This window comes from Dromiciops gliroides, chromosome 4, assembly GCF_019393635.1.
Source record: "Dromiciops gliroides isolate mDroGli1 chromosome 4, mDroGli1.pri, whole genome shotgun sequence".
In the NCBI taxonomy this organism is placed as follows: domain Eukaryota; kingdom Metazoa; phylum Chordata; class Mammalia; order Microbiotheria; family Microbiotheriidae; genus Dromiciops; species Dromiciops gliroides.
Genome location: NC_057864.1, coordinates 34,500,346 through 34,644,524, shown reverse-complemented (window position 1 = coordinate 34,644,524; position 144,179 = coordinate 34,500,346). Strand labels below are relative to the sequence as shown.

At 40.8% G+C, this 144,179-nt stretch overlaps 1 protein-coding gene, 1 long non-coding RNA gene and 1 pseudogene across 2 annotated transcripts; 2 read left to right on the top strand and 1 right to left on the bottom strand.

The window, feature by feature from the left end:
- Positions 1–12,641: 12,641 nt before the first annotated feature.
- LOC122725901 lies at positions 12,642–13,473 on the bottom strand (annotated as a pseudogene).
- A 42,728-nt stretch (positions 13,474–56,201) lies between these two features.
- On the top strand, positions 56,202–127,260 carry LOC122755515 (vitellogenin-1-like). The gene is made up of 30 exons (XM_044004076.1): positions 56,202–56,279; positions 56,587–56,616; positions 57,167–57,318; positions 61,595–61,846; positions 68,372–68,533; positions 73,358–73,509; positions 76,662–76,812; positions 80,243–80,400; positions 80,485–80,650; positions 81,746–81,871; positions 84,214–84,432; positions 89,282–89,499; positions 89,978–90,081; positions 94,294–94,418; positions 94,513–94,614; positions 94,694–94,813; positions 95,123–95,312; positions 95,409–95,502; positions 95,601–95,786; positions 101,697–101,838; positions 104,505–104,703; positions 107,522–107,664; positions 111,909–112,115; positions 115,666–115,808; positions 115,915–116,053; positions 118,195–118,330; positions 120,135–120,318; positions 122,426–122,523; positions 125,322–125,416; positions 127,096–127,260. The coding sequence occupies exons 1-30, from the start codon at positions 56,237–56,239 to the stop codon at positions 127,258–127,260; spliced, it is 4,401 nt and encodes a 1,466-aa protein (XP_043860011.1). The 5' UTR covers positions 56,202–56,236.
- Positions 127,261–133,548: 6,288 nt separating this feature from the next.
- Positions 133,549–141,113, top strand: LOC122753088. Its single transcript, XR_006356237.1, has 2 exons — positions 133,549–133,645; positions 140,802–141,113. It is a non-coding gene; the product is annotated as an uncharacterized LOC122753088 (long non-coding RNA).
- The last annotated feature ends 3,066 nt before the right edge of the window (positions 141,114–144,179 follow it).

Below are 144,179 nucleotides of genomic sequence, written 5' to 3'. Positions count from 1 at the left end.
TGCCCCCGTTTTTCATTTTAAAAGCACGTGGATGGAGTTTCTCTCTTTAAAATATTGCATCAATTTCATTTTTAATGATGTGGTCTTTGTTCTTATTTTGGGGGTCATTGGTTCTTTTTTTTTTGGTGAGGCAATTGAGGTTAAGTGACTTGCCCAGGGTCACACAGCTAGTAAGTGTTAAGTGTCTGAGGCTGGATTTGAACTCATGTTCTCCTGAATCCAGGGCTGGTGCTCTATCCATCTAGCTGCCCCGTCATTGGTTCTTGTGATAGAAAAATATGTTCTCCACTCATGATACAGGCCAACTTTATACAATAAATTTCTTCTTAGTAGCCACTCTTTCATCTTTCCTTTTCCCTCTCTCCTTCTTCCTGCCACTTAAACCCAATTTATGCACAAGTCAAAACATCACCCCATGATGTCATTGGTTCTCTTCAAAAACAAAGGATAGGGGGCAGCTAGGTGGCGCAGTGGATAAAGCACTGGCCCTGGATTCAGGAAGGCCTGAGTTCAAATCCAGCCTCAGACGCTTGACACTTACTAGCTGTGTGACCCTGGGCAAGTCACTTAACCCCCGTTGCCCCACAAAAACAACAACAACAACAACAAAACAAACAAAAAAACCAAAGGATGAACAACATTCTTCTTCCTTAAGCTCAGATTGGTGGAGTGAAGAAGGTGGGGGTGGGGGAAAGCGCAGAGGGTTGGAGGAGGCAGAGTTAGGTAGAGCTAGGTGAGTCATGCTCTTTCACAAAATCATAGAATTGTGGAATCCTAGAGCCAAGAAGAACCTTGGAGGTCATCCAGGTCTCTCCCTGGTCCTGCCCCTTCAAACCCTTCTGTTAATCATTCTCTAATAGAGATCTCAGGAGACAGTTCTGCCACAGGATAGTACGTGATAACTAGTTTCTAAATACAGAAAAACTGCTTGATCTTTTGGACATGGAACCAATTACTCTAATTCAAGGGAACAGATTGGCATTTATCCTGGCTTAAAAATGATGTGACATTTTTGGGAACTGAGGAGCTACAATAGTTCTATGGTGTGTAGAAATGAAAACACCTGCCAGATGCCATCTTTGCTCAGGAAAGGTGGGAGGTAGAGAAGGAAATTGGGATTCACAGCTGAATGTCTGGCTTAGATGTTAAGCCTCCCTGGCTGAGGACGTGCCCTCATTCTCTCTCCTCCCTCTGTCTCCCTCCCATTTTTGGTGCAGAGCCGAGGGAGCTGTCAGCTCTACAAATAATCTTTGTAGCTTGCAGTTGAAATTGGAACCTTTTTAAAAAAAACAACAAAAAATCTTCTAGGGTCATAAAAATGCTTTGGCCAAGAAAAAGATTTATGGCCAACCTGTTTTATCATGTTGTACACGAAAAATGTGCTGACTAACCCAATTCTCATGCAAAAAATGTCAGCCCTTTCATCTGTTTTGTCTTGGATTTAAAAAGACAGTGTCTCCAGAAACACAAGTTTAAATGATGTAGAAAACAGAGGTGGAGAAACTAGAAGTTTCAAATTCATAATGTTACCAGTGGCTCTGAAAATGGGCAGATGATTTCTTTGGTTCTGATGAGGCTAAGCTTTAAATAGCTTCTTATATCTTCTTTTCAGAGAACAGAGAGGTGGTGTTGTTAGCTAACAGCTGTGCGGGAGACAAAGAAAGACTCTTCATATCAACAGCATAAAATTTCATTTTCCAAAATGCATTCACAACGTTCTTCCACAAAGTTCTTGTTAAAGGTCATGTTGTGGCATGGAGGTGGGTGACTCTGGGTTCTTGCAGGTCATGACAACAGAAAACTGGCTCTGTAGAGTTTTACTATGTTGGAAAGACTTCACATTTGATTCTGGCAATAGACTGTGTCTGTTTTCCCAGAACTAGCCTAATTAACCACAAAAATGCTCATCACCAGTAGATTGGTCAGTAGTTGATTTGGCCATGTAACCCAAGGGGGAAATAAAAGAAAAATACAAAATTATCCTCAGGCCTATGTGATCAACCAATCAATAAACATTTATTAATTGTTCCTGACCTATAGTAGAGCCTTCTGACCTTGTATTGGTCTGAGCAGCCACAATTGGGCACATTGTACCTTGACCCCCAACATAGCCATGCCATTTTGACTCTCTTCAAGAACAAAGACCAACCAATCATTAAGTGCTTACTGTATGCCAGACATTGTGTTAAGCACCTTCAGTGACAATGACAAAGAGGAGGAAAAGATGGCAAAGGGTGCTAAGAATCATTACTTGAAGATGGTCTATAAACATTAGAGGTGTGTGTCACAATGGATAAAGAGCAGGCCAAGAAGTCAAGAAAACTCATGTGGTCTGTATGTCTCTGAACAAATCACTTAACTTCTAAGTGAGTGCAGGAGCACAAGTCTCTTTAATACTAAGGTCAAGAGCAGTTTCCACTGCTGCTCCTAGCTAGGAGCTCCCTAACATGATGAAATGACAGTGAAAAATCAACACAAACTAACTTCTATAAACATGAATGGAGCTGTTGGTATCATAAACATGATCCTTATCCAGTGACCAGGAGTGGATTTTTTTTTTATCTCTAGAGGAACGCAATCCTCTCAATCTTGACATTCTTGCTATAAGTAAAGCCAGGAGACAAAAGGAAGTTGCAACTAAAGAGAACAATGGTTTTGGTGTTTTCCTTGGAGAGGCAAATAAAATGGATATAGGGTTGGTTTAATCACGTACCCAAAGAAATAGCATTTTGTGGGATCCTTTATTATCTGGAGTTTATGCACCAACATCTCTTCTGTGGGATAGTGAGGTGAGATTCTATGAAAGAATATGATAAAAAGCCTTACAAATGAAATAAACATATACTTTTATACTAGGTGACTTGAATGAAAAGGGGCACATAGAGGAAGATGATGAAAAAATATGTTGGAAACCTTGGTTCAAGAGTGAGATATGAGAGAGGTGAAAGGCTTGCAGACTATACAGAGATTTATGCCTATATATCATGTATACATTCTTTTTTTTATTTTTTATTTTTTTTGTTTGTTTGTTTTTAGTGAGGCAATTGGGGTTAAGTGACTTGCCCAGGGTCACACAGCTGGTAAGTGTCTGAGGTCGGATTTGAACTCAGATCCTCCTGACTCCAGGGCTGGTGCTCTATCCACTGCGCCACCGAGCTGCCCCTATTTTTTATTTTTTATAAAGCAATTGGGGTCAAGTGACCTGCCCAGGGCCACACAGCCAGTAAGTGTTAAGTGTCTGAGGCCAGATTTGAACTCAGGTACTCCTGAATCCAGGGCTGGTGCTTCATCCACTGCGCCATCTAGCTGCCCCCTCATGTATACATTCTTAAAAGAGTTGAGAGTCACAGGACATGGCGAGCACTGAATGAGATCACCAAAAATGAAATTAATTGTATTTTAACAAATAGGAAACAATTAATTACTGATTGGGTGGGGAAGGAGTCATTAAAGTCAGACAATTGACTTGTTAGTGAAAGTCTTAGAATCCATAGCAAATTAGCATAAAGGCTTAAAATGAGAAAGCAATATGATGTACAATTAAGGCAACTTCCAACCTTACCTGAGATGCCAAAATATGGGAAATGGATAAAAGAATAGACATCAGAAGTGATTATCCACACCATTTCCTAAGGAATTTCAACTCATGTAAATCAGTCATCACAGTTAAAAGATCAAAACACCCTAGAAACTGCCTCAGACAGAAAACACTGGCTCTCTTTTCCAAGAAGAGAAATATGGCAGCCAAGAGCAATATTGGTTTAGACCATAAACTCACTTGTATAATTTTATGGAGAAAGATAGTGAAAGATTATGAACAATACTACCTAGGGCAGCTAGGTGGCACAATGGAAAGAGCACTAGGCACTAATCAGGAAGACCTGAATTCAAATCCCACCTCAGACACTTTCTAGCTCTGTGACCTTGGGCAAGTTACTTAATCCTGTTTGCCTCAGCTTCTTCATCTGTAAAACAAGCTGAGGGGCAGCTAGATGGCGCAGTGGATAAAGCACTGGCCCTGGATTCAGGAGTACCTGAGTTAAAATCCAGTCTCAGACACTTAACACTTACTAGCTATGTGACCCTGGGCAAGTCATTTAACCCCAATTGCCTCACAAAAAACAACAACAAAAAAACAAAAACAAAACAAAACAAAACAAAAAAACCAAGCTGGAGAACAAAATGGCAAACTACTCCAGCATCTCTGCCAAGAAAACTCCAACTCCAAAGAGTTGGACAGAACTGAAAATGACTAAACAACAACTATCTCATAAAACACTGAGAATCAGGGAAAAGCAAGTTTATAGAAAGCTTGGTGATTAAGCCTGGAAAAAAGGGTATGGTAGGAATGACATCGGTTTTATTTGGAAGATGGGCCAATTTTTTATTAAGGGGTGGGAAAGTGATATTTGGGATTTCATTGATGTAGTTGATTCGGGCTTGAACTATTACTGTAGTTTCTTGGCTACTTGAGATATATTAAAAAAAAAGGTAGCCTATGAGAAGTTGGGGCTCCTCAGGTGTAATGAAATTCCCATGACTGTATGAGTCAATATAGCTCTCTGATTGGACATTGTTACATGATAGATAAAGAAGCAGAAAAAAGTCATGCCCACTTGAATCAGTTTTGTATCTTTATCAATCCTTTTTTTTTTTTCCAGTGGAGTAAATTTTTTTTGGTAAATATTTTATGGGCCACAAAAATCTCATTGCATTCCAATCCCAGAACACCTGGTATCAGTTATCAGCAGCTGATCAGAATGACCTCATAGCTGACCTTGTGGTTGAAAGGGTGATACAGAGGAAAGGTAGCCTTGGGGCATTGGATGGCTGAATACAGGAATCTGGCATGGCTGCCAAGCTTCTGACAGTATATGCTGCCTTCTCAGTGGGATAAGGAAGAGGACCCCACTGACCTTGTAGTATTAGTGCCTCCTGTGTATTAGAGGTTGATAGAGAGCATAAAAGTATTCTAAGAGCTAGGGCTCATTGGCTCTTACTAATGATATTACAAAATCTGGGTTGTTTGTAAACTGTTGAAAGTAAACTGTGTGCGTTCACCAACTAGAGAGAGAGAGATGAATATTTTTTTGTTTTTTTAAAGATGTTTAAAGTGTTTTTAAAGTGATTTAAAGTGTTTTGAAAACAGAGACTTAAGAACAGCACAAATGAAGGGGGTGATGCTGATGGGGATGGGGACCAAAGAATGTAGGAGGAATGGATAACCTCCAACCCAGAGGTCTCCATGGAGAAAATATTGAATTCCATTGAGATTAGATTCATAAGGGAAGAGAATGAGAACAGGAGTGAGGGTAAGCACTGGGAACCTAGGGTAGTAAGAACCTCAGGTTTAGCTTATTCCAACCTTTCTTTGGGGTTCCTTTTTGTTTGTTTGTTTTTTGTTTTGTTTTTGTTAGGCAATTGGGGTTAAGTGACTTGCCCAGGGTCACACAACCAGTAAGTGTTAAGTGTCTGAGGCCAGATTTGAACTCGGGTACTCCTGACTCCAGGGCCGGTGCTCTATCCACTGTGCCATCTAGCTGCCCCTTTGGGGTTCCTTTTTACACAGATAGGTTGGAGAATGGAAAGTCTTTCACCACTAAGGATCTTGGGAATTTGTGGGAGAAGTTTAAGCATGAGTCACTGGAGCATTAGTTGGTGAGGGTGTGGTCCAATAGGACTAATGCAGACCTCCCTTGCTATAGTTTCATCAGCTTGGGTTTCTCACAGAAGATTTATTTTTTGCAAAGCCAGTTTAATCAGTTAGAGGCTTTGGATGGAGATTGGTTTTGGTCCCTTTTTGAGTGGTTAATATTGGGAGTTTTTCATACCTGGCCCAACAAAAATGAGCTTCCTTTGCAGCTGGATCTCTGATGGGGATCGCCATGGGTGGGGATAAAATTTGTAAAACAGATGAGTTTGTTGTACTGGATTTATACTTCTTCACCATGACCCTTCATGCCCTATGACCAGCTTGCTAAGGAGCAATCAGATACCAACTTCTAGGTGGTATTCCACCATAGTAGTATCAGGTATTAGATATGGACTTCCCATGGCATATTACCATACAGGCCTGAGCAGATGCACTGGGAAATGTGAGAAGGAAATTGCTGACTTAGCAAATACAGTTGTCTGGGCAAGTAGACATTCTGAGAATAGGGCTCATTGCTCATTTTGGTGGGTGGAGAATGACAATAATACCTTCTCCCACAAGAAGTTTGAGATGTGTTTCCTGAAACATGAGGTTGATAAGGAAATTATTAATTCCCAGTGTAACGGGGAAGGGTGAGAGTAAAACTAAACTCGCTCACTCAGTAGAGCAGTAAGGTCTCTCCTACTTCAACTAAGCACAACATCCTTGAAAGTTCTTGCCTCATTTGGATATAAATGGCTATTCTACATGGGCAGCCAGGTTACTCTCATACTAGGAATTTCAACAGGTCATTAAAGGTGCTCCAGTTTCTATGGGGACTTTTTGGAGGCAGATCACCAGAGGAAGTGGTGTCATGAGCTCTTAGGAACTGGTATCTACATGAGTGCTTATAGCAACCTTTATGTCAGGTCATGAGTATGGTCAAATAGAAAGCTTTGGAATTGCCCGCGCCATTCCACGCCTTCCATACCACATAATACTGGTCCCAGAAGGGCCCAAATCAACCTTTTCCTTAGGGATGGAACTAGCAGCAGCCAGAACATTCCACTACACAAGCTCCCCTTATAACAAATCTCTGTAGCCAGGGAGGAAGTCAGGTGGCACCTGAAACTTCATAGCAGCCTAGAAGAAGTTGAAGGAAACTGTCACACCAGTTGCCATGGCCATTCTTGACCTGTCAGTGTGGTGGACCAGGCATTTGAAATGCTAGGAGAATGAGATGGGGTTATTGATCTTGCCAATGCTTTTGTCTCACTTGATTTGTCTAAGACTATTTATTTTCACCTGTGAAGGAGCACAGTATACCTTCACAGCACTTCCTTTAGGCTATTTGAACTTTCCCTTAAACTGCCACAGTCTGGTAGGCAGAGATCTGAAGGGAGCCCCATTTCCTCATTGCATTGATATCCGTGATTATGTAAATGATGCAGTGTTGATTGGGCCAGATAAAGCCACAGTGGAAGAGGCCTTAGATTGGAGGGTGGCCTATATGAAGATCAAGCGCAAGGACAGCAACTCTAAGAGAATCCAGGGGCCAGCCCACTTAGTCAAGTGGGTGAAGAGAATTCTGATAACTATGGACATGGTCTAAAACAAACTATTTTCACTTGCCAGGACAGCAGACACTTAGAGTTTGTGCCAGCAATAACTCAGGTCTAGCACAGAGAGTACCACCACAGGTTCTAGCAGTGGCACTAGTAGTGGGCATTGGTAGAAGCATAGATCCCAGCAGAGTAGTGGTAACATAGCCTTGTAGTCTGGACAGCATTGAGATCACCATTAGTAGTTGCTGTTCAGGCCTCAGAAGAGGGGGCAGCATCTTGGGCATCAGCAACATTTTAACATTTTGGTAGTGTTCATAGATGGGATGTGACTGTTGGAGGTTGGGGCTTCCAGTCCCAACCTCCAATGTCCTCCTTCCTGTGATAGCCTGGGGTGGGGTCCTTGCCTCAATCTTAGTACTCATCTATCTTGTATAGTCCTCAGTCTGTATCTGATTGGCAAATTATCTCTCTTCCTTCATCTTGGGGCAAAATGCTTGCCTCTGCCAGAAGTAGCTTTGTCATTATGCCCCTGACAATGGGAGTTGGGTGTCCCATCTTCCAGGAGCTGTGTTCTTCATGAATTTGCAACTTCCTAAAAGGGTGGAGGGTTCCAGTGCTTTCTTGGATCTGGCCTCCAGGAAGACTCACCCAATAAAGAAGGACTGCTTTTGGATCAGAAGTTCTTAACCTGGGCCACATAGATTCCCAAGGGGCTGAAAGCTAGATTTCAGGGAGTGCATGGATTTGGGTGAAAAAATATATATATATGCATATATGTATATACATACATATATTTATTTATTTTCATTAACCTCTAAACAAAATTGAGCATTTCCTTAAATTATGACTATAGGCAACAAATGTGTGTGTGTGTGTGTGTGTGTGTGAGAGAGAGAGAGAGAGAGATTGAGACAGACACAAAGATGGAGAGCATAAAGGTATTTTTCTTTCAGACTTTGGAAAGTTTGTATATCATAACTGGCAAGGATGGATAAATGTGAGGTTTTGAGTAGCTGATCACCACTAACCCCTGTGGTCTCTATTCCTGCTGGAGGAGAAGCACTGGTGAGGCTCCTGCCAATCCTTGGGTAAAAACATCTGATCATTTTGAAATAGCACAGCGCTATCTCAGCGGAGGGCTTCAGCTGAGTTCATACTGGGAAGTGGGGAAAACTGTAGCTGCCATAAAGGAGCATGACCAGGGGAGTAGATGAAAGACCCCAGTGAGGAGGTCTAGTGGAACAACCTTTCTAGCTGTGATCATGTGCCCTGTGAACATCTAGCCCAGCCCCTCCCCAGAATGCCCTGGGAAGGAAGGAGTCAAGGAGAGAAGGGAGAGAGAGAGAGAGAGAGAGAGAGAGAGAGAGAGAGAGAGAGAGAGGGAGGGAGAGAGGGAGAGAAGGGAAAGAAAAGAGTAGAGAAGAGAAGAGAGAGGGAGAGAGATAGAGAGAAAGAGAAATAGAAGGAAAGAGAGAAAAGGAGAGAAAGAAGAAAAGCAGGAAGAAAAAAGGAGAGAGAGAAATGGATAGAAAGAAAGGAAAAGAATGAATGAATGAATGAACTTCCTCTGATAGCAATTGAGCTACATTCTTCAGTTCTTTCACTTTGTACTTATCAGATAAAAAAGTAGGTGTTGGGTGTGAGATCTTATTCAATTTAGACCCTAACATGAGGATCTAAGCTGCTCCATTTTGGCCTGCTTTACTTTAAAATAGATTCTTTATTTCAGGTTTTATTATATCATCACATTCATCTACTTCAAAGTACAGCTCAATGATGGAGCAAAGGTACAGGGAACTATTTAAGTGATACTTTAAGTCCAGAGTATGGCAAGGAGGTGGTACAGTGGATAGAGTGCTGGATCTGAAATCAGGAAGACTCATCTTTCTGAGTTCAAATCTAGCCTCAGACACTTATTCGTTGTGTGACCCTGGGCAAGTCACCTAACCCTGTTTGTCTCAGTTTCCTCATCCGTAAAATGAGCTGGAGAAGAAAATGACAAACCACTCTAGTATTTTTGACAAGGAAACCCCAAATGGAGTCACAAAAAGTCTGAAAAGATTGAACAACAACAACAAAATGGCCGAAAGAATAGCTTATCCACCTACTGATGTGAGACACAAACAGTATTGGTGCCAGATCTTTATGGAAACTTCCCAACAAAGCGTACCTTCTCCCAGCCTCCCAGGTCACGTGATCTGCCCTACATTCCTTTGCCCAGCTCTTGGCACCTTTAAACCACCCCCAACTACCTTTTCTTCTCCTTGCTTTACCAATTGAGATTACATTACATCCTCTGAGTTCAGGTCTTATGTGCCTTTCAAGGGGGACAATTTGATAACCTTGTGAACTCATTGTGTAGTGTCGGAAAAGACTAGAGGAGATTAAGATATGTATATGGGATCTGGTGGACAGAGAGTTTTCAGACCTAACAATGTCTACCCTGATAATGAGTATCCTAAGTCATTATGGGGAAGAATGATACCTCTGTAAGGAGGCTAAAAAAAGCTTTACAGAGATTATGAAGTCTTAGGCAAGAAATGTAGACCTCAGAGGCATAGGTCTGAAAAATATTCAGCTGGTTTAGACAATGGCATTTGAGAATATGATTTGGGTTTTCAGACTCCAGATTAAAGTTTAGTAATGATGACTCTATGCTACGGATGGAGTGCCCCTAAGGAGAGTTGGTAATACACATATTTATATATATGTAGATGCCATCTTCCTGCCTTCATTGTCTAATCCAAAGCAATGACTTTAATGAGGGAAATTTCAGGCCAGGTAGAAGATCATCCATCTAGCAAGCTTGGGAGTGCAACTGAACAGTAGAGCAAAAGGAAGGTGCTAGAGCTATTTCTCAGGTAACTTAGTCACTTCGTCTGATATATAGGGGTTTTATAGAGTTGAGATTTTTCTTTTTTTCAGGACAGGGAGGGTTAAATGACTTGCCCAGGGTCACATAGCTAGTAAGTGTCAAGTGTCTGAGGCTGGATTTGAACTCAGGTCCTCCTGAATCCAGGGCTGGTGCTTTATCCACTGCGCCACCTAGCTGCCCCCTAGAGTTGAGATTCTTAAGAGTAGGAAGTAGTATCTGTATCTACTAGTGTACTGAGACTGATTACAGATTCCTTTAGCTTTTACATGCCAGGAATGAGAGATGGAGCCAGAAGACATTGGCACAAAATGGAGAAACATGGCTATGATAATCTTCCTGTGCTAGGCATTTTACTGGTGTTGGTGTTTTGTGCCTTTCACCCATGCACTGACCCTCTGCTAAGACAACTGTTGTACATGTTTCCCTATTCCCTTTGTTGTCATGCCCTGTGACCATGGCAAAATTAGGGAGCTGCCAGTCTGTGCTGTGTGTGTATTTCATATTCAGCAGCCAGCCACATGTCTGATTAAGTACCCTGAGATTCCTTCCACCGTTTAAGGGTGTGCCTGTCTTGGTTGTGCAAAGGGGAGAATGGTGTTAGGTCATGCAGAATGCCTCAAATTGCATTCCTATGGACCTTTTTCTGCATATGAATGAAGTGGCAGTTCAGGGTTATGTGACTAGATAGGGCTGCAATGTTTATATACCAGAAATGACTTATGACCATGATTCTGGTTCTCTGTCTAGCCTAATCATGCATTTTAGCTAAGACTGCAGCCTGAAAATGATTCAATTAGGCATTAAACAAATTATGCAATCAGCAAGTAAAACTTGTGCTTAATGTTGCAAACACTACCCAGTAGCCCGGGACATTCTAACACACTCACATCAGTTCATTGTCATGTGATTGGCTATTGGACATTTGGTGGCCCAGTAAAATTGTTCCATAACCTAAGAGATTCTATCATACATTTTGCGAGTTTCAGCTGATCCAGTCGATAAAGCACATTAGACTACAAGGTATTGTCATGGAAAGGGGGTATTAATAGACATTGACATTAGAATTCTATTCTCTGGGAGAGCTGAATCACGATGCTGGTGGGGGATAATATCTAATCAAATCTGATTCTAAAATGACTAGGGAAAACACAAGACCATGCTCACCTCCTTCTTCTCCAGAGAGCTGTGGAATAGCACTAGTGCATTCAAAAGAAAATGGATGAAAACCATGACCCCTATGGCCAGGAATTGAGGCTGCCAGAATGTAGATTTTTCTTTGTGGAAGCCTCACGATGTGGTGTAAAGAGCTCTGAGTTTTGTGCCGCCACCATTACCTGCAGCCATGAGCAAATTGCTCAACTCCACCGAGCCTTAGTTTCTTTAACAACAAAACAGGGATAATGAAGCACACTACTAATAACCATAGGGTTGTTCTTCAGAGGGTGCTTTGTAAACTTCGAGTGTCCCTTACATGTGATTGTGGCTATAGTATGAAACTTTAGCATACTTCTCACTAATATTTCAGTAACATCATTTTTACATTTGGTTTTTTCTTCGATGAACTGCATGATTTAGACATTTTTGCTGTTGTTGTTCCGCCATTTTCAGTCATGTCTGCCTCTTTGTGACCCCATTTATGGTTTTCTTGGCAAAGATACAGGAGTGGTTTGCCATTTCCTTCTCCAGTTCATTTTATGGATGAGGAAACTGAGGCAAACAGGGTCAAGTGACTTGCCCAGGGTCACACAGCCAGTAAGTGTCTGAGATCACATTTGAATTCAGGAAGATAAGTCTTCCAGACCTCCAGAGCCTAATTTTGCTAGGTGGCTCGGTGAACTTGTCTTCCTGAGTGCTCATGAGAACGTGACCCTCCTGTTGTTTCTGTCACTGATGTACTTCTTTCCTTCTCTCAAGTGGTAGAATAATAGTTATGGCTGCAACCTTGCAAGCTTTGGAATGTTTGGGATAGTGAGCCACCAGACATCCAGGAACTCGAGTCCATGCTAGAATTAGGGGGCATAATGAGAAGCAAAGCTCTGAGCAACCAGCTTGACCCAGTGAAGCAGGGGCATGGGCACCACATTGCTGTAAATATCCCTGTTGTAAAGACGAATTGATAAATGATAACTATCATGATAATTGTATAGATTATGTGGAGGAGTTATTAATTGGCATTGGCTAGATGATATCAAATTGCCAACTCATGATTGATACACTGGAATGAGAATTTGAGCCAATAGCGTTAGAAACCCACCCCCATAACCTTTAAGGTTAGCCCTAGAACACTGACAGATGAATCTAGTCAGCCTTGTTCTGGGGGATTGAGCACAGGGGGGATAAGGATCCCAAGACCCCTCTGTTTCTGTTTCTCTCTTTCTACATGTATGAACACACACATATTTGTTGTTGTTTGTCCTTTTTTTCCCCCAGGGCAATGAGGGTTAAGTGGCTTACCCAGGGTCACACAGCTAGTAAGTATCAAGTGTCTGAGGCCAGATTTGAACTCAGGTCCTCCTGAATCCAGGGCTGGTGCTTTATCCACTGTGCCATCTAGTTGCCCCGTCCTTCATTTTTTTTTTTGACAGTCTGTCAAGTTTTATTATATGAGCCAAATAGAAGGGTACTATGTACAGAGGAGATAGGGGAGAATCATTTCTTGGTCTCCTCCTCCTTAGACAAAGTCTTGATGATCTCCTCCTCCTTAGCCTGTAGATGCTCTTCCTGATACTTTCGTGCTTCCTTAGTCTTGGATGGGTGAGCTTCAGCCTGGTCAGCCAGGAGCTTCTTCTGGGCCTTGTCTACCTTCAGTTTATGAATGTGCTCCATGAGGATCCACTTATTCTGAACACATTGCCCTTCACCTTTTTTTTTTTTTTTTTTTTTGGTGAGGCAATTGGGGTTAAGTGACTTGCCCAGGGTCACACAGCTAGTAAGTGTTAAGTGTCTGAGGCCGAATTTGAACTCAGGTCCTCCTGACTCCAGGGCCGGTGCTCTGTGCACTGTGTCACCTAGCTTCCCCTGCCCTGCACCTTCAAGTACTGGCTGTGGTACATATGTTGGTCAATCTTTTTGGATTCATAGTATCTTCGGAATAGCCACCGTAGCATCCTCATTCACCTCATCCAGGCCACCTTCTCAGGCATATAAGCATTGTCAGTACCCTTACCACTGCCCATGTGCCTGCCCTTCCATCGAGCCAGAGTATTTTTCTGGCATCTGGCATGGGAGTGCACAGTAACAGGCTTCTGGGTGATCAGCCCATCTTTAATCAGCTTCCAGATCTGCTGATGGGAATTGGCATTGGCAATTTCATTGGTCTCACTGGGGTCAAGCCAGACCTTCTTTTTTCCACATCTAAGGACATGAGAGGCAAGCCTCTTCTGAAGCTTGAGCATACTCATGGCTGCAGCTGCAGCGCGGAAAAGGAAAGGAGAGAGAGCCTCGTCCTTCATTTTTGAAGAGGATCAAAATGGTGTCTTGACTCATTCATGAATTGGATTGAAGTGAGGCAGAGTTGCACAAAGTTATCAGACTTACTCTCTCTTTCAGAGTCATCGAAGTCCAGTGGCAAGACAAAAATCAGAACAACTTAGTATGGCCCGGGATGCAGCATATGACCAAGGTGTCTTCAGTATCTGACCAAGCTCTAAGCACTCTACAATGCCTGCCTTGGCCATTGAAACAAGTTATTCTCGTCTACCCATTCTGCTAGGGGAAGTCTTCCCATATTTGAGGTAGACGTCCCCCTAACTCACCCACAGGTTTGAGGCCCATTGATTACCTGCAACTTAGTTTAACCTATCTGCAGAGACAGTTTTACTGGGGTGTGGCTGGTGTTCACGCTACAGCTTCTTGGAGCCATAGGTGAGGCTTAAGGGACAGGTGGCCAATAAAGGTAAATGGGCAGCCCTGAAAAGGGCTCAGCAAGTCCTCACACAAGAGGTGCTACCCCCCTTTCTATACACATATTTATGTATATATGTGTATGCACATATATAAAATATATGATGACTGAAGATAGCTAAGAAATGAAGGAAATCAGGAAAGGTCTTTTGAAGGAAGTAGCCCTTGAGTAGAACCTTGATAGGAGCTTGGAGCTTCAAGAGGCAGACATGAGGAGGGAGAGTAATATCAGGCATGGGAGACAAAAACCCAGAAGTGGGAGATGGGAAGTCATGTGGGGAAGAGGAAATAAACCAGCTTGTTTGGAACATAGAACGTGTGAGGGGGAGTGAGGTATAGGAAGCCTAGAAACATAGGCTGGGACCAAATTGTGAAAGCCTTGAAATGACAATAAGACCAATTTGTGCTATATCCTAAGGGTGGTGGGGAGTCAAATCTAGGGAGGGAGCCTCAAGAAGAGAGTGAAATGGTCAGATTGTGCTTTAGGAATATCCATTTATTTCTCAGATAAAGGTTTCATATTGCCAATACAAAGAGAACTTTGTCAAATTTATAAGAATATGAGTAATTCCCTAATTGGTAAATAGTCAAAAGATATGAATGGGCAATTTTTGGATGAAGAGATCAAAGCCATATATAGTCATATAAAAATGCACTAAATCATTATTGATTAGGGAAATGCAAATTAAAGAAATTTTGAGATGTTACCTCATACCTATGAGATTGTCTAAAATGGTCGAAGGGAAAATGACAAATGTTGGAGGGGATGTGGAAAAATTGGGACAGTAATTCACTAACCATTTTGAAGCTCAATATGGAATTATTCCCAAAGAATTATAAAACTATATATGCCATTTGACTTAGCAATACTACAATTAGATCTATTTCCCAAGGTGATCAGAGAAAATGGAAAACAACTTATATGTTCTTAAATATTTATAGCAGCTTTCTTTATGGTGGCAAAGAACTGGAAATTGAGGGGATGCCCATCAGTTGGGGAATGGCTGAATAAGTTGTGTTATGTGAATGTAATGGAATACTATTGTGCTATAAGAAAGGACAAGCTGGTTAATTTTTAGAAAAACATGGAAATATTTGTATGAAATAATGAAGAGTGAAATGAGTAGAACCAAGACAATGTGTATATAGTAGCAGCAATATTGTTAGGACAACTGAGAATGACTAAGTTATTATGAGTATTACAAATACTTAAATCAACTAGAAAGGACCTATGAGGGAAGATGTTATCCACCTCCAGAAAAAAAACCTGATAAATAGAAATATGTATAGTATGGTTTTATATATGTAAACAGATCTGTGTTTAATTCTGGCTGTCCCTAGTATGAGGAGGGAGGGAGGAAGGGGAAAAAAGTACACAGCAGAGAACAAAAGAAAGCTCAGAAGAAAGCACAGAAAAGCAGGATAGCTTTGAAAAGGATGTGTAGTATTTATTGCATAGTTTTTTTTAAAAAGTAAACAGTAAATGGAGTTTCCTGGTTTCATATTGAATCTGCTTTTTGTGTTGTGCTATGTACATAGAAATATTTTTCTTTTTATATTTAAGTTCAAAAATAAATAAAACATTAAAAGGAGTATCCATTTAAAAGCTGTGAAAGATGGACTAGAGAAGGGAAAGACTAAGTATTCAAATTTATGCAGCCCTTTTTTCACTTTTTGCTTTACAAATAAAGAAAGGAAGGTTAAGTGATTTGTTCAGAATCACAGAGTTAGAGGTCATTGAAGCTGGGATACAAATTCATATCTTCTGACATTAAGACCAACATTCTTTTTTTGGGGGGGGATGTGAGGCAATTGGAGTTGACTTACCCAGGGTCACACAGCTAGTAAATGTCAAATGTTTGAGGCTGGATTTGAATTCAGGTCTTCTTGACTCTAGAGCTGGTGCTCTATCCACTGTGTCACCTAGCTGCCCCAAGACAGATATTCTTTTTTACTATATCACATTGCTTAATTCGATTTTATTTTTTGTTCCAAACTCTCTCTCTCTCTCTCTCTCTCACCTTGTAATTCTTATCCTGAATTATAATATCCATTATATGTATGAAGTCATGCAAAACATAACACTATATCACACTGCTGCTGGAGGGTTACATATATATACTCTCCATTTTTATCTAGTAGCTAGAGAAATATTGGAAGATAGATGGAGTATGGTGATTTTTCCATTGCCTCTAAAAATTATACCATGAAAAGATATAGGCTGGACAATAGTACAGTTGAATGGATTTGTAATTTGATTGAATGGCTGGACCTAAGTAGTCACTAATAGTTTAATGTCAATTTGGATATCTGTCTGTAGAGTCTGGAGTTAGGAAGATCTAAGTTCAAATCCCACCTCAAATACTTACTAGCCGTGTGACCCTGGATAACTCACTTAACCCTCTTTGTCTCAGTTTCCTTATCTGTAAAATGAGCTGGAGAAGGAAATGGCATACCACCCCAGTATCTTTGCAAAAACAGCAACCCCCCCCCCCACAAACAGAAGAAAAACCAAATGGGGTCATGAAGAATTGGACATGACTGAAAATGACTGAACAGCAACTGTAGGGTAGTATCCTAGATGTCTGTCTTTGGCCCTACACTTGTTAATTACCTTTAGCAATGACTTGGATAAAGTATCCATGTCATTCTTTTTTAGATTTGTGGATGACACAGACCCAATTGAGGCAGGTAAGTAGCATCGTAAACCTAGTGCCCGATTTGGACTCAGGAAGACCTGTGTTCAAATCCTGACTCAAACATTTACTAAATACGTGAGTCCAGGCAAGTCACTTAACATCTGTCTGCTTCAGTTTTATCACTGGTAAAATGGGGATAATAATATCACTTACCTTCTAAGGCCATTGAGAGGATAAAATGAGATATTTGTAAAGCACTTTGCAAACTTTAAAATGCTATATAACTACTAGCTACTACTACTATTAGTAGGAAGAGATCCAGATTGAAGGATAGATCCAGGATTTTTTTTGGTACAGAAATTTATATAAACCAAGTCCATGCACACATGGAAACAGAGGTCATCCAGGCAGGGGAAAATATGAAGAAATACAGACTAAATGATAATAATATTAGATTGATTCAGAAATGGTTGAATAACTGGACTTAAAAGAAAAATTGTTTGATACTGTTTGTTTTTCTATTATCTCATATTTTGAAACCTCCCTCACCCTAGAGTAAGCCCTTCTAATACAAAATAAAGGAAGAGAGAAAGAAATTTAGCCAAACCAACCACCACATTGACAGTCCGGTCATGTAAATGATGGTATACACCCACTGCAATGATCAAAGAATAATTGTTAATGGTTTTTGATATTAGGTTGGTAGGGGAGCTCTTGGGGCATCCTCGAGGGAGCTGTGCTAGTTAACATTTTTATCAATGGCTTGGATAAAGTACATGGCACATTCAAATTTGCAGATGTCCGGAAGCTGGCAGGGATAGGGAACATACTGGATTGCAGAAGCAGGATCCAAAAAGATCTTAACAAGGCTGGAGTGTTAGGCTGAATCTTAATAAGATGAAAGGCAGTAGGCATACATTTTTATAATTAGGTGCAAAAAAATCACAAGTACAGGAGGAGGTAAGTGTAGGTAGAAAGCAGTTTATTTGAAAAAGATCTGAGGATTTTAGTGGACTGCAAGCTTAAGATGAGGCAACAGTGTGATGGGGCAGCCAAAAAAAACCTAACGTGATCTTGAACTGCTCTGGGAAAGACAAAGCGTATATGGAAACAGAACAAGCTCCCTGACCCACCCTCTTTATTTTTAGAAATATTAAGAAAAAAAATCATCCTGGTCTGAAGCCTTTGGACTAATCTGAAGGGAGGAACTAATTAATACTTAATCAAGCTTCTCAGTAAACCATGTCCATGACTAAAATCCTTGTCACTGGCTGTCCTCCATGCTTAGATTGTTCTCCCTCTTCATCTCTGTCTTCCTTCAGATCCCATCTCTAAATACTGTGATTCTGAGCACTAGAAATAAGATGGATATGTTGTTTAGTCATTTCAGTCAGGTGATTCTTCATGTCCTCCTTTGAGGTTTCCCTTAGCAAGGATACTGGAGTGGTTTTCCATCCCTTCTTCAACTCATTTTACAGATGAGGAAACTGAGGCAAACAGGGTGAAGTGACTTCCCCAGAGTCACATAGTTAGTATCTGAGGTGGGATTTGACCTCAGGTCTTCCTGATTCCAGGCTGGGTGCCCTATTCACTGCCCCACCTAGCTACCTGGGAGAGGAGTTCGTGGGCCTAAGAACAACTGCTCTCCTACCACAGAAGCAAAATGGGTAGAAGTATCTTCTTGGAGCAGCTAGGTGGTGCAGTGGATAGAGTGCCTGGAGTGGGGAAGATCTGAATTTAAAAAAAGCTTTATACAGGATAAATAGTAAATAACTAAAGGAGAAAGACATTAGAATTAAGAAGGATTGTGAAAGGTGTTCAGTCATAGGGGCAGGGCATCCATTTTCTCCTAGAAGAAGAGAAAAGATTGAGGAAGCCTTTCACAGCATTTAGACCTGGAAGGAACCCTAGAATGAAGTCAAGTAAACAAGCATTTATTAATTTCCTCCTATGTGAGATTTAAAGATTGTCTGTCTCATTTCCTCATGTCACAGACTGATACTTTCCCTTCTTTCCCTCCATGCTTGAATATCCTACTCCCTGTCTTACCCAAGGAGATGTGAGAAGCAGCCCTAGGTAACCTAGAGGAGCAGTACCCACCTGAGCCTAGAGGTTCATGGGAGGGCTTTAGAGACAGTGGGAGGGACAGGAAATTGGAGGCCCTTAAGTTTTTAGGATTGTGGGTAATGCCTGCAGCAATAAATGCTACTTGGGAAGGGGGGTGGTGTAGAAGAGAAGAAGGCAACAGATCTCTTCCAATTAGAGGATGATGACCTTGAGGCTAGCTCAGGGATGGGAATGAAAATAGTAGTGGTGTATTAAAAAACATAGTGAGCTCCAAGGCACAGGACCTGAGTTGGAATCCTGGCTGTGGGACCTCAGACAATCTGCAAAGTGTGTATGTGGGCTACACTAGTTAGCTTCTAAATCTCTTTCCTCTTTGGATCTATCATCCTATGATTAGATAACCTTTCTAAGATACTTTCCAACCCTAGAGTGGGAAGTTGATTAGTCTTTCTGGGCCTCAGTTTCCTCATTTGTAAAATGGGGTTGAATTAGATGGCCAACCATCTAACCAAGGGACCATGACCTGGGTCCCTTTTAGCTTTTCATCTATGATCTTAAGGGTAGGGTATGTTCCTGATTTGCAGGTGATCACCTCATGTTGCTGGCTCTTTGGCAGGCATTGGGGTGGAGTGGGGTGAGGTGTGCTATAGTTAATAGAGTACCAGTCTTTGAAGAAGACAGAAATTCAAATCTTGCCTTGGACTTTTACACTGTGTGTAAATCATTTCACTTCTCTTAGCTCCTCACCTGTAAGTTGAGGAACTCTAGCTATTGTTATTCCTACAGACTGTCCTACCCATACCACACTGAGCTGCTGGCATGGCACACTGTCCCAAAGCAGGTAGTTCTGCCCTTGACTTTTTCTCTGAGTGGAAATCAGAGAAAGCAACACAGCAACCTTCAAGGACATTCCTTTGCTTTGGAAGCAGTCAGATCAGATTCCTCCCACATCCCCCATCCTTACCCTCTTCTCTTGTACAGCTATCTAGTCTCCTAGATATATTTTTGTGGTGCGGCCCACACCGAGTGCACTGGAAGCTCTGTTCCCAAGACTACTCCACCAATTAGGTGAAGGTGAGGTTCTTGCTATCACAGTTCTTGGATTCAAGAGCTCATGAACGGACACCATTTATTACAGAGGAGAGCCCCCTGCTGGAAGATTTTGGAGACCAACACAGACACTGACTTTAACCAGGGTTGAGGTGTCCTTGTCTCTGCCAACCTTCATAAACAAGAAATTGTGTTATAGGAACCCCTTCTAGTACTGTGCAAGGGAGAACTTGGTCACTCATCTTAAATATCTTAGCATCCACATAAGCTTAGTCTAGACTGACCCTTGTAGAATGAGCAACATGTCTAACAGGGAAGCTCTGTGTATGCTGTGGATGGTGGGATCCCAGAGGGTAGTCATATTTCAAGGATTTTGATTTTGTCAATGTTGGAACTCCTAGTGTGGGCTTTCACTACACCAGTGAAGATTGCAACCCATTTATGATTTAGGACATCGTTTTTTGAAGCATGTAGAGAAGAAGTTAAGTGACTTACTCATGGCCACGTACTTGATCAGCCAGTATGTATTTATTAGGCACCTACCATGTGCTAAGCACTGTTCTTGGTACTTGAGACATAAATATACAAGCAAGACAGTCTTTTCTTCAAAGAGTTTGCATTTTACCACCTAGAAAGGTGGGGGCAGGGATATAACATATTCACAGATTAGTAAATATATATTTTTTAAAATAAAGTGATGAGAAGGAGGCACTAACCCATGGTGGGGGAGGGGGGAACACAGGGAAGGCTTCTTAAATTAGGTGGCTTTAAACTAGTTGAGCCTGAAATGAGGCTAGAAGTTCTAAGACATGGAGGTGAGGAGGGAGAGAGTTCAAAGCCTGTGCAAAGGCATGAGGTGGGAAGAGGTAGAATTGCATAGGAGGTGAAAAGTGGCAGTTTGGCTGAGTATAGCGTATATAAGGGGGAATAATATGTAATCACTCTGGTAAGAGGACCAATTGTAAAGGACCTGAAACAACAAACAGAGCAGTTTGCATTTCATCCTCAAGACCATAAGGAGTCACTGAATCTTCCTGAGTAGGGAAATAATGCAGGCTGACCTAAACTTTAGGAAGATCAATTTAGTTCTTTTGTGGAGGCTGGATTGGAGAGGGGAGAGAGGGGATACAGGGCAATCAATTTTGAGGCTATTACAAGTCTAGACAAGAGGGAATGAGGACTTGGATTGGGATCATTGGGTTGTGAGCAGAGGGAAAGGAACCTGTACAGGAGGTGGAATCAACAAGACTTGCCAACCGATTGGATACAAGGTGGGGGCGAATGAGAATGAAGAGTCAAGGATAACACCAAGGTTGTGAACCCAGGTGACTGGAAGAATTGTGGTACTATAGACTGAAACAGGGAAGTTAAGAGGGGCTAGTTTAGGGCAGGAACTCTACTTGCTTTTCTTTTTGAATATATAATAAATTCAACATGTAACTTTCAGAGCTATCCTGCTTGTCTGTGATTCCTTCTGCTCTCTTCTATTCATTAAAAATATGCTTTGATGACCCCCTTTTCTTTCTTTTCCCTTGAGAAGCAACCTTAACCCTCCTCTATTTTTGCTTCCCACCTTGCTCTTGGGAAAAAAAATACAAAACCCTTGTAACAAATAATCAGTCAAAATAAATTCCCACATTGACCATGGACATCTCTTTTAGCAAGATCCAGTGATTCATCAGACTGACTCATTAGCAACTCAAGTTGTCAACCACCATATGACTTCCATTTTCATAGTGGTGCCTGGGATACAATGTATGATAGTATGTGACTTTCACAAAGAATGGGGCATCTGTAGGTTCACCTGAAGTACTGCATCCCAAACTGTGGATATAATTCACAAGTAGCTCATGAAGCAGTAAAACAAAATGGATAGGGGCAGCTAGGTGGTGCAGTGGATAAGGTACCGGCCCTTAATTCAGGAGTACCTGAGTTCAAATCCGGCCTCAGATACTTGACACTTACTAGCTGTGTGACCCTGGGCAAGTCACTTAACCCCCATTGCCCTGCAAAAAACAAAACAAAACAACCCCCCCAAAACCCCCCAAAAAACCCAAAACAAAATGGATAGTGGGGCAGCTAGGTGGCACAGTGAATAAAGCACCAGCTCTGGATTCAGGAGGACCTGAGTTCAAATCTGACCTCAGACACTTGACACTTACTAGCTGTGTGACCCTGGGCAAGTCACTTAACCTTTATTGCTGACCCCCCCAAAATGGATAGAGTACTAGAGTCAGAAAGACCTGGATTCAGATCCTGTTTCCAACACATTAATTGTGTGACCATGGGCAAGTGGTTTAATCTCTGAGTCTGTTTCCCCACCCACAAAATGAGAATAATGATGCCACATGTAGCTATCTCTTAGAGTTGTTGTTAGGCTTAATTGATTTTTTTTTGTTATTTTTTTGTTAGGCTTAATTGAAATCATTAATGTATGTAAGCACTGTTCAGACCTTAAATGCCCTCTACAATTAACTTTGTAGTCCGGACTCTATTTGAAGACCTTCAATGAGGGAAATCCCATTAACTCCTGAGTCCAGTGCATTCTATTTTTCAAAAGCTACAATTTTAGGATGTTTCTCCATCCATCCAATGAGCTTACATCCCTTTCTTCCGGGTCAGCTGTCTGGCTTAAGCATAACAATTCTAATCCTTCCACATGACACACCTTTCTGATACTTGAAGGGTCTAGGTTAAATAAAACAATAATAATAGATAATATTTATATAGCACTTTAAGGTCTGCAAAGCACTTTATACATATAATCTAATTTCATACATATAATCTCATTTTCATCATATATATATATACATTATATATATATATATATATATATATATATATATATATATATATATATATATATATATATATATATATATATAAAATTTTATCCTCACAATAACCCTAGGAAGTAGGTGCTATCATTATCCCCATTTTACAGTTTAGGAAACTGAGGCTGAGAGGTTAAGTGATTTGTCTAGAGTCATATAGTTATTAAGGCTCTGAGTCAGGATTTGAACTAAGGTCTTTCTGATTCTATGTCCAACATCTTATCTTTCCATTCCAATACTTAATAGCCATAAATGGTTTTAGACATCATTTAGTCTAACATCTTAATTTTTTTTTTTGGTGCGGCAGTTGGGGTTAAGTGACTTGCCCAGAGTCACACAGCTATTAAGTGTCAAGTGTCTGAGGTCGGATTTGAACTCAGGTCCTCCTGAATCCAGGGCCAGTGCTTTATCCACTGTGCCACCTAACTACCCCCTAGTCTAACATCTTAATTTTACAGGTGAGAGAATCAAGACCTAGAGAAATGAAGTGATTCGCTCAAGTCAAATCTTACCCAGGCAGGAAGTAGCTAAACTGGAATTTGAAGCAAGGGACTCGCATTCCCAAATCAATGCTTTTGCCACCATACTGCAGTTGACCAACAACCTTCATGTCCACCAAAAGACTAGGGGGGCAGCTAGGTGGCGCAGTGGATAAAGCACCAGCCCTGGATTCAGGAGTACCTGAGTTCAAATCCGGCCTCAGACACTTGACACTTACTAGCTGTGTGACCCTGGGCAAGTCACTTAACCCCCATTGCCCTGCAAAAAAAAAAAAAAAAAGACTAGGAAGCCACTAATACCTTAATGTACAGTGGTTTAATATCTTATCCTATTAAGAACAAAAGTAAAAGGACAACACAAATGATATTTTCATGGGGTATTATGTTTGAGTTCTCAAAATATGCCCATATAGTGGTTGAGAAGTATCCCCCCCCCCAAATGCCCTATTGAAAATTTAGTCAAAGCTCTCTCTGAAAAATCTTCTCATCATAGATTCAGACATTCATATTAATAATGGCTTATGGTTACATGACTTACAAAGTGCTCTACATAATTTATTTCCTTTGATCCTTACAAGACCTCTGTGAGACAAGTGCTATTATTATTCCCTTCCATGGATGAGGAGACTGATGGTCAGAGAGGTTAAATGATTTACTCAGGGCCACATAGTGTCTGAGGCAGAATTTGAACCCAGGGTTTATATGCTTTCAAGTGCAGTACTTGTATCCATTTTGCCATATAACTTCTACCAGAACACTTGTGTCAGGCCTTAGGACAAGTCCTTTGTCATTTCATGGATAGCATGAAGCACATCCACAATATACCAACCACTTGGGGAAGTGACACACACTTACTTGTCTTCCTTATGGCTTGGTATACTTGGGAAGAGACACCAAAAAAGCTCATATTGGGGAGAGCTTCTCTGGAAACCCAGAATATACACACCCCAAAAGCTCACCTGCATCTTATTTGCATTTTATGAACAATCTCATGATGCACCAAGGTGGGTCAGTTTGAAACTCTAGGCCATGGGCATGCAATGACTGTTCAGTAGTGAAGGGCTCAGTGCTGTCCACCACTTAAGTGCTGAATTAGCCAGCAGCTTTCAGCTTCACTACAGCTGATGTTGACGGGTTAGTCATAGCAGAAACAATATAGAAGGGACATGAAAGGGCCAGTATGTAAGGCACACACAACACTCTAAGTTGGCTCCAGGTTTCAATCTTGAACAATGCCTTCTTACCTGAAAACCTGCTTTTTACATTTGGGGTTCTCAGACGACCTGTAGTCTTGATGAGAAAAGGGTCTCAGATGATTCTGAATCAGAGATGCTATCTCAGCAAGACTTTTTAAAAAAAATCACAGGCACAGCCCCATGCACAGGGACACACAGAGACCAACAAGGAGTTGTTGGTCATGCATGCCCTTTGGTAAGGGGCCTGAGCAAGTCACCCAGAAATGGGACAAAGGTATAAATGCTCACCCCCATCAACCTTGCTACAAATGTTAAATTCTTCTCCTTCCAAACACATTCTCAGCCTTCAAGGGCCATATGAGATAATGTGTGTATAGTGCTTAGCACAATGCCTGTACATAGTAGGTGTTTAATAAAGGCTTATTCCCTTCTTTCAAGGAGCATAAACTTATTGAACCACTTTCCTATAGATGGACAATTTGGATCATTTAACTTCAGAATCTATCATAGGCAAGGAGGTTTGTACCCATCTAAGGAGGGGTTTATGAGCTGTAAATTGAGAGCCTTGAGAGCAATTAAACATTTAAATTAGAACTATGTGTAAATTCAACAGCTGGCAAGTGCCGTCAATTGCAAGCTATAGACCACCTGCTAAGCAAAATCTGCCCACAAACTGAAGGAAAGAGACCGAATGGGGAGTGAGGGCAGGAGAAGAAGCATCTGACTTTGTAATATAATGCATCAATTCAGAAAGGGTGTGCATCTGGAGCACCTATCAGATGCTTCTAAAAGTGGAGCATTTCCTTTAGGAACGGTTTACCGGACAAAGAATTTGTCAGGCAATTTAAAATGTGCTTAATGTACAATTTCATTACCCTCTCAGTTAATGTTCCTGGAATTGTTTCCAAGAGGACGTGACCTTGAGGAGTGGTATGCATTTATCTTACAGTCACTTTCTAGTGTCAAAAAGTGTATAATGAAGATTTCGAAGCCTATTTTTATACGGATGGATAGATACTTATAGAAACTACCAAAGAATAGATTACTGGCAGGGTTGGGGCTGCAGGGGGAAGGGTTGGGAGAGACACATTATGATCCTTTCCCCCACCCCCCTCTTTGACCTGTGCTGCTTTTCCCTAGCCATCTCTTCCCTCCCCTATAGAAATTCACCAGCCTCCTGACAGTTTGGCTTTGAGTCATTGGAGGTGATAGGCTTTATCTTATTGATTGGATTTTAATGGATTAATGTGCTGCTGGTATTTGCGCATTCAAAGAAAGCTTAAGAAGTGTGAAAGTACTGTAGGATCTGGAATCAGAGGAAGTGGAATCAAACCCTACTACTTTTTACCTTGAATGAGTCACTGATTTGGTTGCTATATTTTGACCTCTGGGATCTACTTTATGGTCTGGGTGTAGGGAGAGCTCTACTCATGTAGTAATTTCTACCACTAAAAGTAAGACTAAGTTATAGAACAAGGCTTTGCTTTTATCACTGCATGTGCATCCCCAATTTGTATTAAGTATGGATTATTCTAACCATATAGCCTGATGAGTTTAAAAATAATTTTCATAGATATCTTTTGTTTTTGTATCATTTCAGTCATTTCTGAGTCCTTATGATACCATTTGGGGTTTTCTTGGCAAAGATACTGGAGTATGTGATGATCAAAAAAGGTTTGAGAGACAGTTTCTGGGTAATTTAATCATTTTATTAATAAGGCCAGAATATTACTAATAAAAGGATGGTCATTTGGTTGTCTCTTAGACCAAAGGTAATCATGGCATCAGGCTCGGGGCTTATGTATTCTTTGGGAAGAGGAGTGGTAATCAACTCTGACTGGATAACACAATGGGAGTTAGGCTGTATTAAAATGTATTAAAATGAGTGGCTGAGAGTGGCATCATGTCACCCTTGGACAGAGAAACTATCTCTATACCCAGACTACCCCCCAGCCTTGTGCTATCTATTCAATGAATGTATGCCCCACCCAAACCAGGGTGGGTCATTGAACAAGAAAGTTAGTCCAATCTCATTATCAGCAATGTCTCAGAAGAGGCTGAACTTTTTTTTTTTTTTGCTGGGCAATGAGGGTTAAGTAACTTGCCCTGGGTCACACAGCCAGTAAGTAAGTGTCAAGTGTCTAAGACCAGGTTTGAATTCAGGTCCTCCTAAATCCAGGGCCAGTGCTTTATCCACTGTGCCACCTAGCTGCCCCCAGAGACTGAACTTTAAAAAATCAGGACTCTAGGAGAAGAGAGCTCTGGATCTCCCCAAATTATTGGTCATTAATAATAATTTCTTTCAAGTAGTTTGCTATTTCCTTTGCCAGATCATTTTACAGATTAAGAACTGAAGCAAACAGGGACACACAGCTAGTAAATTTCTGAGACTAGATTAGAACTCAGGTCCTCCTGACTCCAAGGAGTCCATCCATTGCACCACCTAGCTACTCTTTTCAAGTTCACCTATACTTTCTACCATCTACCTTTCCTTCCCCAAGATAACCATCCTTTATAATAAAGAATTAAAAAGAGCAAGAAAAATAAGTTCTGCAAAACTATCCAAATTATCCAAAATATCTGGCATTATGTGCAATGTAGTGCTCTATGCAGGGTCTCCCACCTCTGCAAAGAAGCAGAGGAAGTGACTTTTCATATCTCCTCTTTGTGGCCAACCTTGATTATTGCAATATTGTAGCATTCAATCTGAAGATTATTTTTATTGTGGTGGTAATCGCTCTTCCCATTTACATTATTATAGTCATCATATCATCTGGTTCTGCTTATTTCACTTTATATCAATTCATGTAAATCCTCCCATGCTTCTCTGTATTCATCTTATTCATTGTTTCTTACAGAACAGTAATATTTGGTTAGCTGCTTCCAGTCCTTTGCTACCACAATAAAGTAATATTATAAATATTATGATGTATGTGGAGCCTTTCTTTTTGTTATTGATCTCCTTGGCTCTTTTTGTTTGCATGTTAAGATTTCATAGTTTTCTTTTACATATAGTCTTGTAACCTTATATTTTGCATGCTAAAAATTCAACATGTTTCTGTTTACAACTTTTTCAAGAAGTTGAGGAGCCCTTCCCCTCTCTTCTCCCCCCTGCCCACTCTAAAGTAATGATAGCTTCTTCAAAGTTATTCTCACAGTAATTATTAGTACCTGAATTGGGCAGATTCCTTACCCTGAGATGGTAGCAGCCTCCCAAGGTCACTGAATATGGGCCATCTTTATGTTAATTATGAGAAACTGTCTAGTTATAGGTTTCTTCCTGAGAAAACAGTCATCCATTTCTGAGGACACCGAGGGTTTTGAATTTTGCCTGAAAGACCAATCATAAGTACAGAAGACTGTTCATGAATCTGTACCCTAGCCAATTGGCACTTTCAAAATCTTCAAGACCAAAGCAAGACTTTGCTAATAAACGATATCAGAAGCAGGTCATTTCCCCCTCTGAAAGAGCATAAGCAATTCAGCCTTTCACTGCATTACTTCCACATACTTGTGATTCTTCCATGATTATTGGTGCTTGTATTGGCATGTCAGTGCTTGGTGGAGGACCAAGAATGTCTATAAGAGAATGTCCTTTACCTAAAAACAACTAAGGGACTCCTGGAAGCTTTCACATTTCCCATATTAACTATCCACCCAATATCCCATTGACTGTAATGGATCCTTCAGTAAACCCTGTTAGAACTTACATGACACGTGCATTGGATTTGGCTTTCACCTTTTGGTGGTGCAGTTTGATTTTGCCACATCTATTTATTTAGCCTTAACCTCTGTCCCGACCACCAGTTTCAGCTGCCTCTTTGACACCTTTAACTGAAATCTCATAGACATTTTAAACTCGACGTGTCCAAAACTAAACTGATTGTGTTGCCCCTAAACCTAATCCTCTTCCTTATCTTCCGTTTTTTGTTTTTGTTTTTCTAGGCCAATGAGGGTTAAGTGACTCGCCCAGGGTCACACAGCTAGTGTCAAGTGTCTGAGGCTGGATTTGAACTCAGGTTCTCCTGAATCCAGGGCCAGTACTCTATCCACTGCATCAACTAGCTGCCCCTATCAAATCACTTCTTAAACATACCACTGTAAGCTCAAGCCCACACAGCCACAGTACAGTTGCCCACTCTAAATCTTTTTCTGATACCATTTCCATGACTTGCTCTCTCCCTGCTATACCCGCTGCAAAGCTCTAAGTGTTTTATAAATACTAACCATTTTTCCTATTCACCCTCTGCTCACATGCCCCTCAGACACTGCCTCCCTTCTGTGCTCATAGTACTCAATCCAGCTGCCAACTACCACCATCCCCATCCCCCTCATGCCAGTCGGCCAGCCCTCTGAACATTGAATGAGGCCCCCACAGAACTGCCAACAAGCACGCCGCCCACCCCACCCCCCTACAGCAAGAGATAAAGAGGTTGTCCTCCTAGGTGTGCAGCCACACCTGTGTCCATCTCCTCTCCTCAGCCCCTCAGCCTCTGAAGCACCTGAAATTCCAGTACATAGTTTGGACTTCTCTCCTTGACCTTCAGCAGATGGAAATGGAGCAAAGATCAGGCTTTTACTTTATTTTCTAAAAGTCTACCCTGACTCTAATTTGTTAAATTGCTTCTTTTGAAGTCACTCACTTATTAGACTCCTAGCAGGCAGAGGGTTTTAGATGTTCAGAGAGTGATGCTCTTCTCCCCCGCCCCCCCCTCCCCGACCCGGCTCTCTTTGAAAAGCCAATTTTTCTCCTTTCTACAATTTGGAAATAGATTTCTTTGGGGGCATTCACATGAAAGGAGCAATGACAAGTTAATGTGCTATTTTGTTGTATCCCTCAGATCTATGCACTTAGGAATGGTCAGAGCTAGGAACCAAGACTTGGGAGATGTGAGCTTGGTACTTTGGTCCATGGGATGCTGTTTTACTCTGAGCTACTTATTTAACCTCTCTGAGATGAGATTTATTTTTTTAACATTGAGAGAAGTCCACAGCATCCTTGAAATCAGGATAATTTTGAACTGCTTCACAGAGGCTATCATTTAAAGCATGTTTTTCCCAAGCCATCAGTATTATCTTTAAAAGAGACTTTTCTGAGAATAAAGCCAAGCGATTTAGCTAAATCTGGATGCATTTAAAAATCACCTACTCTTGAATTAGATGAGGAAACCCTACATTAATTATTCACCTAAGATAAAATTTTGGAAGCTTTGCTAAGTCATTCAAATGCTGATGAGATTTTAAAAATAAAAGAACATTTGCAGGAAATAAATTGGGGCCATCTTCATGAAAAGGCCATGGATTGAATGAATCAAGTTGAGGCCTTATCATTCCTGGGTTAATAATACTAGTAGTGATAATAATAAGTGGCTAATGCTTATATAACACTTTAAGGTTTGCAAAGTACTCTCCACATGGTCTCTCATTTGGCAATAATAACTAACACATAGCTCTTTATGGTTTACAAAAGGTTTTCCCCTCTTTCATCTCATTTGATTCTCAGAACAAACTTATGAGATTGGTAATATTACAGGTGAGGTACAGATTGGTTAAACAATTCCCAAGGTTACACAGTAGGTAGCAGAACCAAAATCTGAACCCAGATCCTCTGATTCCCTTTCCAGTGCCATTTACATGACTCATAGATAGTTAGCCAGTCAGTAAACATTTATTAAGCACCTATTATGTGCTAGGCACTCTGCTGAGTACTAGAGACACGAAGAAAGGCAAAAATACCAGTCCCTGCCCTCAAGGAGCTCACAGTCTAAAAGAGGAAACAATATTCAAATAACTCTGCACCATCATGAAATATACAGAATAAATTGACACATACATCAGAGGGAAGGCACCAGCATTAAGGAAGATCAGGAAAGATTTCATGTAGATGGTGGGATTTTAGTTGAACCTTGAAAGAAGCCGGGAGTGAGAGGTGAAGAGGGAGAGAATTCCATGCCTAGGGGACGGCCAGTGACAATGACCGGAGCCAAGAGATGGAGTGTCTTGTGTGAAGAAAAGCCAGGAGGCCAAAGTCACTGGATCGCAGAGGACATTGGAGTGAATAAGGTATAAGAAGACTGGACAGGCAGGAGGGGGTCAGGTTGTGAAGGGCTTTGAATGACAGGATTTTATATGTGATCTTGGAGGTGATAGGGAGCCACTGTTGAATAGTAGTTGACATGGTCATAGCTGACTTCTGCATGTTTCTCACATAGGAGATTCTGACTTTCCTTGACTTTCCTATCTGTTGAAACTCGCCCATGGTGGTTTTCCTCTAGAGAATTTTATGCTGCATTAGGAATTATGCCAATATCATCCTAGGCTTATGCATCACCACCATGGGCTTCCACCTTGACCCAGGTCTTATAAGCTTCCAGCTAAAATCTGGGTGAGCAGTGCTCATAATGTGGCTGGATAGATTCACAGTGGGGCCTTCTGGCCAAAGTTTTCATGAGAATTCAATCCATGTTGATGATGAGAAAAGGGGGTGGGGCTGGGCTGGAGAAAGAATTTCCATCATTTTATGCCCAGTATGAATCATTGAGATAAATAGAAAATGAATGGAAATCTGCCTGGCTTGTTCTTAAAAGTGCTCCTTTCTGAAAATAATTCCCAAGCTCCCAAGGCAGCATCGCAAAGCTATTAAAGACAGCTGGCTAGGTTGATGCATCTTTTTATGAATCATGTGTTCTTGGTCTAGATGTTCCCAGGTGGGTTCCTGACTGTTCCAGGTTCAAACAATGCAGAGGAAATTGGGCAGGGATTTTATTTCCTTTAAAAAAAAAAAAACTGTGGCTATATCAGTCACCTGCAATTACTTTTTTAAATGTTGGACTAGAATCACACTGTTTCTGAAAGAATACTTTGTTTGAATAATTGGTTGTGGGTCACAGGAAAGTAACAGAAACGAATATTTACAATCCAGGCAGTTGATATTGTGAGTTCCTAATGAGTGTTCCTAAAAGCAAGTAGTGAGGAGACAAATATTTGAATGTTGTACTGTTTGGAACTTTGGCGATTCATGGTCCAGAAAAAACAACCCATAGTAAGCTCTGTTACCTAGCATGGCCAGATATGTAAAATATTGGTAAATCAGACATTCTGATTGCCACAATTACAGCGTGTGTGTGTGTGTGTGTGTGTGTGTGTGTGCGTGTATGTGGTCTTCCAGAAGGACTGGCCCCTCTGGTGTGAGGACTTGCTGAGCCCTTTTCAAGGCTGTTCATCCACCATTTAACGTTGTACAACTCTTCATCACTTAAATCCAATCTACTCATGAATCAAGACATCTCCTCACGATGTCATCATCCTCTTTGAAAATGGAGGACAAACAACAATAACAATGACAATGGCAGCTCATCACTTTTACAAAAATAAGTGTAATTGGAGTTGGGGGAACCCCCATATGGTAAGGGCTGAGGAGCCTTCTTCCAGAAAGGCCTCCAAGTGCCTTGCTCCCTGATTTGGAGAATTCACAATATATCCTCTAACTGGTTCCATTCCACTAATCAGTTAAATGATGTCTGCTCATGCTCCAAATTGGGGGCCAAGACACTCCCATTACACACAATCCTGCCTTTCCATAAGCAGGCTCCCTAGCTTTTTTCATATGAGGATTGACACCCCCAAACCCCCGCCAAGAATATAAAAATATGTACTTAACACAACCTACAGTGAACATAATTTAATCTTAATCTCTCTCTCTCTCTCTTTTTTTTCTTGCTGCGGAGCAATGAGGGTTAAGTGACTTGCCCAGGATCACACAGCTAGTAAGTGTCAAGTGTCTTGAGGCCACATTTGAACTCAGGTCCTCTTAAATCCTGGGCCAGTGCTTTATCTACTGTGCCACCTCGCTGCCCCCTCTTTCTCTTTTAAAAACAATATTACAGAGGCACTTTGGAGCCTTGCTGTGCCTCAGGGTCAATTATCATTCTATTTGCTGAGTATGAATGAGTCAGTTAATAGAGATTTATAATGAAAACAATATCAGATTATTGGGTAGTACCTCCCTCCATCCCTTTGAAACATGCTTAGTCACCATTCCTCTTCACCATATGGAAAAAAAATATGTTGAGCCCACTTTGGGCCATGTATGATTTAAAGGCTTATAATGGGAGATGAAGAGCCCCCTAATTGGCTACTGATCCAGAATTTTGTTGATATAAAAAAAAAAAATTCAAGGCCCTTCCTCCTCAGGTTTTTGCTTTCATTTTAGAAGGATGAGTGATCCTCTGACCTGCCTCCTGAGAGCCTGGTGAAGTATGGGTAGCTGGCCCAAATCTTCTACCCAGCCTCTATATGGCTATGAATTCATGTTCTATCTAGTCAAGCACAAACCTAGTTAGATTTATTTGTCTTACCTCTTTGGAACTTGCTTTTTGAGTAGACAGCCAAGCAGCAGCCTCAAGATTTGAGATAGGCTTTCCCAGGTGTTGGCTTTGTGACTTCCAAAAGGTATGAAGGTCCTGAGAAGCCTGAGAGTGTAACCAAATGTGACATCCACCAGACTGGCAATGCCTGAATGCAGGGAAAGTTTCTGCATCGGAGAGTTCAGCCCCTGTCAGAAGAGGAGCTGCTGGGCCCGTTTTGCCAGCAGACAAGTGCCAAGAATGATCAGACAATAACAAGCAAAGGTGAAATGTAAAATGGATAAACGAGCCATATCGATCAACTGTTTTGTGTTCTAATGAAGCTCTAAATTTTAGTCTCCTAATGGATTTCACCATACTCTTAATGTGTGTTGTGATTCATTCATGCTTAGTATCTTTCCCTCTGTAGGAATAAATTATCTGTCCCATAACCAATTCATATTGTACACTGATATCCTCTTCTCCCACTTCCCCTTTTTCAGGAGGTCCTGAACTTGAACCAAAGAGTAACATTGTCCCCGGGTTGCCAGAAAGGTGGTTGACTGAGCCAAGGAGTGTGAAAAGGGGGAGTTTAATCATCCTAATTAGAGGAAGGCTCTTGTAACAGTGAATTCAGTATAGAACCAAATGTGCAGAGCAGGGAGGAGGGAACACCTCCAGTCCTTTATTCTCAGCAGCAGTTTCTTATGTTGGACAGATAATAGAATTGACCGCCTTGTCCTTTACTAACCCAGGATTAATTATTTTTCTTTATATTGAACTTTTAAAAAACTTAATAAAACTATTATCTTCTCTTGGATGGTCTATCTATATCTGAATAATAAGAGATACTTTTGTGATTTGTGTGTGGGGGGAGGTAACTAAACCTGAATTCGTTAATATGGGGATTTTCCAGTAAGAAATCCTTTAAGCAGACCAGCAACTTGCCTGTAACTTGTAGTCTTAATTTCTAGAGTATGTAATAGATACATGTTAAATAGTACAAATAATTTAAAATTTAATATGGCATTCTTTTTCAGATACTTATTCAGACTTGACAGCATTTATGACTGCTAAAATAGCTGTGGATAATGAATATGACCCTACTTGTGGTAAGATAATGGAATTTGGCAGACTGATTGGGATGGGCCACATCTGGACTTGTCCTGAGTGACTATGCTGCTGATGTCAGCAGGAGAAACCACTCTCTGATCAGGTTTGAAGGACCTCCCCTTTTGGGGGAGGGAGAATAAATGCTCGCTGAGGGGAGCTCACTCTCTTTCCAGTGGTGTGAGCTGCAGGAGCAGGCAGAGTTTTTTTCTTGGCAGTTTTGTCCTGAGGGCCCTGACTGCAAAGCTGTTTCCCATTGAAGCTATGGACCCCAGGTGGTGAGTTAACATAAGAACCCTGCTCTTTTGAATTAGCTGAACTGGAAGGGAGTTTGGGGATTGTATAGACTTAGGTTAGAGTTAGGAGGATTATCTGTATTTCTTTTTCCTTATTCCCTTGTCTTTGATTTTATTAATTTCACCTTTGCTGTTTATTTTATTCCCATTAATAAAACCTGATTCTTTTCTGGAAAAGAGGCTGTTAGGCTCCTTTCTTATTGGCCTGGGAGAAATATCTAAAAAGGCAGTTTGGAGGGGAGGGAGCTTTGGACCTAGGGGTCCCTCATTATTTCTGAGACCCCAATATTATGGTGAGCCACTCAATTAACTCTCCCTATATTAAATTTGGCCCCCACATACTGAAAGCTTCATACCCTTAGCAAGGTGTAAGTGATCTGCTTAAATTTGAAAGAGGCTAGGGGCAGCTAGGTGGCACACAGTGGCTAAAGCACTGACCCTGGATTCAGGAAGACCTGAGTTCAAATCCGGCCTCAGACACTTGACTCTTACTAGCTGTGTGACCCTGGGCAAGTCACTTAACCCTCATTGCCCTGCAAAAGAAAAAATTTGAAAGAGGCTCACCCTCTATTAGCTATATATGCAGTCAGAATGGTGTGTACCCTTATAACTCATTGTCCTTGTTATTATGTTATATATTGTATTATACTGTGTTACATTATATTGTTATAGTATATTACATTATGTTATATTAAGTTATACTATATTATGTCATGTATCAGTCACATCACCACATCACATCATCACATCATATCATATCACATCACATCACATCACATTACTTAGCTAATCCTGACAACCTGCAAATATTTGCCAGTTTGAAAGGGTTCAGCATTACACAAGAGAACATCGCCATCTTGTGGCTGTGCCTCAGTCTTCAAGAAGACACTAATTAAGACCATTTTCCAATGGGTCCATAGGCCCTGAAGATAGTGTGGTATTTTCTGGAGGAAACTATTTGTTTGTGTAGGTTCTCCATGAATAAAGCCTCAGAAGATGATCCAATGTTTACAGTCACGTTTAAGAGAACATTCCTAAAAGGTTAAGGGTTTCAGGCTCACCATAGCCTACCATCACAGACCAGTGGTCACAGAGCATGCAAACCAGGATATCCGATGTTTCTATTCTTCATAAACACCTAAAGCATGCTTGGGCCTGCTAGGTGATGCAAAGGATAGAACACTAAGCCCAGAGTTAGGAACACCTAAATTCAATTCTGCTCTGGGACATCTTCTAGCTATGTGAACTTGGGCAAGTCACTTCACTGCTGTCTGCCTAGGTTTCGTCAACTGTAAAACTGGGATAATAATCATACATCCCTTCAAGGGTTGTGTGAGGATCAAATGAGATAAAATCCAGTGCTTAGCATAATGCTTGATGCAGATTGGTGCTTTATAAAAAATATTATCTACTATTATTATTAGTTTGTTCCAGTGCAAGTATATGCTAGAAATGATGCAGTTGGGGCAGCTAGGTGGTGCAGTGGATAGAGCACCAGCCCTGGAGTCAGGAGTACCTGAGTTCAAATCTGGCCTCAGACACTTAACACTTACTAGCTGTGTGACCCTGGGCAAGTCACTTAACCCCATTTGCCTCACTAAAACAAAACAAAACAACAACAAAACAACAACAAAAAAATAGGACCAGCTAGGTGGCACAGTGGATAGAGCACTGGCCCTGGATTCAGGAGGACCTGAGTTCAAATTCTGCCTCAGACACTTAACACTTACCAGCTGTGTGACCCTGGGCAAGTCACTTAACCCCAATTGCCTTAAAAAAAACACTATAAAAAAAAAGAAGTTTATAGAGTAAAAAAATAAGGAATAATAAAAAGTTAAAATCCCTCCTAATGATCCTGCAATATACACTTCTGCCACCAGGCGGCAGATTTGCATAAGTGTGCCTCCAGTGTACCAGGGCTGGATCAGAATTAACTTCTAACCTGAACTCCTTAAAAAACACAACAAACTCAATAAAAATCATGGCGGCGGTGGGGGGGGGGGTGTTCCTCTATAAAACATACGCACTCATGTGTTTATGTCTTCCATTGTTGTTATGTCTTTATCCAATGGCATATTTGTTCCTCCACCATATCCCCTTCTCTCTATTCCCCATGTCCATCCTCTCTTTTATTCTTCCCTTTTTCTAGAACTCCTGCCTCTTCCTCATTCCCCTATATCTGAAAGCTTCTCTACTTGGGCCATCCAGGGTAGGAATCTTGGAGGGTGCCAGAGGTCAGGCAGCAAGGCCAGCAAGTCATCCATTGTTCAGCGGTGGTGGCTGTGATAACAATGGACAGGATCCCCAAGAGGAACTATGAGCCCCTGAACAGAAGCAGTGCAAAGATGATGGCAGTGGGAATAAGTGTCAACCCAAGGAGGAGAAGATGGATGAAACAGAGAAACGGACCATGTTTCTGAGGCAGAAGGATTCTTCCACATCATCCCTGATGACAACTGCCTTAGTTTCTCTGTCAGCAAAGCAGTCTATGGGGATTGGAGCTTAGACCAGGAGCTGAGGGAGAGAACAGTGAGCTGCATTGCTGAGCATCTGTACATCTTTGTTATTTCTCTGAGAGGACCAGGACATCTGTGTGATGTCATGACTTGCAGTGAATTGGATTCAAGTGAGGGAGGGCTGTGCAAAGTCACCAACCTCACTCTTCTCCAGAGTCATCTGGGTCCAGTGGTAAGGTAGATATCAGGACAACTGGAGATGGCTCTGGATTTTTAAGGCAATTGGGGTTAAGTGACTTGCCCAGGGTTAAACAGATAGCAGGTGTCTGAGGTCAGATTTGAACTCGGGTCCTCCCAACCTAAGGGCCAGTGTTCTATCCATTGCACCACCTAGCTGCCCCATCCGGGCCTCTTTAGTCCCCTCATGGAGTCCTTTCATGTGGGACAGTTTCCCACAGTCTTTAGCAGAATGTCAATTTGGGAGAGAGCTGGCTCCAACATATTCTTTTTTTGGTTTTGTTTTGTTTTTTTGTTTTTTGGTGAGGCAATTGGGGTTAAGTGACTTGTCCAGGGTCACACAGCAAGTAAGTGTCAAGGGTCTGAGGCTGGATTTGAACTCAGGTCCTCCTGAATCCAGGGCTGGTGCTCTATCCACTGCGCCACCTAGCTGCCCCCCAACATATTCTTAACTGAGCAGATCTGTTACTCCTTCACCACCAGCAGGATGGGACATGGGGCCCCTAGCAATTGCATTTTAGTGTTTGGTATGTTTTATACTTGAAATTGAAAGAAAAGACTACTGGCTTGGATATAGAAACTCTATTTGTGACATTTTTGACATTATGCCATCAATGTATGGAGAGACAGGTAGGCAGTATCATGGATAGAGCTCTGGACTTGCAGTTAGAAAGAGCTGGGTTCAAATCTAGCCTCAGACAGTTACTGGCAAGTCACTTGAACTTTGTATGCCTCAGTTTCTTTATCTTTAAAATGGGAATAATAACAGCATCTACCTCCCAGGATTGTTGTGAGGGTCAAATGAGATAATATTGGTAAAGTACTTTTAAAAATGTAATGTTTGCTATTACTAATTGTAACTGTCTAGATAAAGTATCAATACAGCTAAATTCATAAATCCGTGCAGTGGTTAGAGTCCTGGATCTGTCACCAGGAAGACTTGAATTCAAATCCAGCCTCAGAAAAAGAGCTGTTTGACCCCGGGCAAGTGACTTGACCTTTGTCTGCCTCAGTTTCCTCCACTATAAGATGGGGATAATAATAATACCTACTTCCTGAGGTCAGTCTTTGTGAAGATCAAATGAGGTAATATATTCGTAAAGCACTTAGCACACTGTCTGGCACATAGTAGGTGCTTAATAAATGTTTATTTCCTTCTCTTTCCTTCCTACCAAATATCAGTTGTACAATAAACATAGAGCAAATAGAAAATAAACCCAAGCCAATAAATAATTAAACCAAATAATAAATCAAAGTTAAGTCAATAGAAAAATAGAAATCAGAGTATATATACACATATGTGAATAGACCAGACAATGCCAAGTCAAATAGCTCTTCCATTTAGAGCTCAGTTCAACTAAGAGAGAGATTCTCAGATCTCACTCAAGTAGGAATTCCTTGGAACCTCTAGTTTATTAGGTTGAAGTTAGTGACATGGTCGATGTGTTGACTCCTCCACATGTTGACTTCTTCCCAGAGTCTCTCTCCCTGTCCCTTCAGGGACCTGAAGAGAGTCTAGAACCCCATGTCTTCTCTCTCAAAACAGAAAGCCAGGTAAAAATGTAGTCAGAATGGGATTCATCCTGACAATTCACTTTCTATTACCTGCTCCTAATAACCTGAAAATATGCTACAGTTTGAAAGGAAAATCCACACAATTTCACATCTTTTCAAGGAACATTTCTATGGGCACCTCTCATTTTCAGTTCTTTGCTACCAAATAAAATTTATTTCAAAGAAATCAAAGAAAAAGGGGGGAAATACATAGGCCCCCCCAATAATCACAGCAATTTCATTCATTAACTCATTTATTCATTTGAGTGCCAGAGTATGCCAAAAATATACTAGACACTGAAGTTCTCAGGGAGTCTGTGATTCTCCCTGCATATGTTCCTATTGGGTGTTCCAGAGAGAGGCAGCTCCTACAGATGAAAGAACTGGGATCTGAGCATCTGGATTCAGATCCTGATTATGATGCTTAATGCTTATGTTAAATAAAAACATTCACCTTCCCTGAGCTCTTCTATTTCCTAATGTAAGGATAGATGGACAAAGTGGGCCCCACGTGTGTAGTGAGGCTCCATGTATCATGAAGGGTTGGGAGGGGCTGTCATTGTGTATGGCTCAAAGGGAGGAGTTTTCTTGGCAAAGATCCAAATACAATACCCTTCCTACTACACTATGTAGAAATAAGTATTAGTTAGGGGGCAGCTAGATGGTGCAGTGGATAAAGCACTGGCCCTGGATACTGGAGTACCTGAGTTCAAATCCAGCCTCTGACACCTATTAGTTGTGTGACCCTGGGCAAGCCACTTAACCCTCATTGCCCTGCAAAAAAGAAAGAAAGGGCAGCTAGGTGGTACAGTGGGTAGAACACCGGCCCTGGATTCAGGAGGACCTGAGTTCAAATCCAGCCTCAGACATTTAACACTTACTAGCTGTATGACCCTGGGCAAGTCACTTAACCCCAACTGCCTCACCAAAAAAAAAAAATAATAATAATAAAAAAGAAAGAAAGAAGTATTAGTTAAACAGAATTGTAGTAAAATCTCTTCATTATTTCACTCTCAACCCCGCCCCTCTTCCCAAAGACAAAATCTAGCAAATCACATCTTTGTCCGGGCATGCAAGCCACCCTAGACTTTAGATGAGATATATCTCAGATTCTTCATCTCTTAGTGATCTATAGGTCTACTTACCATGAGCCCAGAAAACTTAACCAGTTTTCTATTTCTCTTACCTCCAATGAGTCAGTTCCTCTGAGTTTCCAGAGGGAAAGCAGGAACAAGCTACTTTTGTGTTGGTGGGAACCAGAGAAGAGGGGGAAATGCAGAGGATTGGGGGTTGCTATGGTGGTTATGGTATTCCCTGGATAAATGGAAGAAATATTGCCCAGAGCATCACATATCTCTTCTGCCCTTTTCTGTGGCTAAACATCTTGAGAAGGCAATCCATAAAAGGTCCCTCCACTTCCTTTCCTTTCACTGTCTGTGGGCCAAAAATTATAATCAACAAAACATGACTGAGGCAGGGGTCTGAGCTATAACTGATTTATTAGGGAGACAGGTAGTCCCTAAGCAATTGGATCTAAGACCTTCCTCATGCCCTAGGATGCTGATGCTCAGGGACTGAGGGATTTTCTAGATGTAGGAAAGCTTCCGAGAAGTCCCACAGTCCTCGGGAAGGTCCTTCAGAAGCTTGGAAATTCCTATGATCAGTTAACCTTCAGAAGCAGAGTAGCTCCCATGATCGACTAAGGCAATGTCCAACAGTCACAACCACTCTGTCAGCAGGCCTTTCATAGGTAGTTAGTTTCAAGTCATCAACTAAAGGTTGTTAACTGCAGGCAATCTCAGAAGGGACTTTCCGCAGGCCTTCTGAATGGCTCAGCAAAAAATAGGTGAAATAGTGTTTCCTAGGAACCAAGGAGGTTGTGGGTTTTTTGTGTTTTTTTTTTTTTTTTTGGTAAGGCAATTGGGGTTAAGTGATGTGGTAAAATTATTGGAATTTTGACTGACTCATTGGGAAGGGCCACACCTGGCCTGCCCTGAAGTGACGCAGGCTACTGATGTCAGAAGGAGAAAACCTCTCTCCATAGGCAGTTTTTGAAGGACCTCCCCTTTTGGGATAGGGAGATTAAATGCTCACTGAGGGGAGTCTGAGCCTCTTCCAGGGTTTCTTTCCTTTCTGGTGGTGTGAGCAGTGGGAATAAATGCTCAGGTGGTGAGTTAACACGAAAGCCTTGCTTTCTTTTGAATTAGCTTAACTGGAAGCAAGTTGGGGATTGTATAGACTTAGGTTAGAGCTAGGAGAATTATCCATATTTCTTTTTCCCTATTCCCTTATATTTGATTTTTATTAATTTCACCTTTGCTGTTTATTTTATTCCCAATTAATAAAATCTCATCCATTTGTGGAAAAGAGGCTATAAGGCTCCTTTCTTATTGGCCTGGGAGAAATATCTAAAAAGGCAGTTCAGAGGGGAGGGAGCTTTGAATCTAGAGGTCCCTCATTATTTCCGGGACCCCAATATTTCAGCAAGCCACCCAATTAACTCTCCATATATTAAATTTGGCCCACACAGTGACTTGCCCAGGGTTACAAAGGTAGTAAGTGTCGAGTGTCTGAGGTCGAATTTGAATTGAGGTCCTCCTGATTCCAGGGCCAGTGCTTTATCCACTGCAGCCACCTAGGTGCCCCTGAGGCTGTGGTTTTGAAGTGAAAAGTCACTAGGAGGTGGAGGATAATGATTTATAAGGGTGGAGAGGCAAATGATCCTTCCTACAAGCACTATGCTTAGAGTGTGTGTGTGTGTTGGGGGGGTTGTGGAGGTGGTAATACAGCAATTACATCCTTATTATATCCTTAACTAAGAATATGAATCTATCTAATAAATCAAATGCAATTAATCTCATCTTCAATGCACGGTGGATTAATCATTCATAACCCTTATCCTAACAACATTAACTAATATAATTGCCTTACACTTAATTCTATTCTGCTTAGTTCACTAATACAATCACTGATACCCATCAAATCACAATGAACTGAATAAAGGCTAATTACATTGAGTAGGGGTATCAGAATTACCCTCACCTATCTTTATTCCCACTCATCTTTTTTACAACCTCATCATTTCTCTTCAAGAGCTGCCTTCAAAGTCACCAATGATCTCTTTCATTGTCAAAGCCAATGGCTTTATTCTCACCCTCTTCCTTCTTGGGCCTTCTGCAGCCTCTGGCGCTGTCCAACACTCTCTTCTCCCAAGGAACTCTGCTCTCTCCATTTGGTGATGCTCCTGTCCCCTGGTTCTCCTCCTTTTTTTTTTTTTTTTTTAAGTGAGGCAATTGGGGTTAAGCGACTTGCCCAGGGTCACACAGCTAGTAAGTGTTAAGTGTCTGAGACCGGATTTGAACTCAGGTACTCCTGACTCCAGGGCCGGTGCTCTATCCACTGCACCACCTAGCTGCTCCCTTAAACATTCATTTAAAAACATTTTTAGTTCTAAATTCTTTCCTTCCCTCCTTCCCCTGTGAAAGCAAACAATATTATGTCAATTATACAAATACATCGATATTTTGCACTTGCCTTTTCAATAATTATGAACCCAACAATAACAAAAGTATCAACAAACTTGAAAGTCAGTCAACAAGCATTTATTAAGTGCTTACTTTTGGAAGGACAGCTGGGTGGTACGGTGGAAAGAACACTGGGCTAGGAGTCAGGATGACTCATCTTCTGACTTCAAATTACTAGCTGTGTGACCTTGGGCAAGTCACTGAACCCTGTTTGCCTCAGTTTCCTCATCTGTAAAAAGAGCTAGAGAAATGACATCTTTAAAATAAAGTTAAGGGGTAAGAAGAATGCACTGGAAGAAAGGGCAAGGGAGAGGTGGAATGTGGTAAAGTAACTCACATAAAAAACACAAGAAAAAGCTTATGGAGTGGAGGGGAAGAGGGGGAAGGAGCTGGGGAGTGAGTGAGCCTTACTCTTATCAGAATTGGCTCAAAGAGGGAATAACATACACACTCAAGTGGGTATAGTAATATATTTTGCCCTGTGGGAAAGGGGAAGGGGAAAGGGATAAGGGAGGGAGAGGTGAAGGGAAGGAGAGCAGATTTGGGGAGGGACAGTATAAAGCAAAACACTTTTGAGGAGGGATGGGATGAAAGAAGATAGAAAATAGAGTAAATATCAAGGGGAGGGAAGGCTGGAGGGTAATACAGTTAGCAATAGTAACTGTGAAAGAAATGATAAGCAGGATGCTATCAGAAGGACTTATGAAAAATGATAGTATCTGAATGACTGAAGTATAATTTCTTTTGTTAGTTTCTCTTTCTAAAGTTATTTTGTCTGTTTTCTTTCACAACCTGACTAATGTGGAGATGTTTTGCATGACTGCACATGTATAACTTATATTGAATTGCTTGATTTTTTAGGGAGGGATAGGGAGGGCTGGAGGAAGAAAATTTGGAACACAAAGTTTAAAAAAAATCAATGTGAAAAAAATTTTTTTAACATGTAACTAGGGGAAAATGCTGAATAAATAAATAAATTTAGAAAAAAAAAAGAGCTAGAGAAGGAAATGGCAAAGCACTCCAGTATCCTTGTCAAGTAAACTCCAAAATGCTATCTCAAAGAGTTGAACACGACTGAATGACAAACAAGTCTTGAAAGGATTATAGGATCGTAGAAGAGCTGGAAGGTGTGGCAGAGGTCATTTAGTCAATCACCCTAATTTTAGAGATGAGGAAATGGAGGCATAGGAAGTGACTTTTCCAAGGCCACATAGGCAATTAGTAGCAGAAGAGGAACTGGAATCCAGGTCCTCTGAATTCCCTGTCATCACTGCATCTCTGATCAAAACAATTATCGAACAATCAAACTGGGGCAGCTAGGTGGCACAGTGGATAAGGCACCAGCCTTGGATTCAGGAGGACCTGAGTTCAGACCCAGACTCAGACACTTACTGCTGTGTGACCCTGGGCAAGTCACTTAACCCCCAATGCCCCAAGGGAAAAAAAATCAAACAATCAAACTTTCTTTCTGTGACTTGCCCAGGGTCACACAGCTAGTGTCAAGTATCTGAGGTCAGATTTGAATTCAGGTCCTTCTGAATCCAGGGCTGGTGCTTTATCCACTGTGCCACCTAGCTATCCCTCAAGCTCCCTATTTTACAATGTTATTAGATAATCACAAGAACAACAACAAAACAAATAAAATTTAAATGAAATCAGAAGAAATGTTTTTATCCCTGACCTCAGTTGAAAGCAAATGTTCAGGAGACCAGCTTGACCTGTGTCATTCAGGCAAAGATGGGGGTGACATTGTTTACCATTTCCTGGACCTGGAGTGAAGGCAGGTCAAAGGTTTATTTATTCTCTTCCTCTTCCCAAAGGGAGGAAAACTAATGGCGAGCAGTGAGAGTTGTTGCAACAAACACCACCAGAGAGACTTTTAAAAATCACAATTTCCATAATTTTTATCTCTTTTCAAGAGTCCAGTGCATTATAATTCTATCTTGATTTATATGCTTGTGATGACTCCCCCTCCCTCCATGTAGATCCTTAAGATAATGTCACCTCAAGCTAATTTTACTGTGCAGGTGGCAACATGGGTTAGGCATTCCTGGATGTGCGTGCATTCCTGGTACATTCAAATGAATTAAATTCCCCTCATTGCCCCTTGCCCTGTTTTTTTGTTTTGTTTTGTTTTGTTTTGTTTTGTTTTATTTTTTGGCGGGGCAATGGGGGTTAAATGACTTGCCCAGGGTCACACAGCTAGTAAGTGTCAAGTGTCTGAGGCCGGATTTGAACTCAGGTCCTCCTGAATCCAGGGCCGGTGCTTTATCCACGGTGCTACCTAGCCGCCCCCCCTTGCCCTGTTTTTAAATCAGTATTCAGAGGTGGGCTTCAAAACCACCACCAGTTCACATTGGTTTAGGAAGAGGAACATGGACATAATTAGCTCCAAATGGATGATACTCGCATTATATTCTATTATGTTACTTTTATTATATGCTATTATATTATATCTCCCAGAGAACAGAAATAATTATGTTCCATAAGTTATCAGTTGGATCATTAGAGCGAACCAATTATTTTGTATTACTTTCATGCTTCTAGAAGACTATGTTGTTTTGACTTTTTCTAGGGTAAAGTCAAGGCTTTATTTGTGTTGGCAAAAGGTGTTTGCAGCCTCACTGTGAAAGTTCAGGTGATTATCTTATCTTCCTTCTGACCTGATGTCACCATGACCTGGTCATGTCAGTGAAGGCACATCAACTCCAAGTACATTTTAAATCTCTGCTCACAGTCTATTGGTTTATTAGTTTCCCATTAATACCCCACTTCTACTATGAAGCACATAGAGAATTCATAATGCTAGAGAAGGAATGGCAAAGTATCTGCCAAAAGATAAATGTTCTTGTCTGCTTTAAATAATTATATTTAAATGTGGTGTTTATTTTTGCTGAAATAAAATATATGGCTACCCTTCTCTTTCGGAACAAGAGGTAGCATGGTATAGGGGGTAGAGGGCCAGTACTGGATTTAGGTGTGGTCACAGACAAGTCACTGTGTAGTCATAGACAAATTCTTGACTAGCAACTTTCTAAGACTACAAATTGCTTCTGAATTGCTGATCTGTATCAGTTGAGGCATTTTTCATACCTTGAGATCCACATATTGTGAAAACCCAAGTTCTGAATTCTACCCCAACCTCAAAACAACAATAACAACCATCACCACCATACTATATGGATATAACATAAATGCCTCTGTCCTCATAGTCTCAGAGCAAGGAGGGCTATATCTTCTCCTCAGGGTATTGGGGGAATCTAGGAAAAGGTAGAGAAATGAGAAGATGAGCCTGGTTTTTGTTAATATCCTATAGTGGGGGGCAGCTAGGTGGTGCAGTGGATAGAGAACTAGCCCTGGGGTCAGGAATACCTGAGTTCAAATCTGGCCTCAGACACTTAACACTTATTAGCTGTGTGACCCTGGGCAAGTCACTTAACCCCAGTTGCCTCACTAAAAAAAAATCCTATGGTGGTCTTCTGATCAAGGGGAAAATATAATTCAGTATAATTCAACAAAGTGGAATTACTAAAAAAAAAAACCCTCTAAACACAGCCAGAAAACAACTCCTGGAGCAGCAGAAGCCACAAAATGATGGCTGAGATTATTTTCCAGCCAAAGACACCTTGGAAGTTCAGCAGAAGGGGAACCGGGCTGGAAGTGGAGTCCAGCCCCACAATCACGCCAACACAGATACAGCCCCAGGCAGGCTGTGCTACAGAAACTTACCCAGAGCCTCCAAATCAGGTGCAGTGCCTGCATCTTCTGGAACTAAGCTCATGGTCTGGTGAGAGGGCTGAACAGCTGTCCAGGGTGGGGGAGAGTCTATGGGGGTATATGCAGGAGCTAAGGTGGGATTTAGATGTCCTACCCCAGCAGGGAACCAGGAAGGAACCTTGAGCAGCGGTGGCCCAGGTGGAAGAAGGGTGCAGGCTCATCAGAGCTGACAACCGCAGCACATATTGCTGCCTGGTTGATTGGCAAGTTGGCCTGGGGTTATCCATGGACCAGAGAAAGGGTCAGGTGAGTGAAGAAACTGCCCCTCATTGAATCATAACACCTGGGACCCCCTGAAGCTTGGGACAGTATATCCTGGAAGGAGTTAAAAAGTCAAGTGAAAGACAGGCAGGATGAGAAGGCAGAGAAAGTTATGAACCATAGATAGCTTCTTTAGTGACAAGGAAGATGAAGGTATACCCTCAGAAGAGGATAGAAACGTCAGGGCCCCTACATCTAAAGCTTCTGTTAAGGCTAAAATTCTAGCTATACTGTCTAAAATATCTAATGAGTGGTCACCAATAAATTATAAGCTTTAGCAAGAGTTAGATTTTTAAGCATTTATTAAGGAGAATAAGAATTTGGTAAAGAGAGAGAGAGGCCTACATTCATCTATCTATTAAAGAGAGAGTGCATTTCTAGCTCCCTTCTCCACTGGAGTCCTCAGGAAAAAGAGCAAGTCAGAGCGCCAGGCTCCCCCTTCTTCCTCCCACAAGCAAATGTCACTTCTTGATGCCAAAGAAAAGATGCATGGTGTTGCCCTCAGAGACCTTCACCTCATGGCAGAGCTTTTCTACAGTAAGCCTCCAGCAGGTGGCATCATTCCAATCATTACACTTCCAAGAAAAACATGAATTGGTCTCAGGCCACAGAGGCCCTCAAAAAGGACTTTGAAGATAAAGTTAGAGAGGTAGAGGGAAAAATGGAAAGAAAAATGAGGGTGATTCAGGAAAGACATGAGAAAAAAGTCAACAGCTTGAAAAACCAAATGGAAAAGCTCTCTGATGAAAATAATTGGCTAAGAATTAGGATTGAACAAATGGAAGCTAGTGACTATGAGAAACTAAGATATAATAAAGCAAATCCAAATGAATAAAAAAAATAGAGGGCAATGTGAAATATCTTCTTGGAAAAACTGATGACCTGGAAAATAGATCCAGCAGAGATAATTTGAAAATTATTGGACTACCTGAAAACCATGATAAAGGAAAGAGTTTAGACATCATCTTCCAGAAAATTGCCCTGATATTCTAGAAGCAGAAGGTAAAATAGAAATTGAAAGAATCCACTGATCACCTCCTGAAAGACGTCCCAAAAGGAAAACTCCCAGGAATATTATAGCCAAATTTCAGAGCTCCCAGGTCAAGGAGAAAATATTGCAAACTGACAAAAAGAAAGAATTCAAGTACTGTGGAGCCCCAGTCAGGACAGCACAAGGTCTAGCAGCTTTTACATTAAAGGATTGGAGGGCATGGAATATGATATTCCAGAGGGCAGAGGAATGGGATTACAAGTAAAAATCACCTATCCAGCAAAACTGTGTATGATCTTTTAGAGGAAAAAATGGGACTTCAATGAAAAAGAGGCCTTTCAGGTATTTGTGATGAAAAGATCTGAACTGAATGAAAAATTTGACTTTCAAATATAAGACCCTAGAGAACCATAAAAAGGTAAACAGGAAAGAGAAATTAAGAGGGATGTTAAAAGGTTCAACTGTTTACATTTCTACATGGGAAGATGATACATCTAACTCATAAGAACTTTCTCAGTATTAGGCAGATGATAGAAATAAATTTAGACAGAGGACACAGGTGGGAATTGATTATGAAGGGATGATACCTGAAAAGTATCTATTTTTTGTTTATCTCTTTTTGTGGGGTGGTCAGGGTTGGGTGGCATGCCTGGGGTCACAGAGTTGGTGAGTGTCTTGTGTCTGAGGCTGGAGTTGGGCTCGGGTCCTTCTGGGTCCAGGGTGGGTGCTTTGTCCACTTTGTCACCTAGCTGCCCCATGATGACATCTTTAGGGTAAAATTGAGGGGTGAGAGAAATGCACTGGGGGAGGGGGAAGGGGAGAGGTAGAATAGGGGTGAAATCCCACATGAAAGAAGCAGGAAAGGGCTTATGGAGTGTGTATGTGGGGAAGGGGAGAGATGGGGGAAGAGTGGGTCAGTGAATGAACTGTACACTCATCAGAATAGGCTCAAAGACCATAATCTCATCAGAGATGGCTCAAGGAGGGATTAAACTACCCAATTGGGTGGAGTAATCTATTTAAGATGGGCAGTAAATGAGCCTAACACCCATCAGAATTGGCTCAAAGACCTTAATCTCATCAGAATTGGCTCAAGTAGGGAATAGCATACACACTCAATTGGGTGTAGTAATCTATATAAACCTGAAGGAAAATAGGAGGGGAAGGGGATAAGGAGGGAGGGAAACAGTTAACAATAGTAATTGTGAAAAAGAGAAAAGGGGAAAAAATTATACAAAAAATATTTATAGCAACTCTTTGTGATGGCTAAGAATTGGAAATCAAAGGAATGTCCATCAATTGGGGATTGACTGAACAAGCTGTGGTATATGATTGTAATGGAATATTAGTGTGCTATAAGAAATGACAAGCAGGATGATTTCAGAAAAACCTGGAAAGATTCTATGAACTGATGTACAGTGAAGTGAGCAGAACCAGGAGGACATTGTGCATAGTGACAGCAGTGTTGTTCTATGAGCAATTGTGAGTGACTTAACTACTTCCTTGTATCTGTAGGATTATCTCTCTTTTCTCACCAAAACTCAGCCAGACAGGAAGGTGTGAGATAGGTCTGGGTTGACCTTTGAATATACCCCAGTTCCAGACACACAGAAAATAAAAAGGTTCCTCTTAACCATGTGCCTAGCAGATTCAAGCCGGTTACAGAATGTCTTTGTATGCTCCAGATCTCTCCAAGGTATCTACATGGCATGTCATCATGTCCCTCCAGAAGCAGGTTCTCCATTCTCTTCCCTGTGGGAGATTGCATCATCCAAGTGTGCTTAGCAACCCTTTTCCCCCAACCCCTCTCATTACAATAGTACTAATACACACTTATTTCTGACACATTGGGGACAACGATCTTTCATGACACCAGCAGTTTTGTATGAAATCATCTTAGCATCTTATACAACTCAAAACTGATTCCATTGTATGCCTTACAAATATCTATTATGGACTTTGAGTCAAGAAGATCTGTGATTGAATCACTTGTTGTACACTTGATTTGTGACCTTAAGAAAGTCATTGAACCTCTCCAGGCCTTCCTCAGTTTCTTCAGCTGTAAAATGAGAGCATTTTACTGGATGATTTTTAAGGTCCTCTCTGGTACAAAATCCATGTCATAGAAATTCAAAGCTAGGAGGGACCTTGAATGAATGAATTAATAAAAAAAGCATTTATTAAGTGTTGCACTTAATCAGGCACTGTACTAACAGAGGAGTTTAAAAATTAAAAACAAAAGATAATTCCTGCCCTCAAGAAGCTTATACTGTAATTGGGGAAGTGCTGGCTGGAGTAGAGCAATTGATTAACATGCTCTTTCTAGGAATGATGGTGATTTTATTCCTGTTCCCAGACCAGGAGGAGTTTGGTCCAATCCTCTCACTTAACAGAAGAGGACATTCAGGTCCTGTGCTCATTGCTTTTTTTTTTTTTTAGTGAGGCAATTGGGGTTAAGTGACTTGCCCAGGGTCACACAGCTAGTAAGTGTTAAGTGTCTGAGACTGGATTTGAACTCAGGTCCTCCTGACTCCAGGGCCGGTGCTCTATCCACTGTGCCACCTAGCTGCTCCTCATTGCTTTTCTCAAAATCCCACTAACTAGTTCTTGGCAGAACCAGGACAAGAAGCTGGGTCTGGTGACTACCATTCCAGTGTTTTTTCTACCATAGCACAATGTAACTTCAATATAAAAACAACTCAGACACAATTTAATTCAATTCAGCAAAACAATTAGCAAATGCTTTATATATATGTGGCACTGTGATTCAAAATAAAACATGCCCTCAAGGAGTTTATAATCTGACTGCAAAGAAGCAGATTTCCCTCACAAACATGGAATTTGTGGAGCTAGAGAATGCTTGATGCAAGGAGAAACTTCATACCACTTAGAGAAAAAAGAAAATGGATTGCCTTAGAACCTAGTGGACCCTCTCTGTGGACTCATTTTCCTGAGTTCAAATCTGGCCTCAGACACTTATTGGCTGTTTGACCTTGGGTAAGTCACTGAACTCGGTTTATCTCAGTTTCCTCATCTGTCAAATGAGCTGGAGAAGGAAATGGCAAATCACTCCAGTATCTTTGCCAAGAAAACTGCAAATGGAGTCATAAAGAATTGGACATGACTGAAAAATGACTCAACAACACCCACAGGACAGAAAGCCCCAACCTGGAAGTTAGTCATAGTTGATCGTTGTTGACAATATTCATGCTTACTCTTCTGTATCACCAGTTACTCCAGGCAAATCCAAAGGGGAGCCCCAAGCCAGTCCATCATTACTCCAACTTTGATAGTGGCCATGGTGATACATGGTCTGCCATTCCCAAAACTATGGCAAATCACGTCTAAAAAATAAGTTAACTGTGTGACCCTGGGCAAGTCACTTAACCCCCATTGCCTAAAAAAAAAAAAATAAGTTAAAATTGACGTGTGGCTGAATGGTGACCAACAATGTTACTGCTGGGGAGTTGATAAGAAAACATGTTTTCCTCCTTTCAGTAGAGACATTAGGACTCAGTAGAACATTGAATGTGTGTCCAACATAGTTGCTGCAACTTTATCTAATTATTTTTGTTGTTACAAGGAAGGAAGGCAAAACCCCATTGATTAAGTGTATACAATGTGCCAGGCAATGAACTAAATGGTTTACAAATATTATCTCATTCGATCATTACAACAACCCTGGGAGGTAGGTGGTAATATTATTCTCATTTTATAATTGAGGAAATGGAGGCAGACAGGTTAAGAGACTTGCCCTAGGTCACACAGCTAGTAAGTATCCAAACTCAGGACTTTCATACTCCAGGTCCAGCACTTAATCCACTACACCACCTAAATGACCTCTCAGTGGGTTCGATAGGAAAGGCTTAGATGTGGTTAAGGGGGAAATCACTGTGTTTACTGTGATGTGAAACCAAAAAGCATTGGTAAAAACTTTTTTAAAATGCATCCTTATTTCATTCTGTTCTAGTCCTAAAGTGAGATGGACATCTGCTGCCATCATCTCCACCATCACAACTTAATGTTGTCGAATATCTTGGTGATGTGCAGTGGTAGGGATTAGCAAGGCAATGGGGAGACCATTGGGGACACGGACAAATGGCTGCTCCTCTTTTGTGCAAATATACTGTGACTCTCTTTGCCCTTCACAATAACAATTTCAAATGTCAGATCCTTTATCAAGACAAAAGACTTTTGGGTCCTAGCCAGAGCCAGAATCCTCGCCTTAAAGACAACAGAGGGAATTGTGGGTTTTTTTGGTGGAGCAATGAGGGTTAAGTGACTTGCCCAGGGTCACACAGCTAGTAAGTGTCAAGTGTCTGAGGCTGGATTTGAACTCAGGTCCATCCTGAGTCCAGGGCTGGTGCTTTATCCACTGTGCCACCTAGTTGCCCCCCAACAGAGGGGATTGTAAAGCTAGGTTTTATTTTTAATCTCCCTTACAACTACAAAATTCCTGGAACTGGGTAAATATGATCCAAGGAGGGACATTCTAACACCACAGATTCAATCAGTGATATGATGGAAGATGTCATCATCCCAATTCAGTTGAATGTGGAAATAAAAGCAAATGTCCTCTACAGGCTCTGGCTGTGTGATGGTAAAATGAAATTATATTATGGTTGCCTGGGAGCAATTTTACTAATCCCTTCCTAGTACTTAAGCAGCATATTAAGAGTATAACAGTGCCATTTGTACACTGTAATTTGGTTTATTGGGACACAAAGAGGAGAAGATACAAGACCCTCTGCTGAATTTCAACAGTCATCACTCCAATTATTATCCAAAGAGAAATGCTCATTAATTTGATTTAATGCAACAAGCATTTATGAAGTCCTTACTGTATGCAAGACATTATACCATGTGCTGAGGATAAAGACAAAATACCAGATCCCGCCTTCATGGAAGTTATAGTTGACTAGGGACAAGAAACTAAATATAAACGGATAACTATAGGATACTTGGGCAAAGAATAAAGCGCTAGCAATTAAGGGGATTAGGAAAGGTTTCTCTTATATTTGATCCTGGAGTTAATAGGGAACCACTGGAATTGATTAAGTAGGGCAATGAAACTGTGTGTTTTGGGAAGTCACTTTGGCAGCTGTGTAGAAGACAAACCAATCAGGAGGTTATGATGAGAGGTGATGAAGGCCTGCCATGTGAGTGAAGATAGGGAGATGGATTGGAGAAGTATTGTTAAGGTTTAATTGAAAAGTCTTGGTAGCTGATTGGATACAGGTGATGAGCTCATGCCAAGGTGGTAAGCCTAGAGAACTGGAAGGGTGCAAACCTCTCAACAGAAATAGGAAAGTACACAAAAGGGGTGAGTGTGGGAGAAAATGTAATATGTTCTATTTTGGATATGTTGAGTTTGAGATGCCTAAAGGTTATCCCGATGGAAATATCCAGTTGGCAGTTGGTGATGCAGGACTGGATGCAGAGACTAAGGGTGGATATATAGATCTGAGAATGAGCTGCATAGAGATCATAGCCCAATGGGAGCTTGTGTGGTCACTGAGAGAATTAAATGTGCCCTTCTCAGGAGGCAAGACACATTATTCAGGTCCCGAGAGCTTCTTCTCCCCTGACCCCCATTCCTTCCTTTTCCTGCTGAGTTAACAGTTAACCAGTAGAGGGTGCTCCTCTCAGATAAGAACATTATTCAAGTCCCAGGACTTATCTCTTTTCCCAAATTTCCCTTCCTGAGTTAAAGTTGGATAAAAAAGAATTATAAAATCTCAGGGTCTGTGTGTATATATAATAAACACACGCTGAAACAACCATGCTTTACACACCTTCTTTGGAAGTGTGTGCCCTTTCTTGAAAGATTGTAATAAAATGGCCTTCCTTCTTTTTACCAGACTGGGAGTAATGCCTCATTTTACTTGTTTCTTACAGTCACCAATAAGAAATTGGAGAGAAAAAAGAGAAGAGGTCCAGGAAGAGAATCTTGGGGCATATCCACAGTTAGGGATGTATGTGGGGGGGTATAACATAGATGATAATTCAGCAAAGGACACTTTAAAAACTCTATGGTCCAGGCAAACTGACCCTCTTTTGCCATTGCTCCAACATGGTGCTCCATCTCTCACACCCCTAACTGTGGGTCAGTCATTCTCCATATTGTAATGGCTTCCCTCCTCACTTCTTAGAATCTTCCTTCAGAACTTACCTCAAGTGCCACCTCCTTCATGAAACCTTTCCTAATCCTCCCAGTGCTCCCCAGATTATATTTGCTTATTATATATGTTATACCCATATACATGTATATATATATATATATATATATAAATTCCTTGAAAGCAAGGACTTTCATTTTATCATCCTATAGGGTCTAACACATGGGCACATGATAAATGCTTGTTAATTGATGGATGGACATAACCCATGGACATTCCATGGTATCCTTGTGATGTCAACAAAAAGCAAGCTAGTCTTTTGGCATATTGGGTGGATTTCCTTGATGAAATTTGTGGAAGGAAAAAGATAAGACTTGCTAAGGAATGTCAGCAATGTGCAACTTTGGAGGGGCTTGCCAAGCTGATGAGAGTGTTAAAGAATTTTATGATGGTGGATAATATAGAAAGCAAAGAAAACAAAAGGTAGGAATTTCTTGGAAAAATTGAAAATGGGATCCATTTTAGGAAAATCTAAATTTTTGAGTGTGAGGAGATAGTGACATGTTTATATAACACAAATATAACCAGAGGAAGAGTGAAATGTCTACTGGCTGTTCTGTCTTTATGATGTTCAACCACCAAAATGCCTAGTTTTCTTTTTCATTGAGTTAATGGGCTTTGCTCATGTTACTTGATATCCTATCCCCAACCCTACAGTTGTTTTTCAAGTACATCTCATCTCCAACCTCCATCGAGAAGTCCAGCCAAGATCGTTGGCCAACAACAATCATTCTGGTTGGCTCTAAATAAATATAGGGGAAATAGAGGAGTGGAAAAGTGATATCCTCCCCAAAATATTTCTCATTAAGTTCCTTTTCACTTAAAAAAATAGTAGCCAAACAAAGAGGATGCAAACACTGAGGGGCATGGTTCAGGGTGCTGGTCTTAGAGGAGAGGATCCTGGGTTCAAATTATGACTGCTACTTAAAACCCCTGGGACTTTGGGCAAGTCATTTTAATTATCTGAGCATCAATTTTCTCATTAGTGAAATGAAGGGTCTGATAGTTCAGATGGTATCAAGTGGAGGGAGGGAGGGAAGAAGAGAGAGAGAGAGGGAAAGAGAGGGGGGGGGGGCTCAGTAGATAGAGCAATGGATTTAGAGTTAGAAAGACCCGAGTTTAAATCTGACCTCAGACACTAGCCATGTGACTCTGGGCAAATGCCTTAACCATGGTCTGCCTTAATTTTCCTCATCTGCAAAATGAAGGTAATGATAGCACCTACCTCCTAGGGTTGTTATGAAGATCGAATGACACAATATTTGTAAAGGGCTGGCACAGAGTAGGAGCTAGAGAGATACTGACCATCACCATCATCATTATTTTTCACTTTTTCAGCATCTCTCAAGTTTACCTTGTTTTCTCCTTTGACATTGTTCCCTCCCTGCTTTAGGCCAGCAATAGCCAGCTGGCAAGTATGCCTGTCTCAGTCTTCTATCCTCATTTCCTCCATCCTCTATTCAGGCACCAAAGTGATTTTCCTAAACTTCAGGTCTGACTATGTTACTCCCTATTTGATAAACTCCAATGGCTCCCTATCACCTCCAGGGTCAAATACAGAATGCTTTGTTTGGCATTCAAAGCCCTTTATAACTTAACCCCCTCCTGTCTTCCAGTCTTATACTTTGTTGCCTATCAAGCATTCTCCCATCCAGTGACTCTGAGCTCCTTGCTGTTCCACAAATAAGACCCCCTCCCCGCCCCCCCCCCCCCAACTCTCAACTACAAGCATTTTCTCCAATTGTGCCTAATGCACAAGCTCTGGAAGGGCGTACCAGGATAGAAAGACCCATTTCAGGCTCTGTGCTTCTCATCCAAGAACCAACCTAGCTAAGTTCAAAAAGGTTCATCAGGCTGATTAAAGGGAGATTAATTTTACAGCTGCTATGACTCTGTAAATCAAATGGATGAGAAAGAGGTTTAGATCAGTGGAGGGGCTGCCCATGCTGGAATGCTTACAATCATTTTCAACATCCTTGTCATTAACTGTTGGAGTTTGCATCACTCTTTAAGCTTATGAAGTGCTTTACAGTTAGTATCTCATTTAAGCCTCAAGACATCCTTAGGAGGTAGGGGCTACAGCTATTATCAGGCACATTTTACAGAAGAGAAAACCAAGGCAAGGAGGGGTTAAGTGACTTGTCCCTGAGGGTCTTGCTGGTGACTATCAGAGACAGAATCAGAGTCCTTCACCCTATTCACCATTCAATTACAGATGCCTGAAGTATTGAAACACACATGTCTATATTTATGTACATATACACACACAACCAGATTACCCTACAAAAACAACATGACCAAAGTAATGGTAATTCCCCATGATAGTAATACATTACATTTACATGACATCTTATAGAATAGAGACAAAGCCCTTTCGTGTCCATCATCTCAGTTGATACTCAAATAACAGTCCTGTAAGTTAGAAAGAACAGGTATTATTATTCCCATTTTATGGATTCAGAAACTGAGCCCCTGGGATATGAATTTACTTACTTGCCCAAAGTCACATAGCTAATAGGTGGCAGAGGTTTTCTGACTTCTATTCCCCTCAGGCACACCATAATCTGAAAAATATATTAAATTATAGCTATTTTGATCTCCAGCCGCTTGGTAAAGTTTTGAGTATTATAACAATGCTTTATGAAAAAGTACTAGATATGGATATAGGATAAATGAGGACAGGGCTTATTTAAAAAACATTCTTTTTCATCCCTGTTATTAATATTCCTGCTATAGTTGTGCCACTTTAGAAAGTCACTTACGCCATCTGGATCTCAGTTATTTTTATCCATAAAACAGAGAAAATATTGTTTGATTGTTATTTAAAAAATAATAAAATAGTTTTAAGTGTTTCAGTAACAGATGACTATGGATGGGAAAATATTTTTACTGCAAAGGGGAAAATGACCAAATATTTCACATTCAGGAAAATAAAAAGAGAAATATTATTTAATTAACAATATAAAAATTAATAGTAACTATTAATAATAATAAAGCTAAATAACAAACTAACATTTACATAACACTTTAAAGTTTCCAGAGCACTTTATAAATATGATCTCATTTGAGATAACAGCAAATATCTGCTGTCCCACCAAGAGAGAGGTCTGTTCCTTTAAAGATCAATACTGGCCCTAAAAATACGCTTATTCATGACATTTAAGTTCCAAAATGGTCATGTGACAGAAGGTCTATTTAAAAGAGTGCTTGGGACATTGACCAACCTTCCCAACAACTGTACCTTCATGATGAAGAATTTGATTCTATTCCTTCTCTTTGTTCTTTCTGGTAAGTATGGTAATTTCTAAACCCATCCTAACTAGCTGCTCTAGGAATCTTTTTGGATAAAACATGAGCTAGACTCTCAACATAAGTGTCAGTATTATCAATAGAGACCTAACATAGCTCTAGAATAATTTTCAGGGTGCTAAGAATTTAATTTGAAAGGATATTTTGAATTGTTCATTAGAATAGAACAGAATTTCTAAGGAGCTGAAATTGACAGGGCATGTACATTACACTTAATAAGTCATTCTCTTATATCTGCTAGCAAATAAAATATTTTCACTTAATTGCCATATTTCTTGTCTTTCAGGGCTTTCATGGAGTCAACAAGTTAATTATGGTAAGTATTATTTCTATCTCAATTATAGTTACAGCTCCATTTGAAATCGTGATAAAGTTGTCCAGTCATGTCTGAGTCTTTGTGACCCCATTTGGGGTTTTCTTGGCAAAAACACTAGAGTAGTTTGCAAATTCCTTCTCCAACTTATTTTAGAGATGAAGAAACTGAGGCAAACAGAGCGAAGTGACATGCCCAGGGTCATACTGCTAGTAAATAAGTACCTGAGGCTAGATATGAACCCAGGAAGAGGAGTCTTTCTGATTCTAGGTTCATCACTCTATCCACTGTGCCACCTAGCTGTTCAAATAAAATACATGGATCAAATTTGAATATTCAAATGAAAATACAAGATGCATGGAATATTGAAGGTGAGCCCTATTTTTACAGCTAAGTACTTACCACAGTGCCTAGCACACAGTAGGTTCTTAATATTGCTTCTTTCTTTCTTATGAGGAAAAAGAGACTGTCCATTCTTTAAAGCTGTTACTCCAGTTGTAGTAAGTAGAACTGAACTTTACCCCAATGAGAGAACTGTATTTTATTTTTTCAGAACCCAGTTTCCAAGTGGGCAAGAAGTATATATACAACTATGAAAGCATGCTTTTAAGTGGACTGCCTGAAAGGGGACTGGGAAGAGCTGGGATAAGTCTGAGGGGCAAAGTTGAAATCAGTAGCACAAAACTCAAGTTCCCATTTATGAAGGTAAGAAAACATACAATTGGAAAGTTGATATTACCTTGCTAGAAGGAAGACATTTTTCAAGGTTTGGAGAAATATTCAAGTTTCTATCTTGTGTTTTGCTTACTTGTGAAGAATGTAACTAACACCATAATAATCATTACCACAGTAATTGTTATTATTATTATTATTAATTGTAATGCAGTCCCCTAAATTTTATTTCACATCCTCAACAGGTCAAGCTATCTTTGAACTTGAGCCATTTCTTTTGCTTTGTGAGACAATAGAACAGGATTTTAAGTGCACAGCTATACATCAGATCAGTTCTATATTCTAAAACTCTATAAGTTTAAGATTATTTAATCGATTCATTCTATAACCAGAAAACAATCAAGAAGGAATAACAGAATTAGTCAAATTTGACTAATTTCACAATTAATTTCTGGTCACTATTTCTTAAGACATATGGTTCCAAGTGATACATACACATTAGACATTCTATCTTCATAATTCTGCAAAGAAATGTATTCTCCATTAAACACCGGTATAAATAATTAATAATCAAGCAATGATTACTATTACTGATATCAATATTTTCTGGTAATGTGTATTACTTAATTTTTTGGGGGTGGGGCAAGCAGGATTAAGTGACTTGCCCAGGGTCACACAGCTAGTGTCAAGTGTCTGAGGCCAGATTTGAACTCAGGTCCTCCTGAATCCAGGGCAGGTGCTTTATCCACTGTGCCACCTAGCTGCCCCCTGTATTACTTAATTTTAACATTCTGCTGTGACTGGCAACCGACTTACCCCTAACTTGATTCCAACCCCTTCTGCTCCAAAAAAAAACCCCAATCCATGAAAGTTAAAAAAAAAAAAAAAAGATTGGCAGGTTCTACCATGCTGGAAACGTTTCAAAGAGGCCCTAGGCAATATGGCAAAATTACCAGCAGACAGAACACTTGGTGCTAAATTCTTTGACCATGGTAATCCGCAAAGATGGGCTGGAATCTGAATTGTTAGTGGAAATAGCCAAATCAATGAGATCATAGATCCATTTAAGTATCTGACAGCTTAATTAAATTATATAAACCTTTCAAGTCATAAAAAAATTGATCAGGATAAAGTAGTAGTTTATAGATATCAAGCGAAAAAGGAGAAATGGTCCACTCTACTTCTATCCCTCCTGCTCTGGAGGCCAGGTCAATACAAGCCCAAAGTCCTCTCAGATCTAGAAGATTCACTTGGCTTCAGTTCTAGAAGCAATAGGAGGACTTAGTTGACTTATGGAGCCAAAACTAGGACACACAACCAGGGTTTAGCTTCAGGGCACTGGAATTTAAGGAACTCTCAGAATTTGCTTCAGCAACAGAAACACATACTGCCTATACTCATGAGAAATACTGCAGCAGAGTAGAGCAAGTACTGGGTTCAAATCCTCTTTGAGACACTTAATACTAAGAGCAGGGTAAAGTGTTATCTCTCAACCTCAGTTTTCTCAAGTGTTTAATAACTGGAGCCCACAGGATGGTGATAGGAAAATCTGAGGAATGCTATAGGGATGTGAGCTCAGAATGGTGCGTATTATCTCCTTTAGATGAAGGGTTCTAACCTTTTATGCAACATGTGCTCTTTGGTATGCTGGCGAAACCAAAGGACTCCTCAGAATAATGGTTTAAAAAACCTAGTAATAGAAGAAAATGCTTAATTTGAGTTAATGGTTAGTAAAGATATGGATGTCATTTTTCCCCTATTCAAGTTCACAGAGCCTCTGAAATCTATCCTTTGTGGGTCCATGGAGTTTTGTTTTGTTTTGTTTTGTTTTTTTAGTGAGGCAATTGGGGTTAAGTGACTTGCCCAGGGTCACACAGCTAGTAAGTGTTAAGTGTCTGAGACCGGATTTGAACTCAGGTACTCCTGACTCCAGGGCCGGTGCTCTATCCACTGCGCCATCTAGCTGCCCTGGGTCCATGGAGTTTTAGATGATGTGACCTTTCAGGTCAGAGGCAGGACCTGTCTTCATCCTGTATGAATGACTCAGGAAAGAGTTAAATGGAAATGTTGAATACATTGCTTTCAATCATATTCCCAGAATTCAAGAGAATGGACAGTAGTTAGCCATGCATTGGTTGGATGAAACAAGGGATGGGAGTTCTACAGGGAGAAAGAAATACAACAGGAATGAAATGTAATTAAAGAACATGCCCCATTCCTATTTCCCTTAGACAAAACTTTCCGTCCATGCCTCTGCATTTCAGCTAAACTAGTCATTAAGCCTGATTGTGTATGCAACATTCTACACCTGTAGTTCCCTACCTCTGGAAAGAAGAGAGAGAGGTGAATTTTATGAACTCTTCTCCAGGATTACTAAGCTTGGCCAGTGTAATTATAGTCTTCAGTTTGGTTTTTATTATTGTCGTGATTGTTTCCATTTACCCTTTTGTAAGGGACATACTGGAGTGCTATGGTCCATGGGGTCAAAAAGAGACAGACACTATTGAATGACTGAACAACAGTAAGGGATGTATAATCTTGGAGTCTCCTTGCAAGATGAGGTCTGGAGGTTAGGGTAGAGGAGGTAGGATGTGAGATGTTAAGGTCCATTTTGAGTAGGACAATTAACCTCAGAAATTTATGGGTAGGGCAGCTAGGTGGTGCAGTGAATAAAGCACAGGCCCTGGATTCAGGAAGACACGAGTTCAAATCTGACCTCAGATACTTTACACTTACTAGCTGTGTGACCCTGGGCAAGTCACTTAACCCTCATTGCACTGCAAAAAAAAGAAAGAAAAAGAAAAAAAAACCAGATGGGTAAAATTCAGGCTATTTGGATTTTATCAGCCTGCCAGAAATTCAGGGTGACCTTCAGTTTTTTTGGGGGGGGATTAGTCCAAATCTTCCTATAGCTGGGACTTTGAGGTTGGGGTGGGGTAGGGGGTGGGATCTGAATTTCTTGGCTTTTCTTCAATGATGAAGATGCTCAGGCTAAAACTAGAGCACCTCCTGCTGGTCACTGGTGGCCACCACATCTTTGGTAATCTAGTGCCTAGCTTCTTAAACTGTGGGTCCAGACCCACATGGGGTGATGTAACTGAATGTGAGGGTCACAAAAAATTTGACAACAGTAAAAGATTATGCACACCTATTTTATTTGCCTTTATACCTGGGGTCATGTAAAAATTTCTCAGGCGAAAAGGGGAAAAGTGGAAAAAGTTTAAGAGGCCCTGATCTAGTGAATGCCTTTTATCCTCCTTCCCTTCCTCCCTTCCTCCTGAGAGAATCAGATGTGTTCTCCTCATAAGTTCAAAGGGGTTTTCCCCCCTTCCCCCACCATTCCCTCCCTTTTCCTGCGGAGTTAACCAGGAGAGGATGCTCCCCCTCAGAAAAGAGCAGACCACACACATTATTCAAGCCCCAGGGGCTTATCTCCTTTCCCAAATTTCCCTTCCAGAGTTAAATTTGGATAACAAAGAATGGTAAAATCGCAGGGTCTGGGAGACCAACACATCTGGGGGGTGGGGTTGTATATGTTTAGAAGTATCATGAAGAATGTGAACCTGGAGTAACTGGTTCAGGTGAAATGGGGCAGGGAATCCTTGCATTAGGGACCCCATGCTTTGCGCACAATGTCTTTGAGGTGTGCGCCCTTTCTTGCAAGATCATAATAAAGGCTTTCCTGCTTTGCACTAGACTGGGGGTCTTGCCTCAGTTTACCTATTACTTACACTACCTTTCCCCTTCCTCCCTTCCTTCTTTCCTTCCTTCCTCCCTCCCTTCCTCCCTAACTTCTTCCCTCCCTTCTTTCTCTCTTTCTCTCTTCCTCCCTTTCTTCTTTTTCACTTTTACCAGTCTCTAAATGGAATTGTTTAGCAGAGGTAGACTATAAGCCAGGCATAGCAGCTCAGGCTTGTCATCCTTGATGCCAGGGAGGCTGAAGCTGGTGGATTCTTGAGTCTACATCTCTGAGTCTAAATTCGTAGGTTAAATTCATGCTAAATTCAGCATTAACATGTCGAACATCTAGGAATGGGGTAAGGGTGGGAAGCTACCATATTGTCTAAGAAGAGACAAATCAGCCCAGGTCTGAAACACAGCAGGTCAAAGGTCCTGTGCAGATCAGAGAGCGAGAGCCTATATTCTCTGCACTTCCAGCCTGGATGAAACAGGAAGATGCATTTTTGAAAAAGTAAGGGGGGAGGGGATGGGGGGAAGATAGAATATGAGCAAACACCTTGTGTAAATGTTCTGATGTTTTGAAACTTTTACATGAAAAGAAATCCTAAAAACACGCTCTATTTTCCAGATGAACTCAGTTGCTGTGGCTGACTATAATGGCAAATGGCCAACAGATATATTTGTTGACTCACCAAGCCTCACACAGGTTCTGAAATCCCAGCTTGCCCAACCAATCAAGTTCCAATACAATGGGGGTCATGTTGGAGATATTTACGCTCCAGAATCAGTGTCAGAGAATGCTCTGAATATCTATAAAGGTATCCTGAACATGTTGGAACTGACCATTGAAAAGGCACAAAACACCTACAATTTGCCAGAGGTGAGTGTATTGTTCACATAGCTGAACTTGTAGCCTGACTTAAGCCAGATCTTCTTTTATTTTTAAACTTTTAAAAAATAGAATTTAAGGGGCAGCTAGGTGGCGCAGTGGATAGAGCACTGGTCCTGGAGTCAGGAGGACCTGAGTTCAAATCCAGCCTCAGACATTTAACACTTACTAACTGTGTGACCCTGGGCAAGTCACTTAACCCCAATTGCCTCACCAAAAAAAAAAATAGAATTTAATAGCTTTATTTTGGTTTTACATCGCAGAGATTTCCGACAACAATTCTTCTCCCTCAGAGATCCAGTCCTTATTACAAATATTTATTTATTTATTTGTTTGTTTATTTATTTATTTATATATTTTAGTGAGGCAATTGGGGTTAAGTGACTTGCCCAGGGTCACACAGCTAGTAAGTGTTAAGTGTCTGAGGCCGAATTTGAACCCAGGTCCTCCCGACTCCAGGGCTGGTGCTCTACCCACTGTGCCACCTAGCTGCCCCTACAAATATTTTTAAATTTACAAACACAATTAACCAAATGAACAAAAAAAATGTTTTCTCTCCTTTTCCTCCCTCTCCCCCATTTTAAAGAAAAACAAAATTCATGTGACAAATATGCATAATTGAGCAAACAAGCCTGACCCTTGTCATATCCTAAAATGTCTGTCTCATTTTTCACTCTGAATACAGTACCTCTCTGTCAGGAAGTGGTTAATGCTAACTAACCTCCATATTTGCTCTTCTGGAATCAGGTTGGTCATTGAATTAATCAGCATTCTCTCTGGGTTGTCCCTATATATATAAAGTGCTTTGCCAGCTTCAGATCACTATGTAAATGTAGACTATTATGATAATTTCCAGATGACAAAATGGTGTGCTCTGTAGGCAGGCTATCACCAGGCAGCAAGATCTTCTTACTTACATTGCCAGCCATTAGGGCGAATGGGGGACTTAATTACAAAAACAAGGGCCTCTGTTATTTCTTTACCCTGGAACTGGGCAGAAGTTCACTTCATCCACTTTCCTTTAAAAATTTTTTTATTTTAAATGTAATAAACATTTTTATTTATAGTTTTGAATTCTAGTTTTTATCCCTCCTTCCCTCCTTTCCTCCCTCCCCTCCCCCCTCACTGAGGCGGTAAGTAATCAGATGCGAGTTATACATGTATGATTACATAAAACATTACCATATTACTCATTTTGTACAAGAAAACTTGAATAAAAGAAAAACAATGAAAGAAAGTGAAAAAGAGCATGCTTCAGTCTGTTTTCAATCAACATCAGTTCTTTCTTGGGAGGCGGATAGTATATTTCATCAATAGTCCTTTGGGATTGTCTTGGATTGTTGTATTGTTGGGAATAGTTAAGTCATTCACAGTTCTTCATCAAACAGTATTGCTGTCTCCATGCACAATGTTCTCTTGGTTCTGCCCACTTCACTCTACATTAGTTCGTACAAGTCTTTCCAGACCTTTGTGAAATATCCTCCTTGTCATTTCTCATAGCACAATAATATTCCATCACCATCATATACCACAGCTTGTTTAGCCATTCCTCAGTTGATGGGCATTCCTTTGATTTCCAGTTCTTTCATCCACTTTTCTAAAGGGCCTACAACAAAAGTACCACATTGCGAGCCTATAAAATCCCAGTTGATTGAGTTCCTGGTATGAAAAACGCTAGACTTTTACTTTTAAATAATACCAAAATGGGGCAGCTAGGTGGCGAAGTGGATAGAGCACCGGCCCTGAATTCAGGAGTACCTGAGTTCAAATCCAGCCTCAGACACTTAACACTTACTAGCTGTGTGACCTTGGGCAAGTCACTTAACCCCAATTGCCTCACTTAAAAATAAATAAATTTAAATAAATAAATAAATAAATAAATAGATAGATAGATAGATAGATAGATAGATAGATAGATAGATAAATAAATAATACCAAAACTTGGGCTTGGAAGCAGTTAAATCATGGGATTCCCTAATTAAGAAATAACATGTAATAGTGAATAGGGCACTGAATGTGGGGTCAGAAAGGCTTGGGTTCAAATCCCACCTCTGAAATTTACCAGCTGTATCACTCTGGGCAAGTCACTTAATCTCTATGTGTCTCACTTTCGTCTTTGATAAATTTGGGGAGAGGGATTGATTTCTGGCCAAGATGACAACCTAAAGAGAGGCAGACTGGGTTCCCACATTCCAACCCTATTAAAAACCTTGACTTCTGGGGGCAGCTAGATGGTGCAGTGAATAAAGCACTGGCCCTGGATTCAGGAGTACCTGAGTTCAAATCTGGCCTCAGACACTTGACACTTACTAGCTGTGTGACCCTGGGCAAGTCACTTAACCCCCACAGTCCCGCAAAAAACCAAAACAAAACAAAAACCTTGACTTTTTACCTGACCAGATATTGACCAGGAAGTCCATTGAGAAGTTACAGTGACTTCTATCTTCTACTATTACATAAAACATGATCCAAGGGGCAGCTAGGTGGCGCAGTGGATAAAACACTGGCCCTGGATTCAGGAGCACCTGAGTTCAAATCTGACCTCAGACAGTTGACACTTACTATGTGACCCTGGGCAAGCCGCTTAAACCTCATTGCCCCACAAAACCAAAAACAAATAAAACACCATCCAGAAGCCTAGAGGCATTAGAAAATAAAAATAACAAGAAAGCTAATGACAGCACAGCCAGTGACAGAAGAGGCAAATAAACCAATGCCCTCCCAGTGTGACCAGAGAGTTCTTTGTAACCAAGCGGCAAGAGCAGAGGACTCTCCCAAGAGATCCCCAGAGAGACCCCAACGTCTCGGGCTTGGGACCTTGTGAGCCCAGGGGAGTAGCAGAGAACAGTCTAGGCATGGCAATGTTGGGACTGGGACAGCCTAGGCACCCAGTGAGACACCTAATCCTTCATCTTTTTTTTTTTTTTTTAGTGAGGCAATGGGGGTTAGGTGACTTGCCCAGGGTCACACAGCTAGTAAGTGTTAAGTGTCTGAGGCCGGATTTGAACTCAGGTCCTCCTGACTCCAGGGCCGGTGCTCTATCCACTGTGCCACCTAGCTGCCCCCTAACCCTCTATCTTGGTTCTTCATAGAGTACCCTGGACATCCAACACTGAATCTCAGAGACAGGGAGAGAGGGACTCACCCTGAGAGGTAGAGGCAACCACAGGACCCAAGTTCAAATGATGATGAAAAAAGACACTGACCAGTACGAAAGGTTATGTCACAAAAGCAAGTAAGTAACTCCATAACAACTTCGAGCAGGGACTCCAAGGAGAAACACAGTCAATTATCCAAAAAGACTACTAAAATATCTAGAAGAAATAAAACAAGATAGAAAAATGAAATATAAGCTCTGGAGGAAAGAATTGGGAGGAGAATAAATAGCTGAGAAGAGCAAATCTTACCCAAGTAACAGACTCCTTGAAAACTACTCTTTGTTACCCCCACTTTTTTGGGGGCGGTTCTTGGCAGAAATATTGCAATGGTTTGCCATTTCCTTCTCCAGCTCATTTTACAAATGAGGAAACTGAGGTAAACAGTGTTAAGTGACTTGCTCAGGGTCACACAGATTTGCCAGATTTGAACTCAAGTGTTCCTGATTCAGGGACTGGCACTCTATCCACTGTGCCACCTAGCTGCCCTGAAAATTTGAATAGACAAACAGAAATCAATGATTCATTGAGATGGCAAGATATATCAGAACAAAATCAAAAGATTGAAAAATGTAAAAGAAAATGTAAGCTAGCTGATATACTTTTTAAAAAAAACTGATCTGGAAAACAGGGTCAGGGAGAGAGAATTTAAGAATTACTAAACTTCTGGTAAACCTAGGGACTATATTTCAAGAAATTATACATTATATAAATAATAAATGGAAATTACCCAGATCTATTTGAACCCAAGGAGTAATGCAAAAGAAGGAGAAGGGGAAAAGCAAGAAGAAAAGGAAGAAGAACAAGAAGAAGAGGAAGGAGAAGAGGAAGAGGAGGAGGAAGAAGAAGAGGAAGAGGAAGGTGAAGAAGAGGAGGAGGAAAAGGAGGAAGAGGAAGAAGAGGAAGAAGGAGGAGGAGGAGGAAAAGGTGTGGAGACCATTGAAACATTTTTAAAAATACACAAGGGAGAACAGAAGGAAGTTCAAAAGGAAGCCCTGGCAAGCAGGACAGTTTTTTTTTTAATTTATTTTAAAATTTTTAATTTTTTTTTTAGTGAGGCAATTGGGGTTAAGTGACTTGCCCAGGGTCACACAGCTGGTAAGTGTTAAGTATCTGAGGCTGGTTTTGAACTCAGGTCCTCCTGACTCCAGGGCCAGTGCTCTATCCACTGCACCACTGAGCTGCCCGACAGTTTTCAAAGTAACAAGTATATCCAAAAAATAAATATAAAAAAAAATAAAGTAACAAGTAGAATTTATTAAATACTTTGGAATGAAAACATGTGATGTAGAATGGTGATTCACTGCCTGGCTTCACCCTGAGTCATTCCCCGCCCCCCCCTCCAGGTCCAGTGTTTCATACAAAGTCTTGTGTGTGTGTGTGTGTATGTATGTGTGTGTGTGTGTGTGTGTGTGTGTGTGTGGTTGGCTGTATCAATTGAAATGCTCTTTTTTTTAAAGGTGTTCAGAATAAAAAAATGAAACTGAAAAAGAGAAAAAAAGAGATTTAGTGCCAATGCCTTCTCAGGTTTCTTGCAGCTCAAAATCTTACCACTCTATAATTTTCTGAAATCAGACACATTTATTAAGTCATTGCCTTGGGGCAGCTAGGTGGTGCAGTGGATAGAGCACCGGCTCTGGAGTCAGGAGGACCTGAGTTCAAATGTGAACTCAGACACTTGTTACTAGCTGTGTGACCTTGGGCAAGTCACTTAACCCCAGGTGCCTTACCCAAAAACCAAGTCATTGCCTTAATGTCAGAAGATCAGTGTTCTAATTTTGGCTTCATCTGATCCTCACATCTCTACAGAAACTGTTTCCTCAGAGGTCATTATTATTTTGAAACTGCCACAGAATTGATCCCTAAAAGGCTAGTATTTGGGGGGCTATTATTATTTTTAGGTACTTAGTAAGAGAATTTGAAAAGTGAAAGGGACCTCAGTGGCCATCTGGTTTAACCCAAGTTTCAAAGGAAACCTTACTATAGCATGCCTGAGGAGTAGTCATCCAGCCTCTACATTGCTTTTGTGTAGTCCTTCCAATCACATTGAACTCTTTGTGGCCCCTTTTTGGGGGTTTCTTTTTTGTTTCTTTTTTTTAATTAACATTTTTATTTAAAGTTTTGAGTTTCAAATTCTATCCCTCTCTCTTTCCCTCCCTCCTCTCCCCCCCTCCCTGAGGCGCTGAACATACATGTGCAATTATGTAAAACAATTCCCCGTTTGTCATTTTGAATAAGAAGACTCAAATAAAAGAAAAAAATGAAAGGAAGAAAGTGAAAAACAGCATGCTTCAGTCTGTGTTTGATCAATATACGTTTTCTCTGGAGATCCATATGCTTCATCGTCATTCTTTGGGGATTGTCTTGGATCATTGTATTGCTGAGAATAGCTAAGTTATTCACTGTTCTTCATCGAACCATATTGTTATTACTATGTACAATGTTCTCCTGGTTCTGTTCACTTCAGTATACATCAGTTCATGAAAGTCTTTACAAGTTTTCCTGAAATCATCTTGCTTGTCATTTCTTCTAGCACAATAATATTTTATCACAATCAAATACCACAGCTTGTTTAGCCATTCTTGGGGTTTTCTCTTGTCAAAGTTACTGGAACAGTTTGCCATTTCCTTCTCCAGTTCATTTTACAGAGAGGGAAACTGGAGCAAACAGGGTTAAGTGACTTGCCCAGGGTCACACTGCTAGTGTCTGAGACCAGATTTGAATTCATGAAAATGAGTCTTCCTGATTCCAAGCCCAGTGCTCTATGCACTAATAACTACAATTCAAATGGAAAGACTTCCTTCAAAAATGAGTCCAGGGGCAGCTAGGTGGCGCAGTGGATAAAGCACCGGCCCTGGATCAAGGAGGACCTGAGTTCAAATCCGACCTCAGACACTTGACACTTACTAGCTGTGTGACCTTGGGTAAGTTATTTAACCCTCATTTCCCCCCTCCCCCAAAAAAGAATGAGTCCAGTTCACGTTCTGTAGGAGGTCTTTCCTGGTCTCCCCGCTCTCTCCCTATGCCAGTACCTTACTGCTGAGACTATCTTCCATTTATTATTCGTAAATATCTTTTATACATAAGTATTTGTATTTTGTCTCCCCCATTACAATATAAGCTCCTTGGAGGCAGGCACTGCGTTTCTGCCTTTCTTTGTATCCCCAGCGCTTAGCACAGTGTCTAGCACATAGTGGGTGCTTAATAAATGCTCGTTGGGTGAAAGAGTAAGTAAGGGCGTTGGACCATGTGATCTGTACAGTTCCTTCCAACTCTAAATGTGGGTGCTTTATTGTGTGTTTGGTTCAAGCTGATCATCTTTTTCCTTCCCCCTCCCTCCTCCCCCCCCCCATTTCGGCAGATCAGCATCAGCGGCCGCTGTAACACAACGTACGTTATTAAAGAAGACAAAAAAGACAGCTTGGTCTATATCACTAAGTCAAAGGACTTGAACGACTGTACGGAAAGTGTCAGGATGAATGCCGGCTTCGCTTACGCCGTCAAATGCAGGGAATGCAAACCGGTAAGAGGAAGTTAACGGAACCTTTCTTGGTCATGGGGCCTCATTTGTAAAAGGAGGGAACTGCACGAGGTGGCTCTTTTAAGGCCCCTTCCGCTTCTAGTTCTAGGAACTTATGGTAAAAAAGTTCCAATAGATCCTTAGGACCAGGGACAGAGAATTCCATGTGAGTGATGGAAAAGGGAGTTAACCCTTCTATCTGATTATAGGGAAGTGGTCTCGGGCTGAGAAATCCCGTCATCTTGGTTCATTACAGCCCATCTCAGTGGCAGAATAATGGAACCGTTATCCTCCCAGCAAAATGACAATATTCAATAAGAACAGGAGCTCATATTGATATATTATTTTGAGGCTTGGGAACAACTTTCTGTATATTATCTAATTTGTAAGCTGCTCAAATGCAAGACCCTGGTCTTTTTATAGTTGTCACTTAGTTCAGTGCCGGGTACATGATTGGAGCCTAATTAACATCAACTGAATTGAGTTGAATAGACCAAGACCTAGAAGAATTAGTCTTGTTTAGTGTATGATGAAATAGAATATGCAACAATTTGGACAGCAGCATTTTTCAGCCCTGCCTTCTTGCCAGTATATTTATTTAGGGAAGAACTAGACCAATCTTGTATACAGTATTAACTACAGCATGGTAAATACAGTATTTTTTTCACCCACCTCCTGAATGACCTTGAGACTATTAACTACATTAAAAATATGATTTCTTGGGGGCAGCTAGGTGGTGAAGTAGATAAAGCACTGGTCCTGAATTCAGGAGGACCTGAGTTCAAATACAGCCTCAGACACTTAACACTTACTAGCTGTGTGACCCTGGGCAAGTCACTTAACTCTCACTGCCCCATAAAAAAAAAAAAAAAGATTTCTTGAGTTAGTCATCGAGGTAGATGAAAGAACAAATCCTACCATTACCTACTGAGTAAAGGAAAAGTAGACTTGAGAAACTGAATTATCAGACTTTCCACCCAGAGTGATATAAATCACAAGGTAATTATACAGTATTTCCACTTTCTCTTTCTAGTGTAGATACAACCTAAATAGGTTACCTCAAATAAATTCAACTTTTGGCTTCCTGATCCTGCCATAATCTGAGCCACTTACTTTTTTTACTAGACTGATCTTCTTGCTGCCACAGTCAATCAGCTTCAAGCAATCAGCAAGCATTTATGAATTGCCTACTCTATACCAGGAACTATGCTAGGTCATAGGAATACAAAGACAAAAGTGAAATAGTCCCTGCCCTCAAGGATCTTATATTCTATCATGTTAATTTCTTCTGACACTATTTCCGCATGACCATGCCCTACATATTCATCCCCTGTTACCTACTTGTGCTCATTCTAAGTTGGTTGGTAAGATCCATTTCTATCAGTTGATCTCTTCAAACATTCTACTTGTTAACTCTCATTTGAATAGTTTCCTTTGGGGTCTTTAGAATGTCATTTTCTAAAATTAACAAACATTTAAAAACATTTCTTCTATTTTTTTCTGATTTTGAGTTCTGATTTGTCTCCCTCCCTCTGAACTAGAGAAGGTCAACATTTCACACACACACACACACACACACACACACACACACACACACACACAAGAAACAATTCATACTTCCATATATCAGTTCTTTTTCTGGAGGTGAATAGCATCTTCCTTCATAGGTCCTTTGTAGTTGATTTGAATGTTCCTATTACTAAGAAAAGCTTATTCATTCACAGTTACTCTTGGAGCAATATTGTTGTTACTATATACAATGCTGTCTTGGTTCTGCTCATTGCACTCTTCATTATCTCATACAAGTCTTTCCAAGTTTTTCTAAAATCAACCTGCTCATCATTTTTTTGTGTGTGTGGGGCAGTGAGGGTTAAGTGACTTGCCCAGGGTCACACAGCTAGTGTCAAGTGTCTGAGGCCGGATTTGAACTCAGGTCCTCCTGAATCCAGGACCAGTGCTTTATCCACTGTGCCACCTAGCTGCCTTCCATCATTTCTTATAGCATAACAGTACTTCATCATAATCATATTTTGCAATTTTTTTCTCCAACTGATGGGCATCCCCTCAATTTCCAGCTCTTTGCCATAATAAAGAGAGTGACTATAAATATTTTAGAATTTTTTTTCCTGATCACCTTGGGAAATTGACCTAATAGTGGTATTCCTGGGTCAAACTGTATACACAGATATATGTCTTTGGGCATAATTTCATATTTCTCTCTAAAATAGGTGAATCAGTGCACAGTTCCACCAACAGTGTATTAGTGTCTCAATTTCCTTTCCTTCAAGGCTGAATTCTCCTGTAGAATTTTAAGTCCATGTGATTCTACCTATCTTTCTTCTGATCCCTTTGAGTCTATTCTCCCACAGTAGGGTGTATGTGAGGTTATGAACAGCTTTCCTCTCTTCCATTGTAAACTCTAGACAGGAGTATTACTTCTCTGAGAGTTTGCCCTCATTTCCATGCCAGCAACTAGTGCCTCCCTGTTTGAAAGAATCATATCTGGGATAAAATTTCCCACCATTGTTTCCTCCATCTTTTGTATGGTGAAGCTATCATCTTTCTGTCTTAGGTGGTGGAAAAGATGCAAAATTTAAATAAGACAATAAAACATGGCCACTGCCTCCATGAAAATGCAAAAATCTAGTAGAGAGATGAGATAGAAACACAGATATTTTATCACAGGATCATGCGAAAGTCTTTATTTTTATTTCTGGGAGGCAATCGGGCTTAAGTGACTTGCCCAGGATCACATAGCTAGTAAGTGTCTGAGGCCAAATTTGAACTCAGGTCCTCTTGATTCCAAGTCCAGTACTCTATACACTGCACCACCTACCTGCCCTCAATGTGGAGTTTTTAATGTGGACCATCAGTTCACAGTTCACTGTCCATCCTCAAATTACTTTCTTTTTCCTTATCTGTATAAATGCTGTCTCTCCCAATAAGATGGATACTTCTTTTTTTTTTTTTTTTGCGGGGCAATGGGGGTTAAGTGACTTGCCCAGGGTCACACACAGCTAGTAAGTGTCAAGTGTCTGAGGCCGGATTTGAACTCAGGTACTCCTGAATCCAAGGCCGATGCTTCATCCACTGCGCCACCTAGCTGCCCCAAGATGGATACTTCTTGAGGGCAGGAACAATTATCATCTTTGGGAGTCTTTTTGGAACAATTTTTATATTTGTATCTCTAGAGCTTAGCACAGTGCCTGAAAGTTGCTTAATAAACATTTGCTGAGTTGAGTTCAGATGAACTTGCAAACTCTACTTCCCATTTTTGAAAATTGTGATGACCTTTTCCTTTCTCCAATATGGCAGCCCCTCTTCTCCACAGTCTTTCAAAGATCATTGACAGTGACTTAGCAATCAGTCCCTAACTTTTTTTTTTTTTGCGGGACAATTGGGGTTAAATGACTTGCCCAGGGTCACACAGCTAGTAAGTGTTAAGTGTCTGAGGCTGGATTTGAACTCAGGTACTCCTGAATCCAGGGCCGGTGCTCTATCCACTGTGCCACCTAGCTGCCCCGGGTCCCTAACTTTTTGAAGAGTTTAGATGGTAATTCATATGGGCCAGATGATCTGAACTCAGCAGAGCCAGTTGGGCACTCATTGTTATCTCTCAACTTAGCTTGGATTTCGTTACTTTTGTTCTGTTCTTTTCCAGGCTAGAGATTATTCTCTTTGGCTGAAAGAACACAAGAAAAATGAAAAGTTAAGCCACTCAGCTTTCAATATGTTGTTCATTATCATTCTTACATCCATCTTTGAGAAGTAATCCTTTCCCTCAATTGATCTTTCCTCTTTTCATCAATATGGCTAAACCCTGAAACAAACATTGGTTTGTTGTTCTTAGCTTTAATCACTAGCCTCAGCTCATTCTGAGCTTTATCACTTAGAGGTATACTAGTGCCTGTCCAAATGAACCATGATGGAAGCTGTGGCACTGTGCTAGGTGGCACAGTGGACAAAACACTGGCCCTGGATTCAGGAAGACCTGAGTTCAAATCTGACCTCAGACTCTTGACACTTAATAGCCGTGTGACCCTGGGCAAGTCACTTAACCCTCATTGCCCCACCAAAACACAAAACAAAACAAAAAAACTAGCTGCTATCTAGTGCCTTAAGGTTTGCAAAGCACTTTACAAATATTAACTCATTCGATCCTCATGATAACCGGGGGGGGGGGGGTGTAAGTGTTATTCTTACTTTCACTTTATAAATGGGGAAAGTGAGCTTGAGAAAGATTAAGTGATGTACCCAGGGTCATACAGCTTGGAAGTATCTGAAGCTAGATTTGAACTCAGTTCTTTCTCACTTCAGGTCCAGAACTCTCTCCACTGTGGCATTACCAAGTACCACATTGGTTTTTTCCTGTTGGTCTTCCTGGCTCATCTAACTGAAGCCTAATCAATTAAAAGCCAATTAATGGGGCAGCTAAGTGGCACAGTGGATAAAACACTGGCCTTGGATTCAGGAGGACCTGAGTTCAAATCCAGCCTCAGACTCTTGACACTTACTAGCTGCTGTGTGACCTTGGGCAAGTCACTCAACCCTCATTGCTCCATCAAAAAAACCACAACAATTAATATCAATCACTAGAGAATTTTTCAGTGACCCAGAAAGATCTCTGTTGATGCTACCTCTTTGAGACCCAAGGGAAGGGTCAAGGGACACCCACTTAAATACTAAAGAATAGAAATAATGTCATGAATAGTTACATATAACTCCAGAGATTAAGTAAATAAGGAATCTGATCTGCCAAATTGATTGTATTTAGATGAGAAAAATTGATTCGGCCATGATATTTTCCTCATTGTCCTCTTGTTGCAGCCCAACAGAAACTCCCGATCCACCTCCACTTCTACTTACAAGATAAAAACTTCAAAGGGGAAGCCCTTGATTATTTATGCTGAGGTGCAGGAAATACATCAATTCACCCCTTTTAATGAGCTGACTGGAGGAGAAGCAGTGACTCAAGTATGGTATGAGACTCTGGATTCTTTTAAAAGTGACAATGTAATATTTATTTAGCTTTCTTTTCTTTTCTTTTAAAAAATTTTTGTGTGTGAAACAATTGGGGTTTAGTGACTTGCCCAGGGTCACACAGCTAGTAATTGTTAAGTGTCTGAGGCCGGATTTGAACTCGGGTCCTCCTGAATCCAGGGCAGGTGCTCTATCCACTGTGCCATCTAGCTGCCCCTATTTAGCTTTATTTTGATGACCAGTTTGAAGCAAATTTAAAATCCATCAGTGATAATTCACATTATGATGGTACACCTTAGTAATGTTTTCAAGAAAAGATTAGAGATGTATGTGCGTATTTGTATGTACAATATGCATGTTGTTTGCTTTTCATTTCTGAGGAGGACCAATGGCATCACAGGGTGATGCGTATATTTAAAACAAAAGAAGGAAAGAAAAATATCATTTGGTGGGGATCCATAAGGACTTGAGGTAGGAGGTGATTCTGTGATAAAATATCTAGGTTTCTGCCTCCTCTCCATACTAGACCTACATGTCTGAGTGCAGGGGTCAGGCATAGGTCAATATAGATATGTATGTTCCATAGAATCCTAAATTTCAGAGCTTGAAGGGACCTCAGAAGTGTTCAGGTCATGTATGCTTTCTGAATCTTTATGCAGAAGAGTCTTACCTATGACTGCATTCCTAAGTTCACATTGGGGATACCAGTAGCATGTAAGCTTTTCAAGGGCAGGGCTGGTTCATAGTGGCTAGATGACCCCTCAGTGCTTTGGGAAACTCATTAGGACTTATAGAGAAGGGGGGCAGCTAGGTGGCACAGTGGATAAAGCACCGGCCCTGGATTCAGGAGGACCTGAGTTCAAATCTAGCCTCAACACTTGATACTTACTAGCTGTGTGACCTTGGGCAAGTCACTTAACCCTCATTGCCCTTACATACATACACACAAAAAGACTTATAGAGAAGTAGAGGGAGTTTCCTCTCCTGACTGTTCCCTATAATAATAATGATGATAATAGCAGTTAACACCAATATAGCATTTACTATGTTCCAGTACTAAACTAATTACAATTATCTCATTTGATCCTCTCAACAAAACCTGGGAGGTAGGTAATACTATTACTCTGATTTTACAGATGGGGAAACTTGGGCAAACAGAAGTTAAGTGACTTGCCCAAGATCACACAGATAGTAAGTGCCTGAGGTCAGATTTTAACTCAAATCTTCTCCAGGCCCAGGGCTCTATCCATTGTACTACCTAGGTGCCCAGTGTCCCTATCTCTATCCTTATCCATATCCACATCCCTATGCTGAGTACCTAGGGAAGTACTCACTCAGTACATAGTAGGTACTTAATAAATGCTTGTTGAGTTGAATTAAGTTGAATAATAATAAAAGTTAGCAATTATATAGCATATAGGGCAGCTAGGTAGCATAGTGGATAGAGCACTGGACCTGGAATCAGGAAGATTCATTTTCCTTAGTTGAAACCCAGCTTCAGATACTTACTGGCTGAGTGACCCTGGGCAAATCATTTAACCCTGTTTGCCTCAGTTTCCCTTTATGTCAAATGAGCTGGAGAAGGAAATGGCAAACCTCTCCAATATTTTGCCAAAAACAAAAAACAAAAAACTCCCAAATGAGGTAATAAAGAGTTGGAAATGATTGAAAAACGAATGAACAACAAATATAGCATGTTAAGATTGGCCAAATCGGAGGCAGCTAGGTGGCGCAGTGGATAAAGCACTGGCCTTGGATTCAGGAGGACCTGAGTTCAAATCCAGCCTCAGACACTTGACACTTAACTAGCTGTGTGACCCTGGGCAAGTCACTTAACCCTCATTGCCCTGCAAAAAAAAAAAAAGATTGGCCAAGTGCTATAAATTTTCTTATTTGATCTCAACAAGAAGGTGATGTTATTATCCCCCTTTGACAGATGTGGAAACTGAGACTGAGAAAATTTAAGTAAGCAAAACAAGTAATAGGTGTCTTGGGAAGGAATTGAATTCAGGTCTTCTTGACTCCAAGGCTGGTGCTCTAGCCACTAAGTCACCAACCCCTAATATAGAATTCCTTTTAAAAAAATAATTATTATCAAATAAAAATAATAATAGACATTTTAATTTGAAGTTTTGAGTTCCAAATTCTATCCCTCTCTCCCTCTCCTCCCTCCTCCTCCAGGCAGCAAACAATCAGATACAGGCTATACATGTGCAATTATAGAAAACATTACCATATTAGTAATTTTGTATAAGAAAATTTGAATAAAAGAAAAAAATGAAAGAGTGAAAAAAGCATACTTCAGTCTATGTTCCATCAATATCAGTTCTTTCTTTGGAGGTGGATAGTATGCTTTGTCATTAGTCCTTTGGGATAGTCTGGGATCATTGTATTACTGAGAATAGTTGTCATTTACAGTTCATCAAACTATATTGCTGTCACTGTGCACAATGTTCTCCTGGTTCTGCTCACTTCACTATATATCAGTTCATATAAGTCTTTCCAGGCCTTTCTAAAATCATTCCGCTTGTCATTTCTTATGACACAATAATATTCTATTACAATCATACACCACAGCTTGTTTAGCCATTCCTCAATTGATGGGCATCCCTTTGATTTCTAATTCTTAGTTACCACAAAAAGAACTGCTTTAAATATTTTTGTACAGTTAGGTCCTTTCCCCTTCTTTTGGATATGTTTGGTATATAAACCTTGCAGTGGTATTGCTGGATCAAAGGGTATGCCCAGTTTTATAGCCCTTTTGGGTATAGTTATTGCTCTCCAGAATAGTTGGATCAGTTTACAACTCCACCAATGGTGGATTAGCATCCCAGTTTCTCCATATCCCCTCTAATATCCAACATTTTCCTTTTTCGTTATATTTGTAATATGGAATTTCTTAACTGTGAAGAGTTTGATTTTCATCACAGATGTGTTCCTTTCACATATACAAATCAGAACGCTGTTTTCACAAAGATGGGAATAAGGCCAAACATATTTTCTTTCCCTTGTAACCCTGCACTTTGGAAATACCATCCTTTTTATCTGTGCCGTTGCCCTTCTATTGCCGGTCCTGACAGTCTAGTCCCAGGCTGAAACTTTCTCTTTGCTTGTTGAATTTTAAAATTCTTATCTCTGGGCTTCTTCACAGGCAGAAACTAGAACTACTCTATATAGAGAATGCATCCTCAGAAAACCAAGAGACCAGATTTCAGAATCGAGGGAACCTTTTCTACCGTTTCGACAGCGAATTGTTTCAAATGCCTGTTCACCTGTTCAAAATCCAAAATATAGAGGCTCAGGTAAAGAAAAACTTCTGCATATGGTTTGGTTTTCCCCACTTTCTTTCCGTCCCTTTGTCTTGCCCATTGCCTTGGGGCACACAGTAGGCATTTAATCAGTGCTCAATGGTTTCGTTGAAGTGGATTGGACAAGATGGGATTAGTATATAGAGGAACTGAATTTTAGTGAGGGACACAGAATACAGAATACAGAACCTTCTGGATGTTCAGGACTCAGTGCTCACTGATTTAAATCTTACAGATATGAAAGGGGAGAAGCTAAGTGGTACAGGGGTTAGAGTGCTGGGCCTGAAGATGTGAGTTCAAATCTGGAAATGGCCACTTGCTAGCTGTATGACCTTGGGCAAGTCTCAGCTTCAGTTTCCTCCCCTGTAAAATGAGAGTGTTGGACTTCAATGTCTCTAGGCACTCTGCCTGATGTGTAAGCCTATGGATGCCAAATAAAGAAAGGCTTCCTATAGAAGGAAAAAAATAGCTTAAAGCTAATAATAGATCATTTTTATATAGCATATTAAGATTAACAAAGTGCTTTACATATATTATCTCATTTGATCCTCACCCCAGCCCTGTGAGATGGGTCTGTTAATATCCCCATTTTACAGATGAGGAAACTGAAGGGGAAAGAGAGATTAACCCAGGGTCACACAGCATGGAAGTATTTGAGGAAGGATCAAAACCCAGATCTTCCTGACTCCAAGGCCTCTTCTTCATCTACTGTGCCCCTATTACCTAGTGACTGAGGTAATCAGGCATTAAAATTAGTTGAGAAGAAAGATTGTTGAATTAATTCCCTTCCCTTCCCTCTCCCTCTCCCTCTCCCTCTCCCTTCCATTTCTCTTTTCCTCCTTCCCATTTTCCCCACTGAATTCAGTGTCCGGCTCACAGTCTTTCTCTCCTCCTCAGCTCCCATTACCCAGATGCCTTCTGCCACTAATTTCTCCTCCATCCCTATATCAAACCTTTCTCCCAGAAGGAGACTCCTCTCCTTGCCAAGGCATACTCTTCTACATACCCAGCTAACACCATTTCATCCCATATTCTCCAGCAGATCACCCCATCTATCATCCCTATACTCTTACTTATTTTTGATCTTTCCCAGTCTGTTGGCTATTCCCTACTGCCTTACTACCATGCCCATGTCTCCTCCCTCCTCATAAACTCCTATCTGATGCATCTGTGCCCACTAGCTATCATTCCTTAGCTCCCTTCTCTTTTGTAGTGAAATTCATTGAGAAGGCCATCTCCTTAAGTGCCTCCATTTCCTTTCCTCTGACTCTTTTCTTATCTTTCTGCCTCTCACCTCTTGATTCAATTGAAATTGCTTTCTCCAAAGTTACCAGTCATCACTTAATTGTCAAATCCAATGGCCTTTTCTCAATCTTCATTCTTCTTGATCCCTCTTCAGCTTCCCCATGGATCACTCTCGTCTCCCTGATACTTTCTTTTCTCTAGGTTTTTGTGACACTGCTCTCTTTTGGTTCTCCTCTTACCTGTACCATCACTCCTTCTCAGTCTCCTTACTAACCATGGGTGTCCCATGTAATGATTGGAATGACGCCACCTGCTGGAGACTTACTGTAGAAGAGTTCCGCCCATGAAGCGAAGGTCTTTGAGGGCAAGACCAGGAGTCTTTTCTTTGGCCTCAGGAAGTGACGCGGGCTAGTGGGAGGAGGAAGGAAGAGACTGGCGCTCGGTCTCACTCTCTTTCCTGGGGACTCTGGTGGAGAGTGGAGCTAGAAATGCGCTCTCCCTTTAATAGATAGGAATCTAGGCCTTCCTTCTCTCTTTATCAAATTCTTATTCTCCTTAATAAATGCCTAAAAGTCTAACTCTTGCTAAAGCTTATAATTTATTGGCGACCACTCACTAGATATTTTAGACAGTTTAGCTAGAATTTTAGCCCTTAACACCCACAGGATTCTGGGCTATCTTCTCTTCTACCTGGATACTATTTTGCTTGGTGATCTCATCAACTCCCCTGGATTCAATTATCATCTCTGTGCTGAGGAATCTCAATTACTCAAATACTTGTCCTGTCCCAACCTCTCTCCTGACTTCTACACTGCATCTCTAGTTGCCTATTGGACTTCTTGAACTGGTTGTCCTGTATGCATCTTAAACTCAATATATCTAAAACAGAACTAATTAACTTTCCCCCAAACTCTCCCCTCTTCTTCTTTTATTTGGTAAGGCAATTGGGGTTAAGTGACTTGCCCAGGGTCACACAGCTAGTAAATGTCATGGGTCTGAGGCTGGATTTGAACCCAGGTCCTCCTGACTCCAGGGCTGGTGCTCTATCCACTGCACCACCTAGCTGCCCCACTCTCCCTTCTTCTTAACTTCCCTATTGCTATGGGTAACAACATCCTACCAGTCACTCAGAATGCTAAGACACTATCCTCAATTCCTCATCCTCTTTCACCCTTTATATCCAATCTGTTGCCAAGGCCTGCCAATTTTACCTTGGTAATATCTCTCACATATGTTTCCTTTCCCCCCTCTTACAGTGCCACCCTTCTGGTGCAGGTACCTTTGCCTAGACGATTGCAATAGCCTCCTGGTACATCTTCCTGCCCCAAGTCTCCCCCTACTCCAGTCCACTCTACACTCAGCCACCAAAATGATTCACAGGTCCAACCATCTCACCATCCTCATTCCATTGACTCTAGTGGCTTCCTATCTCCCCCAAGATCAAATAGAAAATCTTGTTTGGTGTTTAAAGTCCTTTACAACCTGAAAACCCCCCACACCTTTCTAACCTTCTTCTACCTTAACCCCCTTCTCCCATCTCTGCCCCAATTCTGTAATCCAGTGACACTGGCCTTCTTGCAGTTCCTTAACACAAGACATCCCATTTCCTTACTCATGAATTTTCACTGACTTTCTTCCATGCCTATAATAATTCTTCCTGGTTTCTCTAGCTTCCTTCAAGTCTCAGTTAAAGTTCTACTTTCTATAAGAAACCTTTCCTCATCCCCTTTAATTCTGGTACTTTCCTTCTTTTGGTTATTTCCAATTTATGTTATCTATAGCTTGTTTGTATGGAGCTGTTTGCATGTTATTTCCCTTATTAGAATGTGAGCTCCTTGAGAGCAGGGACTGCTTTGCCTTTCTCTGTATCCCCAATGTTTAGCATGGTGCCTATACATAGTAGGTGCTTAATAAATGTCTATTTATTGTGAGGCAATTGGGCTTAAGTGACTTGCCCAGGGTCACACAGCTAGTAAGTGTTTAAGTGTCTGAGGCCGGATTTGAACTCAGGTACTCCTGACTCCAGGGCCAGTGCTCTATCCACTGCGCCACCTAGCTGCCCCTTGTAAATGTCTATTGACTAACTGACTGATGGCATGCCATAAGTGCTTAATACAGATTTGCCTAATTGCATCAAATTGAAGTGACTCATCACAGGTATGTTTTCCTTGTTTTTAAGATAGCAGATGTAATGGAGTATTTGGTCATCCACATGGATCACTTGATTCCTGGTGAAATGCCCTCAAAATTCCTTCAACTGGTCCAGCTCTTCCGAATGGCTGATATCAACACCATAGAGTCAGTGTGGGAAAAGTATGCTGACCGAACATTTTACAGGTAGTGAAACTCATAAACTTCATTCATTTTTAGAAGATTCTTTTTCCCATTGAGAGCTTGAACAATTTTTTTTATGACTTTTAGGAGTTTGTTTTTAGATATAATCCCTGCTGTGGCCAGTATAGAGGCCATAAGGTTTCTAAGGCTTAAAATTAACCAGCAAGAACTCAGTGAATGGGAGACTTTTCAGGCTGTGCTTGTGAGTCTGCATTTCTGTACAGCAACCCAGGAAGCCATTAATGAAGCTAAGGTATTGCTTTTATTTTTCTCTGTACCATTTCCATGCTCCTTTTCCTTAGAAAGATTCCAAATGTTTGGAAAAGGCTCAAAGATTTCTTCTTCCCTAAGATAAGGTCCCAGAGTGCTTGAGCTTCTCACCCTTCTATCCAAGACTCAGGAAGCCGACCTGAACCCTATTTCTGGGGGGAAAAAATTAGAGGCACCAAAATGTCCTCTCAGGCAGTCACTTACTCCTGATAAGAATCATCCTTTGCATTGGTTACCTCCATAATGCTTCAGGACGTCTTCAAGATCAGGCCTGACACCTCCCTTTTTAATTAAGTTAAATCTTTGTCTTTAAACTAGTCGAGGAAAGGGATGATATTGTTAGAATGTTGTTGTTGAGTCTGACTCTATTTGGGGTTTTCTTAGCAAAGATACTAGAGTGGTTTGCTATTTCCTTCTCCAGCTCATTTTACACATGAGGAAATTGAGGCAAACGGGATTAGGTGACTTTCACAGGGTCACATAACTAGTAAGTGCCTGAGACCAGATTTGAACTCAGGTCTTCCTGACTCCAGGCTGGGAACTCTTTCCACTGCCCCACCTAGCTTCCTCATTGTTCAAATAGTCAATAAACATTAATTAAGTACCTATTATGTGCCGGACCCTGTGCTAAACCCTGCTGATACAAATACAAGTAAAAATAAATATAGTTCCTGCCCTCAAGGAATTTATAATCTAGTTCTCATATAACAAAGATTTCTTACCACTTTGGATAATACTTTCAAGATTATATCTCCTTGGGATGAGGTTAGGAAAACTGTCTTCCAAATAAATAAAAGCCACAATCCTATTTTGAAATGCCCATTTACATGCACAGGAGAATCAAGCTGTTTTTAAAAAAACCATTTCATAACAAATAGCATGTTAAGAATGGCAGAATTAAGTGACTCAAAGTCCAAGCGTAAAAGATTGGAAGGAAGTTAAATTTCCTAGGATCAGATTTCTATTACACCAACAGGACTACACTTGTATTTCCATTAAAAAAAATCACAATATAATCAGTTATTTGTTTCCTTTCCCGGGGGTCAGTGCTGCCAGAAATGAAATATTTTCTTTCTAGTTGATACTGAAAAATACCCAATCACACCCATGGTATACTCTCCGCATCACTGGGTTTCTCGCCTATGGGTCATTGGTGTATAAGCATTGTGCTGTGTCAGTGAACTGCTCAGAGTCATCTCTCCAGGTAAGTTTCTTGACTTTTGCCTCTTCTGCTCTATTCAAAAGTCTCATTTAAGCTCTCCATATGCCGTTGTGGAGCTAGAACCCTAAGCTTGTCTTATTTTCTTGTGTGCCTAGAGAGCCTTATATTCCTGCAAAGTCCTCTGGGTAGACTGGGGAGAATTTTGGGAAATGAATTCCCATGGAAATTATTACTCTCCTGCTCTCTCCAAACAGGACAATGCAAAGTATCTACTTAACTTACAATAGTCATTCCTAGAAAGTTCCCATCACGATTTAGTCACCACTCCCTGCAACTATAACTTTCATGAATCTTCTAATTTTTCTATTTTCCTGTACTACCCTTTCCCCTCCCCATTTTTCTTTCTACTCTGTAGCAACTCCAATTCATCCTTTGTCTCTTTAGCCCAGTGAAAAGGCAATAAATTGGCCAGCCATATTCTGCTGTAAGACCTTGTTGCACGTTCATGGTCTAGTTCTCCTCTTATTAACACATGTAATAAAAACTACCTCAGTTAAGTCAGAGTAAATTTTATGATTTCTTCTAAACTATCACTGGAAATGGTTTCGTGGAATGTTTATGAGGATTCTCCTCAATAATAATAATAACAGGGGCTGCTAGGTGGCACCGTGGATAGAGCACTGGCCCCGGAGTCAGAAGGACCTGAGTTCGAATCTGACTTCCGACACTTGACACACACTAGCTGTGTGACCCTGGACAAGTCACTTAACCCCAATTGCCTTGTTAAAAAACCCAAACAAACAATAATAATAATAATAATAACCAATATTTATATAACACCTACTATGTGCCAGGCACGTGCTAAGCACTTTACAATTATTATCTCATTTAATTCAGCATATGTCCATGAGATTACTAGAGGTCCATTTTATTTAGACTACCATTCCATTTAAGCATCTGGTCTGACAAATAATTTTTACCATTAGATTAGTTAATTGTTTGAAGGAATTGGCCAAATCGGGTTAGATCATCAGATCATAGCTTTAGAGTGAGAAGAGATCTTGGATGTCATAAAGTCCAACCTCCTCAGTTTACACACAGAGAAACTAAGGACAATAAAGGCTAAGTGACTTGTCCACAGTTATGCAGCTAATAAGTGCCTGTGATGGGATTCAAACTCAAGGCTTCCTAACTCCAAGACCATTGTTATCTCCACTATTTCCCAATGCCTATCATAGTCTCTGAATGAAAGGTAAGAGGATAATAATGATGAAATATATTTATATAGCATTTTAGGCTTAGTAAAGTGCTTCTTACACATATTATCTCATTTGACTGTCACTCAGGTAAGTGCCATTATTATCCACATTTTACAGATAAGGAAACCAAGTCTCAGAAAGGTCAAGTAACTTGATGAGGGTTACTCAGTGTGGGTCTGAGGTAGGGTGGTGTTTTTTGTTTGTTTATTTGTTTCTGTGAGGCAATGAGGGTTAAGTGACTTAACCCAGTGTCACACAGCTAGTAAGTGTCTGAGGCTGGTGCTCCTGAATCAAGGGCTGGTGCTTTATCCAATGTGCCACCCAGCTGCCCCCTGAGGTAGGTTCTTAACTCAGGTCTTTTTTTTACTCCAAGTGCAATTCTCCATCCACTGGGCTGCCTAGCTTCCATGGAAGTAAACCCTAACTAGGTTGTAGCACCTGGGGCTTTGCTTTGGGGTACTGAATTTAGTGGACACTTCAGCCTAGTTAGAAAGAAAAAGTGGTTAAAATAGGGAGTTAACAAATGACTAGCCGTGCTGAGCTCCTCCCATGTTGCATCCACCCCATCCCTCCAAAAGCAGCCAATGCATTGCCCTCTCTCACCCCTGCTGAACAAGAGATGTTCTTTGTACCATTGATATGGACACAACAATTGCTAGTTAGGTCTTTGAAGACAACCATTAGTTTCCAGATGGTTTTCTCCTTTTTCTGACCCATTTATCATATGTCAACTTTTTCTAGTCCCTTGGTAGGAGAAGATAGAATTTTCTTATGTCTAATGAATATTGTATTTTTTACCCTCTTAATGGGTAGGGGAGGGGTAGTGGGAGAGAGGAGATTTGGTATTGAAAAAAAATTAACAACTACAAAGAAGAGAAACTTCTAACCAGGCACTTAAATTCTGTAGAATTAGATTAAGAAATAAAGATTTCTTTATTTTAGGACTATTGTTGTATTACTTACTGTGCAATGAACACACCATTGTTTTTGGTCATCCTATTTCATCTTCCTGGTTTCGAGTTGAAAAGTGGAGCTGGTATTAGCCAACCTAGAACAAGGTTTTGGGGGTGATGTCATTACAGCATCATTGTTCAGCTTTCTGGGCTTTGAACCCTCTTTCCCCAGCCTCTTCATCATTTGTTAGCTGAGGCAGCACAGAAAGGTGATGAAGAGGACATGATTCTGGCCCTGAAGTCCATAGGGAATGCAGGACACCCAGCCAGTCTAAAGCAGATCAAGAAATTCCTACCTGGGTATTCATCTGGTGCTTCTGATCTTCCCATCAGAATTCTGATTGCAGCTGCTCTGTCCCTGAGAAACATAGGCAAGAGGAACCCCAAAGAGGTAAGCAAAGCATGAATCGCTCATCTCCAAAATTATCATGTTAGACCCCCTGAGGAATGTCAAAGTTTTTCCTTTGCATCAACTGTTAGAAATATATGTACATGGATACATAGACAGGTCCAAGGTTGTTCTTATTTTATAAGCAGTCTTTCATTATCTGAGATGTCAATTCAATTGAATAAACATCTGTGTAATTCCTACTGTATGCAAGTAAAGAGGCATCGTGGTATAGTGGCCAGAGCAGGGCACTTGACCTGGGGTCCCTCTACCTGCATGGTTGAAGTGGGTAGATTTCAGGGGATCTGAGAACTCAGATGGAGAAAAATATAGAAGGAAAAAAGAATTATATAGCCAAGATCTCTTCCTCACTTGTGGCTTAGCAGTTTGAGTGTCTTAAACCATAAGGAATTAATTCATTTAAGGCTTTTGTTAGGAAAGAAGGAGGGCCACTTGCTCATAGTAGCAGGAGTATTCATTACGCTTTAATATCTCAGGCAAGAAATAGTAGAGAGGAAGACAGGAGAGGGTACAAGTTCCCAATAATCAGCTGGAAACTCGACTTTTTTTTCATGTTGCTGTCCATCTTGTAGTGAAAGTATGTTGGACCTGGAGTCTGGTAAACTGAGTCCTAATCTTGGCCATTACACTTGCTACCCTCTTTCCTTCCTTCCTTCCTTCCTTCCTTCCTTCCTTCCTTCCTTTCTTTCTTTTCTTTTTTTTTTGGCAGGGCAATGAGGGTTAAGTGACTTGCCCAGGGTCACACAGCTAGTACGTGTCAAGTGTCTGAGGCTGGATTTGAACTGAGGTCCTCCTAAATCCAGAGCCGGTGCTTTATCCACTGCACAACCTAGCTGCTCTACCTTCATTTCTTAATCTATAAAATGGGTATGCTCATATCTGGAGCCTCTTCCTTGCAGGGTTGTTGTGAGGATCCAATCAGATAATGTATGTAAATTGATATCTTAAATGTGATTGGGTGGCTTAGAAAATGTTAAGATAATTATATATGTAGGATGAACTGGACACTCTTCCTCACACATAGTCTGAGCAGAACAGTAGCTATGTCTCCTTTGTGTTTCTGGAAGCATTTTTTCTCTTAATGTAGCACAAAATGGTGTTGCCATGTCCCTATGCAGTGGATTGTTCATTCTCAAAATACAGATGAGTATTTTCCTTCTCCTATATTGTCGATGATGTGATTATTCTCATGGAGAAACGTAACGGATAGAATCTGAATCTGGAGCCATTGGAACTCCCATAGGGAAAGAGAGAGTATGTGAGTGCTTCCTGAAGAATGGGTAGTCCTTCATTCACTTTGATCATACCCACTCTTGAATATAGACATACTAACTACATAATAAATGTTTGCTGAATTTGAATTTAACATCCCACCTGAAATAGATGCTTATATATTTTCTGGAGCACATAGACTCACATGGGTTGTGATATGCATGTGGCATGAGGAGTTGTCATGGAACACTACAATCTTCAAAAAATTGAAAATGAGTTTCTCTCAGGCAATGGAGAGACATTGAGCACCTTCAAGTGGGTGAGAGGCTGCAACACTTAACAAAAAAGTAATTAAGAAAATTAACTGGGCAAAGGATGTCATCAGAGAAACAGGATAAAGTTAGGGACTGGAACTGTGATTTTGCCAGTATAGGGGATTCCTGGGCACTCTTGCCAGGGCAGGTCAGAATGCCACAATCAATAGTTTTAGGAGAGTTGCCTAGAGTGCTGAGTAGGTAAGTGAAATGTCTGTATTGGTACCAGTATATGCTAAAGGTGGGATTTCAACCCAAAGCTTTGTGGGCACAGAGGCCAGCTCTATCCACCGTACCATACTGCCTCTCTTATTAGAGAAACATAAGGTGGGCTGAGCTTATGGAGAAAACAAGGGGCAGGCAGCCTGTTTGTTCTACTGGTATCCTGGCAATGTCAAAATAAAGTAAGGAAGGGCCCCAGAACTTTGGGTTAGAGCCCCTATAGAGGATTTATGGGAGGACATAGACAAAGAGACATGAAGAATGGATAGGCATGGGTGGGTTGTGATCAGCAACCCTGGAGAGAATATGGGCACTGACGAGATCACAATTCTAGTGGAATATATTTGGTTAATAGTTCTAAGTCATGAGACCAATATTTTCTTTTTTTTTTAATTAATAAAGTATTTTATTTTTTTCCGTTACATGTAAAGATAGTTCTCAACTTTTGTTTATACAAGCTTTACAATTTCAGATTTTTCTCCCTCCCTCCCCTCCCTCCCCCCTCCCCTAGACAGCAGGTAATCTGATATAGGTTATATATATACACACATAATAACATTAATCCTATTTCTGCATTAGTCCTGTTATAAGAGAAAAAATCAGAGCAATGATGGAAAACCTCAAAATAGAAAAAAACAACAGCATCAAAAACAAAAGAAATAGTATGGTTCATATAGCATCTATAGTCCACAGTTCTTTTTTTTTTTCCTTGGATTTGGAGATCCTCTTCTATCATGAGTTCCCTGGAACTCTTCTGTACCATTGCATTGGTGAGAAGAATATAGTCCATCACAGTAGGTCAACACTCAATGTTGATGATACTGTGTACAATGTTCTTCTGGTTCTGCTCATCTCACTCATCATCAGCCCACGCAAGACCCTCCAGGTTTCTCTGAACTCCTCCTGCTCATCATTTCTTACAACACAATAGTATTCCAGAGACCAATATTTTCTAATCATTCTGTATAACTTGGTTCCAAGGGACTCTTCCCTCCCCACCCCACATTTATGTATACAAAGAATGCAGGGGATAATAAAGGCAAAGGTTATCTGATGGGCTAAACATATAGTTTATAGCCAGCCAATCAAGCGGGTTTCTATATGGAAAAATCCCTTCCTCCTCCCAATAACACGAAACATAGATTTGGAACATTTTGAACGAGCATTTTATAAAAATAAACTGGGGCAGCTAGGTGACGCAGTGGATAGAGCACTGGCCCTGGAGTCAGGAGTACCTGAGTTCAAATCCGGCCTCAGACACTTAACACTTACTAGCTGTGTGACCCTGGGCAAGTCACTTAACCCCAATTGCCTCACTTAAAAAAAAAATAAAAAAAATAATAAACCAACCTCCATAAAAGAAAATGGATACCCACCTTCACATACAATGGATAATACTTTTCAAAGTACAAATTTACAGGGCAGCTAGGTGGCGCAGTAGATAGAGTACCAGCCCTGGAGTCAGGAGGACTTGAGTTCAGATTTGACCTCAGACACTTAACACTTGCTAGCTGTGTGACCCTGGGCAAGTCACTTAACCCCAATTGCCTCACCAAAAAACAAAACAAAACAAAACCCCAAATTTGCTGTCAGTTGACCAAAGTGTGAAAATATTTCAAGAACTAATAGCAATTTCAAAAAATATGAATCAATGTTTGCTTTCACAATGTATCATGAAGCCAGCAGTCCCTGTCTCACAAATATGATTATTGGTCAAAAGCAGAAGTTTGCCAAGTACCTTCCTGCTTCTAAAATCAATATAAACTTTTTTTTAAAATAAATTTTCTTTTCTTTTTTTTTTTTTAGTGAGGCAATTGGGGTTAAGTGACTTGCCCAGGGTCACACAGCTAGTAAGTGTTAAGTGTCTGAGGTCGGATTTGAACTCAGGTACTCCTGACTCCAGGGCCGGTGCTCTATCCACTGTGCCATCTAGCTGCCCCAATATAAACTTTTAAAGCCCTTTACCGTCTGTATCCAGCTTGGATTCTATAGGAAGCCTTTTACCCAACCCCTCTTAATTCCAGTGCCTTCTCTCTGTTAATTATTTCCTATTTATCCTGGAGATAGCTTGCTTTGTAGTTATTTGTATGTTGTCTTCCTCATTAGATTATAAGCTCCTTGAGGGCAGGGATTGTCTTTTGCCCTTTCTTCTGTATCCCCAGCACTTAGCACAGTGCCTGGAACATATCTGCTGCTTATCCACATTTGGTGTCCCACCTCTCATCTAATTCTTGCTTGTGGCTCCAAGAAGCCATAGCATGCTCAGTGGCCAAAACCCAGTAAACTATCTTGGCAGATGGGCTAAACCAGGTTGAGGGAATCCAATGGGCTCCAAACTTGTTGGTGAATCGGGGCATGTCTACTCCAAGCATGTTAAGACTTACCCTGGTGGAACAGGCAAATGAAAACCATTTGTTCCAAGGGCCATGAAGGCAGATGGCAGGTAGGATGGAGCGCTTAAAGCTTGGTCAGACACTGAAGATGGCAAAGTCATCTGCTGCATCCCCAGCCATCCCAGCCCAGTCGTCTTGACTTTTGTCTTGCCACTGGACTTTGATGACTCTGGAAGAGAGAGTGATGCTGATGACTTTATGTAATTCTGCCTCACTTCAATCCATTCCTAGGCAAGTCAAGATATTACCCATGATGTCATTGTTCCTCTTTGAAAAACAAAGAGCAAACAACAGCTCTGTGTGTGTGTGTGTGTGTGTGTGTGTGCGTGTGTGAGATATACACACAAAAAATATTATATATACACATATTTGTTGGATTGGTATATGTCACAAGTAATATATATCTATTTGCTGGATCAAATTTATTCAAATACATAGATTCTCAATTTACCAGAGACACTCACTTAGGGTATTCATTTTACTACTATTGTCAGGGAGGGAAAACTATGACAATGTTTCTATGTGAGCAGGAAAGATGAAGCCATCAGCTTTGACAGAAGCTGTATGCTAAGAACACTTTGCACTTAACCAGAGCCCAGCTCACAGAAGAGGGGAGTGGTCATTCATAAAAACAGAGTAACAAACATTAAAAACCTAAAGCTTCTATCAAATGTTTCTCTCTTTTCACAGGTTCAAAGAATTGCCATTTATGCCTTCCTCAAACCCAACGTTCCTCCCCAAGTTCGAATTGTTCTTTCTCTGGTTATATTTGAAACAATCCCAGGAGTCCCAGTATTGGCAACCATGGCCAATGCCATGCATAAGGAACGCAGCTTGCAAGTGGCTAGCTTTGTCTACTCCCAGATGAAGGCTTTGGGGAGAAGCTCAGATCCTGAACATCGGTCCTTGTAAGAGATATCCCCAAATGGGTTAATGGAGTCAACCAATCAACAAGCATTTATTTTTAAATTTTTATTTATTTATTTTTTGCGGGGCAATGAGGGTTAAGTGATTTGCCCAGGGTCACACAGCTGGTAAGTGTCAAGTGTCTGAGGCTGGATTTGAACTCTGGTACTCCTGAATCCAGGGCTGGTGCTTTATCCACTTCGCCACCTAGCTGCCCCTCAACGAGTATTTATTAAGGGCTCACCATGTGTCAGGCACTGTGCTAAGGATAGGGAATAGTAATGAAAGTAAAAAGACAATCCCTGGCCTCAAGGAGCTTATGGTCTAATGGGAGAAGACAGCTGAATAGGGCAAGAGGATAAGGTCACACAAAGAGCTGGTCCACAGGGACAAAGGGATATTCCCAGCATATCTTTAGAGGGGTAAGATTTTATGGAATAATGATCACAGGTCTTTGATTTTTGCTGCTTTTTTTCTCAGGGCTTTGGCCTGTAGACTTGCCCTTAGAATTCTGAGGCCCACACCCTACAAAACCAACTTTAACTTTAAACTCAGCAGAAGCTATTACTGGGACAACTTCTCAGGTAAGGCCCCCTCTGCACTCCAACCGTAAACTGTTCCAGGGGGCTGGAGGTGGGGATGAGGGGTGAGAGGTGGGGAGAACACTAAATACATTTTGCTTATTTGGGAAGAAAATTCTTGCTTCCTCTCCTGGGCACTCTCCCTAAAACTCCTGATGTCGTCAGTCTGTCTTAGTGCCTATCTCAAAGGGTTGTTGTAAAGGAAATAACCCGGTGTAAACCTAAAAGTTAGTTGTAACTGTTGTTTTTTTAAGTTTTTAAGCTCTGATGAAAAACCCGTATCTTCATGGATAAACATCCTCCATAGTGCCTTTTATTCCTTCTTTTTGCCAGCACAGACATTTGCCTTTGCAGTACCCCTGACTTTCTTCATTCTGTTCTTGCGTTCCTTTCACTGCTCTCTTGACGTCTTTTTCTTCTCATTCAGGCCATGCCTTGCAAGTCTGTCCTTTGGTTCATTTTTCTTTGCATAGTCAAGGGAATCATAAATCACGCCAAAGCCTGATGTTTTGCCACCACCAAAATGGGTTCTGAATCCAAAGCCAAGAATGATATCTGGAGTTCTCTTGTACATCTTGGCCAGTTTTTCTTCAATTTCAGTCTTGGGCAATAACTATCTGTTTATGCTGAAGAAGTCTGTTTGTCATGAACTTCCTGGTTCTGATGGTTACAGTGTCATTCATGGTGGCAGCCAGCTCCTCGAGCAGCAGGAGAGGGAAAAAGCTGTTGTTTGTTTTAAAATGTGTCTAGGGCAGGGGGCAACTAGGTGGCGCAGTAGATAGAGCACCGGCCCTGGAGTCAGGAGGACCTGAGTTCAAATCTGTCCTCAGACACTTGACACTTACTAGCTATGTGACCCTGGGCAAGTCACTTAACCCCAATTGCCTCACTAAAAAAAAAAAAAATTTAAATAAAATAAAATGGGTCTAGGGGCAGCTAGGTGGTACAGTGGATAAAGCACCGGCCCTGGAGTCAGGAGGACCTGAGTTCAAATCCGTCCTCAGACACTTGACACTTACTAGCTGTGTGACCCTGGGCAAGTCACTTAACCCTCATTGCCCTGCAAAAAAAAAAAAAAAAGTGGTCTGCCCTGGTGAGGTTAATAAAACTGCTAATTACATCCCATTCTACTTTTCACTGAATCAGAAATCCTTTCCTGTCTTCAAAAAGCTGGAGGGCTGTCATGGGGAAATAAGCCATCAGCAAGTCTTTATCAAGAGGTGACTTTGTGCCCACTTGGTGCCAGCTTTGGGGACAGCTACAATGACAAGTGGGAAACAATTCCTGATTGCATCCTAATGAGGGAGATGACATGTACATGTATAAGTATAACATGGTTGTTCTGACTCTATTCTTTCGGGGGCCATACTTATTTCATTTTACTTCTCACCCCATCCCTGTAACTTCAGAGTTCTCTTGTAACCTGAGGGGGTCAGGGAGTCTTTCTTCTCTGCCACTGGCCCAAGCTCCCCCCCATTCTTAGGGACCCAGTGACTAGCACCCCAGTTCCATTTAGCCATTTAACATTAGCTCAACTTTTATTTATTTATTTAAAGTTTTGAGTTCAAAATTATAACCTCTCATTCCCTCCCTCCCTACCCTACCCCCTCCCTGAGGTGGTGAGCAATCAGATATAGGTTATACATGTGCAATTATGTAAAACATTTGCGTATTAGTCATTTTATATAAAAAGATGCAAGTCAAAAAAAGAAGAAAAATGCAAAGTAGCATGCTTCAGTCTGTGTTCATTCAATATCCATTCTTTCTCCGGGGATGGATAGATTAACTTTTACAAAGAGCTATTGACTGCAAATAGGTAGCAAGAAAAATCATATAAATATTTCTTTTTACACTTGGGGAAAGCATAATCCCCCCCCCCCATACTACCTTGGCCTCTGGAGAGGGATTCAGCTTACAATTTAGCTCAGTTCCTTTGTTATTATTGTTTGTTTGTTTGTAGTCACATCTGACTCTTCGTGACCCCATTTGGGGTTTGCTTGGCCATGATGCTGGAGTGGTTTGCCATTTCCTTCTCCAGCTCATTTTACAGATGAGTAAACTGAGGCACACAGGGTGAAGTGACTTGCCCAGGATCACACAGCCAGAAAGTGTCTGAGGCCAGATTTAAACTCAGGAAGATGAATCTTCCTGACTCCAGACCCAGCACTCTATCCATTGAGCTACCTAGCTGTGCCTCCTTTCCTTGTGTAAATTACCCTAATAAACGTTGTTGCCAGAAGGGCCTGGATTCTGCACCAGTTCTCTAAGGGGAAATTTTAGTTTTGATTCTAGAGGAAAGGAAAGTGGATTTAAAATTGTTCTTCTAGTGAGCAGAGGCTGTCGGAGCTGAAGACTATCAGATATGGAGGTGAATGAGAGTGGGAGGGAAAGGGAACAATCCAGAGAGCTGAGGGGCAACAATGCTGGTTTACCTCCTTGGCCATGTTATTTAGGGCCAGCCCACTATAACCTCATGGGCAGCCAGGTAGTGCCATAGTGCATAGAGCACCAGGTATGGAATCCAGAGACTCATCATCCCGAGTTCAAATCTGGCCTCAGGGGGCAGCTAGATGGCGCAGTGGATAGAGCACAGGCCCTGGATTCAAGAGTACCTGAGTTCAAATCCAGCCTCAGACACTTAACACTTACTAGCTATGTGACCCTGGGCAAGTCACTTCACCCAGTGTGCTTCAGTTTCCTCATTTGCAAAATGAACAGGAGAAGGAAATTACAAACCACTACAGTATCTTTGTTTGGGTTTTTTGGTGAGGCAATTGGGGTTAAGTGACTTGCCCAGGGTCACACAGCTAGCAAATGTTAAGTGTCTGAGGTCGGATTTGAACTCAGGTACTCCTGAATCCAGGGCTGGTGCTCTATCCACTGCACCATCTAGCTGCCCCTACAGTATCTTTTCCAAGAAAACCCCAAGTGAGCCCCAAAGAATCAGACACGACTGCAACAAATGAACCAGTATGAAATCCTGTCTTTGTGTGCTGATGCTCCAATCTAGGAAGGCTGGAAAATGTTATTATCTGCTCCGGTCCCTTGTCTTAACCTAAAGAATTCTGCATGATTCTTTCCACTAATCCCTTTATGGAATGGATTTCCAGAGAAGCTCTTTGAGCATTTCCAAAACCATACCTCTTAAACTTTAGGTAAACATTGTCCCCACTGGTTTGGAGAGGAGCCGGACAGCATTACATACAATTGAATGGAATCTTTTTCAGGGGGAAATATTCAAGTGGATTCATTCATCCCAGGAAGTGTAATTTCCCATCTGCCACATTCTCTCACTGCAGAATGAATTTATGATTACAAAACATCAAAGCAGCAGACCAGCCCTCTGCTGTGAACCCTGATGAGAAGACTTCACAGAACTCATTTCAGAATTTGAATGCTTTCAGCACATCCCACGAAATTTGAATAGCACAAGTAAAGAAGGGGGTGGGAGGGGTGGAAGGCGAAGAATACATTAATAATGAAGGCATAAAGCCAGAACAAGGAAGCATCTCTGAGATGCGGACATTTTATGTCCTCTCATTTACAAGGTTAGAATAGGTTTTACTGACTATTATGTGAAGACATCTCAATGTAATTCAGGCTCTGATAAAACACGTTGCCTTCTAGGCTCCAGCTGTATGACTCCTGCCTCAGTTTCCCCAAAACTGATAACAAAAGAGAGCTCAGCTATTCTCAATTGCCTTTGTCTCCTCCTATTGAGTGATATCTTATTAATGTAACTCACCAGTCCATGTTATAGCTGTAAGCATGTAAATAATCTAGCTGGCAACAATAGAAAAAAATATATTAATTGACAGGTAATAAACGAAAGGTTTGTAACTTTGTCCATCAATGGGCCAGATATGTGGGGTGTTCTCCCCTGATGATTCAATGGCGTCAGATTTAGTGTGTGTGATTTCTGGCGTTTCTCATTTTATGCTACTCCATCATATTCTACAATTAGCCAGTGGATCCACATGGTATTTGGTGGTATTTTTTGGGGTTTTTTTTGTTTTTTTGTGGGGCAATTGGGGTTAAGTGACTTGCCCAGGGTCACACAGCTAGTAAGTGTCAAGTGTCTGAGGTCGGATTTGAACTCAGGTCCTCCTGAATCCAGGGAGGGTGCTCTATCCACTGTGCCACCTAGCTACCCCGTATTTGGTGGTTTTTTAAAACCTGAGTTTTGCTGAACTGCATGATTCTCTTCTTCTCCAGAACTGCTAATGGCAGGATTTGCCTTGAAATACTATTCTTTAAATAAGGCAGGCAGTACAATCCCACCTGAGATTATTATTGCACTAAAAGCAAACTTCCTTGGGAACACTGCAGATATCTTGGAGGTAAATCATTTCTCCCTATTTGGCCTTGGATTTTTCAAGGTGAACCGAACCCTTTGAGTTTTCAGTAAAGGTGCCTCTCCCCCTCTGATTACAGTTTGAAATGCACACCCAAGAAATGTTGGCTACGATTCTGAAAAAAAATCTATCCAGAAGTGATTCATATATGGTGGAGGATATCAAGAATTTCATAAAGATGGTAAAGGCCTAGGTAATTTTATTTTGTTTGGCCCATATTTGGGGTGTGCTCTTCTTACTGACCTCCTCTTGTCTCGTAGCTTCCAGACTGGAAGGCGATCCCTTCTGATAAATCACCTATTTCCCTGTATTTGAAGTTATTTGGACAAGAGATTTTTTGGTATGAATTTGATAAACGAGAAATCTGGATGGCAATTCAGGTATCTTGGGCATAGTTACTACCAGGTAACCGAAGTGGAATGAGTGGCCTCAGGATATAGTGGGTTACTCCACTCTTCCTTGTCTTCTCTACTAGTGGTTCTCAAAGTGTGGTTTGAGGACTCCTCAGGATAATTTCAGGGGGTCTATGGAGTCAAAACTACTTTCATAATAATACCAAGATGTTTCAATTTCCTATGTGGTAAATATCAATCAACATTTTAGAACTACTGGCCAGGTTTCCTCTTGATGAGATACATGATGAGAATTTAGTCTTCCAAATCTTAGACAGGCCATTTTTATGATTACAGGCATTTGGGCAACCTGAGGGAAGACTCCAGATAATCAAAAAGATCCTTGACACTCTTCAAAATGGCTACAATAATCGTTGGGTAAAACCACTCCTCTTCTCAGAAATCCGTACCATCATGCCAACCTCCTTTGGGCTGCCCATAGAAAGAAGCTTCTATTACATATCTGTGACAAGCCTGGATGGAAATGGTAAGACAAATGGCAAACCTTGCAGCATGTATACGAGGGGGTGGGGGGGTGGTCTTCATAACAGTGGGATCACTGCTTTCCCTTTCTTCTTGCCAGTTCAATCTCAGATCTCGCCTGTGCCATCTGCCAATTTTAGATTAGTGGACTTATTCAATATGAACATTGAAACATACCTAAAAGCAAACCTAAGGTAAATATCATGTGCCCCCTTTCATCGGACACAAAGTTAGAAGTCTATCTCATGGCATAATCAATATTGTGACCTGAATGTCCTATTGTCTTCCTTAGCACCGAAAAACATATTATTGCTGTCATGGGAGTTAACACACATCTTTTACAAGCTGTAATTGAAGTTTATGCAAGAATACAAGCAGATATCCCTTTGGATATGATTTCTTTGCTTAATTTTAAGGCACAATCTTTCAAATTTGTATTTCCACCATTTATTCAAGACACTGAAATTGCCTACATAAGGTAGGTTTATATCTATGAGCAAATATTTATGTATACACACATATGTACATATACATCTGTATATATTTCTCTCTCTCTCTCTCTATATATATATATAAACATATATTTCTATATACACTTATATGAGAGGCAGTGCGCCATAGTTGATAGAGAGGTGGCTTCCAAGTCAGGTAGACATGGGCTTAAGTTCTATTTCTAACACATATCACATGACCCTGGGCAAGTCACTTAATCTCTTCTTTTTTGTGTTTGTTTGTTTTGTGGGGCAATGAGGGTTAAGTGACTTGCCCAGGGTCACACAGCTAGTAAATGTCAAGTGTCTGAGGCTGGATTTGAACTCAGGTCTTCCTGAATCCAGGGCCAGTGCTTTATCCACTGCAGTGCCACCTAGCTGCCCCCTCACTTAATCTCTCTCTCTCTCTTTTTTTTTTTAGTGAGGCAATTGGGGTTAAGTGACTTGCCCAGGGTCACACAGCTAGTAAGTGTTAAGTGTCTGAGGCCAGATTTGAACTTAGGTACTCCTGACTCCAGGGCCGGTGCTTTATCCACTGTGCCACCTAGCTGCCTCCTCACTTAATCTCTTAATGCTCTCTGAACAGTTCTCTGGGTTGCAGAGGTACTGAGCTATACAGTATAATAAACATTTATTTATCCCCTATTGCATGTCAAACACTGTACTAAGTGCTAGGGCTACAAATACAGGCAAAAAGAAAGTCCCTTCCCTCAAGGGGATTACAGTCTAATGTGGGAAGACAGCACACAAAAAGGAAGCTAGACAGGAGGGGAGGGTGGAAAGGGAAGGTGGGAGAAGGGCTTGATGATCATGGAGTTGAATCCAAGGACGGCAGCTGGGAGGAAATGAAGAGTTGGTTTGGTTTCTGAGTCTTCCTTAAATGGAGGCTTTGGGAGGAGTTTTTTGTTCTGCCCTCCAGTCCTTCAATCAGAGGTGAATGAGTGCCAAAGCTGATGCAATTTCTATGATGGTGATCTTCCTGGTGATGAGCTTTTCTTGGAGGGGGTGGGCATGCTGGAGGGAGTTTCCTCACTGGGGAATTCAGTACATCAGTGATGTCATAGTTTAAGTGCCTATCCTTTATAATAGACATCTTAGGCAATCAAAAAATCATACATCTTAACTGTAAGTGTCCTTCAAAGCTCTGCCCTGAGCTCTCTTCCCTTTTCCCTTATATTGTCTAGCTTAATTGACCTCAATAGCTCATTATAAAGATGATTCACTGATCTGTATATTCAGCCCAAATTACCTCCTGACTTGTGATGTCACCACATCATCAACTGTCATTTGGACATCTCAAACCAGATGTCCCCAAGGCAATTCGAACACAACTTGTCCAAACCAGAACTCATTATCTTTCCCCCCAAACCCTCTCCTCTTACTAATTTTCATATTGCTCATAAGGACCCCTCCCCTTCCCCTGTCACCCAGGCTTACAAACACAGTGTTCACACTCTTCACTCTTTTTCACCCTATATGTTCCATTTCTCATTAAATCTTGCAATTTCTTTTTTGGGTTTTTTTATTTTGGGGGGTTTTGGTGAGGCAATTGGGGTTAAGTGAATTGTCCAAGGGTCACACAGCTAGTAAGTGTCAAAGGTCTGAGGCTGGATTTGAACTCAGGTCTTCCTGCATCCAGGGCCAGTGCTTTATCCACTGCAGTGCCACCTAGCTGCTCCAAATCTTGTAATTTCTACCTTCATGATATCTGGCATATAAATATCCTTTTCTCTACTCACACAACTACTACCTCATCAGGATTGTTATGTAAGGGTCTAAAATTCCCCAATTGCCTCACTAAAAAAAAAAAAAAGCAGATTAGCAAAATTATGAACAAAATGAGCATATCTGGAATTTAAAGGGCTTTCTAAGGTTGAGTCAGAAGCACAGCCAGGCTGGGGAAGGGCTGAGCCTGAAGCTGCAAATGTAGAAGCTGCAAATGCAGGTAGAGAAAGCTGCACATGCACATTAGATCTCTGGCCTTCCCTGGCAGGGGAATCAAGGGGCTTAGCCAAGGGAGGGGTAGAAGGTGGGGTCTGGAGAGGAGGGGAGGGACCAGGGCAATTTGAATCAGACTTGATTTTGAACTCAGGCCTGGTTTCCCCTTCCCCCACTGCTAGGGGATTAAAAGCTTCTAGAGGTTGGGTTGTCCTCCAGGCATGCAAAATTAGAGCAACAATTAGTGTTAGAACTTGGAAAAGCTGCAGGAATCAGAGGTTTCTCTGAAAAAGCAAGGTTTGGAGAGAGGGTGATATTTATATTCCCTTGTGTGAGCACCTTGCTGGCTCTTCTAACAAAAATAAAAATAAAAATAGAAAATCCACAAAAACAAAGCATTAACATGATCTTATCCCCCATTTGTCTGGTTAAACAGAGTAAAATCAGAAATAGGGTATTTGGGGAGTCGAAAAAAACCCATTTGAAAATTTAAAGGGAAAACCAGCCGGTACTTAGCAGTTTAAAGCGACAGGGTAGGGGAAATTTATTACCCAACCAGAAGATCGGAAGAGTGAGGTTCAGCTTTCTTCTTCGTGGTCAGCCATCTGTAAGGGTCTAAAATTCTAGCTATACTGTCTAAAATCTCTAATGAGTGGTCGCTAATAAATTATAAGCTTTAGCAAGAGTTAGACATTTAAGCATTTATTAAGGAGAATAAGAATTTGGTAAAGAGAGAGAGAAAGGCCTACGTTCATCCATCTATTAAAGGGAGAGTGCTATGACTCCTTGCCTTCCTGGCTTCCTTCAAGACTCAGCTTAAGTCCTACTTACTGTCTGTAGAAGGTCTTTCCCATCTCTCCTCCCCAGCTAGTAGATTCCCTATGAGATACTTTTCCATTTATATTGCGTCAATCTTTTATGTACCTGGTTATTGGCATGATACAAATGTAAGCCCCTTGAGGGCAGGGACTGATTCACTTTTCTCAGTATCCCTTGCATTTAGTGCATTCAAGGCCTGGTACACAGTGAGAGCTTAATAAATGCTTCTTAACTCACCAACACTCATGGATAGGCATTGTTAGAAACAAGGATTAAAATCTGAGCCCATGTAAGAAAATGGAGAGGGAGCTGGAAACAACTATATAATTACTTCAGCTTTTTGAAATGCCCATTAATTTTCATCTAGATAGGCTGCGTTAGTAGTATCCTATGACCACAATATGAGTAGATTTCACCTTGTCTATTTCAGTATCCATTTCACTTTGGCAATGACAGGAGGGGCAGAAAGCATAGGAACCTAGGTAGAAACAACACATTGAAAAATAACGGAGACTGGGATCAAAAAATTCCCAAACCCCTATGAATTAGGAGCAAAACTGAAGCCTGGATGGTTATTGATTTAAGGAGACCTTGAGGAACAGCTCTTGTACTCTCCCCACCCACTGACCCTCCCTTTGAGTCATTTGTCATAATTGATTGCTAAACTCTCTCAAAACCACCAATGGTTGGCTGTGTATTCACAAGCTTCCTAAGGGAAAAGTGAAGTCCTACCCGGAGAGAGAAACTAATGAAAAGATGCTGGTGGAAAGAATAAACATTTATAAATATGTAAATATATCACTATAAATTTACATGTAAATAAATATTTATATGTCTGGTACTTACTTTGTACCAGGCACTGTGCTAAGTGTTTTATAATTATTATCTTATTTGATCCTCACGATAATCCTACAAGGTAGGTGCTGCTATTATCCCCATTTATGGTTGAGGAAACTGAGGCAAACAGAGGTTGTGACTTGCCCACAGTCACACAGCTAGTAAGTATCTGAGTTTGGATTTGAACTGAGGGCTTCCTGACTGCAGATGCAATGCTGTATCCACTGCCTAGTTGCTGACGAGGAAAATGGGAAAATAAATTTACCAGATTTCAATAAGACAAAAGTACTCCAGCCTAAACATGTTAGACCAACATCCCCATAAGGTGGCATCGTTAATGCTCCCTGAGGTCCCTTTAAGCACAAATTACTTACCTCCCATATAATGCCAGATGGAAATGAGAAAACATGTTGCAATGTATTCAGGCATCAAAATTAATGAATTTTATAAACAGCACCAAACTTCTCGCACATTTTCAAACCCCTCCACACATTGCTTTAGTCTTCTCTGTTCGTTTTGGCAGCAGGTATCCATTTAAAAAGTTCTCTATTTGCAGAGAATGGAGTTATGTAAATAAACCTTGGGAAAACAAGGCTGTTAGGATTAAAGCACAAATGTGGACAGATGCCATGGAATATACTTTTCTCTTAAAATGCACAGACGTATACCATGTTAGGAACGTAGCCATTGGAATGTGTTAAATGTCAACCTTTTTATGCCTACATTCAACACTGTAAATACCCAGATTTCATACTTTTCTGGGGGAAAAAATTGCCTATGTTAGATGGAGAATGATTTTCCATCCAGTGTGGGGATCATGACAAGTGAAATTTCTTTCAAGCCTTAGTAATTTTTGTACCAGTTTCTCTTGTTAAAATATGAAGTGGCTGTGGTTGCTCGTTTTTACTGTGCTGCATAACACCATAAAAACTGATACATGTCCCCTGGAGACAACATTTTGTCTACCTTCAGAACTCAACAGGGAGGATTCAATTGTCAGCACTCATCAGAACCTTTGAGAAATAGACCACATCAAAAAACAAATAGGAGGGCTTTCTGCTAAGGGACTTTCTGCCTTCGTTTAAATTACTGAGTGAACAAAATAAAAGCCGTGCAGAGTCTTTTCTGTCTATCCAGATGAACCACCTGAAATTCAAGATGCTTTAAAAAAATTTTTTTAATCCCCTCATCTTGTCAGGATTTTTCTGGAACATGCTGCTCTGTATACTTTGCATCCAGTGTTAAGTCTTCTCCAGCAGTCTTCTCTCTCTCTCTCTCTCTCTCTCTCTCTCTCTCTCTCTCTCTCTTTGTGAGGCAATTAGGGTTAAGTGACTTGCCCAGGGTCACACAACAAGTAAGTGTCATGGGTCTGAGGCCAGATTTGAACTCAGGTCCTCCTGACTCCAGGGCCGGTGCTCTATCCACTGTACCACCTAGCTGCCCCCTTTCTCTTTTTTAATAGAAAGCTTTAAAAGAAAATAAAGGCCATGGTATTGGACTAACTACTGGACATGATAGGTGATTGTAAGCCTTTATGTATGGTACAGAACTCCGTAGAAAATTGGAAACTCCACTTCCTGTGAGTTTGCTGTTCCTAGGAGAGGTTTATAGACAAGGTCTACTCAGGAGCAGGAACAGCTAGGTGACACAGTAGTGACAGCGCTGGGCTTGGAAGCAAGAAGATTCATCTTTGTGAGTTCAAATCTGACCAGACACTTACCAGCTGTGTGACCCTGGGCAAGTCACTTCATCCTCTGTGCCTCAGTTTCCTCATCTGTAAAATGAGCTGGAAAAGGAAATGGCAAACCCCTCCAGTATCTTTGCCAAGAAAACGCCAGATAGGGTCACATAGAGATGGACACTACTGAAAGACTGAACAACAGGCAGAATAATCATTCCTCCTAGAATAATCCCCACTCCCCTCCTCATTGTCCTTTATATTACATCTCTAGTATAAAAATTCCACAGTTCAGGGATAGTAGAACATTCTTCAAACACAGGGAGGCGTGATGTGACTGACAGCATTATTGAATCCATTGCATCCTGAGGGTTGGGTTGGTGTTTTTTGGGGGGTTGTTCTTTAGTCTTTTAGTAATGTTGCCTTACTGTGATGTCTATTTTTAGTCTCGTTTCACATATTCTGTAATTGTGACCCAGAAAAAAAAACCACCTGAAAAACCCTATAAAAGTGTGGTTTCAGTAACCAGTTACTTGCATATAGTAGGAACCCTTTGCATGTTGAATAGCTGAATGAATTACTGGTATGCAGAGAATCTTAATGACCCAGGTCATTCTCCCCACAGTTCTGAAACAAATGCAGTTACCAGAAATATTGAAGCGCCATCCCCTGCTAAAATGACTCCAGTCATCGGGTTTCATCTTCGTGACTCCTACCAAGATCCATTCAATTCCACGTCAGCATCCAAAGTCCAGCGGATAAAAGGGGTATAGTACAGTTGGCAGAAGCCCTGGCATTTTTGTTCATTTGTTTTGTCTTCTAATCAGAGCAAGAATCTGCAATGCCCCCAAAAGCCCAGAGGGAACATTTAAGAGTAAATAGGTCTGGGGCAGCTAGGTGGCGCAGTGGATAGAGCACTGGCCCTGGAGACAGGAGTACCTGAGTTCAAATCCTGCCTCAGACACTTAACAATTACTAGCTGTGTGACCCTGGGCAAGTCTCTAAACCCCAATTGCCTCACTAAAAAAAAAAGTGGAATGGACTACATCTGGATGCCTCAGTTTCTTCAGCTGTAAAATGAACTGGTGAAGGAAATGATAAACCACTCCAATATCTTTGCCAAGAAAACCCCGGGTGGGGTCATGAAGAGTTGAACATAACTGAAACGACAACAACAAAATGTTCCAAATAAATACATGGTTATTTGGGGCTTGGATTGGAGGGGGAACACTAACAACTGGGGAAATTGGGAAAGGCCTCTAAAAGGGGGTGGCAACTGAACTGAGTTTTGGAGGGATTGGGGTTCCAAGAGACTGGAGGAGAAAGGAGAGTGTTCTAAGAATGTCGATGAAGGGGCAGCTAGGTGGTGCAGTGGATAGAGCACTGGCCCTGGATTCAGGAGGACCTGAGTTCAAATCCGGACTCAGACTTACTAGCTGTGTGACCCTGGGCAAGTCACTTAATCCCAATTGCCTCACCAAAAAAAAAAAAAAAAGAAAAAAAAAAAGAATGGGGATGGAGAGTGAGTGAGGATGATCCATACAAAGAAATAGAGGCAGGGGATGGATTATCATGTATGGAGAAGTGAAAATACACCAGCTTGGCAAAAAGGTTAGATACATGAGGAACATGTATGGGGTTTAGGTATTATTGTTATGCTTATTTTACAGATTAGGAAACAAACTTGGAAAGGTTAAGTGATTAGTCCAGGCTCAGAGTTAATAAGTATTTGAGGCATAATTCAAATCCAAGCAGAGTATTGGGGAATTTCCTGAGTAGGGGGGAGGGGTGATACTGAAAGATTAAATTACTTGCCTAGAGTCACATAGCCAGTATGTATCAAGAGATAAGATTTGAATCTAGGTCTTCCCAAATCCAAGGCTGGCTCTCCATTAATGACACTATGGATTCTTGTAGATGGAAGAGAGCTCATTAGCAATGAATCAATCTTATACCTGAACAAGAATCCCTTTCATAGTCTGCAGGTAAGTGGTTATCCAGAGATGAGGCAGGGGGATGTCTACCTCAAGCATGTGAAGACTTTATCTTGGCAGAATGGGTGGATGAGAACAATTTGTTCCAGTGGCCATGAAGGAGGCTAAAGCAGGTACTGTGGAGGGCTTAGAGCTTGGTCAAACATGGAAGACACCAAGGTTACTCATCAGGATGACAGGTGATATCTGGGATACAGGGGGTGACATTGGGCTTTATAAGTTAAAGCCATTCCCAGACCTCAGTTTGAAGCAATGTTAAACATTTACCAGCCCATCCCTGGTCCTGTGGAAAACAGAAAACATTTTAATCAGTCCAAATGACAGAACTAGGAGTAATGGGTACCAGTTGCAGAGAGGAATACTTAAGTTGAATATAAAGATTAATTTCCCAATAATTCCAGCTACCAATAATAGAATGGACTCCCTCAAAAAGTTGTGGTGTTCATGAATGTCTGACTCTTCATGACCCCATTTGGGGGTTTTCTTGGCAAGGATCCTGGAGTGGTTTGCCATTTCCTTCTCCAGATCATTTACAGATGAGGAAACTGAGGCAAACAGGGTTAAGTGACTTACCCAGGGTCACACAGCTAGAAATCCTGAGGCAGGATTTGAACTCAGGAATTCCTGACTCCAGGACTGGTGCTCTAAGTACTGCACCACCTAGCAGCCTGAAAAAGTAGTTAGTTCCTTGTTCCTTTTCACTAGAGGTATCTGAGCTGGCTGACCATGCCAGAGATATCATTGAGAGGACACTTCTTTGGGTAGCAGCTAGCCTATAGGAGCACTAGAGTCCCCTCCAACTATAAAATACTTTAATTGTATGTAGATACATGGTTATAATGAGACTAGGACATTTGAGAATGTTGCACTTGTTACTGGCCCCAATCCAGAAGTCTTAGCACCAGGTGCTTCCATTTGTATATCCTCATAATTCTTCCTCCTCTGTAGGGTCTTGCTCCAGGACATACTTCCTTGCTATGCTGGTTCAGCTCCTCACTCTGTTCAATACTAGTGCCTTTTTTTTTTTTTTTTTTGGTGAGGCAATTGGGGTTAAGTGACTTGCCTAGGGTCACACAGCTAGTTAAGTGTTAAATGTCTGAGGCCGGATTTGAACTCAGGTCCTCCTGAATCCAGGGCCGGTGCTCTATCCACTGCGCCACCTAGCTGCCCCACTAGTGCCTTTTAAAAAAAAAAACAACACAAAAACGGAGCAATGAGGGTTAAGTGACTTACCCAGGGTCACACATCTAGTAAGTGTCAAATTCTGAGGGCAGATTTGAACTCAGGTCCTCCTGAATCCAGGGCCAGTGCTTTATCCACTGCAGTGCTACCTAGCTGTCCCCAATACTTGTGCCTTTTGAATCAGGGACACATTGGGCTCCCGTTTAGGATACTAAAGCTTTACCAGCTCTGAAATCAAGTCTCTTCTTGTTCAACAGGAGACACCATCTTTAAATATTTCTGAAGGAGATTCAAGCAGAGATGTCATCTCTGTTTTTCAAACGGTGTGTTATGATGTGAGCATCTTAGGCTTGAAGCTTTGCTTTATGTATATGAGCATCTCGGCTGCACATATTAAGCCTGTTCCCCTCTACCATATCATCGGGAAGCATGTTATTATAGTGAATGCTTGGCCAGGTAAAGATAGTATAACCGCCCCCCCCCCATAACTTTTATGTACAAAAAAGAAAAAGCTCATTTTTCACTAAGGCCATAACTCAGTGTAGGTCAAAGGGCAAAGAACTGAGTGTGTTATCTGAGAGAAGAGGAGATTTGGTATCTTCAAGCAGCTAAAGGAGGCCCACATGAAAGAGAAGGTGGGTTGTTCCAAAGACAGAGCCAGGAGCAATGAGTGAAAATTGAAAAGAGGCAGATTTTGGCTAAAGTCAAGAGAAATTTTCCTAAAATTCAGAACCATATAGAACTAGAATTGGCTGCCTCAGTAGATGATGTTGGTGATTATGTTTATGAAGCCCTTTTAAGGTTTCTAAAGTGCTTTAAGTGTCTCATCTCCTTTGATCCTCACAATAACTCTGTGAGGTAGGTACTATTATTATTATTCCCATTTTACAGATGAAGAGACTGAGGCAAAGAGAGGTGAAGTGACTTGCCCAGGTCACACAGCTAATAAGTATCTGAGGCTAAACTTGAACTCAGGTCTCCCTGACTCCAAGTCCCAAATTCTACTCACCAAACCTCTAGCTGCTGAGTAATGAATTTTCTCTCACTGAAGGTCATCATACTGAAGCTGGTATTTGTTTGTTTTTTAAATTTTTTAAATTAAATTTTATTTTTAGTTCCAAATTCTCTCCCTCCTTTCAACTCTTCCCCACATATTGAGAAGGCAAGAAATATAATACCCATTATATGTATAGCTGTGTACTGAGAAAAAGGCAAAAAATATATACTTCAATCTCCAATTTGAGTCAATCAATTCTCTATTTGGAAGTGAATAGCATTTTATATCATGTGTCCTTTGGAGTTGTGGTAGATCATTGTGTTTCTCAAAGTTACCAAGTCTTTCACAGTTGATTTTCCTCAAAATATTATGGTTACTGTGTATATTGTTCTCCTGGTTCTGCTCATTTCACTTTGCATCAGTTCATACAAATCTTTCCAGGTTTTTCTAAAACTATTCCCTTCATCATTTCTTATAGCACAATAGCCTTCTATCACATTCATCTACTATAACTTGTTCAGCCATTCATCAATTGATGGGCATCCCCTCAGTTTATAGTTCTTTGCCTTCACAAAAAGAGCTGCTATAATATTTTTGTACATATAGATCTTTTTTTTCTTTGATCTCTTTGGGATACAGACCTAGTTATCCTACTATTGGGTCAAGGGTACACAAAGTTTTAGAGTCCTTTGGCTAATTCCAAATTGTTCTCTAGAATGGTTGGACCAGTTCACAACTCTAACAACAGTGCATTAGTTTAATTATTTTCTCCCATCCTCTACAGCATTTTTCATTTTCCTTTCCTGTCATTTTAGCCTCTAGGGGGAATGAAGTGGTATCTCAGTTGTTTTAATTTTCATTTCTCTAATGCTTAGTGATGTTTTTAGCTTTGATTTCTTCCTCTTTTTGTTCCTTTCCTTTGACCATCTGTCAGTTAGGGAATGATTCATTTTTATGAAATTGGTTCAATTCTAAATTTGATATATGAACCCTTTATCAGAGAAATCTTCTGTTAAAAAATTTCCCATAGTTTCCTATTTTTCTAATGTGGGCTGTATTGGTTTTGTTTGTACAAAACACTTCAAAATTTTGTGTAATCAAAAATATCCATTTTACTTTCCGTGATCCTCTCTATCTCTTGTCTGGCCATGATTTGATGGGTAATTTCTTCTATACTTCTTTATTTGCTTATAATATCACTCTTTATGTCTAAATTATGCGCCCATATTGACCTTATCTTGGTATATTGTGTTAGATGCTGGTCTATGACTAGGTTCTGCCAAACTGCTTTCCAGTTTTCTTTTCTTTTCTTTTTTTAATTTTGTTTTTGTTTTTCAGTTGGGCAATGAGGGTTAAGTGATTTGCCCAAGGTCACACAGCTAGCTAAGTGTCAAGTGCCTGAGGCCGAATTTGAACTCAGGTCCTCCTGACTCCAGGGCCAGTGCTCTATCCGCTGTACCACCTAGCTTCCCACTGCTTTCCAGTTTTCTTAGCAATTTTTGTCAAATGGTGAGTTCTTGCCCCAATCCTTTGGGTTTATCAAAAACAAGGTTATTGTCCTCATTTGCTTCTGTAATTTGTATGCCTAATCTATTCCATTGATTGACATCTCTATTTCTTATCCAGTGCCAGATTTTTTTTATGATTACTGCTTTGTATTTTATATTATATATTGTATATTATATATTATACATCATATATTTATATTGTATATTATATATCTTATATAATATTATATGTTTTATATTATATACTACATATCTTATAGTGTATATTATATGTTTTATATTATATATTACATATTATATATTTTGAGATCTGGCATTTTGTAAGGAATTCAGAGGTAGATTTGGAGCTGGAAGGAACCTTATAGGTTATTTCCCCCCAGTTGCCTTAGTTTTCGATGTAAATTTCTTATTCAGGTACAGATCAGACTAGACTGCTTCGAAGATCTCTTCCAACTCTGAGTTTCTATGATTCTGAGACTTAGGACTTGTAGTCAACAACCCATGTCTCTTTTCCCTTTGTATTCATCGAATCTTAAAATCAATAAATGAAGCCCAAGGGGCAGCTAGGTGACGCAGTGGAGAGAGCACCAGCCCTGGAGTCAGGAAGACCTGAGTTCAAATCCGGCCTCAGATACTAAACACTTACTAGCTGTGTGACCCTGGGCAAGTCACTTAACCCCAATTGCCTCACTAAAAAAAAATTTAAAAAAATAAAAATAAAGAAAGCCCAAGAAGAATAACAATTTTCACATACTTTTTGTTCCAATAGAACTAGCAATGGAGAAAGTCCAAGTGGCCATTCAGATAGGTCCTGAGGCTCCAGCAAAGATGGTGCGGTTAGTGCATTTTGAAGCAGAGAACTCATCCGAAGAAGAAAGAGGCACATTTAAAGGACTGGAAGAAATGGACGAGGTATTTACAGGCTTTTTTGATCTGTGGGTGACAAGTAGCTAAATGTAATACTTGGGATTCCTCTAAATCTTACAAGTAGAGGAAAGAAATTCCCCTCCCTTGTTCCTTGTTCCCCTTGAACCCTATAGATAGATCATGAGGCTCTGTAAGCTATAGAATTAAGACAATTAAAAAGATAGTTATACATGCCTCTATTATGGATCTTCAATAAATCTTTGTGGTTTGTTATCTGGTTGTTTTTCAGTCACGTCCAGCTCTTCATGACCCTATTTGGGGTTTTTGTGGCAAAGATAATGGAGTGGTTTGCCATTTCCTTCTCTAGCTCATTTTATAGATGAGGAACTTAGTTAAGTGACTTGCCCAGGGTCACACAGCTCCTAAGTGTCTGAGGCTGCATTTGAACTCAGGTCTTCCTGACTCCAGGCCTGGCACCCTATCTGATAGGCCACCTAATTGTTCATATTAACGCACACACACACACACACACATATACATATATACAGTGTATGTGTGTATATATTAAATACGTATACCTATGTATATATAAGTACACATCACTATCTATACCATCAATTATATATGAGCATGTATATACATATACACGTGTGTGCATATGCATGTGTACATATGGATATGTAGAAATATGTGTGCACATACATACATACATACATACATACATACACTGATGAGGCAGGTAAACTGTTTCTAATCTGAATGGATGTGGGCCCCAAGTACTGATTAAAGCACGTCTTTGTGTGAGGATGTGCTAACTAAGATATCCAACTGTCATTAATTGGTTACTGAAATCCCACCAAATTTTCTTGAATAACTCCTAAGGGATTCGTGAAGCATTCTCTGTGTCTTTGGAATATACTCAACACCTGCCTAAACCTCAGTGCTGATCACCCCCAGAAACAACTGCTAGGTCAGTGGGGACATAGAAACATTGATGTTTCCCCCTTTTATCTCAGATTCTTTGAGGTGCTTCTATTCTTCCCCAAATTGTTCTTCTGTACCAGGACACATGTTTCTTTAAAATGCCGGCACTGAGTGAGGTGAGCAGGGTGGAAAAGCCAAAATCATTTTTGTTTTTCTTTGAGAAGCATTTTTCTCCTGGCATATGGGTAATGATAATAATGATGAAGTGAAATCGATATGGCACCTTCCATGCACACCTCCCTCATCCGATCATCCAAACAACCCTTCTCTAAATCCTGTCATCTTTCTTGTTTCCCTGTTCTTGCAAATATGACCGATGCAGGCTCAGTGATCTCATCTGTCAATTCTTTCAGTGACCAGAGTCTAAATTATTTCGGAGCCATGTGGGCCATGTTCCACACTATAACTTCCCAAGGGGTGTGATTTCTCCTCAAGGGGCCCTGGAACTATTCCCTAGGCTCCTTTAGCTATTAAGTCTTCTCTACAGAAGGCTTAGCACCACCATGGGGCAGGGCAGCTTACCCACCCACCCACCTACCACCCCTATCCCACAGATTCCCCCATTCAGGGCCACAACTGACTTTACCTTTCCTTCCTCTGCACTATAACATATTCATAACCATCCCCCCATAGCCTTCATCCTCTTCTGACCTCCATTTCCAGTGCACCCTCTGGACCCCTCTAAATGCCATACTTTCTCTGGTATACTGTGTTGGCTTTCAGTTGGCTGATGGATTAAACTCAATGCAATTCCTATTGAATTGCATCCTATAATCTGAAGAATATGCATTTTTTCATCCACTTTATTTTTCTAGTGTAAATGGTTAGGCTGATCTCTAGCAAAATGGCAGTGGATTTCAGTGGGACACTTGGTAGTATTCCAGGGCTGTATACAATTAGCACAATGTTTGTTGTGGATTGGGACATTTGGAGAAATCAGTATCTTTACTTTTGTCCATGTTCAAATTAATAGCTAGCATTTATATAGTATGATAATTTTTAAAAAAACAATTTACATGTTATTCTCTTACTATTAGTAATTTGGAGGATATTTTCATATAATTATTAATAGATTGAAATTTTTTTGAAAATTTGAATTTGTAACATATAACTATCAGAGGAATATGATCAATTCTCTGTATATTTTATATATCAGACTTCTATCAGTGAGAGTTAATGCAATTATTTTCCCACTCTACCATTTTCCTTCTAATTCTATCTTCATAGATTATATTCTTGTCAAAGCTTTTTCATATTTTGTTGCCAAAGTCATCCCTTTTGTCTTTCCTAGTCTCCTCTATTCTTTTTTCAGCTAAGCTCTCTCCCCACCCCACCCACCACACAGATACACTGTCTTCCCCTTCCCTCCATTATCACCACAGTCATGAAAGGTTCCCCAATCTTGCTCTTTTCCACATTCTTTTGGGGGGGGCAGGGTTTTATACTTTCCTTAAATAGGTTGGGGTGGGGCTGCCAAGTGGCTGGTCATGGTTACACAGACATCAACCAGGAGAGCTACAATTACAACACAAGTCACTTGATTTCACCCCGTGCATTCTCTCTACTTTTCTTTGCTGCCTCCAAATCAAGAGAAAAACAAAACTACAAAAGATAACAAAACAAAACCAACTGAAGAATGAATCCACAGGAACAGCACAAAAGGAGCTGGTCAAGTAGCTTCCCTTCTATTAGAGGAGCTTACATCATGCAAGTCAAAGGATGGAGGCACTAGAAGTTGGAGGGATTAACACAAGTGCTGTAGAGATGGCATTTGGACTGAACATTGAAGGAAACAGGATTCTAAGAGATACACTTAAGGAGGCACTGAATTTCAGGCATGGAGAACAGTCTGTACAAAATCATAGCAGCAGAAATTTGTGGTGGTGAGGTAATATAGTGGATGGAGCCCCAGATTTGGAGTCAGGGAGACTTGGATTCAAATCCAGCCTCAGGCATTTGCTAGCTGTGTGATCACTTAACTTTGTCTGCCTCAGTTTCCTCATCTGTAAATTTGGAAGAATAATAATAATAGCAACTACTTCCCAGGGTTGTTGTGAGGATCAAATGAGATAATATTTGTAAAATGCTTAGCACAGTGCCTGGGACATAGAAAGTGTATAATTTTAAAAAATTTAATGCTGAAGGGACTTGAAGCTTCCTAGTCTAACCCTCTTATTGTAGAGACAAGGAAACGGAAGGTCAGAAACATTAGTCCCATACCACATGAATAGTAAGTAGTATGACTAGGATTTGAACTGAGTTCCTCTGACTTCAAATCCACTGCTCTTTCCATTGCACCACACTGCCTCCTATAAAGGGAGATGTGTTTATGAAGGACAGTGGGAAGGCTAGTTTGGCTGGAATGTAGAGTCTGTGAAGGAGAGTATTACATAATGAGCCTGGAAGGTAGCTGGCAGCCAGGTTGGAAAGGACTTTAAATGACTGATAAGGGGGCAGCTAGGTGGCACAGTGGGTAAAGCACTGGCCTTGGATTCAGGAGGACCTGAGTTCAAATCCAGCCTCAGACACTTGACACTAGCTGTGTGACCCTGGGCAAGTCGCTTATCCCTCACTGCCCTGCAAAAAACAAAAAACAAAACAAAACAAAAAAACAAATGACGAATAAAGGGTCCTGGAAGTAAGACGAAACCATGGGAGTTTCTTGAGCAGGGAAGGGGAATAAATAATATATTCTTAGCCCAGGTTGGCAATCCATCTCTTGTGCTGTCCTAGATAATTTTTCTTCCATGGACCGTGTATTGACTACCCTGACCTACTTTATAAAATAGCAAATATTGGGGCAGCTAGGTGGCGCAGTGGATAGAGCACTGGCCCTGGAGTCAGGAGTACCTGAGTTCCAATCTGGCCTCAGACACTTACTAGCTGTGTGACCCTGGGCAAGTCACTTAACCCCAATTGCCTCACTAAAAATTAAAAAAAAATAGCAAATATTTATCTAATGCTCTCAGGTTTGCAAAGCATTTTATATAAATTATCTCAATCGTCACAATAACCTTGTGAGATTGGTGCCCCGTTTTACAGATAAGGAGACTGAGGCCTAGCAAGGTTAAATGACTTGCCTGACATCACACAATCAGAAAAGTGGGGCTCAAATTCAGGTCTTCCTGATTCCATAACTTATCCCCTGTCAGCTACACTGAATAGCTTTGATGCAATGTATATCCCTCATTTTTGATCTTTCTGTTCCCAGCACTGAGTGCAATGTCTAGCACTTAGTAAGGAAGGCAGGATGAATTACACTGTGGCCATGATTTATGATTCATTGTTTTCATCTTTTCTCCCAGCCCACTTTCCTTGGAGACACTTTACCCCCAACAGTAACAGTGATAGTCCAAGCAATTCGGACTGACAACAAGGAGCAGGGTTTTCAAGTCACAGGCTATGTTCATTCTAACAGCAGCAAAGTCAACATGCAACTAGTGGGGGTTCCCCTGACCAACGAGAAGTGGAAAATCTGTGTTGATGCAACTGTGTTACCCCTAAAAACCAAGGTAAGGTGACAGTGGTTTCACAATGGCTCAAGGATACTGACAACAAAATCTCAGAGTCAGGAGGGGGAGGAGAAGTGGTAGCTTTGAGACCTCTTGGTAGATTCTAATGTCTTCAGTAGTAAATCTCAAGGAGTGCTAGGCCTTCAAGTCTTCAAGCAAAGACTACAGGACCACTAGGGCAGTTGGGTGGCACAGTAGATTGAGCACTGGCCCTGAAGTTGGGAGTACCTGAGTTCAAATCTCACTTCAGACATTTACTATATATGTGACCCTGGATAATTCACTTACCCCCAGTTGCCTTAATCATCTGGAGCCATCTCCAGTCATCCTGATGTATATCTTGCCACTGGATCCAGATGGCTTTGGAGGAGAGAGTGAGGCTGGTAACTTTGTTCAGTTCTCCCTCACTTAAGTCCAATTCAGTACAAGTCATGACATCACTTCCCATTGCCTTCAACAAACAACAAGCAGGACCACTCATCAGGTATATTGTATTAGAGATTCCTTTCCTCTCTGTGTTTGACTAGATGGCTACTTAAGGTCTCTTTCAACTCTTTTTTTTTTTGGCGGGGCATTGAGGGTTAAGTGACTTGCCCAGGGTCACACAGCTAGTAAGTGTCAAGTGTCTGATACCAGATTTGAACTCGGGTCCTCCTGAATCTAGAGCTGGTGCTTTATCCACTGTTCCACCTAGCTGTCTCCACTAGCTATCCCATCTTTCATTTCCTATTTATCTTGTGTATAGCTTGTTTAGCCCCTGGAGAAGGAAATGGAAAAACACTCCAGGATCTTTGCCAAGAAAATCCCATGGACAGTACTTTCCACAGGATCACAAAGAGTCAGACATAACTGAGCAACAATAGTTTGTTTGTAGTTATCTCCCCCATTAGATTGCAAGCTCCTTGAGAGCAGGGATTGCTTTTTACCCCCTTTTTTTAGTCCCGAGCACAGTGCCTGGAAAATAGTACTTATTTCTCCCAAGCTATCACCTTCATCATTTATTATAGCACAACAGTATTCTATTACATTCATGGATCATAGTTAATTCAGCTATTCATTCCTCAGTTGATGTCGATCCCTTTGGTTTCTACTTAGTTCTTATCACAAAAAGATTGCTATAAAAATTTCTATACATAAAGGTCCTTTTCCTCTCTCTTTAATCTTTTTGGGATTAATTTTAAAAGATAAATTAACTTTAAAAAGAAAGGAAAAAAGTACTGGTCTCCAAGTCACTCGCACATTTTTCAATGACTTTGGTCTCTGACTCTTGGTGTCCTCCATGCCAACATTTGCCACCATCCTTGGGGACTAGTATATATATATATATATATTGGCCCTGCTAACATCCTATCCTCTCAGGTCATCCCCCTCTTTAACACCTATGACATTTATCTATCTTCACTCTTTTAGGAACAAGTTAGTCAAAGAGAAAAAGATACATGCCTGCTGGATACTAGATTTTAGTGACAACCTTTGAACATGGTGATCCTCTGGTCTCTTTTTGGGTCCCATGAATTAAGCTGTAGGGATTGGCCATTCAAAAGGAGAGTGGTGTAGTGGGAAGAGCACTTGGCAGAGACTTGGGAATGTTTCATTTTTATCTTTTAATTGACAAGGTGAGAGAGGCGGTGTGGTATAGTGGGTAGAAAACAAGCCTTGAAGCCAAGATGATCTGGGTTCAAATTCTACCTCTTAATCATACAATCCATTGACCTATAAGTTGCAGAGAAGGTGCCACCAATAAAACCACAGAGCAATTCTCTGTCCTTATCCCAACTGACAAAGTGTGCCTGGCAAGCCCTAAATAAATACTTGGGCACCTAGGTGGTGCCATAGTGCATAGAGCACGGGAAGTCAAGAAGACCTCTTCCTGAGTTCAAATCCAATCTCAGTCACTTACTAGCTGTGTGAACCTGGGCAAGTCACTTCACTCTGCTTGACTCAGTTTCCTTATCTGGAAAATGAGTTGGAGAAGGAAATGGCAAACTACTCCAGTATCTCTGCCCAAAAAAATCCCAAATGGGTTCATGAAGAGTCAGACATGACTGAAGAAAAGACTGAACGAGATGAGATATTTGCCTTGAGTACATTGTTTAGAAGATTGGGCATTTGCTCCTGAAAAAATAATCAGTCCTATTTGGCTCTTATATGGTACCTGAAGACTTGCAAGATATCTTATGTACATTATTTTATGAGATCACTGAGGCTTAGGGAGATTAAATGATGACCCATTTTGGAAGAGTTGGATGCAGAAGCTGAATTCAGCTTCTCCTGACTCCAAGTGCTTCCTTTTAGCCACCATGTCCTGCTGCATCTCATGATGAAGAGTCTTTCCATGTCTGACATTCATAGGCTCATTAGAAGCTTGGATTTAGAAGGTACCTTAGGGGTCATCTAATTCATCCCCTGCCTGACACATGAAGCCCATCTCCATTATCTCTAAAAAAAAAAAATAGCTCTCTTGATCCTCTGCTGAAAAATCTCCAACAATGGGGAAGCCATTGCCTCTTAACATAGTTTTTTCAAACTTGCAACAGTTCAAAGTGTGACAACATTTTTCATGATATTGGCCTAAAATTTTATGATTCTATGGAATAAGTAGCTGGAAATAGAAAGAGGAGAGAGATCAATGAACATGTTTTTATAATGTGATAGAAAGAAAAAAAATCCCTTTGGATTTGAAACATGAGATTACCTTGGATCAGGGAGTCTGGAATGCTTGCCCTCTCCCACTAAAGGTTCCCCAGATGTGGACTGATAAAAACAGGGATCACTTCTGGGCAAGCAAGACCTCTGCCTCGTTGCCCAAGACACCTGAGAAAAATCACTTAAAGGTTAGTTTTGGCATATGTCTAGAGTGTCCTGAAAGGGAGTAGAAAGGTACTCAGTGTGCAAGAGAAATCAAGTATAGGACAGCTATTTCCCCCCATACTACAAAGGGAATGCTTAATATCTAAAAAGATTCACAAGAATCCATTGATACAAATTTAGAACATGATACAATAACCTCTAACTCCCATTATACTTTCCCAGGAAATTGTGTATTGTCTTTCCCCATTATATTATAACCTCCTTGAGAGTGAAGACTGTCTTTTTATTTGTATCTCCAGTTCTTCGATCAATACCTGGCCCAAAATAGGTGCTTAATAAATGTTTGTTGAATGACCAACTGTCCCCCATCCCATTCCCATTCCCATGCCCCATCCTTCACCAAGTATATAGTAAATGCAAAATGAACACTCCTTACAATGTTGTAAATACTCAGGGGAGAGATCACTTTGGGAGAGAAAAGCAGAACACAGAGGTTGGGCTTGTGCTGAATCTTTATTTATTTATTTATTTTTAGTGAGGCAATTGGGGTTAAGTGACTTGCCCAGGGTCACACAGCTAGTGTTAAGTGTCTGAGGCCAGATTTTAACTCAGGTACTCCTGACTCCAGGGCCGGTGCTCTATCCAGTGTGCCACCTAGCTGCCCCTGTGCTGAATCTTAAAGGATGAAGAACATTCACACCAACATAACTAAGGGTGGTGCTATTTCCTTGTCACCCAGGGCAGGCTGAGATGGGGCACGAATTGTAAGGATTACAACATAGAAGCTCAGGCTGCTGTGGGCCAGATAACAAAGAAACCAGCCATGCAGGTGAAGATCAACTGGGGAAGACTTCCATTTTTTCTTGAGACAGTATTCAAAAAGTAAGCACCCACATGACTAACATGCTTTGTTTGGGGGGATTTTTTTTTTTTGCTAGTAGTCTATATAATAACCCCTGATAACATGAAATCTTTTATTCCCCCATAGGACTTTAAAATATGTCTCAGACATAGCATGGGCATCTGGCTTTTCTGAAACACAGGGGGGAAAATCATCTCACCAAGCCGTATTTCAGGCAGTGGCTACATCTTCCCAGACAATCCACACAGTTATTAAAATTCCAGAGGTAGAGTCTGGCTTTGTTATTATTTGTGATGGGCTTTTGGACAGTATTTATTTGCCTTTGGTCATAATGATATTCCAGTCAATGCATGTGTAGAAAAAAAAATCAAACCAGAAATTCGACTTCCGAAATTTCATGAAAGAACTTTTCCATCATGAAGTCCTGCATTGTTCCATTCTATATTGCCTACCACTGAGTCATCTTGTGGCTCTTTGGAACCAAGCAGTTCTGGGCTCCTTATGTCCACTCCCTGGCTTCCTTTAAATCCCAGCTAGAGCCCCACCTTCTACAGAAAGTCTTTCCCAACCCCTCTTAAATGCAACACCTCCCATCTTTCATTTCCTATTTATCTTGTGTATAGCTTGTTTAGCCCCTGGAGAAGGAAATGGAAAAACACTCCAAGATCTTTGCCAAGAAAATCCCACGGATGGTATTTTCCCACAGGATCACAAAGAGTCAGACACAACTCAGCAGCAATAGTTTGTTTGTAATTATCTCCCCCATTAGATTGTAAGCTCCTTGAGGGCAGGGATTGCTTTTTACCTGTTGTTTTTTTTTAAGTCCCCAGTGCTTACTTAGCACTGTGGTAAAATTATTTGTGGTAAAAATTAAGTGCCTGGAAAATAGTACTTGTTTAATTAATGTTTATTAAGTGTTGACTACTAACTGGTCTGAAGGTATAGATATGATAGAAATACCAGGACAGATCTTGCACTTAAATTTCACTTTAAGGAGATAACAATCATAGAAAATAGTGTTTTGGCTGTTTCATTTAAAAAAAAAAAACTGTTCCATTTGTGATTACAGATAATAGTCATAATAATAATAGCTGATATTGAAGGTTAGGAAAGTACTATGCATATATATATATATATGTGTGTATATACCTTGTGTACATTTGTATATTCTATATCCTATATGCATATGCACACATATACACACATATGTGTCTTTATGTGCGTGTGTATATACACACAAACACAGAGTGCTTTTCTAACCCCTAGCTTCTTAAATTGTGGGCTGTAACCCCATCTGGGGTCATGAAATATTTGGCAACAGTAAAAGGTTATGTATATCTATTTTATATACCTGGGGTCATGTAAAAATTTCTTGGGCAAAAAGGGGTTGTAGTGGAACAAGTTTAAGAAGCCCTGTTCAAACCTATATATGTGTTCTAACATATATATGTGGGACAGCTAGGTGGCACAATGGATAGAGCATCAGGCCTAGAGTCAGGAGTACCTGAGTTCAAATCCGGCCTCAAACACCTCTTAGCTGTGTGACCCTGGACAAGTCACTTCACCATGTTGACCTCAATTTCCTCATCTGGAAAATAAGCTGGAGAAGAAAATAAACCACTTCAGTATCTTTGCCAAGAAAACCCTGAATGGGGTCACGAAGAGTCAGACACGGCTGAAATGACTGAACAACATATGGATGTATTGTGTGTGCACGTGTGTTTTCTACATATATGTATGTGCATATTTATATATGTATGTGTGTGCATACCTACATACATATCTTCATTTGGTTCCCACAATAACTCTGAAGTAGGTGATGTTATAATTCCCATTTTACATATGGGAAAACTAGGCTAAGAGAGAGGGTGTGTCTCATAGTAAGTGTCTGAGCTGGGATTTGAACTCAAGTCTTGCTGACCCTAAGTCTGCCTCTGTATTCACTATGCCACCTGGATGAAAAGGGATGAATGGGAAACTTAGGGCACCTTTGTTGTTTAAATGAAAACCCATGGTAACATTAAAGGACAGTTCATATATTGATTTCTGTTTTTTAAAGCTAAACAAGGGGCAGCTAGGTGGCACAGCGGATAAAGCACCAGCCCTGGTTTCAGGAGGACCCAAGTTCAAATCTGGCCTCAGACACTTGACACTTACTAGCTGTGTGACCTTGGGCAAGTCACTTAGCCCTCATTGCCCTGCCCCCCCCCAAAGAATGGATAAAATTGAATACCATAGTTAGCCCCCCTACCTCAAGAAAATTATGGCTTCTGAAGGCTACCTGTCTATAATTTATTGTGCGAGTTCCAGTGGCTTGGCTACAGAAATATTTAGTCATTTTGAAGAGCACTTTTGTACTAAGTAGTATGGAGAATTTCTAAATCTTATTTCTTATTTTTTTTTTAGGTTAACCTTTATTACTCAACATTTCTGGTTCCATTTGCTTTGCCTATAGAATCATCACCTGTGTTTAATACTAGTACCCTGACGGTTTGGAACTTCCTTTCAGAAATAGCTTTCCGTATAAAGAAAGAGGATGAAGGTAGACAACAAATGGAATAGTGTATGACTTTGAAATCTGTGTTGGTTATAGAGTCATAACTGCTGTTGTTCGTCCATTTTCAGTAGTGTTCAACTCTTCATGATCCCATTGGGGGTTTTCTTGGCAGAGGTAATGAGTTTGCCATTTTCTTCTCCAGCTCATTTTACTGATGAGGAAACTGAGGCAAACAGGGATAAGTGACGTGCCCATGGTCACACAACTAGTTGTCTGAGGCTGGATTTGAACTCAGGAAGATGATTCTTCTTGCCTCCAGGCCCTATGCTCTCTGCACTATGGTGCCACCTAGCCATAATTAGTACAAGGAAAAGGGGGCTTTCTCCCAGGGCACCAACATCTACAGGGCCTTGCTTGGGAAGCAGAAGGGGGCAGTGGAGTATTTGCTGACTCTGCACTGAGAAGATGTGGGTTTAAATCCTATTTTTGGTGCTTACTACCTATGCAACCTTGTTAACTTCCCTGAACCTTGATTTCCTCAGATGTAAAATGAGGGGGTTGAACCAGATGACCTCTGAGACTCATTCTAGCTTTAGACACATGACCACAGTGATTGCTCCTCCCATGCCTGACTGTAACACCCCTGCTTTCATCAACAAATCTTGAAAAGGTTAGGGCTGGGACAGCTAAGTGGCACAGTGGATAGAGCACCGGCCTTGGAGTCAGGAGGACCTGAGTTCAAATCTGGCCTCAGACACTTGACACTTACTAGCTGTGTGACCTTGGGCAAGTCACTTAACCCTAATTGCTTCACCAAGAAAAGAAAAAAAGAAAGAAAAAGAAAAGGTTAGGGCTGAATGCCCCCTCTTCCATCATACCCAACATTTGTCAGATCCATAGTCAAGCTTGCCCCAAGTGAACCAGATTTCCAGCTATGGCTCAAGTTGGTTTTTGGTGAAAAACCACAAGAAAGGAAGTCTTCAGGGTGTCTGCTTGTAGTGTCTTTTTTTCTTTTTTTTTTTTTAATTTCTTTCTTTCTTCTTTTTTTTTTTTTTTTGATCTCATCACAAGATCCAGTTTTGCCTGGAATCTAAATATTTGAAGGGTGGGGTAGAATGATTCTTTTGCTTTAATGATCAAGATAAGCATCTCATTTCTTCCCTTAATTTTGAGCAACTTCTTTAATAGCCAAGTTAGGCTTATTTCTTCCTTTCCCAAAGAGCTTTTCTTTATTGGCACCAAGAGAAAGAAGTTGGTCTGTTGTTGTCATGCTCAGTTGTAGGCAGTTGGGAGTCACAGGAAGGTTGGGAAAGCCCAAATCTTCCTAAATGAGAACAGTAAAAAATGACATAGCACCTGATTTCAAGTCAACAAGCATTTATTAAGTGGTTGCTATGTTTCAGGACCTCTGCTCAATGCTGGGAATATAAATACAAGCAAAAATTCAGTCCCTGCCCTATTGGAGCTTACATTCTAACAGGGGAAGACAACGTGTAAAATGGAGCTAAAATGTGGGGGGGTGGGGGGAGGAAAGGAGGAGGTACCACATCTGGAGAAATCTGGAAGGTCAGGAGTGGAGTGAAGGACTGAGCATTGGCCTAGCCTGGGTATTTCTTCGAAATGGTGGTTCTGGAAGAACCAAGGGACAGGGAGACAGGGATGAAGGAATCTTCTAGGGTGAGAACCTTGCCAAATCATGGAGAAATCTGATGAGTCAGGAGTAGCAGAGGAAGCATGGGTGCTTGCCTGGGCACTTCCTCAAAATGAAGGTTTGAGATGAGGAAAGACTCCAAGTGAATCTACCTCATTGTATATTGTTCATTGTCATTTCTTTGTTATCAACATTCAGCCCAGTGTGAAGTCAGTGAAAATGCCTGGAAAACATTTGATGGTGTGGAGTTCAAGTGTTCCCATCCTCACAATCACAAGCTTGTTGTGGCCAAGGATTGCCATGTGGCCCCCAAATTTGTGATTCTCACACAGAAAGAATTGATCAATGCCACAAGAGAGGTTTTCCTGTTTTTGGGGAAAAGGTAAGTCTGCTCTATTAACATTGGCTTGAAGACCATTTGGTTTCCATCATTATCAAAGAAAAACCTGGGCCTCTTGGACCCTGGTTACCTGTGACACTTGGGATTGGTGAGATGACTGTGATTTAAAGACTCCCCACTCAGGTGACTGACCTTTCTTTGGTCTTCAGCACACATCCAGGAACCTGGGTGTGTCTTTCCATCTAATAACCCAGTAACCTAGCACCACTTCTTCTCTTCAAATGCACCCTGGATATGGTGTATCAAAAATAATTATATTCTAAAAAGAGGATCTGGAGGAGTTCCAAAGGACAACCAGGATGGTAACAAGCCTAAAATTAATAGAAGGATGGGTTAAAGAAACTAGAGATGGAATCTGAGACCTAGGATTCAAATCCCATCTCAGATGTATCCTACCTGTGTGGTTTTGGACAAGTCACTTAACTTCCGTGAGACTCAAATACCTCATCTGTCAAATGGGTGTACTGGACTACATGGCCTCCAAAGTCCCTTCAAGCTTCGGTTCTATGACCCTATGTTTAGCCAGAAAAATGGGGGCTCATGGGGGACATGATAGAGACCTCTAAGAATTTAAAGTGCTGTCATAGAGAACAATGTCAGACTCAGATAGAAAAAGATCTCTGCTGGCCATCTATTGACTTAGAAAACCACAAATTAACACTGTAATAACAATGGCTGACATTTATAGAGTACTTACTATATGCCAGGCACTGAACTAAACACTTTACAATTATTATCTTATTTGATCCTCGCAGCAACCTTGGAGGGAGGTGCTGTTATTATTATACCCATTTGACAGATAATGAAACTGAGGCAAATAGAGGCGAAGTGACTTGCCCAGGATCACACAGCTAGTAAGTGTCTAAGGCCAGATCTGAGCTCAGGTCTCCCTGACTCCAGGTAGCCACTGTGAGGCACTATGTTGTATTATATTCTTATTTATTTTGTTAAACATTACCCAATTATGTTTTAATCTGTTTCCTTCTGTACTAGGGAGGGCATGAATCTGATACTTCTAATGTAGAAGGATTCAACTGTTTCTCATTGGCCCTAGTGGGCAGAACTGGGGGGAAAGGATGGGTAGAAACTGGCAGGAAGGCATGCCTAGGCTAGGTGTACTGACTAGATCTCTGATGATTAATTAGAGATGAACAAAAGTGGAAGTAGAACTGCCTCTGGAGATAGGGTATATCCTCTCGTGAAGTCTTTACACCAAGGCTTATTAAATGTGCTGTCTTGGAGATGTGTTATTAGTTGAGGATTGAGCCGGAGAACTGAACTCCAAGACTCCTTCAAATCTGAGACTCTGTGATTTCACTTCAAAGACATCAAATTCTGTTTTAGGCCCTCAGGGCTTGACATCACCCCATGAGGATTACATGATACTTTGATGAAATAGATTGGTTTCCCCGAGAGTTCAGACTCTAGAATTTAGATTCTTTGGCTCTAGGGAGTCCACAAAGGTGTTTTGGGCCATTTACCTCATATTTGGACATATTTAACTTGTTTTCAAAATCACAACTTGTATATTATTTAATATTGTGCTGGAAATATTAGCTATAGCAATAAGAGAAAAAAAAGAAATGGAAGGAATTAGAGTAAGCAATGAAGAAACAAAACTACCAACTCTTTGCTGATGATATATATTGTAAGGGGCTAAAATTCCAGCTAGTTTGTCTAAAATATCTAATGAGTGGTCACCAATAAATTATAAGCTTTAGAAAGGGTTAGACTTTTAAGTGTTTATTAAGGAGAATAAGAATTTGGTGAAGAGAGAGAGAAAGGCCTAGATTCAACTGTCTATCTCAGGGAGCCAATGTCTCCAGCTTCTCTCCCCACCGAGGTCCTCCAGAAAGAGAGCAAACGTCACTTTCTGACGCCAAGGAAAACCACATGGCTTGCCCTCAGATGCCTTCTCCTCATGGCGGAGCTCTCCATAGCTCTCCAGCAGGTGGCATCATTCCAATCATTACAATATAATGGTATACTTAACTAAAAAACTGGTTGAAATAATTAACTACTTTAGCAAAGTTGCAAGATCCAAAGTCACAACTTATGAAAATGTTTTGTCTTTTTTTTTCCTGTAAAGGAGAATAGCAATCTATCCATCTGCATCATCAAATCTTTATGTAATTTTGGATGGCACCCCACTATTAACAAATGAAGCTATATATGAAGAGAAAGAAGGTACAGTGCATTGTTTGTTTGTTTTTTGGGGTTTTTTGGTGAGGCAATTGGGGTTAAGTGACTTGTCCAGGGTCACACAGCTAATGTTAAGTGTCTGAGGCCAGATTTGAACTCAGGTCCTCCTGAATCCAGGGCAGGTGCTCTATCCACTGTGCCACCTAGCTGCCCAGGTACAGTACATTGTAAAACAATTTATTTATAAGTGGCAACACCCTCTTGGCTTAATGTAATCTTGATTTTTAAAAAACAAATTTTAACTCTCAAAAAATATGCATTAGGGGGCAACTAGGTAGTGCAGTGGATAAAGTCCCAGCCCTGGATTCAGGAGGACCTGAGTTCAAATCTGGCCTCAGACACTTGACACTTACTAGCTGTGTGACCCTGGGCAAGTCACTTAACCCTCATTTCCCCTGCAAAAACCAAAACCAAAAATGTGCATTAGGTTACTTTCAGTTTATCAAATTGCATTTAAATCTTCAATCACAGGGTGATCAGTGATTTAACAGTATGTATTGTTTGGGCCAAAGCTTCCCCAAAGGTTTATCTGCTTCATATTAATATTTATCACTTCAACAAAGGCATCTAGGTAGCAGAATGGATATTACACTGAGTCTGGAGTCAGGAAGACCTGAGCTCTACCAGCTGTGTTACTCAACCTTTGTTTACTTCAATTTCCTCAAGTGTAAAATGGGAAAATTAATGACACCTGCCTTCCAGGGTTGTTCTGAGGATCAAATGAGATATTTGTGAAGTGCTTAACACAGTTCCTGGAACACAGTAGGTGCTTGATGAATGTTGGCTTCCTTCCTTCTTATGTTGAACAATAAAAACCAACAATCTGAATTTGACCTAAAACCCCAGAGTATGAGCATTCCTTACACTTTATAAATGCATTTTTTCTTTTAAAAATTTTTAAATGTTCAATTAATGGAATAAAAGAAGCATTTCCATAACACAGTACAATTAAAAAGATGATTGCATGTGCAACTGGAAATCTACTATGTACAACTTGCTATTCCCTCCAAATATACAGCAAAGTTGTTATGTCATTTTTTTCTCCCCCCCCCACCCTAGAGATGGCTATCGTTAGACACAAATATATACATATATGTATATAAAATTATTCTATAAATACTTTTATTTAACAGTTCTTTCTCTGGATGCAGAAACGTCTTCATATGTCCTTTATTTTTTTTTTTAGTGAGGCAATTGGGGTTAAGTGACTTGCCCAGGGTCACACAGCTAGTAAGTGTGTGTTAAGTGTCTGAGGCCGGATTTGAACTCAGGTACTCCTGACTCCAGGGCCAGTGCTCTATCCACTGTGTCACCTAGCTGCCCCCATTTGTCCTTTATTTTTAACGTGTGTATTTCTTAATTAAAAATATTTGCATCTGAAAGAAAAAGGATATGGGGATTCTAGTATGTAGTATGTAGTATGTAGCTGGCATTTTGGTTAAATTAAAAATGCGTCATCTTGTCCTGCTAATGTCAGATTTAGCCTATGTTTTGAGCATTAGCCAAAACACATATAACCTGCTTGGGAGACGTGAGTTGGAAATTATGGTAGTTGGTTTATTTGGTCCAAAGGTGCTGTATATTCACAGATGTATCTCCAACTTCTGATCATTTAATTTTGCATTATGAAGTATTGTTGAGACTGTTGTCGGGGCAGCTAGGTGGTGCGGTGGATAGAACACTGGCCCTGGAGCCGAGGATCTGAGTTCAAATCCAGCCTCAGACACTTGACCCTTACTAGCTGTGTGACCCTGGGGAGTCACCTCACCCAAACCAAACAAACATCAACAACAACAATGACAATAACAACAAAAATGTCAGAGACTATTGTCCCAGCTCCCATATGCTCTGCATAGAACTTTTCTTGAATGATGAAAACACCCAGATTTATTCTGGGTTTCTTATGCTACTCACCCCAGATAGTGAGAGGGAAGTATTGGGAATAATTGGATCATTCCCTCTTTTCTAGATTTACCCTGGGAAATGGCCAAGGGAAGGCACCCTCGCTAAACTTCAACTTCAACAAATAGCACTAGATGTCAGTGTAAGGCACTGTGCTGGCCACTTGTGAGACCAAGACAAGGATGAATGATCATTCTTGCTCTCTAGGTAAAGCCCACATGCTATTGGGGGCATACAATATATGTACCCCAAAGTGAAGTACATTAAATGCATGAAGTGACACAAAATTAGCTGGAGGGATTGGGAAATCTTTCATGGAAGAGGTAGTACCTGTTAGACTTTAGAAAAAGTTAGGGACTCTAAGGAAAAAACAACAACAACATGGGGGCAGCTAGGTGGTGCAGTGGATAAAGCACCTGCCCTGGATTCAGGAGGACCTGAGTTCAAATCCGGCCTCAGACACTTGACACTAACTGTATGATCCTGGGCAAGTCACTTAACCCTCATTGCCCCATTAAAAAAAAAATACAAGAAGGAAGTAAATTCCAGACTTGGAAGACCATCCGCGTAAAGTTGAGAAATGGCCACCTATCAGGATGCCAGGACTTGAGTATAACATCAAATTATGAGAGCATACCTAAGTAATTTCTTCTTAAAACATGCCAAATTTTTTCCCCCCACTGGGGAAGTTTCACATAAAAAGATAATCTACATAGGAAGGAGGAAAAAAATCTAGGGAATAAACGATTGGTAGAAATGTTTATGAGTCTATAAATAAAATGCATTGAAAAGTCTTTTTATAAAAAGGGGAAAGTAATATCATTGACTGCTAACATTAATTCCAAAAGCATCTATGCATTTATGTTTTCTTTTTTTAATAGATTACATAAATATTTACCAACAAAATGGGAGCATTACTATATTAGCATCTGAATTTGGATTAGAAGAATTAGTTTATGATGGCAAAATACTTAAGGTAGGAAATGTTTATTATACCACTGAAATTCTCATAATGATATACATGGTGGGGCAGCTAGGTGGCACAGTGGATAAAGCACCAGCCTTGGATTCAGGAGGACCTGAGTTCAGATCCAGCCTCAGACACTTGACACTAGCTGTATGACCCTGGGCAAATCACTTAACCATCATTGCCCCACCAAAAAAGAAAACCCAAACAAACAAAAAAACAAAAGCAAAAACATGAATCTATATATATATCGTTATTATTGGAGGGCGGGGTGTGGGGCAATGATGGTTAAGTGACTTGCCCAGGGTCACACAGCTAGTGTCAAGTATCTGAGGCCAGATCTGAACTCAGGTCCTTCTGAATCTAGGGCCAGTGCTTTATCCACTGTGCCACCTAGCTGCCCCCTAGATTCATGTATTTTAACCTATTTATCCAACTCTCATCTGTTTCTTTAACTCTGGTCCTCCACTACCAACTGCCAGGTGGCTATTTTCATCTGGACTTGATAGGCAACTCATACTTAGCATGTTCCAAATGATTCATTATCTTCTCCAAATGTCCTTCCCCCTGCCCTTCCTCCAAATTTCCATCTTTCTGTAGGGGGGGGGGGCAAGTACTCTTCCGTTCACCTGGTCCCAGTACCAAAGTAACAATGATACAAACCAATCCTAGACCCAGGCTTGACTAGGAGGCCATTAGCTCATGAGCTGGGTTGGGGGTGGGGAGGAGAAGAGCCCTTAATGACCCTCCAAAGCTCCAAAGCATCATCCTGGCACTTCTTGGCCAGCAGGAAGGAGAACCCAGAGGGCTAAGAATTGCCTTTTTCCCCAAGTCCCTGAAGTTCCAGCTTAGCAGCCAATGAATGAGGACCCATGGCCAATAGGAAGTGCACCTCCATCATGCTTGCCCAAGGGTGCACTACATCTAGGCTGTATTCCCCCTCACCTCTGCCCCATAGAATTATTAGCTTCCTACAAGGCTCACCTCAATCTTTTCGTGATCTCAGCAGCTGTTAATATTCTATGCATCTTCAACTTCTACAACTCTTCCTTACAAGACTAAAGGTTGAATCTCTTTAGTATATAATCTCCTTGAACGCAGGTCTCTTTTTCATTTTTTCTTTATATATTCAGTTCCTTACTGTGAGGGAAAGATTCATCCTCTTCTCAATAATTCTCAGGAACTCAGCAGCGAGGTGACAAAGGCTTTATTTTCTTCTCATGAGAAGGAGGTACCCTAGTGTGCAGCTAGTGGGTGCCCCGAAAGGGGGCTCGCAGGCCCTGTTTTATACCCTAGTCCCTAACGCGAATGGACCTTCCCCTTTTTCATCACTGGTCGGGGTTACAATCTACACGCAAAAACTAGCTAATCGGAACACAGTATTCCCACCCCTCTTCCTTCTATGGGCATAACTCAGGAGTGGACCTTATACTTCCTTATATGGACAGAACTCTGGAGAGGACCTAATTGAGACCAGGGCTCCTTGAACCATGTGACCTTGCTAACCTGAGGGGGAGGAGGGGATCTGAGACCTTTGTCCTACAAACAGGTCAGGGAAGTATGACTGACTGTTATATCCACATTGAGAGGAGACAACTACCCATTTCTCACACTTACACATGGGAGGAGGTTAATAAATGCTAATTTAACTGAATAGACTATACCTGAAATATTCTCTCTCCTCAAAGATTACCATCTCTTCTTGGATGAGAGGGAAGACTTGCGGAATTTGTGGAAAAGCAAATTGGGAGACTCAAGACGAACTGGAAATGCCCAATCAGAAGCAGGCTCATGACTGCACAGCTTTTTTTCATGCATGGTTGTTGGTAAAAGAAAACTGTGACAAAGGTTAGTGCACTCTGAAATTAATTATACACTCAGGAGACTCAGAGCAAAGACTATTAACATGACATTGAATATGAAGACGAGTGTTCAGACAGACACCACCATGTTTTGTATCTGCAATGACAGATCTTCATGTACTTAGAAATGTCCTCATTTTCAGAGGTACTCATTCCATTTTTATATATCATAAAAGTATTTTTAGCATCAAAAAAGAGAAAAAATATGTTTTTTTAATTTAAAAAATTTTTTTATTCCAAATAGAATTTTATTTTCCAAAATATATGTAAAAACAAAATTTTAACATCAATTTTTAAAAAACTTTGTGTTCCAACTCCTCTTCCCCCCTCCATTCCCACCCCCCACCCATGTAAAGAATATGCTTTTGATGTGCAGAAAGAAAGAAATGGTTCTCATTTCTTCAAATGTCATTTGAGGGACATCCCTGATCTATCATTTCTCTAAAGTCAGTGGGCTTTTGTAAACTGTTGTTATGCTCTCTTTCTCCTTCTCCAAGATATCTATAGCTCTTAGCCATCAATCACTTCAATTACTACAGCTTTCTACTCCGACACATCCTTTTTCTATCCTCTCTGCATGATTCAATATCCACTTTTTCTTACTTTCTTTCCGCTTTGATCTTGACACTATATTGCTTTCATCTCTGTGTCAGCTTTGTCCATGTATAGATCAAGCAAGCCCCTTAAAGCTTTCTATTATCTGAATCCTCCCTGTCTGTGCTCTTGTCTTTTTAGCTCATCCTACTAGTTCCTGTACCTTCTCTTAGCATCTCTTATCATGCAAATCTCTCATTCATATGTTCCCAATGACATTATTTTTTTATATGTTACCCTTGAAGTGATCATTAACCAGCATAATTCAAACATAAAGAAATTACATTTAGATTAGATTAAGCATTTAATGTTGTTCTTGTTCATTTGTTTCAGTTGTGTCTGACTCTGTGTCCCCATCTGGGGTTTTCTTTTTCTTTTCTTTTCTTTTTCTTTTTTTCAGGGCAATGAGGGTTAAGTGACTTGCCCAGGGTCACAGAGCTAGTTAAGTGTCAAGAGTCTGAGATTGGAACTCAGGTCCTCCTGAATCCGGGGCTGGTGCTTTATCCACTGTGCCACTTGGCTGCCTCCCCCACAATTTATTTTATCATAAACAGGTCACTTCATTAAAAAAATAATTTTTTGCATGCGCTGGGTAATGAGGGTTAAGTGACTTGCCTTGGGTCACACAGCTAGTAAGTGTCAAGTGTCTGAGGCCGGATTTGAATTCAAGTTCTCCTGAATACAGGGCCGGTGCTTTATCCACTGTGCCATCTAGCTGCCCCCAGGTTACTTCATTCTTTTTTCTTTCTTTCTTTCTTTCTTTTTTTTTTTGGTGAGGCAATTGGGGTTAAGTGACTTGCCCAAGGTCACACAGCTAGTAAGTGTTAAGTGTCTGAGGTCAGATTTTGAACTCCTGACTCCAGGGCTGGTGCTCTATCCACTGGGCCACCTAGCTGCCCCCAGGTTACTTCATTCTTGAGGAAATTAGAGGTGATAATCTGCAGGTAGAGGAGTTTGCCTTGTTGATGACATCACACAGATCCTCTGTGTATTGCTATTATATGTTTGAGACATTTGGGCATTGCAATTGGGTTCTGGCAAACCAGTCACTAAGGTATAAACCTAAGTGAATCTGCAAATCCCCAAATTCCAAGGCAACATGAGAGATCACCTATTTCAATGCCTATGCAGAGTATAAATGAGAAGATGAATCTCCAAAGAAAACCCAAGAAAATGAGTGGTGCTAGAAACTTGAACCAAGACAGACTTAGTCATTCATGGACACAGAAGTTTCCATCTTCTTTATAAGATGAGTGAGCTAAGTACTACAAACGCCTCTTACAAAAGACAAACAACAAAAGTAGTGAACACTTGAAAAGTTAGTCCTGGGTTTTCAAAGGAAAAGAAGAGGGGCTCAGTTTCTAAGTCACTGGAAGAAGAGCAGACATGAGACAACAGGAGCCAAGATGGTACCTGCCATCCAGGCTACTTGACCTCTCGGGAAATTATATCCAGATGGTGTCTGCTAAACTATCTTCAAAAGAGAGGGAAAATATCTGTTTGAAGCTGAGCATTCTAAGAAACTGGCACTAAAAGACATCTAGGAAGAATGAAATGGACAACTCTGAGATGAATACAAAACACATAAGCCATTAGAGGAATCTTTCAAGTGAGATAGCAGAGTGACTTCTCTTAGGTACCCTGGGACCAATACCCCAAGCTAAGATTTGAAGAGGTATGGCACAGTAGTATACTGACAGAATTAATGAGACCTTATTCTTTGGGATAATTTAAAATCTGCTGAAATTGGTCTTCCTTTTGTAGTTATGCTATCATTCCTCCCCACCACCATTTTGAAAAGATTGTCATTTCTTTTTTTTTTCAGGGCAATGAGATTTAAGTGACTTGCCCAGGGTCACCCAGCTAGTAAGTGTCAAGTGTCTGAGGCCAGATTTGAACTCAGGTCCTCCTGAATCTGGGGTGGGTGCTTTATCCACTGCACCACCTAGCTGCCCCCCAAGATTGTCATTTCTACTGTCAATTATATAAGATAAACAATAATTTCTATTTTTTAAAGAGCATCATTTTTAAATAGAAGCTGAAATTTTAATTTGACTATCAGCAGAAGAATTATGGCTTCCCAATAGCTTAGCTATCACTGCTACTTTGTAGCAACCTCCCTTCCTATATATTGTATTCCCAGGCCCAAGCATTTGAACTGTGTTACTAAAATGAGTCATATAAAAAAATGAACCTCTTAATCAGACAGGGGATAGAGGAAGATAAAATAGAAGATTACAATGAAATGAAATTGAAAAACTTTTGTACTAACAAAATCAATGCAATAGGAACAGGGAAGCTTTCCAGTGGTAGCAAATGTGGCATCAAATATCTCTGTTAAGGGTTTGCTTCTCAAGATTAATTCGGAACTACTACAACTAATACAATATATAAGTCAAGAACCATTTCTCAAGGCTAGTTGGTCAAAAGATAGAAACACGGGGGGAGGGGGGGAGCCAAGATGGTGGAGGAAAGACATTAAATACGTAGAGCTCCTGACACAATTACCTCAAAATAGCAATAAAACAAGCCCTGGAGTGGCAAAACCCACAAAAGATGCCGAGGTTATTTTCCAGATTAAAGGGGGTTGTACTGGGCTGCAAGCAGAATCCAACCCCCCAATCACAGACACAGACGCAGACGTGCTGTGCATGGGGAACTTACCCCCAGCCTCCAAATCAGCTGCAGCACCGGCGTCTTCTGGAACTAAGTTTACTGTCAGGTGAGAGGGCTGAACGGCTGGCCTGGGGAGTAGAAAACACAGAGGTGTCTGCAGGACCTGAGGAGGAGTTCGGATATCCCACCCCAGCAGGGAACCAGGAAGAAATCTTGAGTGACAGGAGGCCCAGGTTGGGGAGAGGCGCAGGCTCATGGAACCTAAAAACCACCACAGCACTCTGCTGGCTGGTTGGTTAACTAGTAAGTTGGCTCGAGGTTACCTTTGGACCAGAGAACAGGCCAGGTAAGAGAAAAAACCTGATCTCCCTCAAACCTAAATACCTGGGACCCTCTAAAGCTTAACACAGTGTAGCTTGCAAGTAGGGCCCATAGCAAGAGTGAGCTAAAAATCAAGTAAAAAACAGCAAGATGAGCAAGCAAAGAAAGTTGAGAACAATAGGAAGTTTCTTTAGCAACAAGGAAGATTGAAAGTGCCACCCTCAGAAGAGGATAACAACCCCAGGGCCCCTACAGCCAAGCTTCCAAGAAAACTATGAATCAGTCTCAGGCCATGGAAGTGCTCAAAAGGATTTGAAGAGAAAGTAGGAGAGATAGGAAGGCAGAATAGAGAGGCGGAGGAAAGAATGGAAAGAGAGAAACTGAGAGCAATGCAGGAGAGCTTTGAGAAAAAAGTCAACAGCTTGAAAAGCCAATTGGAAAAGGAACTAAAAAAGCTGTTGATAAAAAATATTGCTTAGAACAAAAGATAGAAACATAATCAAACGAAGAATGGCAAACTATTACCAACACTGAGAGGTTGCTATAAATCAAGCATCTCTGAAGTTTTACTTTACAACCAATAAAAAGTGGCAAAGATGATACTAGATAAGAATAATTAATGTTGGAGGCGGTGTAGAATGTATGTTAGTGGAGTCGGACTTCGTTCACACTAATATAAAAAGCAATTCTTACTAATGCTCCAAACCTGACTAAAACACCCATTACCTAATATTCTTAGAGATACAGACAGAAAGATTGCACCTACACCAAAGATTAACGGTTAGAATTTCTGTGTTAAGAAAAGAACTGGAAACAAAGTCACTGCCCACGACTCAGATGTTGGCTAAAGCTATGATGGCACATAAAAGTAGCAGAAAATTACTATTTCATAAGAAATGATGAATATGGAGAGTTCAAAGAGCATTGAAGATGAATATGAACTGATATAGAATTAAGTCAGCAGAACTAGAAAAAATCATGCACAAAATGTGTATAACAATAGCAATAAAAAAGGGAAAGTGAACCCTATGATTATACTGACCAAGCTTGACCTTGGCAGAAGAAAGATGGAAAGGGCCCCCTCTCTCACAATGAAACAATGAATACGTTATCAGACTTGGTAATGTGTTGGCTGGTTTTAATAAACTTCATTTTTCTCTTTCTTTTTTATTCTTTATATAGAGGATGAGGATGAGGTTGATAAGCATGTGGCTAGAAACAAGGGCCTGAAGTCAAGAAAACCTGAGTTCAATCTGGTCTCAGACACTTATAGCTGTGTGACCCTGGGCAAGTCACTTAACTTTTTTTGCCTTAGTTTTCTCAACTGTAAAATGGGGATAATAATAATGCCATTACTTTGGAAGGTTGCTATTGGGATTGAGTGAGATAATTATTTATTAAAAAGAGCTTAGCAGAGGGCAGCTAGGTGGCACAGTGGATAAAGCACTGGCCCTGGATTCAGGAGTACTTGAGTTCAAATCCAGCCTCAGACACTTCACACTTACTAGCTGTGTGGCCCTGGGCAAGTCACATAATCCTCATTGCCCTGCAAAAAACCAAAAAAAGTGGTTAGCACCAGCCCTGGCATATTGTAGATGCTATATAAATGCTTCTTCCTTTCAATAATAACAATAACAATAACTAACCAATATATAGAACTTTAAGGTTTACAAAGAACAATACATACACATATCCTCTTAGGCTATATACACACAGAAGTAAAGTTGACATAAAAACACAAAACAAAAGTTATATATATATATATACACATAGTTTTGTTTTGTCTTGTTTTTTTTTTTTTTTTGGTGGGGCAATGGAGATTAAGTGACTTGCCCGGGGTCACACAGCTAGTAAGTGTCAAGTGTCTGAGGCTGGATTTGAACTCAGGTCTTTCTGAATCCAGGGCCAGTGCTTTACCCACAGTGCACTAGCTTCCCCCATTGATATATTTTTAAAAGAAAAATGAATCTCCACCAGAGTCTACTCCAACACATCATCATGAAATAGATGTGACCTTGAGTGGTCATGGGTCAAACCCTCGGGCACAGGCCTCAAAAAGGTTTACCAAAATGTGAAGGCTTTGTGTTTAGGCCAGGGTATGGACTGTAAGTGTCATTCAGAGATAAATTTACATCAACACCAGCAGGCTGGTCACTGGATGATAAAATTCTTTGTCCATAAACTATTTAAAACAACTTCATTAAAATATAGATAGATGGATGAATAAATTAATAAATAACTTACAGATGAATGAATAAGTAAATGAATGAATGAATAGATAAATGAATAAATAAATAGATGAATGAATAGATAACTGAATAAATAAATAAGCTAAAAGAGATTCATTTTTCTAAAATTAAAGCTGTATCTATATTAAAGAATGATATTATATAAAACTTCAGGGCATCTAGGTGGCACAGTGGATAGAGTGTCAGGCCTAGATCAGGAGATCATATTACTGAGTTCAAATCTGGCCTCAGACTTACTAACGGTGTGCCCTGGGCAAGTCATTCACCCTATTTGCCTCAGTTCCTCATCTGGAAATGAGTTAGAGAAGAAAATTCAAACCACTCTAGTATCTTTGCCAAGAAAACCTCAAATGGGGTCAAGAAGAGTTTTATTTCAATGAATAAGGTTGTATTGTACAATCCACTAACTACTCCAAATCTTCTCTCCAAATTCCCTTTTTAGGAAGCAAAATGCAAGGAAAGTATGAATCCTAGGACCTTGTGGTAAACGGTGAAGGAATCACAGGTCTTCTCCACTGAGCAGTATTGAAATGTAGGAAAGGATGCAGATCAACTGAGACTACAGACTTGACATTGGTTACATTGCTTCCCCAAAGGTATGCATTTACATTGTCTCTCTGAAAGAAAGAGAACTCTGGAATCAAATGAATATTGTCATGAGGCAGTATTATGGAATGGAAAGTGCACTGACCTCCTACAATCCCATGCAAGATGCTTTATCTCTCTAAAACTGTTTCTTCACAAGTTAAATAGAGAAAATTTCCATACTTGTGCAGGATCCTCTTTAACTTGTTACAAAGTGTTGGGTTCACAGGCTTAATTTCCTTGTCGGAAGTTGAGGATCAGAGTGATTAATCATTGGACACATCAGCATCACATTGTGCGAGATAAACTAGTGCTCTTTATTATCCAGGATAGCTCAGTATTTATAGCAGAAAGCCATAAAGAAACTCCAATAGAGTCTCTGCTAGAATAACTCTAAGAAAATAGAATAATTTTTCAACCTTTCAGCCTTGACCTTGGCAGAGCTTGTTCCAGGCTTAGGCAGAGCAAGGGAGGAGGCCAGCCAATCATTGCCTCAGGAATTCACACCTTGACCACAAAGTTTCCTAGGAGACTTGCTGCCTCAGTGACCATGCCCAAGCCCGGGGAGGGGGGGGGAACTCAGTCAGAGGAGTGACAGAGAGCCTTCTAGGTTCGCCACAAAAAGTACTCTCCTCACAACAGCCTAGGAAGGTAGGTTATAGAAATGAGAGCTGGTCCATCAGTACAGGTACCTTGGTCAGAGATCATAGAACGGATGCTGAGGGACTAGCCTAGCAGCAGAGAGCAGGAAAGTTCCAAAGTCAGAATGTGAACCAGGTTTTGTGAATCCCAAGGACCAATGCCCTTTCTGCTGTATCATGCCTCCCCTTTGGGAGTAAAGGTAATATTTGTATGACCCATTTCTTTTATTTCTAATTTTAAAACATTTTTATTTAAAGTTTTGAGTTCTAAATTCTATCTCTTTCTTCCCTGAGACAGTAAGCAATCAAATATAGGTAAATATATGTAAAATGTTTCCATAGTAGTCCTTTTGGATGAGAAGACTCAAATACAAAAGAAAAGGATAAAAGAAAGCGAAATAGCAGGCTTCAGATCTGTATTCAGTCAATATCAATTCTTTCTCTGGAGGGCAGATAGTATGCTTCTCATTGGGTTTCTCTTGCATCATCGTATCGTTGGAAATAGCTAGTTGTTCACAGTTGATCATTATGCAGTATTGCTGTTACTGTGTACAGTGTTCTCCTGGTTTTGTTCATTTCACATGCATCAGTTCATATAAGTCTTCCCAGGTTTTTCTGAAATCATCTGTTTGGTATGACCCTGCTTCTTGAGGTTGTTGTGATGGCCAAATGAAAGAAAAGTATGAGAGTCTTTTGTAATCCATAAATACTACATACAAGTGCAAGCTATTGGGAACAGCAGGTGGTGCAGTGGATAGAACACTGGGCCTCCCTCCAGTCAAGAAGACTCATCTTCCTGAATTCAAATCTGACCTCAGATATTTACTAGCTGTGTGACCCTGGGCAATCACTTAACCCTGTCTGCCTGCCTCAGTATCCTTATCTATAAAAAGAGGAGGAGAAGGAAAAGGCTGACTACTCTAATACTTTTGCAAAAAGCCTTAAAGGGGTTACAAGAGTTGGACATGCTATTATCATTATTAGGTTGAAAGTTCTAATTGAACCAAACCCTAATATTCTGATATTTACACTCATAGGATTATATGTTTAGAATTAGAAGAGACAGAGAGGTCATCTAGTCCAACATTCTAAGTTTAAAGATGAGGTAATTTAATTCCAGAGTGGTTAATTGATATGTCAGCATCCTTCCATTGTTGTTCATTTTACCTTTTGAGAAGCATAATATTTGTGAGTTAACATTTCATAATATGATACCCCACTTTTGGTTTTAACCTAAGCTAGACAAAAATAGGATAATAAAAATGTCTTTTGTAAAATGCTACGCAATTTTCAAAATGCTTTACTCCCATTATCTTATCTGAGTTATACAGCCAGCTTACAAGGTAAGTTGTTGTTCAGTCATTTCAGTCACATCTCTTCATCACCCCATTTGGAGTTTTCTTGGCAGAGATACTGGAGTGGTTTTCCATTTCCTTCTTCAGCTCATTTGACTAAGGCAAACTGGATTAAGTGATTTACCCAGCGTCACACAGCTAGTAAACTGTCCTTGAAGCCAAATTTGAACCCAAGAAGATGAGTCTTCTTGACTGCAGGCCTGGCACTCTATTTTTAGGACCACCTAGCTGCTCAGTACAAGGCAAGTACCACCAGAATTATTATCATCCCTATTCCACAGATGAGAAAACTAGTTTCAACTAGTTTCAGAAATAAGAAATGAATCCATGTCTCCCCAACTCTGAGTCCAGCACTCTGTCTCCTGTATCACACTGCCACCTCAAGATTCCAATGAATAAGGCAAGTCAGCATCATATCAGTGATTAAAGTACTTGGTTTTAATAGTATTTCTTCAGTGGCTGCCTCAGAAACATTGGCATTGACTTTTTTTAGACAGTTTTATCCACTCCCAAATAGGTCACTCCCTCCTTGAGTCATCTTTGGTTGAGTCAAAACATCTTAAGAATCTATACATTGGTTCACTTGCTGTGTGACCCTGGCGTAAATCCATAACCCTCCATTGCCACTCCCAGGGAAAAAAAAGAATTATGCATTGGGTGGAGGAGAATCTCATCTGAAGTTTTCGGTTTTCAATTTCTCCTTTGTCATTTTCTCTCTGTATTCTTTTTACTTTTCTTTCTTTCTTTCTTTTTTTTTTTTTTTTGGTGGGGTAATGAGGATTAAGTGACTTGCACAGGGTCCCACAGCTAGCGTCAAGTGTCTGAGGCTGGATTTGAACTCAGGTCTTCCTGAATCCAAGGTCGAAGTTTTATCCACTGCACCACCTAGCTGCCCTCTCCCTGTATTCTTTGATTCTTTTTTTTTTTTTTAGCGAGGCAATTGGGGTTAAGTGACTTGCCCAGGGTCACACAGCTTGTAAGTGTTAAGTGTCTGAGGTTGGACTTGAACTCAGGTCCTCCTGAATCTAGGGCCGGTGCTCTATCCACTGTGTCACCTAGCTGCCCCTCTCCCTGTATTCTTAATACTCCTCTCCCCCACTTGGGTGCCGTCTTTTAGAAGAAGGGAATTAACTTTAGGAAGGAGGTATGGCATTTTTAAGATTGTAAAAGAGGAGGACTTGTGCATTGTAATGACCTAGAGTTGGGAAATCCTGGGTTCAGATCCCCCCTCAGCTTCTTACTAGCTGTGTCCCCCTGGACAAGTCATTTAACCTGCCTGATCTCAGCTTCTTTCTCTGTAAAATCAACAAGTCAAGTGCCCTTGGTGGAAACTTCCTTTTCTCTTCTCTTCTAATTCAAAGCATGGAGATATCTCCTAGCTGCAGCAGTTTGAGAATGCAAGGGATCTACCTCTGCTCCTAACAGATCAGCACTACAGATGGAACAGGCAAACCCTCAGATTATTGGTTTGTGTTTCCTTCAATACTTTATAAATGACCATGGCTTCCTGTTAGCTGGAGGATAAAACAGGAATTTCTTGATCTGGTTTCAGCCTTCCATAATCCTACTCCAATCTGCTTGGTTTCATATCCTCGGGGCATCCCTTATTCCAAACTGGATTCTTGACATGCCATCTGTCACACCTAGAATTGACATGCCATTTGTCACACCTAGAATGGCCTTTGCTCTCAAGCTGGGAAAAACCTTCTCTATTTCCACCATTTAAGGTTCAACTCAGGTGCTACCTTCTCAATGCAGTCTTCCCTAATCGGCACCCCCCCACCCCCCCCAGCCCGCCACAATGTAAATGTTTTCTCTCCCATCAGATTTTTTCTGGGCACTTTATCTGATATTCTCCTTTATCTCTGTTGCAGTCTGCTTTATACTAATAATGTTGTTGTCCTGTCATTTCAGTAGGATCTAACTCTCTGGGACCCCATTTGGGGTTTTCTTGGGAAAGGCACTGGAGTGGTTTGCCATCTCCTTCTCCAGGTCATTTGACAGATGAAGAAACTGAGGCAAAGAAGGTTAAGTGACTTGCCCAGGGTCATACAACTAGTAAATGTCAGAGGGCAGATTTGAACTCACTGAGTTTTCCTGACTTCAGGGCCAGCACTTTATCCATTGCACCATATAGCTACCCCAACTTATGCCCATTTCACTTCCCCTGCACTATAAGAGCTGTCAGGACTGGAAGTGTATAATCTTTTGTCATTTTTGTATCCTCAGTATCTGAGTAGCTGTTTAATAAATAGTGGTGGTGGTGGTGGTGACTGGCGAATAAGAACTTTCATCTAGGTACTTACATTCCAAAATGGAGGGATGCCTCTAAATATCCTTCTGTTGGCACAGTCCGCAAAAAATCAACAAGAAAGGCATTGCTAAATTAAGAGGTAAGATGTAAGAAGTTTCTTCAGAGGGCCTAAATGCCTTTCCTATGGAGTAAAGTGCATGGTCTTTATGAGGGTTACTTGAGATTCTTCAAGCTCTATTATGTGCTTCTGGGATTGTAACTGTGAGGTTTTGGTAAAGCTGATGGCCAGATGTGCAGAGATGGCTCTGGAAGAGTTTTTGTTCACAGAAATCATTCAGAGAGTGCCATTTAGGCATTGCTATCAAATTTGTCCCTTAAGAATGCAGAGGAGGGGGCAGCTAGATGGCGCAGTGGATAGAGCACCAGCCCTGGAGTCAGGAGGACCTGAGTTCAAATCCAGCCTCAGACACTTAACACTTACTAGCTGTGTGACCCTGGGCAAGTCACTTAACTCCAATTGCCTCACAAAAAAACCAAAACAAATAAACAAACAAAAAAAGAATGCAGAGGAAGTCCTAGAGATATTGACAACTCTTAGTAAACTCAAAGAAATGTACTAAGCCATCCAACAACAGGAAAAAAATAACAATTAAAATGTAAGTACTGTATGAACTGATGGATAGTGAAGTAAGCAGAACGAGGAGAAGGTTGTGTACAGTGACAGCAATGTTTATTTGGTGAAGAACTGTGAATGACTTAACTATTCTCAGCAATACAATGATCTAAGACAATCCCAAAGGGCTAATGATGAAACGTAGTATTCACCTCCAAAGAAAGAACTGATATTGATTGAACACAGACTGAAGTATGCTATTTTCACTTTCTTTTCTTTTTTCTCTTATTCAAATTTACTTATACAGAATGACTAATATGATAATGTTTTACATAATTGCTCATGTATAACCTATATTTGATTGCTTACCACCTCAGGAAGGGAGATGGGGAGGGAGGGAAGGAGGTATAAAATTTGAAACTCAAAACTTTAAATAAAATTTTTTTTTAAAAAAAAAAAGAACCTAAGTACAATTAATCTAGCAGCCAAGTGTTGTAGTGGATAGAGCATTGTGCCTGGAGTCAGGAAGATTCATCTTCATTAATTCTAATCTGGTCTGACATTTGCTAGCTGTGTGACCCTGAGCTAGTCACTTAACCCTGTTTGTCTCATTTTCCTCATATGGAAAATAAGCTGGAGAAGGAAATGCCAAACCACTCCAGTATGTCTACCAAGAAAATCCTAAATCGGGTCACAAAGAGTCAGACATGACTGAAACGACTAAACAACAACAACAATCAATCTGGGTAAAGGTGGTCATTGAAGCAATTGGAGTGGATGAGATCACCAAAGGAGAGTATAGACAGAGGAAAGCAGAGGGTCAAGATAGGAACTGGGAGAAAGAGTAGTTACCAATAGCAACAGGTAAGAAGTCAAAGAAGGACAGTCAGGACAGTGCAGTGCCTGGCAGATGGTAGCCAGGCAGAATGTCAGGGCCCCACAGTGGAAGGTGGGCCCCAGGAGAAGGGCGGGACCATCACATGGTGATGATGATGAGTGACTTTTAGGAAAATGTGAAAAGGAAGGGATACCCACCCCCACGTGAAAGTTTGAGGGGCCAGAATGGGACTCTCCTGATTGAAAGAGACGTTGGCAGGGGAGGGAAAGGACACTTGCATAAAAGGAATATGTTCTATGGAGAACAAGATAATGGGAGAATAGGAGCTGTAAAGAAAGATTTTGTAGAGATTAAAGGAAGAAAAACCAAAGAGGTAGCTAGTGTATATTTCTACAAAATGGCCTTATTCTTTTTTTTAATCATAAAAGTATTTTATTATTTTCCAGTTACATGTAAAGATACTTTTCAACATTTGTTTTCATAAGATTTTTAGTTCCAAAATTTTCTCCCTCCCTTCCCTCCCCCTTCCCCAAGACAGAAAGCAATCTTATATAGGTAATATATGTACAATCACATTAAACATATTTCTACATTAGTCATGTTGTGAAAGAAGGATCAGAACAAAAAGGAAAAACCTCAAAAAAGAAAAAAAAAACAACCCCCCAAAATAGAAAAAAGTATGGTTCAATCTGCATTCAGAATCCACAGTTCTCTTTTCTGGATGTGGAGAACATTTTTCCATCATGAGTTCTTTGGAATTGTCTTGGATCATTGCACTGCTAAGAGCCAAGTCTATCATAGTTGAAGCACACAATGTTGCTGTTACTGTGTACAGTGTTCTCCTGGTTTTGCTCACTTCACTCAGCACCAGTCCACTTAAATCTTTCCAGGTTTTTCTGAAATCTGAAAATGGCCTTATTCTTAAGTCCAGAAACAGCTGTAGTGTCCTGAGGTCCTTGTGGGAGGTTATCACACACTCATAATGACAGAAGTTACCATAAAAAATAAATAAATAAAAAAGAAGTTACCAAAGGCCATCCAATGGTTTGTCATTTCCTTCTCCAGCTCATTTTACAGATGAGGAAACTGAGGCAAACAGGGTGTGACTTGCCCAGGGTAATATCTTCATTTCATTCATCCAGTCCTCATATGGTATTATCAAGATCTTTTGTCATCTCAGTTGCCTTGTTCCAAACATTCTCCAGATATTCAAAATCCTTTCTAACATTGAACACAACATCGCCAGCATTCTTCCTATACATAGGAAAGCAGGACAATTACCCTCATTATTTGCCCGTGTTTAATAAAGAGCCATCTCACCTGAACTCTGCATTGTTGGAGGCGTTGAGACACCTTGAGATGCTGTTTTTCTTGGTAAAGTTTGGTGTTGTTGCCTGCAAATCAGATTTTGAAAGGACTTAAATTTTCTGGATGCTAACCCGTGGTTACCTTGTTTTTTCTGATAGATTTGTCAATGAATATGGCGCAATGGGAAGACACAAGGAACAAAGAAACCTTTGCAGAGGACAAGGTGGAAGCCATAGATGCTGATATCAGTTGCACATGTACCACTGACCATCCTCTGGAGTGATGGTTCACAATTTGTCCTACAGATTCCATGCTCACATCCCCAAAGAGCACCCTGACTATGAAAGGAATAGGAGAAGTTCAGAAAATAATTTTGAAAATATGCTTGAAAAGTCATAAAAGTTCATGCATTTCCATAGAACTTAATGCATTGTGTACAGTCATCCTTAATAAATGTATTGCTAATTAAATGTGTGTTCATAAGTCCTTTTTTTTTTTTTTAGGGCAACTAGATGGCACAGTGGATAGAGCATGGGCCCTGGATTCAGGAGGAACTGAGTTCAAATTCGACCTCAGATACTTGACACTTACTAGCTGGGTGACCCTGGGCAAGTCACTTAACCCTCATTGCCCTGGGAGGGAAAAAAAAAGAAACTATATTCATAAGTCCTTTTTTCCCTTATCAATAACACAGTATCATGAAAATATCCAGCAGTTCTGCTCCCTGCTCTTCAGATGTGTAAATCTATCCTTCTCTTGTGAAATGGTCTTTGTTGAAAGATGAAAACAAATAGTATCTTGGTTAGCTTTAATAATGCCTTGTACAAGGTTGTTCCTTTTTAGGCATACAAAAACTGCTATAAGCATGTGTTTTCTTCCATGCTTACCAAAAGGAAGATCATAGAATCGTTGAGAGTGAAGGAAGTTCCTGAGGTCTTTTTACCAGTAATGCTGGGGCAAATCTTTTTTTGTGGGGCAATGAGAGTTAAGTGACTTGCCTAGGATTACACAGCTATTACACATCAAGTGTCTGAGGTCGGATTCGAACTCAGGTCCTCTTGACTCCAGGGCTGGGGCTCTATCCACCAGGCCACCTAGCTGCCCCTGCAGGGCAAATCTTAAAGCTCAATATAGAATTGAAGTTAAATCTGATTGGTTAGAAGATGAAAGAGATCATGTCATAGTAGCAGCTAGAGAGGCTGCCTTCGGGTCAGGAAGACCTAAGTTCAAATCCTTCCTCTGACACATCTCCTGTGTAGCCATGTCTCACGTTACATGTCTCAGTGTTAGAACATCCTAAGACTATAAGTTTAGGTCAAATTAGTGATCTGAATCAGTGGAATGAATTTCCCATTCCAGGAATTCCTTACATGCAAGTAATTACAGTCTTGGACCAAAAAACACTTAAAGCAGTAAAAGCAATATCATGACAATGATCAACTGTGAAAGATTTTGTTTCTTTGATCAAGACAATGATTCAAGAAACTTCCAAAGGATCCATGATGAAAAATGCAGACTTTTGTCACTTTCTCTCTGTCTCTCTGTTTCTGTCTTTCTCTCTGTCTCTGTCTCCATGTCTGTCTATCTCTCTCTCTGTATGTATGTATGCATGTGTGTATATGCACATGTATACATACATATGTACGTGTAATTTACAGAATTTATTTTGTTGTAGAAATCAGGATTTGATTGCCAATTAATAGGTATAAAATAAATTTCTGAATGCTGAAGGAATTGGCCACTGAATTATCTTAACATTTTTCTCCATGTGAACTGTGGTCAAACAGTCCCTGTTTCTTTTGTAGTTTGAGAAGCTTGTCATAACCACTCACTTTGTTCCCAGGGTCTTTACTCAGAGCCTTTCTGGAGGGCAGCCCCAGAATTTTTGCCTCTGCCCAAGGATTTGATTATGTGCTTTCATGCAGGAATTTTGATCTACCAGTTTCCTTTTAATCATTCTTTCTTCTCTCCTTGGATTCTTCAATCCAGGGCCTACTTATTATTCCTTTATGCACCTTTATTCCAACACCCAACTGTATGCCTCTTCTCTGTCTATCCCCTAAATCTGGAATATCAATACTCCTTATCTCTGCTTCCTGTCTTCTTCTTCTTCTTCTTCTTCTTCTTCTTCTGAGACAACCAGGGTTAAATGACTTGTCTAGGGTCACACAGCTAATCTGAGGCTGGATTTGAACTCATTCTCCTGACTGTGGAATCTGGGACTTTAGCTGAGACTTGAAAGAAACTAGGGAAGCAAGGGAGCATGAATAGAGAGGAGGAGGAAGAGGGGAAGGAGGGAGGGGAGGAGGACAGTTCCAGATATGGAAGATAGCCAGCAAAAACACTGGGAGTTGGGAACAACAAGGAAGACATTGTCCTTAAATGGCAGAATACTTACAGGAAAGTCAGATGTAAGAAGCTGCAAAGAGAATAAAAGCCAAATGGGATTGCATTTGATCTTGGAGGCAACAGGAACCACTGGCATATACACATATGTGGTTGCTGAAATGGCTGCTCAGAGTCCACTGATTTTTGTAAACTGTGGCACTATGCTGGTCATATGATAAATCCATTATTAAAATGTTTCTATGCATTGATAAGTATAGCTGGCAGTGATAACCAGGGTTTGGGGACAGTTACCCCAATAACCAGTTGAGTCCAGACTGGATTAAGCAAACATAGTTTTCTTAGAAGGGAGAAAAGAGAATAGGCATGCATGCCCAGGCAACCAAGTATAGAATTCACTGGAGACTGAGGCTTTGAGAGAGAAAAGATCTTTTGTGCTCATAAACCGCAAAGGGAGGGAAATAGGGCAGAGAAGGGGAAGAGAATGGGTGGTCTGTCCTTGAGATGAGTTCACCACGGAAGTAGGGTTCTTCTTGCAACAGTTGACCTTAAGATTAATTTAGGTCAGAGCAGCTAGGTGGCGCAGTGGATAAAGCACAGGCCCTGGATTCAGCAGGACCTGAGTTCAAATTTGACCTCAGACACTTGACACTTTACTAGCTGTGTAACCCTGGGCAAGTCACTTAACCCTCATTGCACTGCAAAAAAAAAAAAGTCATATTCATGCCAACAGTTCTTATTTTCACTCTGTTTATTTCTGAGACTTTCTGATAGAAACTGTTTGCATGCACTCAGATGTACAGTTTTTGCTTCTCACTGTATTTATTCCAAGCCATTTGAGGCATACTTGCACCTCTATAATCAGACTGGGAAAAAAGGGGGTTATCACTTTTTGTTTTTTTAAGTGAGGCAATTGGGGTTAAGTGACTTGCCCAGGGTCACACAGCTAGTACGTGTTAAGTGTCTGAGGCCCGATTTGAACTCAGGTACTCCTGACTTCAAGGCTGGTGCTCTATCCACTGCGCCACCTAGCTGCCCCGGGTTATCACTTTTTAAAGCTGAAGTAAAGTAGAATTGGAGAAATGATCATTGACTTGTGAAAGCCTAAGGGGGGAAAATATCAATTTCTGGTTTAGCTGGATTTTTTACACTTTTTGTAATAAATACTTTTAAAATAAAGGTTGTGAACA

What these genes read in the sequence shown, in the direction of transcription:
- LOC122755515 (XM_044004076.1), top strand. Translation starts at nt 56,237, where the DNA reads ATGATGAAGAATTTGATTCTATTCCTTCTCTTTGTTCTTTCTG. An exon ending in TTACTGGGACAACTTCTCAG is followed by an intron (nt 90,082 to 94,293) that starts GTAAGGCCCCCT and finishes CTTCTTCTCCAG; the next exon opens with AACTGCTAATGGCAGGATTT. An exon ending in TATAGTGAATGCTTGGCCAG is followed by an intron (nt 104,704 to 107,521) that starts GTAAAGATAGTA and finishes TTGTTCCAATAG; the next exon opens with AACTAGCAATGGAGAAAGTC.